The sequence below is a fragment of the Ambystoma mexicanum genome, chromosome 3q, assembly GCF_040938575.1.
Source record: "Ambystoma mexicanum isolate Mex_15411 chromosome 3q, UKY_AmexF1_1, whole genome shotgun sequence".
NCBI lineage: Eukaryota > Metazoa > Chordata > Amphibia > Caudata > Ambystomatidae > Ambystoma > Ambystoma mexicanum.
The window spans coordinates 556,425,303-556,569,481 of record NC_090926.1 but is presented as its reverse complement, the minus strand read 5'-3'; positions in this window follow the sequence as shown (position 1 = coordinate 556,569,481).

Below are 144,179 nucleotides of genomic sequence, written 5' to 3'. Positions count from 1 at the left end.
TATTGCCGCCATCTTGCAGGCCCTATTTACCGCCTTCGGGATGCTGGTAAGTGCATGCCTGCGTTACTTGTGATATCCTCCTGTTAATGGCATCCCGGTATTTCCGCCGCAAAGGGGCACGGTACGGGTGGTGGCGGTATTGCCGGGTTGTCGGCTCGTAATGCCCCGGACCCATTAGCGATGCCGGTAATACCATTCCTCCTTCCTTTTTTCATTACCTCCATGCTCGTAATGAGGCCCTTAGTGACTAACTGCAAGGCAAAACTTTATCATTCAATTTGTGACTTGGAGGACTGTTCTATGGGCTCCTGTCCTGGGAATACAATGGGGCGTTCCACAGCATTTGCTTTTGTTTAGAGAGGTGTTGGTCACAATTACCTTTCTGGTCTTATTCCCGAGAGGTTTATGACAACATATGTTCATCAACATTAAATTACTGGACTCCTGAAAAATCCTTTTAACTGCTCCACTAAGTGTTTCATCATTGTTTCTGAAAGCCAGCAGTTTCACCATAATGTTTGTTTAATGTATAAATAAATACCTGCTAGGAAACCTCTACATTAATCGAACTCAATAAGGCTTTGTGGTTTATTGTTGTAGTGAACCAACTTCGTTTTTTAAAGGATTGTGCCAAATTCAAATTTAATTTTTGAAATTGCAAAAAAAGATCAGTGTCATTATTGTATGTTTAACAAACGATGCAAACTAGAGATTCCTCTATTCATTAAATGTTTATGTACAGTTATAATGGAATCTGAATGACATGAAAGTTGTACAGCAAATGGTTATTGAAATTATTTTAGGATGCCTGTTGATTGAGAACTGAGCATGTGCACAAACATTCCTACCCTGAGACCTGGCAAAGATTCTGTGCAGGACAAGGAAAACTGCAGCCTTTAACCCTGAAGTGCCTGACGTCACAGCAGTTATATTCTCAAATCCAAAGTTGTCTGAATCAGTATATATGGTTCAATTTGACAAACATTTTAATGTTTGGGTACGTGTTGAGAAAACAGAACGAGTACCAAACCCAGTGTGCATTATGCACTTAGCAATTCAAGCATTTAACCCTTTTTATCACATACGTAGTTGTCCAAAATAAAGATATAAGGCCATTATTATGTTCCCTAGGTTTCCAAAAAGCATTTTGATTTCATGTAAACCATGCTGCAATCCTCACTGCTGTTACGTGTTCCTTTGCCCATTCGCACGGGGGTATACCGAAAGAGTATAATAGGAGTGTACCGGACTGTCCATCTTGGAATGACAGCCTATTCGAAAATAATTTCTATGATTGTTCTAGTGTTTTGCTCAGTAAGGCAAGCATAACATTAGTTTGGAACGCCTAAATAATGGAAGTGATCTTTAGAAATTAACATGGTCAGATTTGAAAAAGAGACAGTTTACAATGTATTACAATCACATAATTTCCTGTTTTATGTTTCTTTCCGCTCTGGTCATGCAGCTGTCAGCAACATCTGGGTGGCTTTATGAGATATGCATATGACAATTCAACTCTTACCTAAATAGAAAATGATGGAGTGAGATTTCTCCAAAATTGACTAACAAAAGTATGTATAAACCTTTACTTTCCTTGCCCTTCTCTAAAAATACATGAGGGTCTTTCATGTATCAGTCTCTCTCAGACTTACTTATATTTTGATTCTCTTTACAAATCTCTGTCTTGTGTATATTACTTCAGGATCTCATTCTCCTTATGAGAGCCTTCTCCCGGGCCTGGGATGCTACAGGATTCCCTGTGTTCTATGACTTGTTGTACACAAACGTATTTCCCAAACTCTAGGTAGAATGCACTTCTCTTGGGGGCAGTCTAGTGTTTACTTCTACAATATTAGTTTCTCAGTCCTGGGTTCTAAATGTAATACAACTCCGTCAAGTCTCCTCAATGGTCTCCTTTCTCACCATAGGCCTCTTCATTCTTTTCATGAAGTTCAAGTTCTCCCATGTCTCTGCATGACCTCGGGTATCTAATGATTCTTCTCAAGTCTCACCCTCATTTTAGGTTCCTTTCAGTGCTCTTTCACGGATCTCTAGGAACGTTATGTCCCTCTGGATTCCCTCAGGTTCTCTTCTCTGGCTTTGAAGTCTCCCAACGACCTCCAGTTCCCTTCGAGTTTTCACAGGTTTATCCACAGCAGTTTTTTCTCTGAGACTTCTGTGTACACTCAATGTAATCCTACACAGTCCCCTCCAAGGCTCCTTATGGTTCACCATCGACAGGATTCTGTTCAATGCAGATGCTTCACGCCTCTTCGCAGCCTCTTGTTTTGCGTAGATTGCCAAAATTATGGGCCTCATTACGACCCTGGCGGGAGCCGTGCCGGTAAAAACAACACGGCTGCCGCCAGGTTCATTTTTCTTCCGACGCCTGTCAATGGGGAATTACCGGGGCATTACAGCCCCGGCGGTCCTGGTAATTCCCCATAGCCAGGTGCTGGAAAGAATTACTCCCCATTCCCATTCGAGTCCCATAGGACTCAATGGGAGTGGGGAGGACGGATGCACCGGCACTGTGTGCAACAGTACCGGTGCATCCGTCAAGGTCTGTGAGCGGGTGATGTTCCGCCGCAGAAAGGCACCCGCTCGCAGAACTCGAGCATGCCGGTCCGGTAACAACGGTGCCGGTAGCTTACCGGCACCGTTGTTACCGGAACGGCATACTCATAATGAGGCCTTATGTCTTACTAAAGTGCACAGAGACATCTCATCTAGGGTGACTACAAATAATCATCTTTTCATTAAATGCTATTTGCTCCCTTCAGCGCATCCTTTCTATATTTTGCATCTGATGCTAATTAAGTTAGACACAGATTAAACATGTGTGCAAAAGCCACTGGATGCATTATTAAATAAATAACCTATTTATGATAGAACTGGTCATCCTTGGGGAATAGTTAAGGGTTGTGGATTTGGGGTAAAAAAAGATTTAGCATCAGTAGAACATTAACATAAAGTCAAGTAAATGCATCCTCGTCAAGTGGACTTTTTCTCAATTTCGGTAGATGATCTAATATCCATTTATACAAGTCCACGGCAGGGCCATTTGCTATTTTTGTAACATGTGACATGATTGACTGGTCTTTGTGCATTCCTAACATATGTGTCCACTCTCCACACTATCACATTACTCCTCTATCGGACTGTTTTATTATAATCTTGGTGTGTGCTTATATTGTATTAAGTGTTACACTTTTTTGATTTCAAAGAGTGACATTATTTTGGTCTTTGAGTAATATTATGAAGCTTTTTAAAACGTGTTCTCAAGTATTGCTCTAGTAGAGCAATGTGTATGTAAATTGCATTATTGACAAAATATAAATTCATGGATTAATAACCCATCTCCTCTCTACTTCAAAACTGGATTCTGTTGGACGATTGTCATTGTCCAATTCTTCTGTGTCATTACTTGAACCTACATCTCTTCTAGAACTGCTACTCCAAAAAGTCAGCACATTCCAATCATCCTATGTATTACGTCAGTTGTATTACCAAATATTTTAGTAATCCTATTTTCCATCAACATTTCAATAAACCAGTGTTTATGTCAGCAACATCACAACTTGTCACAGGGACAAATGATAGTCACACGTACTCATTTTTATTTTGTTTATCAGTCAGTCAGACCAAAAAAAAATATCGATTTGGATAGACATATATATATATATATATATACACCCATGGAGCCAACCATATAAATACAAAACAGCATATTTACAGGTCAGTATAAAATCTCACATTGAAATCAGAACAAATATAAAAAAATAGCATGCCTAGGCAATACAATACTTAAGAGGATAAAATCAACTACAGCTGCAGTGGCTCTTCAGATGTATAATACATCAGTAATTTATTTATTTATTTATGTGTACATTTGTAAAGCGCGCAAAGCCCAAAGGCATCTTGGTGCTAATATTTAAGTAGGCTGTTACAAGTATTTTCAAACTTACATGGCAAGAGCAATCACAAAGCAGTAGAGGAATTAGCGAAGACCATTCCATAGAAAGGAATTATAGCAGAGTTCAATATGTTACAAGTCAGAGACACGTTCAAAAGATAGACATAGTTACAATGGTTCAAAGTTAGAGTTTCATCTGTGAAGGGTTTGGGTCTGATTGTCTATTTTGCAACGTCTATCCTAAATAGTAGAGTTGTTAGGTTTTTCCAAAATGACCGGAATGAAGAGTAATTTCCTAGATGTTTAGGGAGTGTGTTCCAGAGTTTATGTGCAATTACTGGGAAGCTTGCACCTCCCGCTTTCTGTCTTCTGAATCTAGGAGTGATGAGCAATTTAGTGTAGTGAGAACGAGTAGGTCTATTTGAATGGGTTTTTCTAATCACATTGTTAAGTTAGTCAGGTGCTTTGAAATACCTTTGTGAGTGAGAGTCAGGATTTTAAATTTGATCCTGTCGTGGACCGGGAGCCAGTGAATGTTCCTTCTAGTGGCAGAAATTTGTTCATTGATGGGGATATTTAAGGTTGCTCTGATGGCGTAATTTTGAATGAATATGGCTTTCATCGACATGTCCTCAGCATTCGATACCATGATACGAAATTTGTTATGGAAAAAGATGTCTAAATTAGGCATTCCAGCAGGTCTGATTTATTGGATCGCAAAGCTCCATTCAAATACCTTGTACAAGGTCAGAATTACCCAGGGGGGTGCCATGACGGATTTTGGGATGGAAGAAGGGTTGCAACCGGGCAGCAATGTTATTTAATTTGTATTTGTGTGACCTAGATGACATTTGGAAGAACTGTAATACCTTCGCTGCCAGGTTGTGTTCCTTGAGATTGCACTCGTTAGCATTTGAAGCCAGCATCATTTTATTTGATTTTAATCCTTCAGGCCTTCAGAGAAAGCTCCAGTTATTTGGGGAATTTGCATTCCTACATAAGCTCAGACCAAATTCCACTAAGAACACCATTATAGTGTTTGATGCTGGTAGAAAATTAAAACATTATACATGGGAGATTAATGGTGAAGTAATTTCTCAATAAATGGAAATTATCTATCTTGGTTATTATTTGAGTAACGCTTCGTCCATTAAGTTCTGGACTGGCCGCCTTTATTTGAAAGCTAGGTCTTTATTAAGTCAGATGAAGATAATTTTTCACAAATACTGCAGATTCTCTCTGGTTCCGCTGTTGGAATTTATGTCATTGAAAGTGGAATCAGTTCTCGTATATGCACTTGATATGTGTTTGTTTAATCTAAATACACAGCTTAATACCTTGCAGGGACGTTTACTCAAATCTGCATTGCACCTTGCCCCATCTATTCTGAACTGTATAATTCCTAATGAGTGGGGTTAATTTCCTTGTCATGTAGATGGGAGTGGAGAGCATTGTCCAACTATGCCAGGATCTTGGACCACTCGAAGAACTCTCTTTATCAAGATCTATATCAAATGACACTAGGAGGTGGTTCTCGCTCCTTTATCCAATATCATATGAGGATGAAATGATTACTCAAAGAACTTGAAGTTTTACCAAATGACTTATGCTTGCATCCTGCCTATGTGAAAAAATATTCGAAAGAGACTGGATCTTGACAATAGAGGAACGTAATAAATATAGTACATATAACAATATGCAAGGCACTCCCGAAATAGGAAAAGGTGTTGCTCGTATTTAGCCATCTTTCCTTGTAATGTGAGTCGTATGTACTACATGTGTTTCAAAATGAACCAATTTCACACACATGAAAGGATTAGGTATTGGGGAAAAGAAAAAGGCAAATAATATGAAATGACTTGTAGATATCCAAATTGTACAGAACCTAAAGAAACTCTTAAGCATTTAATACTGGAATGTCCGCATTTTAGAGTATTAAGAACTACTTTGTTTATGAGATTTATTGATTTTGAATTTGAGGACTGCCTAGACTCCTTGTGGAATAGGATGATGCTAGGGAATGATAAAGCCTTAATCTTTGCATTGGTACAATTGTTAAAGAATATTAAAGCTGAAATATTATCGATTATGAAGTAAGTCTCTTGTAGAGTAAATTAAATTGGTTATTTGCTCTGCAAAACATTTGGAATTTTCTGTGTGACATTTGTTGTTTTTAATTTGCATTCATGAACTTGTTTTGTTTTGTAACATAGTGTTTTATTTATTCACTTATTCATTTGTTTATATTGATTATATTGTAACTTTTATATATTCATTTTGAATTTTATATGAGTAGCTTTTGTAAAGGTTTCCTTTTTAACCATAAACACATTTATTTTTAAAAAGAACATTTTGAACGATTTGTCATTTGTTTATGTTTCTGCTATGGTATCACCACTGCTTGCATGACAATAGGAAATGATTTCAAAACACAAGCAATTCACTTTGCAGCAACATCAAGCCACATTAATTACAGGTCGAATAGACAAAAATAATAAGGTGGCATTTTAATGCTCATCAATGTACAGTACTTATATTTGGTGACACACCATATTAGAATCCACACAGAAAACAGGAGAACACATGTTTTGAACACGTTTTATTGGAGTTTTACAGTACACACCACAGTATGAAGATTGGCAAGATTGTGCACCACCATCTCTATGAAATAAAGCTGGGGTCTGCAACGTTTTGCTATTCAGTTGTTTTGGACTACAACTCCCATCGGCCCTAGTCGCCATAATGAATGGCGATGGATGGATGCTTAGTCCAAAACATGTTTAGAGCCAGAGGTTGCAGACCCCTGAAATAGAGAAATAATCAGCCTTAGGAAAACCCCAAATGAAGAGCATTTCAGCAAAAATGATCAAGAGCAACTAAAAAGTACAATCCTAAACCCAAACAGAACAAAAGGGGCAAACCGGGTGAGAGGAAAGGATAAGGTGACAGGGAGGACAGGGCGAGGAGGGATAAGGAAAGGGGAACATAACACCTAGTATTGAATAGCATTGCCAATGCAATTGATAACAGTAACGTCAATAAAACAGAACTAAAACTGACAGTGATTCAAAATATCTACGTGGAAATCCTGGACAGCCTTAATTTCAGTGGCAACTTGACAAACCATTGCCAATCTGAATAAGTGTCATATACCACAGAAGGAGATGGTCATTGTGGCGCCGTTGGTCCCAATCACGGCTGGTGGCCATTGTTTCTCCCAAGATGGCGGCGTCATCCGATTGCAGTATTCCAGCCTTGCAAGGGATGCTTGCAACTATGGCTCCACCCCCTCAGCAAGGATCCGGTTATCTTGCGGCAGGCACAACGCTCGAGTGCGTTGCTACTCTCCCCAGTCAGCGCTTCAAGCTTTCTTGTCGTACTCCAAGGGCAGAGATTCCGCCTCCTAACCTCTGTTTTCGAGTGCCAGACCGGCTCGAAACAGATCCTTTTCATTTCACCTGTAACCGCTTCCAATCGCACCGGTCTGAATACTTCGTATACATTGACTCGATTCAGCCTTTTCACTCATTTCCCGACAGTGTAATTCAGAAGGCTTTTTCTTTGCATCACAATCCGAATCTGCTGTCAGGTACCCTTCTCTCCTTCTCATTTGTTCCTATGGCATTTCAGAAAGGTCAGCCTGTTCTAAATTCAGGTCTTTCATGTTTCCCTTAGATATCATATTAGATTCCCGAAGTTACATCACAATATCCACGAGTTCTCACTCTATGTGTCTCACAGAAGGAATTCGTACACATGCAATCCTGAGACATTATAGGGCACAATCTCCTTTATAAAGGGTAACTATTTGGCAACTGATATTCTGCTTCCACTCTGTCCTTCAGTGCAAACTTACCATTCTCTAATCTTTACTTTCGTTATTTTCTTTGTGGTATTTGCATTCAGTCACCTGGAACTGAGTCTCGACCCAACCTGCTTAACAGAGAAGATGTCCAACAGCTGAGGCGGTCAGGGTTTTCTTCCCCAGAGGGTTTCCCTGGGGAGGTCCTTCCTTCCTGGTGCAATTTATCACGGGATAGGAAGAGATTCCCCCGGGGGGGCTTCTCATATTCAACACATTCGAGCTACTGGATCAGGTCAGTGGGTGCATGTTTACAGGGAACCATTATTATTCCTGGAGATTTTAAATGCAAGAACAATAGATTACAGTTAGCAACGCCCAAAAGAATTATAATAAGGGATTTACCTTAGTTTCTGTTCTATGTTTGCACTCTGTTTCCAGGAATAATTATTTTTCCCCTTGCGCGCTCACTGAAATGGATCCGGCTCAACCACAGCAATTATTGGCGGCAGTTCAGTCGCTAACGGCCGAAGTCCAAGCACTTAAGCAAGAGAATGCTGTATTACGGCAACACATGGGGAGGTCCCCTAGTTGTTCCGAACTTCCTCCTGGACCTTTACCAGGGGGACGTTTTGATGGAAACCCGCATAAGTTGAGAGAGTTTTTAGAATCTTGCACAGTGCAGTTTACGTTTAAGACTGCATTTTTTCACACTGATAGGGATAAGGTGGGACACATGATTGCTCACCTTACCGGTCCCGCTCTAGCCTGGGCTACCCCTTTAGTTACTTCAAACAATCCAATTCTGGATTCATATCATGTTAATAGTCTTAAGACCATGTTCGGGAGGCAGGAGGTCACAGTGTCAGCTCAAGAACAACTATTGGATTTTCGTCAGGGTTCTTTGGATCTCTTGGTCTATATTACTCGCTTCAAACAATTGGCAGCAGGAACGTCCTGGGCTGATGACGCCTTGATTACGCTTTTGATTACGCTTTTTAGGCGGGGTTTAAATGAAGAACTAAAGGATGAGGTCTCTAGAGTTCCTCGCCCGCCTAATTTGGCCGAATTAATATCGATGGTTATGCAGATGGACTACAGAATTTTGGAAAGACGTCAGGAAAAGAGACGGCAAAAGAATTTTCGGTCTCAGCCTGACAATTCAATTGTCTCCCCCAAGGGAAACTTCTCGGACGAACCAATGCAGATAGGTGCAGCTCGTGGTCCTTTATCCGCTGAGGAGCGACTTCGACGTCGCACCTTAGGGTTATGCATGTACTGTGGTTCCAAGGAGCATTCTTTACAAAATTGTCCGATCATTCTCTCTCGGAAGCAGGGAAACGCTCGAACCCGACCGTCAGGGGAGCCGCGGTTAGGGAATCAGTGAGCGGTTCCCCTTCTTCCTCCATTTCATCCCACATTACAGATGTCCCTGATACCCCTATGTTGGTTCTAAAGGTTACCTTTTCTTGTGATTCCTTGGGTTTAATTGAGGTTCCAGCATTGGTGGATAGTGGGGCAGCAGGTAATTTCATTGACGATATTTGGGCGGCCAAATTTAGAATTCCTCGTTCTTCCAAATCGATTGCTATTCCCGTAGAGTCAGTAGATGGGAGTCCGTTGGTCTCGGGTCCCATCAAGGAACAGACGGTTCCCTTGCGGATGTCTGTTTCTACTCATAGGGAAGTCATCACTTTAGACATTATCCGGACTGCCCATTATCCTGTGATATTGGTATTACCTTGGCTTAGGGTGCACAACCCCTACATTAATTGGTCAGCTGGAACATTTTTTCTAGGTTCCGTTCATTGTCAAGCCCATTGTTTTCATCGCGGTACTGGTGAACTACTTTCTGCCTCGTCTCACGGGGGTGAGGGATTGAGAACTACTGTGCTAAATCAGATTCAGGGAATTCCTGAGCCTTATCACTCTTTCCATAAGGTATTTTCCAATACTGAATATGCTGAACTGCCACCTCATCGCAGGGATGATTGTGCCATCGATTTACTTCCGGACCACCCTATCCCATTTGGTCGCTTGTATGTGCTATCCGCAAGAGAAAAGGAGGTTCTTAAGGAGTATCCTCACAAAAATGTGCACAATGGTCTCATTACCGAATCCACCTCCCCTGCAGGGGCTTCCTTATTTTTTATTCCCAAAAAAGACTCTGCTGAACTTCGTCCTTGTGTTGACTTTCGCGGATTGAACAAGATTACGGTCCCTGATCGTTATCCTATGCCCCTAATCGCGGACATCCTTGAAGCCATTAAGGGTGCCAGGATTTTCACCAAGTTGGACTTGCGGGGAGCCTACCATCTCATCCGCATCAAATCGGGGGATGAATGGAAGACGGCTTTTAGGACGCCATTTGGACATTATGAGTATCGCGTAATGCCATTTGGATTGTCTAATGCACCTGCAGTCTTCCAGCGCTTTATGGACCATCTTTTCTCTGACATTCTCCTACATTCAGTTATCGTATATCTTGATGATATTTTGTTTTTTTCTACTACACCCGCTGAACACATTGGTCATGTTACAGATGTGCTACAGCGCCTTCTAGACAACCATTTATTCTGTAAGCTGGACAAGTGTGAATTTCATCGAGACAGTGTGGCATATTTGGGATTCATTCTATCCGCTCAGGGGGTCTCTATGGATCCCCGGAAGGTTTCTGCTATCCGAGACTGGACTTCTCCAAATTGTGTTAAGGATATCCAGCGATTCCTGGGGTTTGCCAACTTTTATCGGCGATTTATTCCTAGATTTTCTGAGATCATTTTGCCATTAACGGCTCTCCTCAAGAAAGGGGTTCCGTTTCATTGGTCCGTGCAAGCAGAAGAGGCTTTCACCTCCCTAAAGGGCTGTTTCATGACAGGGCCTATTCTGCTCTCTCCTGATCAAGGAAAGAGATTTATTGTAGAGTCGGATGCCTCCCACTTCGCCCTTGGAGCTATCCTTCTTCAGGAAGATGGACAGGGAGTGGAGTGTCGCTTTGCGTATATGTCTAAGACCCTTTCTCCTTTGGAACTGAACTATACAGTCCTTGAGAAGGAGTTGCTTGCCATCAAACAGGCTTTTGAGGAATGGCGACATTTGCTGCTAGGAGCCCAATTTGCGGTTGAGGTTCGGACAGACCATCACAATCTTCGAGCCCTTCAGAATGCACAAACTCGGAATAGCAGACAAGCCCGTTGGGCTCATTTTTTTTCTCCGTATGAGATTGTGTTTACCTTCATTCCTGGCAAGAGTAATTTAAAGGCTGATGCTTTATCTAGGAAGGAATCTACTGAGTGGGCTCATTTCTGGGCCGAACCTTTATTTCCCAATGCTCGTTTTGTACATGTGATTTCTAGTTTTCTTCAGTCCGTAGCCAACGCTACGTTGGTTTTTCAACAGGAGAACCCTGACGTTTTTCGGGCACTGGGGCTCACTATCTCTCAGGGTTGTGGTTACCGGCATTGGAAACTGTTTCTGCCCTCGACGGAACTCCAAAAGACTATTCTTACAATGTGTCACGACTCGCTTATGGCTGGTCATCGAGGAGTCAACAATACTACGGAGCTGGTCCGCCGTAACTTCTGGTGGCCTAATCTTGTGGAGGATGTGAAGCAATATGTGGCTGCCTGTACCGTCTGTTTACAATCTAAGGCACCTCGATGTTCCCCCTTGGGTCTCCTCACGAGAATGCCCGTTCCGGTTCGTCCATGGCAGATCATTTCCACGGACTTTGTAGTGGATCTTCCTAAGTCAGCGGGATGTACGACCATTATGGTCACTATTGACTACTTCACGAAGATGGCCCACTTCGTGGCTTTGCCTAAGGTACCTACCTCAGCGCATATGGCAAGGATCTTTGTTACGCATATTTTTTCTGTTCGTGGCTTACCGGATACGATTGTTTCTGATAGGGGTCCCCAGTACACTTCTAGATATTGGCAGCAACTGTGCAGGATGCTTGGTGTTACCCGTGCTTTGAGCTCGGGATTTCATCCGCAAACGAATGGACAGACGGAACGATTGAATCAGACCCTTGAGGGTTATCTCAGGTGCTATGTTTCAGCGTCTGAGGACAATTGGACGGAGTTGTTGTCTTTGGCTGAATTTGCCTATAATAATGCACATCACGCATCATTGGGATCCAGTCCGTTTCACTGTTCCTATGGGTTCCATCCTACCTGCTTCCCTGTAGGGGTGTCGTCTGCATCTTCTTTTCCGGATGTCGTCTGTCTGCTGCAGGATATTCAACAGGGTCATCAGAAGGCTCTGACTTCTCTTCAGAAATCTCAGGAACGGATTAAGCGTTTTGCTGATCGCCGACGCTCTCCAGCTCCGGTTTTTGCATCCGGGGACAGGGTATGGTTGGCCTCTCGATTTCTTCCTCGGCACCTGGTGCCTTCCAAACTTTCTCCTAAGTACTTTGGTCCATTCCCTGTGCTTCAACGTTTGGGTGAGGCGGCCTATCGTCTACAACTTCCTCCTTCTTGGTCCAGGATTCACCCGGTTTTTCATGTTTCTCAACTTAAGCAGGATGTTGCGGATCGCTTTTCTCGTCATCTGGTTGCTCGACCTCCTCCTGTTTCGACACCTTCAGGGCCAGAGTTTAAGGTAGTCGGAATTTGCGATTCCCGTTACCACCGGGGCCGTCTTCAGTACTTGGTGGATTGGTGTGGATATTCGCCGGCTGAACGGTCCTGGGAACCGGCTTCTGCCGTTCATGCTCCGCAGCTGGTTCGCCGGTTTCATCGTTCTCATTCCGGCAAACCGGGTACGTCTGCTCTTTGGAGGGGGCATACTGTCATATCCCACAGAAGGAGATGGTCATTGTGGCGCCGTTGGTCCCAATCACGGCTGGCGGCCATTGTTTCTCCCAAGATGGCGGCGTCATCCGATTGCAGTATTCCAGCCTTGCAAGGGATGCTTGCAACTATGGCTCCACCCCCTCAGCAAGGATCCGGTTATCTTGCGGCAGGCACAACGCTCGAGTGCGTTGCTACTCTCCCCAGTCAGCGCTTCAAGCTTTCTTGTCATACTCCAAGGGCAGAGATTCCGCCTCCTAACCTCTGTTTTCGAGTGCCAGACCGGCTCGAAACAGATCCTTTTCATTTCACCTGTAACCGCTTCCAATCGCACCGGTCTGAATACTTCGTATACATTGACTCGATTCAGCCTCTTCACTCATTTCCCGACAGTGTAATTCAGAAGGCTTTTTCTTTGCATCACAATCCGAATCTGCTGTCAGGTACCCTTCTCTCCTTCTCATTTGTTCCTATGGCATTTCAGAAAGGTCAGCCTGTTCTAAATTCAGGTCTTTCATGTTTCCCTTACATATCATATTAGATTCCCGAAGTTACATCACGATATCCACGAGTTCTCACTCTATGTGTCTCACAGAAGGAATTCGTACACATGAAATCCTGAGACATTATAGGGCACAATCTCCTTTATAAAGGGTAACTATTTGGCAACTGATATTCTGCTTCCACTCTGTCCTTCAGTGCAAACTTACCATTCTCTAATCTTTACTTTCGTTATTTTCTTTGTGGTATTTGCATTAAGTCACCTGGAACTGAGACTCGACCCAACCTGCTTAACAGAGAAGACGTCCAACAGCTGAGGCGGTCAGGGTTTTCTTCCCCAGAGGGTTTCCCTGGGGAGTTCCTTCCTTCCTGGTGCAATTTATCACGGGATAGGAAGAGATTCCCCCGGGGGGGCTTCTCATATTCAACACATTCGAGCTACTGGATCAGGTCAGTGGGTGCATGTTTACAGGGAACCATTATTATTCCTGGAGATTTTAAATGCAAGAACAATAGATTACAGTAAGACAGATCAGTCTGTCAGATTTAGAAGATAGTAAAAAGGTTTTCTAAATTCCTAACATCCTATTTCCTTCTCAGAATGTGGTACTAAGGAAAGAACAGCAGATAATGTGAAGTTATTTTGTGGCACCCAGAGTAGACTGCATTGGCACAAATACTGACCTAGACTCTCATGAAGCCAATGGGCCACATAGCTGCATGAAGGTAGCTTATCTAGGTGATAAATCTCATATGTGCAGAGCCCGGGACAAGATAAAGATATTGTAATGCCTTCCTGGAGCAGTTTGCTGTAGATGCATTTTTACTGTTAGCATTGAAATGGCTGCTTCCAATCTCCTATTTCATTTATCTGGGGTACAGTAGACAGGAGAATTGCTTTAGCCGTGGGATCAATGACCGGTTTTACATCCCAAAGACACACAAGATATTCTTTATGTTTTGTTACCATTTGATAATTTAAAGTTCTCAAACTGGAATTCATTGTTCCAATATGTCTTTGCATAAGTATTGATAATATGTCTGCTAAAACCTAACCCAAGCCCTCCCACAATTAAGAAAAGTCGTCCACAAACCTAAGTCACATTGAGTTGACCGTAAACTTCAATAATGACCATGGTTCTATTTTCCCCAAGTAAATCATTTAGAGAATAGCATTTAATAGGGCAGCACCTCTTACATACATTATGGGCCAATATCCCACCACCATTGCCTTAGCATGATTAACTGCAATTGCTTATTTCATAGAAAGACTATATATTCTCCTCTAAACCCTGCATTGCCTCAGTAGCTTGCTTCATTTTCAGCTGGGTTTAGTTTTTGTGGACCAACAAAAGTTAGGTTTGATGAAAAACACATCCACACATGTTATTACTAGTTTAAGGGGTTACTAACCTACCATGAATCTTATTTTGGGATTCTTTGGACTAACTATATTCAAATCCAAAATAATTCTTTCACAAAAAGTGAACTCTGATTTTAATCTGACAAGAGCTTTTTCGGTTGAGGTCATTACAACAGCATTTCCCATAAATAGTAGTAGGGGCAAAGGATAGCACTTAACATTAGACACTTCTTGCATCACATGACAGAGAGTATGATCAAGGTCATGAACATAGAAAACAAAATAAAGGTATAGAGGAGAAGCCAATTATCTCTACCGGATGTCTCGCCTGCATTCTGCCTATATGTTGGCAGCTGGAAAGTGTGACATGTGCAAAGCGAATAATGGTACCTATAGCACGAAGAGTCCTTGAAACAAGGTATCCGGTGAGAAAACCCTATATGGATCCACGAAGAAATGACGGTCTACTGAAGGAAGTTACGGAAGAAGTGTGAAAATGAATGAAAGAAAAGACTTCACATGAAGCAGAAAATGACGCACCCAGACAAGATGCCAATGAACAAACAATATAGACCTTATAGAATCTGATGATGAAGTAGCGAAGTAAGCAACATTTTGTGAGCAAAATGAATTTGGCACGTGTGGAGAAGCACTGAAGAAAATGCAAAACCAGTTAAAAAATGTACAGATGCAATAACGCAAGAAGACAAAGTAATCAAGAGGCTGGCTACGTAGTGAATAGATTGCAGGCGGTGGCGCCAATGTATATATATAAGAATGTATAGAGTCTGGATGTTCCACTACACATTTTAGCAAACCTGGACCCCGTGAATAAAAGGGCTGGAAGTGTGGCACAATTGATTAAAATAGCTGATGGCAAATGAGGATTTGAGAAGGCTTGCCAGTGTAAAATGTCGGTGCCGTCAAGAGCCTGGTTATCTACTCGAGAAGATACAGTGAATGTGAGAAGCAAGCTGAGCTCCTGTTTGAGGCGTAATGGAAAATCACTAAGAGTGCCAAGGTTTCTTCATTTAATAGTATTAAATACAACAAAGGAGCTCAAAACGTGGTCTCTAGTCACATGGTCAGGTGAAAAAAGACTTTGGGGCGAGCTACACTGAGACGGAAAGATATGGTCATGCCTTCACTCCCTTTTATTCTCAGGCAGAGTGAGCCTTGGAAAGGCTGAGTTCAAACGAAGCAATTGAATGGCAGACCACAGGAGTGATGATAGATGCTGGGCTAATTGTGTTGGGAGGCATGACCAAAGCCAACCACCCCCAGCACCTGGTGTACCAGCTTGCATGCTGCTGGCGTGTGGAATATTCCAGAAGGGTACAAGCATGCCAACCAATTGTAGAGGGGCATGTATTAAGGAGCCCTATAGTTTGAGAAGCCAATAGAATATCATGTATTAGTCTTTCATGGAAGATGACTTGCACTTGGGTGGGCTTTGTATCCCACCTGACCTTAGAGAAACCATCACGATCCCAGCCCCTACAGAAAGTATGCTTAGATGTTCCCTTTAAGCCTATCTCGTCCCCTAGTAGTGTTTGTTTTATTTTGCCACGTAGTATGACGTCACTTATGATGATTTTTTTAGCATAAAGTTGTGTTTTCATGTAAAATTGTTGAGAGACTTCAGCAACGTCCGTTGATGTCCATTGTACTTCCTGTTTTAGATAATTGTTAATAAAACATCTGTGATTTTTCCAAACTTCCTGAGTCAGTCTGATTATTGATGTATGAGTAAGAACTGCATCCTCATCCATCTCAGATACTGTAACCTCATCTTAAAGGACCCTATTGGGTTCAAAGGGTGCCAGGATACACCCCTAGCACACCTCCCAGGTAACGGAAATGATGTTGCCTGCATGAAAACAGCAACATTTTGGTCTGTCTACCATATCAAAAGCCACACTAATGTCGGCAAACACAACACAATATTTCTCATGTCTAGCATGCACACTCTTGGCTATTTATTAATTAAGGAATTAGGAACTGGTCAAATGCACTTTCACCTTTCTCAAAACCTGGTTGTCAAGTTAAGGGACAATGTTCCCTCACCCATTCTCATTCATTTCTGCAACACCTTCTCAAACACTTTGGCATGTAAATTGTTTAAGGAAATGGGGCAATAAGACACTTTTCTCCACTTTGACCCATATCAACATAAATTCTCCCACTCTCCAAGGTTCATGTACTTGCTAATTTAGGAAGACAAACTATAACCAAAAAAGTGATGGGTGGAAGGTTTTCAATACATCTGAACCAATGGAACTGCTTTGGGCAACCTTCCACACCACTGTTTTTCGCCCATTGCGCGCCATTGCAAAAAGAGTCCAACCATATGCAAATCAGTCAGGTAATTCCACCAATGGGAGCAGCCCAGTCTGACCTGCTAGGCAAATCCCCTCTGCACAGAAATACAAGCTACCCCAGACGTTTTTTGGACTTGCTGGGACTCATCATTGAGGCACAGCTTGATTCCCTAATGCGCAGCAAGCAAGGAACCCATGCCTAAGCATACTCTCTCTCACACACACAGTGAGACAAACTATACCCAGAAAAGTCATGGGAGGAAGGTTTTGAATAGATCTGAACAGTTATATGTGATTTTACCGACCACAATTACAGAGTGGTGAATTTCATTGCGGACATAACACTGACGCGTTTCTTTATTTTTTTATTTGGGGGTCCCCCAAGCCACCTGTGTTTTAACCCTTTGACCCCACCAAACCGCATCCTGACCCATTTTAACCCCTTACCCCACAAACCGTTATTTATTTAATTAATGTTTGCACTTTTTTCAGTGTTATGGTCTGCTCTGAAATTTACCACTCGGTTTTGTTTGCAAAACAATGACTGGCTACCATCTATCTGGCCAACTGGCCCAGGCATGGGTCCTGTACACGCTGGGTCTAGAGACCCAAGCTGCTTCTCACTGATTAGACCCAATGAAGCAGAAACATGTTTGGGGATGCTTGTGGTCCCGTTCAGAAGGGATGTGACCAAGCAGTTTGGGGTTGGACTGCCCCTTTTGGGGTGGGACCAATCCTGATTTTCAAATGGTCTTTTCTCTTGTATAATTGCTTGGCAGGTGACGAATTATGGTTTGGAGGGTTGACCAGTGCAATGCCAGAGGTTAATATTAATTCTAAACCAAACAGCCATCACCTCTTTTGTTTTGTCTTGCTAATTTAGGATCAAAATATTAAAACCTTGAATAAAATTATTGTCCAAATAATGATCTCCACCTTTTCAGATCTGGGGGAATGCTGTCAGCCTCAGAGGTATAGCAGTATTTACGAGATTAGCAACTTGATTAACTTTCAGTAGAGACAGGAATAGTGAGTTTTCTAGTCCTTCAATTACAGATTCAGGTTGCATCCGAATGGCAGGTGTTACACCTGCATTAATAACTTTTCCATAAGACTCTAGGCAGATGAGGCATACAAGGTAAGCAACTATATTCTATTTATACGTGTTTGTATATGTTCCTGTCCAGATGTACCCCTTGAAATAATGACCCAGGACGTGCATTAAAAAGAGAAGCTTCATAGAGGGAATTCCAAATGACACACTACTGTTATAGCAAATGTGCACAGGGAAAGGGTTTGACATCCTGTTAGTCCACATTTAAAACCAAACATAATCCAGTTTAATAACTTACAGATCAGGTCCCCATTCATAAATATGCTTAACAGCGTCGACCTGTCTTCTCTACATGAAGCATCACACCATCATTTTCTTTTTGTAACTATCTTAAGGTCTCCTGATACAGGGATCAAACGTGAGTCCACCTATATCCCTCACCAAAATACCATATACCATATATTAATCTGGAGATATACTAAATAGTCACCTAGAAATATCACAATATCAAGTAGAGATAGCTAAACTCTCCTTCTTTCACTGGAAGGGTTTCTAAGACTTCCATCTAATCTGATGTCTGAAACCACATTTTCTAGGGGATTATCATCAACATAGGTTGCAATTACTAAAGGACATGTGAGCTATACACCAAATTGAATAGGACCACCCGAAGATGATGGTGACTATCCTGTAAAGGACCTCCAAGTAACAGTTCCAATGTAAGAACATCTTGCTTATCTTTATTCATCATCCCATCTCTATTAATACCAAACGCAGGTATGCAGTGCAGTAATTTTAACACCTTGCTTCCATTCAAACAGGGCTTTGGTTGCAAAATATTCAGTGAGCAATCATGTGCGACTACCAGTCTTATTCATTCTAAGCCTAGGAACAGCAGGGTAGCCTAAGGTAGACTCTGCATCAGTCAACCTAAGATCATAGCAGTCATTTTCTCTCACAGTCTTTATCATTTCTAATGAGGAATCATGTTGTAATATGGATGCAGGTGTTGTAAATCTCACCCTATTAGCTATGCCCTCTATAGGTTCCAGATCGAACTTTCCCTACATGCTGCTACTTTCCAGAACTGTTGAATTGCCAAAAACGGCATTAATCTCTGATCTTTTTCTCCTTGGCATATTAGGCATTTGAAGCCAGTTATCCAGTGGGCCAGATGAAGTAGTCCTTTTCACATGATTCGACTTTTGTTTCTTTTTTGAAGGAATGAGTCATTCAAATTTATTGCGATGAGGAATACACTTAATATTACAAGAAGAGATGGTTGAAAGGCTAGAAGAATTTTTCTCAGTTGATTTATTTATGTTGGTCGAGTCAATTGTTTGACATATTTTTCTTCTTCTATTATTTCTTCATTTGTTTTTTTTTTCCATGACCCACAAGTTTGCACTACCAGACTAACATCATCATTACATCTCTCAGGGAATCCATCTGTAACTATTGTTAGAGGTGAGGTATCCACCCCACCTAAACTGCTGTGGCCTCCCTCGACAGAGCTGGGCATAGTTACTATCCCTAACACCCCGTACCAAATCAGTGGGAGAGTCAACTAAATGTTCTTCTCTCAGTGGATCAGGTTCCAAAGAACTATTAGCAAAGACCATATCAACAATTTGTCCCTCAACATTGCAAAGCTCGTTTTGCTTATTCGATATGTTATTCGATATGTTCATACATAACGTAATAGTAAGAATTTCACTCTGCTTGTCACCATAGTCCAAACCAGAGCTAGAGGAAGCATTACAATCATCAACCTGATGATTTAGGCCATTAACAATTTTCAAGGAGATCCAGGGTTCTAGATAAATCATAACCAATAACATTGCCCCTAGGTGGATGTATTGGGCGAAAGCATACAATTATTGTTGTGCAAAACATCTGAATGATTCAGTACACCAAGTGCCTGATTAGCAGCATCCTCCTGCATATTCACAATCGTTACAACCTCTGTACTACTGGGTATAGCAGTACCTTCCATGATCACTTGAAAATAATCAGTAATGTTACCTTCATCTAGCAATCCAGTTGACGTTCAATCATAGACCTCAGACATCATAGTAGAACCGCCCACATCCTTCATAATCAGTGTTTTCAACTTCCCACACCGTCATTTCACCAGTTCTGTTAAGGGCTGTTTAGACCAACCATTGATACGTAATTTAAATGCTGTATGCTTTGCTGGCATAATCAAATTTATTTCAATCTTACCATAGATAGGGAGGGCACAAGCCCGATCCACGCATGGGTGCCTCTTTAAATAATTGATGCAGCAATGAAAGATGTCTGCTGATGAAGCAGTTAAAATCCAATCTGAGTCGGAACAACGCAGCTCACATCTGCTCATTCGCACTTTCCTGTGTACTTGCCTGATAAGCACGCACGATACATACTGGGTCCTCTTTAAATAATTGAAGCAGCGTGGGAAGATGTCAGCAACTGAAACCAGTTTGAGTCGGAGCCAAAGGCGTACACGTCTGCTCCTCTGCACTTTGCTGCGCACTTCAACTTTACTGCAGCCTGCCGATTTTATTTATTTAAATCTGCACCGAACGTGCATTTGCTGTGTGCTTTGAAACAGTCCCTTCCCCCGCGTCCTTACTGCCTTTCCCCCCTTGCCCTGTTTTCACCTCCCACCCTCCCTGATTGGCAGCAAGGCTAGCAGGAAGCCGAGCATTAAACATCTGCCAAGGCAGGACCTCTCTCTCTCTTTCCTTTTCCACTCTGACATGGACTGCAGCAACCACCATGCAGTTGTGGCCCATCCAAACTAGGGTGCAGCCTGCCGACTTTAATTATTTACTTAATCCAGCACTGCGTGTGCTTCTAAAGCAGTCTGTGGTCTACTGACTTTAATTATTTATTTAAATCTGCACTGAAAGTATATTTTCCATGTGCTTTGAAACATACCATTCCCTGTGTCCTTACTGCCTTTCCCCATTGCACTGTTGTCACCTCCAACCTCTCCATCTATCCTGATGTCCCAATCTAGGTGCTACTTCATTTTACAGTCTACTCTGATACCTCCATCTAGGCATTTCTCCCTCTACCCATGTGTCCCAAATCTAGGTGCTACTGCATTTTACTGTGTACTGCTGTATCCCCATTTAGGCATCTCTCCCTCTATCCAGGTGTCCCAATCTAGGGGCTATTGTATTTTCCTGTCTACCATTATATCCCCATTTGGGTGTTTCTCCCAATATCCGTATGTCCCAAATTCAGGTGCTACTGGGTTTTACTGTCTACTGTGGTACCCCCTTAAGGTACCCTCTGACCCCTCAATCCAGGTGTCCCAAATCATGCTCACAGATCTACAGTTGTACCCCAGTTGGATGTGCCTTCTCTACTCAGTCCCATAATGATGTGTTTGCAGAAGCAAATCGTGACAGACTATCATGCTCCCTGCACTCCTTCTCCTCTAGGGGCTTACATAACAGTCCGCACTGAAACTCCTGACGTACCTCAACATCTCTGCCATTAGTATACATGACCACCGCTGAATAAAATCTGGTCTAGCCAGGCACACATCAAATCTTCAGCACCTGCACTCTATCCTGAAGCACCAACAGCACCCACCCTCGTGCCTGACCTCCAGGTTGCTTACTGGAGCCTAGCCAGCCAACTAAGTCCTAACATGGCAAAAAGCACGTATTCATTTTTAATTTAAACTCTTAGAACCTCCTACAGTGGGCTGCTGTCAACGGGGGTGTTCCTACCACAAAGCATATTGAGGCCATACAAATGAGGAAAGGGCACTACATAAATGACGAATACAATGCAATGCAATACAATCCAGTATGGGATGATCTTCTTGTGAGTAATCAGAAATCATGAATTCTTAAGATGGCAGTCTTTTCTCTTTCTGGACCTTGTTTGAATAGACAGATGGGAAGTGCAATGAATCTAGACTAGTTGGTCCTTCTCCCCAGAGGGGAGCCACCTCCTTTGAGGCTAGGGAGGTGAGCCTGTTAAGCAAGAACCTCCAGAGGGGTCCGAGCAAGTGGAATCTGACTCGGAGTGACCCCTCTCTTGGTGACAAGGACTCCCATTATTATAAGGAGCTTTCTATCCAGAATATTTTGTCTGCCTACATGACAATCAGAAAGAGTTGTTATGTATGTTTTGGAGTCATAAAATAGTGAAATGTCTTCAATCTCTTTGGCTTTAGGTAATGCTGGATTGTGTGAACACCACAGTCACAGAACAGCAACACAATCTTTCTGTTGATGAGGACAAACATAAAACGATGTGGACCGAACAATCGAAAAAAAGAGAATCCTATGCAGAAGCAATCCTCTGACGGGAAGACGGCCTGGAGGTGTGGAGCTACGCTAGACTGCAGAGCCAGTGGTAGTGTGGAGGGCAAACCAAATGCTTGCTAGACACTGGAAGGCGGGTGTCCTGACAGGCAAAGAGGCCTTTGTCAAGAAGGAGAAACAACTGTCTCCCCTGGTGGCACTGCCACAGAGAAGCCATTGTGGGCCTTGGGCCCATTAACCAATGCAAGACCAGACTGCAGCAGATTCCTCAGCTCTGTACGGGAAGTGAATTGGCTGTTCAGCAGAGCTGCGGAATGGAAGCAAATGCTCCCAAAGAGGTAACGTCGTGTAGAGGGGAAAACAGAGAATTTAGAGGCTGGGAAAGCAACCCTGTCAGAGGGCCATACGACTTTAAAGAGTCCTGAGAAACAGACAGGTTTTGAGGTTGGGAAAGCCACAAAGGTTACGGAGCCAGAAAAACCTGAATAGAGATAATGCAAGAAAGCCACAAGGATTACGGTAGCCAAGAAAACCCAAACGGTTAGGTGCCCCACTGAGACAAAGTAAGCAGGTCAGAGGGCCAGATGACTTTGGGAACCACAATAACTATGAAATATAATAAACAGAACCTGCAGAAAGGTTGTGAAATTTGTTGTAGAATATTGACGAACATTTAAAACGTAATGATAAGAGATAACCTTTCCTTCCTGGATACAGAGAATTATATGGAATATAAAATTGAAAAACAGAACCTGCAGAAAGTTTGTGAACTGTGTTGTTGGATATTGATGAGCTTTTAAAAGGTATTGAAAAGAGAAAACATTTTCTTTCTGGAAAGAGAGCCTCATGTGGAACTGGACATTTGACATACAGAACATGAAGAGAGGTTGTGAACTGTGTTTGGAGACATTGATGAACTGTTAAAACTGATTGCACAGAGTTACAAGTGATCAGGCCAGCCATAAACCAAAGACAGAGGTTATTTCTCTGGCCTCTTTTTCCTTTGTTATTTTTTCTAAGTGGTAGGGCCGGTTAGCTAAACAGGATTTGGACTACAGACTATTACTTTTTGGGACATTTGACGAGAAATATTTGCTTTAGTTTGTTTGGCAGGGGACATCCGTCATATTCAATGGACTAGGAAGGCATGTTCCTTTTATTTTAAATAAACACCCTTGAATATGCCAGTAATACGTCTGACTCCTTCTTCTGGCAGAAGAAAGGATGTGGACAACCAGATACAGAGTTGGGCCAGGTAGTACAACCTGACAGCTATGTTAACACCGCAGATGGAGTAGGCACACTCTAATCTTGACCATAACTTTATCATATTTAGTTAGATAGTGGCAGTGGGATATTAAAAAGTTAGGCTTACCTCCCATAAAAAGTTAAAGACTACACAAACTGGGAATACCAAAATTAATGTTTAACCTATTAAGAAATATACATAACATATAAAAAATATAAACAACAGTGTTTGTAACCTTAAGTCACCTTTTTGTTTTGAACTGTAGTCAAGTGTGTTGTGGTTTGTTTGTATACTGCTGTTTTTTGTTTGCTGTCTTCGTATTTGTTGTTTGTTGTGCAATAGTGTATGAAGATGGCACTAAGCCTCTATGCATTCCTGATATATGTATTTGTGTAAGAGTGGGTGTAAGAGTGGGTGTATGTGTCTTTGTTATTTCATTTTACTTGTAGTTTAGGACTGTTGTTTACATTTGTATTGGGCATTTTAGAATGTTTTATATATTTTCTATGTTTGTCGGTATATTGTTGGTGTATGTTGTAAAGTTATACATTTGCACTGATCTTACTTTTTACCTGTTATTTGTGATGGTGAGTTAAGATCCCAACAATATTTTAGTTTATTTGTATTATTATTTTCTTTAGTATTTATCATGTTATGTATTTTTTGTAAAGATACACATGTGCACTGATCTTAATTTTTTACCAGTTATTTGGGAGAGTGTGTTGAGGTCCCAAAAATGTGTTTTATTTTATTTTATTATTATATGTATTATTTTATTTGTTAGTATTATTATTATTTATGTATTATTATATTTTAATATTGTATGTGTGTATGTGTATTTATTTTCTTTTTTCGTTTATTATTTTACATTTAGATTTATTTCAGTTTTATATTTTAGTTTTAGTTTTATGCTTAATTATTGGCTTAACTTTATCGCTGGCATTCCCATTGTTCTTGAACTAACTTTCAATAGGTTTATTTGAGGGTTTTTTATTATTTGAGAGCGCATTGCCAATTTATTTGTGTTACATCCACAAATCATTGTTTGGAGTAAATATTCATCATGTTCATCTTGTGCAGAGCATTTTCCATTTTAATATATGTTTTTAATGGTGTTTTCCTCGCTGACCGTTCTGCATATCTGTGGCATTCCTCCTGCTTGTTGCATGTGGTGAATCACTTTGTGTATTTTGCAGAATAATTTAAACTTGACTGAATATGCAGGATACAAAGTGCCATTGTGCAAAGGTACTAAAGGTACAAAAGCCGTGCTTGCATGTAAACCAGGGAGATACTACGGCAAAGTTAGGGAAATACTCAAATGCACTAAAATGCAGAATATTAAATGCAATATGCAAAATTGTTAAAATACTAAAGTGCTAAAAAGCTTGTATATGAAAATGCTATAAAAATAAAATGTGCTGATACAATTTAGGAGAGGACACTAATATGGGTTTAAAGTGACAATTTGCCAAAGCATGGAAATACTGCTGTGCCGAGTTACTGGTGTATAGGCATGTACCAAGAGTACCAAGTATCCCAATGTCATCACATTAAGGCATACATAGCATTTTAGTTAAAATCAGGCGGAAACTGCCCAGAATAAAATGTAGGAAAAGTATAAAGTATAATAACAGATTTAGCACCAGAATCTGTCTGCAGGAGCAGGGCCATGCCTGACTGACTTGAGAGTCTTAACCCAATTGCGCCGCCCCAACCACTCCCGCTCCCCCTGTGTTCCACAGAGTGTTACTCCTTGACTCAAAAATAAAATGTGAAAAGGAGGGGAATTAGACATCCAATGTTCAGGCAAGTGGCTCAAATAGAAGAAGTGGAACGCCTGACTGGCTTGAGAGGCCTTGGACTCATTTGACTCCTCTCCCAAACTTCTGCAATCTCTCCTTACAAATTATCATTTTGTTTGGTTCCTTATTTTAAAGTACTTTACATAAAATAATTAATCTAGCACAAATGCTCCAATCTCCTGTCCAGATGTGACTGCCATCCAGAACTTTGGAAAAAGGATGGCACGGTTTCTTGATAGATTGTGTTAGTGTGAAGCATGATGATTACATTCATATAATTAGAGGTTCAATTCCAGAATTATAAGGAGTTGGCCTGAGGACCAACAGTACCAAGCAGGCATAACCAATAGTCACTGACCTTGACCAGAATCTACTTCACCCCTGTACCACAAATGAAAACTGAAACCTCAGTTGTGTATATTCCCTGATGCAAAGGGCAGGGAGAGAACAGTCTACTTTGTTGTTGTCCTTGTTGCCACTATGAAAACTGAGCTCTCCTCAATTAGCTCAGAGAGTTAGCTATTTTTTGCAGTGAAGCTAAGTTAGCAGGTCTAGCAGGTGGAGCCACCCCACGCTGGGGAGCTACCAGTGGACTAGCAGAAGAACATCCTGCACGTTCTTCCTGCTTGCTCAAACAAACAGCAGGTGAACAGCAGGAGAACAGCTGTCCCGCCAGCGTCTTTGATCCGCTATTCGCTATGTACTAGCCTGGGGGCAGGGACACCTGGGTTAGGAAGGAGGAGCTTTTAAACATGAGAGAGCAAGGGACATCCATAGGGCCAATTTCAAAATGAATACAACTCCTTCTCTGAGATAATTATTGTGTCACCTGTGACATTTGCAAGACGACAAATGATGACCACTGTAAAGATCTGCAATTATTGTCGGTTTTCAAATTTATTTTTGTGAAAAATATCCCCATTCTTGCAACTAATACTCCTCACAATAACAAGCCAAAAACCTGTGAGAATCAAACATTCCTGTTGATATGTTCTCACAACTACCACTTGCAAACTTGTAAGAATTTACAAACACCGAAAACATACTGACACTGCACACACGGAATTGGCAGAGTTGAAAAGCAAATTCACACAAATGTGTCATCAATACTAGTGCATACAAATTAAAATACTACTCCAGGCCTCTCAAAAATCTCAAACTTCCTAAAGGTTACTGTTTTACCCTCCTGTTTCCCTTCTGTTTCCACCATGAAGGCAAACATTTCCTTCACCCTTCGTAATATAATGTATGCACATTGTAATGTTCCATGCTCACAAGAATACTCCCTTTTCACTGAAAAGAAATGGTGCCTTTTAATTCTGTAAAGCCTCGGGTGTGCCAATTCACTCTGGGAGATCAATAAAAGGCTTTGTTGGTGCTCCCTTGGTCTAGTTTTTAAATAACTATGGAATAGATTTCCTTTAAAACCAAAAAGGTTAACACTACCAAGCTGTATGAAAGTCTAAAAAAAATAAATGCAGCACAACCATTTATTCTTTTAGGCTAGTTCAAATACTGTGGTGGGCCTCATTACAAGTATGGTGTGCAGTAAAAATGGGGGCAAAATGGTGGTAATTGCATTACCACCACTTTACTGCCCATAACTGCATCACCATACTTTATGTTTGGAGGTAAAGTGGAGGATGCACCTCCAGCATGTTGCTGGACATATATCCTCCACTTTACCCTCAACATTCGGTGGCTTTAATATGTGGCACTCGTGGGAAATCCATTGAAATTCCCCATTAACTTCTATAAACTCTAGAATTAGGGGACTCTTTCATGTGCTGTGGGATTTACAAGATGTACAGTGCAAGATACATGTAATGAATGGGCCATTGCCCAATTTCTCCTCAGTAAAGCAGTCAGTATTGTTACCCATAATTATTTGCTGATCAAAAGCAACTGGGGCAGCAGGCAGTACCTCAGTCGGCTACCCAACACCGGGATGAGATTGTTCTGTTCAAAGTTAAAATTTTGAATACCTCAAAATGGTCAGAAGTGCATCAAATAAGTTCTTGTTTTTCCCTACCTTGGAACAAAATGATAAACAATTTCTGTCATAACTCCCACTATATTTGCTCATTCAAAACTGGATTTTAAACTCTAAAGATTCTATGGTATTTTTTAAACTAGCCATTAATTACGTGGAGTGTTATTTTGGCGATATTGAATTTTATAGAATTCCGCTTGGTATATAAAAATGACATTCAAAATCCTTTAGGTTAGCCTAAAAGGCTCTCCTTTTTTAGTTTGGGCTATTAGGTGGTGCTGAAAGTGCTACTTTTAAGCCAAAACTATTGTCATTAATAAAAGCTTCAAATGTGGGTTTTGAATGAGGGTCTGTAATGCTTTTTCTTATGGAGATGACATTTGAGGAAGGATACACAGTTGTAATGCCTCCCATTCCCTGCCCCTAGCCAATGTAATCCCTATGGCTAATCCCACTCAATCTAGCCCATCTCAGAGCTCTTTGAACTTTTCCATGGGGGCAGCAATCATGGATGACTGTCTCTAAGGAAGCTCTCTGGAAACAAGCCAAAACTAGTGGTCATCTTCAAATGGGAAAGATACCTTGCATCTCATGTGTATAATCTTTTTTTAAATAGCTAAAGTAATTTGCAATGCTTATAATAATGGATATTATTGACTTTTATATGTTATTCTGTATGCTTTTTTTTTACCTTGAATGAATTGTGTGATTTTCTTCTTATTGTATAAATAATCACATTCACCATGTTTTTATTTAAATATAAGTCAAGCGTACACAAAGCAAACATACACATGGAAATAAAGGGGTGAGGAAGGACGCCAAATACACTGAAATAATTTGCCACAATGGACATAACCATTAGTGTGTTCCAAGGCTGCGAGGTAAGCTACACTGGGGAAAATAGGTTGACCTTTGACGCTGATCAAATATCTTGTATGTGGAATTGAACCACTGGGATCATTTTGTCTTTCTGTTGGGGAAAACACAGATCTGTGCATTTCCCTTTAATTCCTTCAAAATGCGCTTTCAATTAACCTAGGACACACAAGGAAACTCTCATCTAAGTCACCTAGGTCTCCCCTTATTAATACAAGAAATGGGGGTAAATGAATTCATTGAAAGAAATATTTCTTTCCTGGCCACTTCGGTTTAATAAGAGTATGGTGGACATGTGTTGTATGGTTACTGCATTAGCACATTGTTTGTTTCTGAGATTTTACGGGTTGTATTCCTGCTTCTCTCTGCCAGAGGCTCTGACTCTTGGGAGCCATCGTCCTTCTTAACCTCAGGGGTTCTCGTTTCTTGCTGTCAGCAGAGAGCAACCCTTGGTTTAGAATCATCATCTGTTTTTTTCCCTCCCCCCAATCGGTCGGCTCTTAAATCGCTTTTGCATTTTTAAAACACGGTCATGGTTGGTTTTAACATTAATTGACCTACCCATCTCAACTATTGTAACAGCGCATCATTCTCAATTTTCAGGTTTATGTTCGGCATGGTGTTAGCACCAATAGTTTATGTTACTTGTATATAGTAATATTTCCACTAAGGTTTAATGGGTTGCAACTGTTTTTTTTATTGGATACCGCCTACTGGCCTCAGAACCCTTTCACTTTGAGTATTTTGCAGCAGCATACATGCACCATTCCATTCATGCCATCCTATTCCACTTCTGGATTTGTTTTTGCATTATGGGATTAGTAGTTTGTGATTTCTTTTATAATTGCAGAATTGAAGGTGCTGAATTTAATGCATATGGAATATGTGTAGTAGCCTCATGCAGTAATCTCCAAGTGAAAGGAAAACAAATGCACCTTGCTGTCATTACCTCTGTTATATAGAAGAAAAAAACGACCAAATGGCCACTACTGTAATCACAATAACCCACTTAATTAGATTAAAACAAATAGTTGATCATGTTTAGTGAGTTTTAAATGTATTGCTTTGCACAACAGCGAATATATTTCTGCATGACATATGCCGTTGTTTACCTGACTCTTCAACCAGAATGTTGATTTAATTGGTGTTTATGTCTTTACAAAAGCAAAAGTTGATGAACTGTAATGACCTCTTTACAGCAACTCGTTTAATTCACCTAATGCGACAAGAGCACTCATTTTAAAGCCGGCATTGCAAAGGCAACCTTCGTATGCCCACACAAGCTAAATCTTTGCCAATGCTTGTCACTTAATTGAGAGATTTATATTGTACCAAGAGCTGGATTATAGCTGGAATGAACCCCTTTTGGAAGACTTCTTAGAAATAACCGTAGCATCCCCTTAAAGCCACAGATCTAGCTCAGAGGTCCCACCTCTCCCCCTCGCCCTTTTATGTGTTATTTGCCCACCCAGTGATGGCCTATGGTCATGCTAATCCCTTTGGCCATTCTGACCCAGTTCCTGCCACTCCCCACCCTAAACACCTTTGCATGGGACCTCTTTGAGCTTGCTTTAATCAAGCCTCATGTTCTTCTCAGAGTTAATTACTCAATTGGAACTGTAAACTGTCTACTGGTGTAAAGAAAAGTCTTAACCAGGTCTGCTTTCAGCCGCTCGATTTATGAGCACTATGTGTGTCCTTCAGTGTTAAAAACAAGCATTGTCAAAACCACCAGTTGTGGCTTATTTGTAAGTATTAGACATTTGCCAGGCACTGCTATTAGATGCCCATGTACTCGCACTATTTTGTACCTGCTACCATCAATGGCCAGTTAATACCACTACGGAAGAGCCTAGCAAGTGCCTTTCCAATGCCTACAGAAAAGCCCAAACCATTGGCATTGGCTATGCTTTTTCACTTGTTTCTATTTGAAAGTGGTTTTTATTCCATTGGTCGTCGGTTATGCACAAATGTTCTTCTCATTGTACACATGTTTTTAGAAATGTATTTTTTCTGAATAAACATTTTCTGCACTTAAAGTCAAGGAGAGAGAAAGAAAGAGTCAAATGGCTCACAGCACATATGCTACTGCTGGATTCAATAGAAATCATCTTACATGCAAACTGGATGTTCCGCTAGCATAAAATGGTGGGTCATTGACCTTGAGGAATAAAAACCATGTTCAGAGAAGTTCTGCCGTGAGGTACAGGGATCTTGTAGCCTACTTCCCGATTGCAATTGAGTTGAAAATACACTAAGCATTGAGATGGATGAGAACAGGCAAGGCCATTAGTCGCCAGAAGCAGTGGCCACACACTGCATGAAGTGAATGTGGAGCCTTCGGAGAAAGACCATGTTGCTGTATTTCTTGAATAGAACCACTTTATAAAAGAGTGGTGCATCATAGTACTACATAGTGGGGTTAAAGAGAGTTGGAACAAAGCACAATCTGATATAGCATAGATTACATAATAGTACATGCCTGCACAACATATAGGGCCTCTTAACGAGTTGGGCGGTATCCCGGCGGTAATAGCGCCGAAAATGGCCCGAAAATTGATATTTTTACTTCCAGTAAAAATCCCATTTTCCATCCAACTCGTCATTTGGCCAGCCCTTAAATGCAGGGGTAATACCATTAGCACCGCATTTAAGGGGTCAGCCCAAACTCGCATTGTGAAGGTAAAGACTAACAAAGCCATTGATAAGGGCAAATATAACAAGGTCAAACCAGATGGTTCTTTTAAGGAATTGGTAATCAATAGGCACGCTCCAGATCGCTTGAAAGAAAACTAGGGAGTGAATATTAATATATAAATCTGTGTAATAGCAAATACAGGCAGTCCATATAAGAGGGTTCAATGTAGAGTGTCTGCGAATAGGCAAGAAAGTTATTTCAGCAGACATTGAAATCAATCAACAATCCCACATTTTGAGCCTGTCGTGAACAGAAAAAAAGCCTTTTGGGCTGATAGAAGCGCCACCGCCAAGCCTTGGTTTCATATAGAATGTGGCGGCCAACCTCTATAGGTTATAGCCCTTGTTTCTATAAAAGCGAGCACTTAGAAATTTGACAAACAAAATGACAATGTCATTCTTTTTGTTGAACAGCGGTGGTGCAGCCACTTGTATCACCCATTTTTTTTTTTTAAATAGGGTTGCATGCTTGTACATTTTTAGAGGCATTTCAGTTTTGTAGTTTTATGTGACACATAGGGCCTGATTTATGGAGCGTTTTCCTATGGGATTGTGCCATTATACAACACTTCCATAAATCCGGCCCATAATGTTGCTATAGCCAACAGGGCGTCAACGGGTCCTCGGTGACTTAAACTGTAGCAAAATGCTACATGTAAAGGCATTTACACGATGAGCGAAGCTGAGAAAACGCCAGCTGTTTTGGTTAAGGTTTTCTAGTTTTGCCAAACAATTACATATTCCTCAATAGAATAGAATAATAAAAATAATGGTCCTTATTATGAGTTTGGCAGCGAGGTAAAAAAAAATCATGCAGTAGTTTGGTTACCTCCACTTTTTACCCCATCATCGAAATCCGAGTTTGACCTTGAAGTGGAGGCTTTACCTCCAGCATGGTGGTGGCTGTAAACCATCCACTTTAAGGCCAAATATAGGCGAATTTAACATGCAGAATTACTGCTTGCGGTAGATCTAACAAAAATATCCATGGAGTCCTATTACAGCACCATATCACCGCTCTTAATTGTGTGGTATTGTAACAAGACCGAGGGTTGGTAACAGAAAACCATGTTGGCAGTAAATTACTGGATGTACTGCCAAACTCATAATAAGGCCCAATGGTTTAACATAGTGCTTCCTACATCAATGAGGCAAACCAAAATAGCGGAAAACATCAGCATCCTGTCTTTAGAGCTCCGAGAACATGCCCAGGGCTGCTGCATTGATTTTCAGTGGTGCCAATGTTTGTAGCCTACAGCCTTCAAGTAGAAAGAATGGAAGAAACTTTTTACCCCATCATCGAAATCCGAGTTTGACCTTGAAGTGGAGGCTTTACCTCCAGCATGGTGGTGGCTGTAAACCATCCACTTTAAGGCCAAATATAGGCGAATTTAACATGCAGAATTACTGCTTGCGGTAGATCTAACAAAAATATCCATGGAGTCCTATTACAGCACCATATCACCGCTCTTAATTGTGTGGTATTGTAACAAGACCGAGGGTTGGTAACAGAAAACCATGTTGGCAGTAAATTACTGGATGTACTGCCAAACTCATAATAAGGCCCAATGGTTTAACATAGTGCTTCCTACATCAATGAGGCAAACCAAAATAGCGGAAAACATCAGCATCCTGTCTTTAGAGCTCCGAGAACATGCCCAGGGCTGCTGCATTGATTTTCAGTGGTGCCAATGTTTGTAGCCTACAGCCTTCAAGTAGAAAGAATGGAGAGAAATCCTTCATACATGACAACCTTGTGAAGTGACAAAGCATCCTTCATTGAAGAAGCTGCGTATGACTAACACAAAGAGCTTTCTCGCTCATGCAGAATGTATTTCTTTACTGGTCGAGCCCATGGCAACAACACATGTTGCGCATGTGATCATTTTCAAGGGGCCTTTACGAGATGTCTCATCCAAGTCAGACATTACTTGCTGGGGTGGGCGAGGCATAGAATAATGAACCTGTCCATCATACAAATTACGCTATTCTTATATGCACACCAAATGTGAGGTTCATCAGTAATATTAAAGCAATTTTTGTGAATGATCAGCCATGTCTTGAAAATGCCCTGGTTACTTGCCAATACGCTTCATTAATGGTGCTAGAATCAAAGAGGCTAAGGGAGCCATTACAAGTTTACCAGTCCGGGAACTACGGTACTGGTAAGCTTGCTGGTACAGTAGTTCCCAGACCAGCAAACTACAAGTTCTGCTCGTGGGTGCCGGTACGCCCGCCAGGTCTGACCTGGCGGGCGTACTGACACGCGTGAGCTGAGCATGTCGGATGCACTGGCACCATTCTGAATGGTGCCGGTGCATCCAACCTCCCCATTCACATTGGGCCCTATGGGGCTCAATTAGGAATGAGGAGCATTTCATTCAAGCACTGACGAATGGGCAATTACCGGGTCTGCCAGGGCCGTAACGACCCGGTAATTGCCCATTCACGGCCGCCGGGAATTCTCGCAAGTTTGGCGGCAGCCAGACGGTTTTACCAGCAAGGTTACCACCAAACTCATAATGAAGCCCTAAATCTATTACAGAAAATCCCATAAAACAGAAATTTTAAATAAATTGTTCAACTTATGGAAGGATCTACAACTCTCACCACCATCCTCTCCTGCATCCTGTTTTTTCAAACATTCAAATAAACTCAAACTCAAAGAACCATAGAGGAGGAGGGCAGGACAGGAGGGTTGGGGGCTGGAATGAGGAAGTCTACAACTCAAAGTAATTACAATTTCCAGTAAGAACTCAGAGCATGACCTCATCACCCTGTTCCATGACCAAGTATTTGAATCCTCTTTATGAAGAAAAACAAGTGCCAAGAGAGACTACTGGTAAGGTAAGTTGACTTATTTTGTGTTCTTGTGCAATAATGTTATCCTCCCTGCATGTGGCTCAGTAAAAATATGATAAACTGGGGCAAGTTAGCCGTAAAGCGAGGCCCCGTTATTGTCAAAGCAACAATGGGTGTCACATTAGTGCTGACATCAAATGGACAGGGTAGGAGTATGCTTCATACATGAGACCTCGTGGGTCATTTTATGAAGACTAAGTGAGGTGTAAGGTTACAAGATTTTAGTTGTAAGGAGTTATTGAGGGAGGAGTAACATTTGAGGATGGGTGATGGGTTAAGTTCTTAAAGATGTCCTTAGGGATTGGTTGTAAAGTGTGTCCTTGGTTTGAGAGAATGTGGTCCAGTCTGGAGTCTCTTAGGTGAGGAGATGGGCAACCCCTTGATTGTTTGCCTGCAGTATGTCATGTGACCGACTGCATAGAGACCGGATTCTAATCAGGATTTTGATTTGTCCGTTATAGCACCTATTCACCCTAAGGTGTGAGGAGGAAAGCTAGGATGTGATGCCCTTATTGTGTGAGGAGGAGAGGTAGGATTGTGATGCCCTGTGTCGAGGATCATCAGATTGGTCTCTAATGTAGCATGTTGTTTAGGGTGGGATGGGCACCTTTACCATTTAACAGGCATGGCACAGGAATTTGTTGAGTTCCTGTCTTGTTAATCTAGGTTTGTTCATTACGCTCTGGTTTGTTTAGTTGAAGAGACATAGAGATGTTTCCTGAATGTTAGGTGGTTCTCTTCAATGTGAGGATGCTTTGATAGGGCATTGCAGAATTTGGCAGCCAGTAGGGAGAATGCCAGAACTTCACTGGGAGGGCAGCTGAGCCCTTTCCATATTAAGCACAATCAGAAATGCAGAGGGTTAGTAATGTCTTCTTCTATTGATGGTGAGGCGTGGACAAACATAGTGCCATAGTGATGAACTATAACCTTTGTATTATGAGGATTAACTGCCCATTCCGTTTCGAATTCTTTTTAGTTTTCCCATTATGTACTCCATGATTCAGAGCAGAAACCTTTTGCCCAGTGCAGTCTTTTTAGCACTGGTGATCACATAGCCATGGTCCTGTGAGTAATGACAAATAAGGTATGATATGTTGTACGGTGCAGCGTTAGAGGAAGCAGCAATATTTGACAATGGCTCTCAGCAGCAGTTCGACTCTGTGGGCACTGTCCATTGTGTTCATAAGATTTCTTACTTAGGAGGATGATGCTGGCCATGGGCCTATTTCATCCCGCCAAGCGATTGATGTGGTCTTTGAAGGAGCTTGAAAGAAAAGCATCAGTTCAGTGTTGGGAGGGTTGAGTTTTAATCTGTTTGCTGTCCGCCATGAATTTACATGCCAAAGGCATATTTTAGGTCTGAAGAGGTCATTGAAGGATTGTTTCTGAGCTTTCGGATTAGTTATGCGTCATCTGTGTAGTTCAGGGGGGGATTCCAGTCTGATTTATGAGGTCAGATAGATGCATCATGTGGATGTTGAAAAAGATCCACCAAAGAATGCCTCCTTCTATTTCAATATCTCCCAGTCTCCTTAGAAATATGTGATTGCAGACCTTGTCAAAAGCAGCAGAGATGTCGAGTAGAATGAGTGCACTCTCTGAATATTGATCTGCATTGTTCTTTAGTGTGCCTCGGATTAATCACAGAGCCATTTTGGTACCCTTAGATGGTATAAATCCTTGCTGTGCCTCATCCAGTAGGTTTTTTCCATTTCGATGAAATCTAGAAGTTGACCATACATATACTTTTCCGGTAAGTAATGTTTGAGATGGGGCAGTAGCTAGCAAGGCAGTTTGGGTCGGCTGTGGGATTTTTCAGCAGTGCTCTGCTGTATACAGACTTCAAAATAGTGGCACAGGCATGATATTGAGTCATTAATGAAGATTAGAAATATAGGTGTCAAACATTTGTTTTTCTTTTTTCATGTGTTTTTGTTTGGTGTAGATCCATTTAGGAAGTTCCTTCTTTATGAGTTTTTTTTAGGTTTTTCTTTTTTTGGAGTGATGCTATCCTATGCATAAGTATTTCAGTTATCAATGTTGTGGAGATTCTCATCAACTCTAGCTGTTGGTGTATCTGTTGGGAACATCTCTGTGCTTCAAGTAATTCCAATATATTATTGATATGTTCATCTTTCCAGGTTCTGCTCAAGGTGTATGGCCCTCAGATGGCTTCATGATTGGGGGTGTCTCTGCAAGTATTGTGAACAGAATGGATATGTGGTATCCCTAGGGAAGTTGATGACTATGTTCTCATTACGGTAAATGCCATCCACAGTGTGACTAGCTATGTGTGTGGAGCCCTTAACCATTTGTGTGAAATGTAATGTGTTAAGGTTCACTATGAGAGATCTTGACTTGGGATTGTCTTCTTTCTCAAGCCAGATATTTAAATCTTTAAGTATGGTCAGAAATTGGTAATTCACAGACAGGTTGGTGGCAAATTGGTGAGTTTATCTGCCAAGTGTTGGCTGTAGAATTGCGGTCTGTATATGAGGAGGGAATGTTTATATTGAGGTGTGATATATGAAACAGGGAAAGGGAAGAGATTCACAGGCTGGGATGTTGTCAACATCGTGCATTGAGAGGATGGCCAAGACTCTCTGTACCAGTGCTATCCCTCTGTCTCACCCGTTAGTACAATTTTTGCATTTGATCATCTAGCCGGGAAGGAGAAACTTCTGGATAGTTGAAATTGGTCATCAGAGTCACAGAATCATGATGAAGAGAATATCTTTTTGGGCCTCATAGATGATAGATAAAAAAAAAGTCGAAGGAGTGTTTGGTGATTGAAGGTGTATTGATCCGGAGGCATCTGGTATGTATTATTCCATGGTCAGCCTTGTCATTCAGAAGAGGGTTGGTGGCTCGGCACAAAAAAGAACTTTGATCAAGACTACTAGTTCTAAACAGAAGTCATCAACACTCAATAAATGATATCTCTTTACCCATTTGTTGTCACAATGAATATGTCTTTCAATTTACTTAAAACCATTTCATCATACAGATATTTACATGTATTACGTATACTTCAATAGACACCCAATATTATCTTTCTGAATACATGTGTATTCCACAATTCATATACGTTTTTCCCAATGGTACAATTCACCCTTATTTCACTCTCACATCCTCAATCATAATTACCGGGCTCCTAACATCATAAATCTACCATTACTAAACACACAAAACTAATCTAATCAATATATATATATATACATATATATATATTTTGCAATTCTTCTTTACAAATCCATCCTTTCTTTGCTGCATGGTTGGTAAGACTCTCGATTTCTTCTTGTAGACGTTTCATAAATTAAACACTCTTTGTTTGGGAAATCGACAGAAGATGAAACATTCATAGTAAGTAGTAATTTATTGTATTTTTGGAAATCTTTATATCTATGTCAATTAGCACAATCAGGGCCCGATTCCTAACTGGTGTTAAGTGCCGAAAAGATTGTTAAAAACATTAACAACCTTTTCGGTACTTAAGACCTATTCTGAGGTTGGCTCATTCTTCAGTCGGAATGCGCCACTTTCAGAATACATGTGCCGGTTGCTATGATGAGTTGGAAACTAACCTAGTAACCGCCACATTTGTTACCTGCCTCTTTAGGCTGGTATTTTTTGTGGCACTCCACCAGTTTTATATGCGCGACTTCAGTTTTATATGTGCACTAAAGTCGCGCACATATACAGTACCATTGTGGTGCCATTATTCTGGAGGAGCGCCACAAGAAGCCTGCAGTGCAGGGTGTAGATGAACACTTTCTGCAACATACTTTTGGTGTATATGAAAGTGTTCATATACACCCGTTAGGTGCATATGAATGCTTTCATACACACCAAAGTAAGCAGCTTCAACGTTGTATTCTGCAGCACTGAAGCTGCTTTCTTTGGTGTATATGAAAGCGATATACATGGTGCATATGAACGCTTTTATATACACCAAAATAAGTAGCTTCAACGTTATATTCTGCAACGTTGAAGCTGCTTATTTTGGTGTATCTGAAAGTGTTCATATACACCACACGGATGTATATGAACACTTTCATGTACACCAAAGTAAGCAGCTTCAGCGTTGCAGAATACAACGTTGAAACTACTTATTTTGGTGTATATGAGAGCGCTCATATGCACCATGTATATGAACACTTTCATATACACCAAAGAAAGCAGCTTCAGCGTTGCAGAATACAACATTGAAGCTGCTTACTTTGGTGTGTATGAAAGCGTTCATATGCCCCTAACGGGTGTATATGAACATTTTCATACACACCAAAGTAAGCAGCTTTAGCGTTGCAGAATACAACATTGAAGCTGCTTCCTTTGATGTAAATTAAAGTGTTCATACACACCCGTGTTCTCTGCAGCAGTTATGTAAAATAACGAATATGCCGTTATTTTACAAAAATGCTGCCCAGATTTCAGGATTGCACCTGTTAAGCCAAAAACAGGCGCAATGCTGAAGGTGCACTGTCGTGCACTACTAGGACTCCCAGGCCCACTTGAGAATAGTGGTGGAGCCTGGGCGTCCAGATTTGGCACAGTGAATCAAGCTCTTTAGCACGTTCACTGCGGCAAGTTAAGAATCAGGCCCTCAGTGTGATGACCATTTATTTGGAATAGAACTTCTTATGGACAAAATATGTGAGATGGATAAAAAATGACACAGTACTTCTAATAAATACTTTACACTGAACGTTACCTCTGATGGGCTTATTAATATGCCAATCTCCTTAAAATGGAATAACAAGCAAAACTTTATTCCCCACTGTCACAATCACCAGGATTTTGAAGACCCTAGTTGCGGCCAAGCTATTTGTTATGGGAGAATCACTGTTACCCTGATGGAGTGTCACTGATAGAGCATTTCTGAAACTAATATTCATTGGCAGAGCACATGCAATGGCATATTTACTGCTATTTTGTTTTCACTGTGCTGAATCACGATATTCCGTCACTTCTCCCCAGAGGGGAGCCTTTCCTTGTCAGGCTAGGGAGATGAGCCTACAACGCATTATTCTCACTAAGGATGGCACAAAGTGGAACCTCACAGGAAGAGACTCCCCTCTTGGAGACAAGGACTTCTGTTTCACAGAGCAACTCCCTAAAACCTTTCCTCTGGGACTAACAGTATTAATAATTGGGTCTACTAAACATCCCCAAAGAGAGACCTTCAGAGACATATCAGAAAAGCCTAATCAGAGACAATCAAAAGCCAAGAATGTAAAGGAGGAGAAATTTAACAAGGGTAGAGAAAGAGAAACCAGAGACTTGCAACACTCCCATGGATGAACTTTATAATATGATCCAAAGATTGCCAGAAACTATCTGAAACTGAAATACTAAGGCTGAGGAAGCCTATCCTAAAAAAGGGAGTCATTTGCCAGGGCTTTTGTTGTTTTGTCATTGTGATACGGTCAGTGTAGTTTCGTTTTTGGACAGAGGACAGACTGCTTACTTTTGGACTTGGAACCTGATGACGAGCACCCTAGTTAGTTCGGTTATGCAGGCTTCTTTAGCTACTTTTTCAATAAAACCATATAACAAATATCCAAAATTGGACTGCCTCCTTTTTCTGACCTATCACATCACCCAATTCCTAGCAAGTCAATACGAATTTGCATTCCTGTTGGAATTACCTTTATTGGCACGCTCATTCAGATACCATACTCTACACATTTATTGTAAGATATGAGCCTTGCTGGATGCCAAATACTTTGAGAGGTATAGCTATAAAGCTCCCACTGTTATGCTTCGTGGGCATCACTAGTCTTTGTGGCACCGCTGGAAGGGGATCAGGATGATTCACTTTCCTTCTCCCAAGATGGTGCCCTTGTGCGCAACCAGCAGTGTAATTTCCTTGGCATCTTCTGATTTGGCTCTGCCCCCTAGACACAGAAGAAGCTGTTATCAAGCTCTCCAGCCCTCCAGACTTTGTGGCGCTACTCTTCCAAGCTGACGATACGTGAGTTTGTGTGCCTTTTCTGTAACTCTGTCCTTTGTCTATTGCAAGATATAACACTCCGCATTCTATTTTCTTAGTGCTTGTCCGCTCGGTGAGTCCTCTCTCAGCTCTTAGAGCCTTGCCCGGTTACACTTCCTGAAATGCTACTATGTAGCCTAGCAACGGTACTCCCAAAGTTAATCCAGTCGCGAAGTTTGTTGCGCTCTGGTCGCCTCTTACTCACAGTTCTCTCCACCAAAATGATCACTTGGAATCACACCTTCCCTAACACTTTTGGAATTGCCTCTCGAAGCAAAGGATACATCAAGCAGCTATCCTCCCGCTTCATTTCCTGCAACGCTACCACGCTGCATAGCAATGGTGCAGCCATAAGCATGCATTGCATTAGCGCTAGTCAGAGACGTGTAGATCTTTACTTACCGTTCTCCATACTACAGGTTTCCTCTCCATCCATGCTATCCCTTACACTTTGGGAATTACTGCAAGAAGCAGAGCAGATGAACAATCCCCAGATGACATCACAGTAGGGATTCTACATTTCCTGTTTCCTTGGCGCTCTCTGCCCCAGCTGCTGTATCTAACGTCTTTCTGCCGCAATATACAGAACAACGATCTTACATCCTCCCGCCACATTCTGCCTACGAGATTCTCATATCCTGGCACCCCAGTTTATTCCCTCTACAACACATCTATCCTATTCTAAACTACAGATCTATCTATTCCTAATCTCTCCCTTTTACTATCCAGAAACTACATTATGACGCCACCTCCTGAGACAATGACCACTTCTTCATGAAGATCCGAAGACGTTAGCACTCCAGGGCTTGCTTGTAACAACAGAATTAAAGTCAACCACATCACAGGGTTTTCTTCACCAGAGGGTTTCCCTGGGATGCTTGTGTTTCCCTGTGCCGTCCCTCAGCGGGGGAGATGCAGGGACATCAGGGGAATACCTCATAGCAGCAAACTCGCTGCATCTGACCCAGGTTAGTGCCTTCTCTATAATTTGCCTATTAAATCCATTGTTAGATATAATAGCCACAACAGCCTGGTGCCTGGAAACATACACACAAATTCATAATATAATTCTTTGCTAACCTTCTTAGATTGTTCAAGGAAGAAATGGTCACTCAAAGTAATGCAGTTGAATATGAATAAATATATGGTCCACACTGTAATGACTTAGTAAATTGCCACAGGAATTGTGAGGAATGATGAAACAGAATGTAACTATGAACAGATTCATTATTCAAGTCAATGAAAGTGAACTGGCAATACAAAATATCAAAAGAATAATGGATAGTGAAACAAAACAGGGAAGGGCCCAGCCTGTGGCATCCATAGCTCACGCAGGAAGTCCTCGCTGAGATTTAAAAGGTACTCCTTCAGATGGTCGGGATCATAACATTTCCCGGATAGAGTTGGAGGGATGTCCTCGTCTTGGAGTGTTGAGAGAATTGTATCATTACGCTGTAAATTGTGGCAGGAACAGTACTATCAGATTAGAAATAATGTCTCTTCAGCAGGGTTTCCCAAACTCAGACCACATAGATATCGTCCAAAGGCTCTGCAGGCATGTACAGTTGTCATACTAACAGAGCCCTATGATTGGGGCTAAAGGATCACAGTTTCTGGCTGCACAATTCTGTATTTTCCCTGATATAGGCCCACACTGACACCAAGAATGAAACATGCCCTAAGCAGCTTTGTTCAAATCTTGCAGTGGAGCACAGAACACCTGTGAATCCATTGGGGCTGCTGGAAATCAGTCAGAAATCTGGCTGGTACCATTTTCTGTAACAAGGATTCAGTGCATAGAAGATGGCATCATAAGGGCGGATTAGACCCTTACCTATTTAGGAGAAAGGTCTACTTAGCATGGGGAAAACTAGGCACTGGGAGGGGTACTGGGGTAGAACTATACACTTAAAAGCAAGAATAACCATTGCGGCACATATATAATCGAGCTGGGTTTACTGCATGCAAGGATCGGGACAACAGGTTTTCACGTAGTTAGCAAGGTCAGAAGTAGGGCTATTTGGGATACATGGTGGTTCCCAGCTGGAGCGCAGGATTGGTTAGGATTGCCTGTAGTGCATGGGGCTGTTGAGGGAGAAGCATTCCAAAAAAACATACTTCGCCTTTATATTAGAACATGTATTTTTACTTTTGATTATTAGGTGGCGCTTAGGCCCTACCTATGAGCTTAAACTATTTTATTGGAGTACAGCTGGGAGGGAGGTCACAAGTGAGGAGACACACACAGCTTCTGGATGTAGTTTATTTATTCATCATCTCACTTACTGTCCATGGCCATACCAGTACCAATAGCCAATCCCAACTACCGGCCCCACCCCACCCAAAACACATCTTTACTTATGTACACAGTGTGAATAGCCTGAATGTGGCTTGTCATCCTATAACAGTAGTGCAGTACTGTGAGGTCTGTGCATCGGTATGTGCATCCATTGGAATAGTCCTTGTCATGTGTTGTAAAAAGAGCTATGTTTTGAGAGATTTGTGAAGATGGAGAATTTTGAGGGCATTTCGAGCTGAGACCGGGATAGGGTTCCAGAAGGTGGGTGCATGACAAGAGAAAGATTGTTTCAGAGTCCTCTCTTTGTGGACGAGTTGTGTTTCAAGCCAATTGGTCAATTTTCTGTTGGTCAATTTTCTGTGCAAGGAGCTTGTGCCACCAGATTTGTGGAACTAAGACCCCAGGTGTGCTGGTGTGCTATTCATGACTGTTTTGTATTTGATACATGCAGTCTTGAACAGTGTCCTGGTTTGGAGTGGAAGCTAATGTAGTTCACGTAGGATGGGGGTAATTCAGTCAAGTTTCTGTGCTTCTATAAGACATGCTGCAGCATGGTGTACTGCTTTTAAGGAGCCAATTGAGCAGCTGGGAGCCCCGTCAGGAGAGCAGTTGCCCCATCGGTGTGCGAGAACATAAGGGCCTGAACTACGGTCCAAACGTCCTGCAGCGGGATGAAGGGTTTGATTTTGCGAAGGGTAGATCTTCTGAGCCCGGCTATTTGGGCCTTCTTGGCTATGTGTCTCTGGAACCACAGGCTGCTGTCAATGGTGAAGCCCAAAGATTTAGCTGAGTCTAAGAGATGTGGATCAAATCATTGAAGGTGCATATCATTCAGTTATTGTTGGACATGTTTTTTGTAGCTGGTTGACCAGTGAGGACAAATTCAGACATGGATGGGTTTAGTTTGAGGTAGTCAGTCAGCATCTAGGACTGGATGATGGCTAGTTAATCGCAGAGATGAATGATGTCCTGCGTGCTATTTACTGTCATGTACAACTGAGTATCGTCTGCGAATTGGATGGCTACATTGGCATACCAGTACCAATAGCCAATCTATGAAGAGAGTTCCCAAAGGCTCAAAGTAAAGGTTAGAAAGGATTGGTGAGAGGATGGAGACCTGGAGTCAGTTAGAACAAGTTCAATTGAACAGCCTGGTGTCTGCCTGAGAGGTAGGAGGTAAACCAATTCAGGACAGTGCCATAGAATCTAATCCTGTCAGCAAGGAGGGAGAGAATGTTGCAGTGGTCAACAGTGTCAAATGCAGCCAGGAGGTCAAAGAGGACAAAGAGGCATGAGTGACACTTTTCTATGATCCGGAGGGCATCATCCACCACCTGGATGGTGGCTATCTTGATGCTACACTTGGGGCGGAACCCTGACTGAAAGTCATTCAGGAGGTGAAGTTGTTTGATTCTGGCGAGTAGTTATATAGTAGCTATTTTTTCCAAGATTTTGCCAATAAACGGGAGGTTCGTGATGAGCCAGTAATTGGCTAGGTCATCTGGATCTAGGCTTTGTTCCTTAAAAAGAGGTTGTATGAGAACAGTTTTTAGGGTGTCCAGGAATTATCCTTCTGCGAGATGATGCTGAGGAGCACAATGAGCGCCAGGCCCATCAATCGTTTAATGATGGAGGCCGGAATTATATCATTAAAGTAGGAAGTAGGTTTGAGGGAGGAAATCATTTTTATGAGATCCAGGGGAAAGAGAGGAGAGAATTTGGTCCAGAGGGGCAGTTTGCATGCTGGGGTGCAGTGGGTGTTATTGCTGTGAGAGGTTGATTCGATGGTCTCCCAGATTTTGTCTATTTTTAAAAAAAAACAAATGTGTTGATTCTATTGCATTTTTCCTGAATTGCTGTTAGCTTGGGGTGGGTGAGAGTTTGGTACAATGCTTTCCTACTTCAAAGAGAGTTTTGCTCCTGTTGGTGTCTGCTGCAATGGTGCTGGAGGAGTAAGCAGCTTTTGCCTCGGTAATCAGAATCCTACGGTTTGCGCAGAGAGATTTCAGTTTGGTGAGGTCTCCAGAGTTATGGTTTTTGTGCCACTGTTTCTCTTGGGCTCTGATTGAGCGTTTGTTGGAGTCTAGCTCGGGGATGTACCATGGAGCAGACAGTTTGATCTTTGGCTAGCTGGATTTTAGGGAGGCATGAGTGTCCATTTGTTTCATAGCAGAGTTTCGGAATAATTCCAGGGGCCATGTGGCAGTCCCTTTGGTGGGGAGCGCAGCAAGGTTTGCTTTCTGGCTCATTAACCTGGAAGGTTCTGAATGAGCAGCATTGAGTGAGTGGGTGTTTAGCCTGACCTTTGTGAGCCATAGTCGAGTTGGTGACTAATAATGGGATGGCGGCGTGGTCAGACCAGTCAAGTGGAATGTGAAGACTAAGTGTAGGGTATCGCCAGGGATGTCATTTAGCGGTCGCCAGCGGTTGCAACCCCTGAGGTCTCCCTTGCTACCCCTAAAAAAAAATATATATATATATATATATATATATATATATATATATATATATATTTTTAAACAAATTTAAGCTCCTGGGCTGTGGCCAATACCATGGGTCTTTGTTTCTAGAGTGGCTGGCTTTCTTGTTCAGGCTTCTTTAAAAAAAAAAAAAACAGGGGGTTCCACAAGTGTAACACATTGAGCAGTGACCCTATATAAAAAAAGAATAAGAATAACAAACATTTTGTCTTTCTGAATTCTATACAATAATTGCTAGACTCATTTAAGGTTTATTTCAGGCACAGTTTAGGGGGTGAGTCACTGATTTAGTCTGCTCTTAAACACCACAAATGCAGAATACAGACAAAATCCTCAAAAAGCATTTAGAGTAGAATAAGCATCCATTTCGGACTATGTATTTTGCTTTCCACAATTTGCGGTTATAGCTTGTTTTTTTCTGCCGATACATATGGTGATCCATTCTTGTATATAACGTTTATCACGTTACAGTGATATTGTAACCATACCTTTCATAGTGTACTTAGAAACAATGCTATGTGATGCCACTTCCTGTTTTGTCAAGGGGTAAACAGCCGTATTCCATAGCTTTCCATGATGGCACTTCGGGGTGCGATCAAATTGTATCGCTTCCTGTGATTTCATTAGAGGGCAAGGGTCATGTGATGTCACTTCCGCTACTCCTGGCATTTTGGTGAAATGACATCCCTGGGTGTCGCCTTTGTTGTGCGTGGGGGAGAGCACCATTTGCTTAACGTCCATGGAAGCGGTCAGTGCGAAAAGTGTGCTTCAACTTTGATTGTCAGCTTGTGACTCTGGGACATAAAAATCACCAAGAAAGACATTACTAGAATGTGCTAATTTGGTAGAGGAGAGTAAGTTTAAGATGTCTGCAATGAAAGCATCACTCCTGTGAGTTAGTCTGTAGATGAGGTGGAAGGTGATGATTTCTTGTGCTATAAAGGGAACCGGCAGACGAGTGATTCAAATTAGCTTGTTCTGGTAAAGGGGATGATGGACCTAGCTCTATCAATTGGTAGCATTACACTCTGGCCTGCCAGTGTTACTTCTAAGTATTCTGCTGAGAGTTAATAGCTCCATTTCAACCAATGGGCCTTCAGCCAGTTGAATAATATATATTGTTTGCACTGAAGTCTTGTTAAAAGCAAACATTGACAAAGCCAGCAGTTTTTGCTTTTTACAGACACCCCTATGTACAGGTAATCACATAATTTTCCAAGTGTTGACATCTTGTGGCCAGGTAGTACTGTTTATGGCAGCACCTGGCAAATGCCTATCCCATGCCAAACCAAAAGCCAAAACATTTCTCTTTGCCAATGTTTTTTGTTTTCATATTGTCTCATTGGGCATGTTGCCCAAATAGCGGACAGGAAATGCTGCATACAAGACACATTTGGCAGATTATAGTTGTGTTTAATACTGGTCTTTATTGGGTTCAGAGAAATAAAATAAACTGCACAATTATGCAAGCTCATTTTAAAGCTATTGAGGGCTCAAATTACTGGATTCCCGAGGCAGGGGGTGGAAAGGACACAATTGTGGTATGTATCATCCCCTGTTGATTAAGTACCTCTTCCCTCACTGATACATTACCTCACAGCTCTTCTGATCGGAGGGGCCTTGCAAGGAAAAAAGCATTGACCACTCATTGAAACAAGCATTGGCAATGCTAACAGTTTGGGCTTTTGTGTAGGCATGGGGATGGCACTTGCCTGGCACTGCTGTATTGATATCAACTGACCATTGATGGTAGCAGCTGCATAATGGTGCATGTACCTGGGCATTGAATAGCAGTGCCTAGCAAATGACTAACAACTATATACAAGCCAAACATATTGGATTTGCCAATTCTTGTTTTTAATGGGACTTCAGTGAAGGACACACACAGTTCTCATAAATCGGGTGGCTGAAAGTAGACATGGTTAAGACATTTTTATTACACGAGTAGTAATTTTACAGATCTAATTAAGTCCTCAATTCTCCAAAGACTGCATTGAAAAAACACTGGCATGCATTTCGAGCGCAAAGTTGGAGGATAAGTCTTGATTAAAGCTAGCTCAACGGGTTCCCATGAAGAGGTGTTTTGGGTGGGGAACTGGGTAGAAATGGCCATAGGTATTAACATGGCAACGGGCGATCAATTGGTGGGTAAAAAAACAAACATAACACCTACAAGCTTTGTTTCCTTCCACATATGCCACGTCTCCCTATCTGCCCTCTAAGGAAATAGTTTCAGCGTATAGGTGGCTCTGCCACTTAATAGCCCAAACAAAAAAGAATGTGCACCTGATATGACAAGCATGTCACCATTCCAACTTCCCAATTCCATGTTCAGTATGCAGTGCTGCACTACTGAGGCAAAATAGCAACATAGAGATTAACAGAGCAATACGAAATGCATCAATCATTTCAATGTATACAATGTTAATGTCAATGTTAAAGGATATTTATACCGCAGACTATCACCACCAGAGTGGTCCCCTGGTGCTCTGGCGGATCTGAAAAGCAAGAGGGCAATGCAAGTTAGTAGGACTGATTGGGAAAAAAGAGCAAGCTGTGATGTGCTTTTAGCAGCTTCTGTGCAAGGCTATGTGTGGTTGGTTTTGTTGTTGCAGTGTAGTGAAGTTTGTGCAATTTGTTGTGCTGCAGAGGTATGGGTGTGTTTAGTTCAATGTTTGAGAGGTTCCAGCCCATGACTCCTTATCACATTCTCCTTTCTTTGTTGCATAGAAGTTGTGCACTGTGAAAGATATATCCTGCAAATAGTCATGACAATTTCTAAACAGAAATCTGGTGCAAAAGTGTGTATTTGAGTTTGGTTTGTTCTCAGGGACTGATACGTTAGAAGGAAGAAGACCTTCTAGAACCTTCAATATTGCTACAATCCACGTGTCTGCTTTTCTTCCACTCTGTTCCTGACATCACTCCCTCTTGTTCCTCTATTTCCAGTCCCGGATCATCCTTCTCACAATCTCTATTATTGGGCAACAGCTCCCCCTTTGCATTTCTGAGCTCCCCTCTTTTGCTTTCCACTCCTGACTCCTTCCGTCTTCTCTTTCTTATCCCCTGTCAAGTTAGGAGATCCCATTTTCTTTTACCCCATCTCCATTTCTGAGTCATGATTCGCCGTCTCTCCCTCTTCAAAATAAGGTCCCTTGTGTTTTCCTCCACTCTTGGGATCCTTCCTTAGATGCAAACCATCCCTCTTGATTTTTTCTCCAAACCCGTGGTCTCCCCATTTCCATTATCCTTTTTCTCTCTCCCCTTCTAAGGCTTGAGTCCTTGGAGGGTCTTTGGTGAAGGCCATTGGGCGGTGCCTCTGTCATCAACACAATACATATCAGACCATTTGCAGATCTGATCCCAACTAGAATGGCTAAATACAGGTTTCGGTATACCATCGACCGTCGGGAAAAGTAAAGTGTTGGAGACCATCTTGATTTGCAATCCCTGGCTTGGTCAAACAGATGCAACTTGGTCATTTTACTGCAGATCATCTTTTCCATTTAAGCATTTTTGCAGACTGGCATATATAAACAATGACGTCATGTGGGTGTGCCTCGTGCAGTGAAGACCAAGGTGGGATCGCCAGTTCAGAAGCGGACTGGCGCAATAAGTGATCAGGGTGCCTCTGCAAGACCTTACCACAGAATATTATGCTGTGGAAAAGTGACCCCCATCCAAACAGGGCAGTCTGTACTCACGTCTGTGGGGATATCATGCTTTACTGTATGCACTGTATGCACACTTTGCTGTTGCCGCTATCTCTATTGATCATGGGAACTATGAGATCATGTGCAGTCCTCTAAAACATGCGTTTTTAGTTACTATTAAAAATATTGCTGGTGAATGAAGTTTCAACCTTTTTCTGGAAGAACTCCCCACTTACATCCCCTCCCACTTTCATTGCCTGAGGGTTCATCGGTGCAACCTGGGGTTGGTTTGACGACATTTTCTAGGGCTGCTTTTGATGAGTCCCGCACTGGGCAAAATATGGCAATTGTTGGATAGAAATACATGTATATGAGCAGACCTGAGTGGTTTAGAGATACTGCCAATGCAAATGTATCCTGCTGGTAGGTCCACCATTGTAGTGTAGTACAGTTCGACACTAGAACATATTGTAGGACAGAAGAGGAAATGTGGCGCTAGCGGTTCAGAAGTTATGGGATACGTGAAATAGTTCACCGGAAAGCAGGCTACACAAATAATTAGCCAGTTTGACGGAATCACATAGATTCCCAGCGCCATGTATTTGGTGGCCAAACCTGCGGATTGTTTTAAGGATTGAGTGGTGTCTCATCCCTCCATGGATTTTGCTTTCGAACTGTTCTCTTAATTCGATTTTTCACAAAACAATTACCATTTTTAGGTTGTCAAACCGTAATGGGAAACCGATTTAGCAATTAAGCAAATTGCACGCTCACCGCCCTCACCTTTTCAACCATATGCTTCGGCGGAAAGTACGTGTAATAATATGCATAATGGATTCATTAAGAACTGTACAGATGGTTTTATCTCCCACTGAATGTCATACCTAATTGCGTGTGAAATGAAGTGTGAAGAATTAGAAAAAGCAAAACAATCATCAATATGAAAACAAACCAAACAAAAGAAAACAAACCGAACAAAAAAGAAAAAACAACGCACAGACTCATTGTAGCTTTAAGTGTTAGATCGTTCTAGGTTATTTCTCCCTGTGCTTAGGATATTACAAAGGTCAGGCATCATGAAACATTGTATTAGCGGGGATCAGGTGTTGGTGCGACACAACCGCTGGGCTGCAATGGGTATTCATGATCCCATCGAGTTAAGGATGTGTTGCAACACACGGTCTATGAACCCTGTCACAGCTAGTCTATGTCGGGCAATAATGCCAACATAGCATGGGATCTCCCATACACAACCAACATGGCCAAGCACACTCCTGCTTCACTTCTGCACAATGTTCTCACAGTATGATCCATTCTGCCCCGGATCACACTCCTAGTCAGCACCTATCTGATCCTGGTCTGCACCCCTCCACACTTGCGTCTCTGCCTTGTCGGCTCCCAAGTGGGTCTTCCTGGTTTGCTTGCTTCAGCGGATGGTCTTGGCCCACTCCCTTGTCTCATGCTCCAAGCCTGCACCCCATTATATTACACTAATTTAGTCTGCTCCTCTCTTCTCCGGATCCATCCCTTTACTTATAATCCCCACGAGCTCCCCTTTTATCTCTCCCCCAAACAAATGAAGTTTTTACACACAACTGTTTATGCATCCTGACTTCTCCAGTGCCTGCATCATTCTCCCCCAAACAAATGAAGTGTTTACACACAACTGTTTATGCATCCTGGCTTCTCCAGTGCCTGCATCATTGCAACATCGCAGAGGGAAAGGAAAGTGGGAGGCACAAAAGAAAGCAAATTAAAGAGAATAGGAAAAGAAAAGATGAAAGAAGAATTAAATATTCTTGAAAACAAAGTATACGACAAAGAGAGGATTTGTGAATGTGCTGAAACACTAACAGAGATGCATCAATGGTTTGTGCCGTAGCTGCACCATTCATCACAATGCTTGAAAAGTATATTTTTCAAACGGGAAGTAAAAGTTCTAAAAAATGCTCTCGATTTCATTATACATTGCTCCTTGATCATTGTCGCTGTACCCAAGTACTAATTTGAACTCTCTTAACTCGAGGACGAGGCCTCTGCAGGGAGGTCCACAGTGTCAAAATCAACAATGCAATCCATTGATGGTAGTGGCTTTCCAAAAATCATCCCTGTGGCTACTGACCACTCCAAACCAGTTTGCCTCTAGGAATTGAAGGTCTAGTTCAGATTCACATTTGGTTAGCAGAAACATCCTGTAACAAGGCAAACTAGCCTTGTAAAAAGGTGATGGGAAGCGCTCTCAGCCAGGAATGGGAAACCTACCAGGGAGAAATCCAAATCCAGACCTACTCCAGAGGGAGTGGGGGGGGAGAAAGAGAGAGAGAGAGAGAGAGAGAGAGAGAGAGAGAACAAAAATGCATTAGCGACTCGGGCACTACACAACAAAGAGGGGAAAACGCTGCAAACCTATGCTGCAGCACAGAAGGCCTTGTGGAGCTGCAGAATAGAGCAGTCAAATCTGCAATACAATTCAAAGTCATCTAGACCACTAGGGACAAAGAGGGGGAGAAGAACCCAACCTCCCTACGCACAGGGAGACCACAAGAAGCCAGGTCCTGGAACACGAAGATGGACACCGGTCATTCCATGCTGCCATCCCCGTTATGTGGTGAGCCCACACAGAAGAAATGGATGGTGCTTATCTTGCTACTTGTGCATGTTCACACTACACACACCGGAGTGTGAAAGACAGGGCCAGGTTGGCGAGGGAAAGAAATCCAATCCTAAACAAGTGAGGGGAATATAAACCAGTGCAGGGAAGAGAACAGGAAGTAACAGTGGCTTGTGGAGGCAAATTGTGGCAAAGGGGAGGCATTGGCTAGAGAGTGGAAGTGGTACTGTAATGTACGTGTGCATGTTTATGTGGCAAATGTATAAAGAGGTTAGAGCAAGGAGTGCTTGTGATGTGAATGACTACTGGGTTAAAGGAGGGTGAGTGTGTAGTAGTGGAGGGAGCACTAATGTGGAGTAGGGACTAGTAATGAGGAAGGAGTAGTAATGTGTGGGAGAGAGGAGCCGTGTAGAAGATGGACTAGTAGTGTGCAGTAGGGAGGAGTTGTGTGAAGAAGGGAGCAGTGACAGCGATGTGAGGCAGCGAGACATAGGAGGAGTAAGTACATCGAAGGGCCAGAATATTGGTTGGAGGAGCTAGGTGAAGAGGTGGAATAGTAAAGAGTAAAAAAGGGAGCGGTAGGAGTGAGCATGGTAGAATGGGGCCTGAATCAACCAGGGCACTAAGGCACTATCCCAATTCCCCATTAGAAAATGATATATTCGACATTGAAGGATAGTTAGGAATCCCCAGAGTTTAGAGAGAGAAATCATGAAGTGTTTAGGATACCACCTCTACTTGTAAGTCTGAAGTAGACAGTAGATACTAATCTGGGTTCAGGTATGCCTGGGTTAGGATGGAGATTCTACACTAGACGACAGAGCGAGGGACAGCCATAGATCCAACAAAATGTTCAATAAAGACCCTTGAACCGCCTCTCAGACTGGGGTGGTTTCTTGAGCCACCTGCAACACATAGGGCCTCATTACGAGTTTGGAGGCAGCCATGACGCTATTAGTGCCATGGCTGCCTCCAAACCCGTGTCCATGTCCGGGTAGTCGGAATGGAGACTTACCGGGTCATTCCAACCTTGGAGGACCCGGAAAGTACCCATTCTGAAAACCATTCCCCATTCCCATTCAAGCCCCCATAGGGCTCCATGGGAATGGGGAAGGAGCTAATAACGGGCCTGCAAATAGTGGGCCCATTATTAGCTCCCTGATCCCCTAGTGGCTCCCGCTAAGGGCGGCTGGTAAAACCAGCATGCCTTAGTGGTACCCGCTAAGGGACCTCGGAATGCAGCGGTAGGGAGTTAACAGCACCGGCATCCTTACTGGTGCCGTTAACCCCCTACCGCCGTACTCGTAATGAGGCCCATAGTGTTTGAAGTGGAATCCCTAGACCATAATATAGAGGTCACCCTTTCATATCCAACAAGTTTACAGTAGTGATGATAGGGAAGAACACCAAGCTTCCCACAAGAGTTACAGCGGGAGTCGCCGGATCTGACTTTACTGAAGTTGCTGCCTCTCCCAGAAGACAGGCCATTGTTTGGACAAGATTGGAATTGGCAATAACAGAGGAAGGATGGCCCCAAAATCACGGATAGCCCACAAGTATTCCCTGGTAGTGGATCAGGTGGCATTGACTGTGACAATCAGGTAGAGGTCCAGGTGATCCTGTTGAACCCATGAAACATTCCATTTAGATAAAAACCCAGTCAACCCATCACCCTTTTGATATGTGAGTCGATACTCATCCCCAATATCGAAGAAGTTGCAACCCTGGAGAGTACTGATGGAGACACAAAGCAAGATGAAAGAAGGACATGATGGAAGTCCAAGAACTATAAAATCCATCTCCTGGCCTACCAGGCCATGATTTATTGAAATGTGCAGATACACAAAGAACCAACCCACTCAATCAAAAGAACCAAAACAGAGACAAAGCAGTTTTGTGCCAGCTGTCCCGTGTATAAGAAAACCTCACCGGATGATGTACTCAGGGCACCTTCACAGCCATTAGCAGTTATAAAGATACATTTTCACTTTATCAATATGGACACAGCTGGACCTTTAGAACCATCTAAAGCAGGCAATTGTTATATACCGGTCATCATTGACCATGTGACCTGAAATATGGAAGACTTTCAGTGCAAAGTAACACTACTAAAGCTAAACTAAAGGTACTCAGGAGAATATCCCACAATCCCCAACTGGGTTCTCCCCTTATGAACTGATGTATTGGTGAAATCCCAGAGACATCCTGGACAACCTGCAAGAAGAGTGGGAAGGCACAAACAGCTACCAATTGGTGGTCATCCAATGATCAGAAATAACAGAGAATGTATTGGAAAAATCTGATAGTTGGTACAAACTCATAGGAAGGAGGCTCAGAGCAAACAAGAGAGAGAATGTACAAAAGAGAAGCTCAATTGAGTACTTTCCAAAAATGGGGATCAAGTGATGGTTCTATTCCCCACAAGCCAAAACAAACTGCTAGCCTTGAAACATTAACCATACACAATCACCCAAAATGTTTCCACACTGATATTTAAAGTGCATCAGGCTTACATGCGTAAGCTGTCACAGTTGTGCCACATAAATAACCTCAAGGCCTATGAACCCACAAATGTTGGTGCTGTATGCAAACAGTGCAAGAGGACATTCTCTTGCAGCTGGAAGTAAACAGAGAATCCATTCGAAGTGAAGTGAGCATCAGTACCTCGTCCCACCTGGCCCAAAGATAAGCTGGCACAATCTCCACCAAGCTAGGCCGAGTACAGCAGGATAGTCTACAAAATACACACCCCAATGGGAAATGTAATTTGATTAAGGCCCTACTGATTACGGGAAGCCCAAAAGCAAATTGTTCGCAATGAACTAAAGTACAGGGTTGAATGTGGTTTGATAGCGAAATTGCACAGCAGATGATCATTCCCAGGGGTGCTTGCGCCCAAACCCAACCATACATGGAGATTCCTCAGCCACGTTTGATAGTAAAAATGCAATATTCCCACTTGACATATAGCCCATGCTGCAGATTGCTGAATTGACTGAGAGGTTGGGGATGGAAAGATTCATTTGAACGGTTGATCTCATGAAGAGCTACTGGAAGGTTCCCCTCAGTGAGCAGGTTAAAGCCAAAATGTTCTTCTCAACCCCAAATGGCCTATATTGATTCACAGTGTTACCCTTCATCCTCAAAGGGGCAACCACCACATTCCATATTGTGATGGGCCACGTCCTGGCTCGCTGCCATACAGTCATAGAAGCCTATTTAGATGACAATGTGATCTACAATACAAACTGAAAGAAACACCAACATAGCTTTGCCACCATCTTTTACCAGCTGAGAAAAACCTGCCTGATGGCTAACCACAATACATGTCATCTAGCTAACACCTCAGTCAACTATTTGGGCTTCCAGGTTGGCAACAGAAACATGTTACTTCAACAAGCCAAAGTCGAGGCCATACAACAAGTCCTGAGGCCAGTCACAAAGAAGGACATAAAAGCCATTCTGGATTTTGTTGGCTATTATTGTAGGTTCATACCAATTTGTTCAGAAACTGTGGCGGCCCTCACTAACAAGTTAAAGAAAGAACACACCAATGTTATTAAATGGGATGACAAAGGACATCCACCAACTAAGACAGGTCTTGTGCAAAGATCTGATCCTTTCATGCCTGGTTTTTCCAAGGGGTTCATCATACAGATGGTCACCACAACCATAGGTCTGGTAGCTGTATCTTCTCTTTTTGGTGTGTTTCATGATTGGCAAGTAGTGATTTCAGAAATGATATAGCCAGAGCTGTTTCTGACAGGTAGAGTGATAGGGCTTGTGTGGCCCTTTATAAGTCCCAACGAAACAGACATTGAGCGTGGACTGGGGTTCTGAAGAACAGACTCCTAGTGAAAACCATTGGGTTTTAGAATGATCCACTAACTCAGAATAAAACAACTGCCTTTGAAGGAGCCCATCTATAAGTGTTAGCTTAATATGATACATAATTGTGCATGTCCTATAGCTTCATACCTTTTTTCTACAAATGAATTGCCCTTATTATTGTTGGTATATTAAACACTTCTGAATGTTTTGTGATGTATCATGCATTCGATTTCCTGATGTACACATGGATCACTGGATCATAAAATGAACAATGATATTTATTTGTAGTAACTAATTTCTCATGTTCTTAGGGGTTAAAGCATCACGCCAAGTACAAGTGAGATTCAACAGCCACCCTGGTAGATGAATTCCAATTAACAGAGGAGGCAGCTTTGTGACAAAAGTGGATGCAACTAGATTTAAGATGTTGGCTATTGAAATGCCGTCTTATAGCTTTTCCCAAATGGTGGCAAGTGAAGAATTAGCAGCATATTAGGCACTGTGATCGGAGACGAAAGGTCAGAACATTTAATCTAGCACATATGTACCCACTAGGTGGTTTCTATTAGCACACTCGACAAATGCAAGCCAAATTCACCTTATTATGGACACGTGGATGACTGAACAGTTCACGGTCTCCAGAATCATCACAGCTCAATGAGTATACATTGATTCAATCTATACTACCTTACCCTTTCCTCCAACATCAGGCACTACCCAAACCAGCAACCATTGCTGTGTGTGGAAATCTGGGAGAGTACTACATAAAATGGATGAGTGGTCTAACATAAATTAAATACTAGAGTAAATGTTTGTCTTCAGTTTTGTTTGTTAGAGCGATGATAACAGTTATGTCATATCATTCATGAGTATAGCAGAAATTGCCTTTGTTTCCTATTTTGACAATGGGTTAAATGTAGGGGTTGATTGTTCTGTAAGGATATTTGGCGTGTTACAGCACAGAGTACAGCACTACTGCACAGGTAGCATTTGTATGCAGCACCACTACATGGGTGTGGTGCATTGCTATATGTCCATGTTACTCTGGCAACACATATAGCAATGCACCACACCCATGTAGTGGTGCTGCATAAAAATGCTACCTGTGCAGTAGTGCTGTAGTCTGTGCTGTAACACGCCAAATATCCTTACAGTTCCTAAAGTGTTCTACCACATATGTCCTCATGGGATTGCTCTGACGTCTACGGCCTTTACACTGCTTGGAATGCTTCATCCAATAGCGAGAAAACACCATAGGCCCTAGTATCAAATGAAGATGGAGGACAACATAAATAAAAAGTTGACATTATGCATGTTGCAGTACTGCTACAACCTGCACTTTCCCTCAGGATGTAGACACACTGGTTAAAAGTGACATGATATTCACATTGAAAATGAACACTGTTGTCACGATTCGAGCACTGTTGCTCCGATGAGGCAGTCTCCTTCTACACATGCCCCAAAACATGTTGTTAATACAAAGATAATTGTGTTAGGTTACTGAAAAAGGCTTTACATGAGGCTTCCAAAAAAGCACTTACTAAAACTGAAGAATACACTACCATGCCAGTGAGCACATGTACAGCTTCAAGAATCTCACATCACTCTGCACACCAGTCGCTACACTGGGTCCCGATTATCAATGAATCCAAAAATATATTTATTTTTTACACAAGCACACTTTTTCCCACAATGGCACATATAAAAATCCCATTGATCATGGTATGAAAGTTAATTGTCTAAAAGAACCTTAAAAAATATCAGAGTACCCAATTCATGTTTTTTTTTTCTCCATTTAATCTATGTGTGCTATACACTTCGGAGCTGAACAAAGATTTGCAATGAAGCACATGAGAAGAGACCTACAAGAAGTGCTCCAGATAAGGTTTTGAAGTGGGAGTATGATACTCACGCTTTTTTAAAGTTGCGAGTAAAATTATTTTTTTAGGGAGTACAAAATTAAGTCCCATTCCCAATAGGAGTATTTAATAAGCAAGTAAAAATGTGTCTGAACTTTAAAAAAAAAAAAAAAAAGTTTTGATAGGTATTTATTTGTAGTTATTCATGCACATTAAAATATACATATTTACCTGATTTCATGAGTCGGTAATCATAGGAGAGTTTCTTCCTGTGGTACTACATGTGTGACTGACCAAATGTATACATGGTGCTGTGTGGAGGAATATACGGGGCAGGCTCTTATGTGTCTGCTTTCTATTTTTGATGAGATTATTTTTACTCCCTATTTTTATTTTGTGGGAGCATTTGCCTATCTAAGTAGGGAGTAAAAGTGGCAGATATAACCCTTATCTGTGGTCTACCCAAAAGCATCTTGATTTGTACCTACCACCTAGACCTGATTCACAAACCTAAAACTAGAACAAATGTTATACTATGTTATCTTGTATATATAGTACCTACTGCCATAGGTCATGTCATTGAAGCGCGTTTTGCCCGTTAGAGAGGCAAAGGAGGAGTATAATAGAACATTCAGTAATGGTAGGGATGAGCGAAGTCAGGAAGATATTTTGGATGAGGGTGAGTGATAGATAAGATTCCCAGGCAGGCATTGGAAGGAAAAGGGGGAGGGGCTATGTGTACAATTGGACCTAATTTATTGTGGGAGTCAACTGTATTCATTGGGACGCGGCACTGAAAGGAGAGGCAGCTGGAGAAAGGTGCTCGCTGTGCCCGGGGGTATGTCTGGCATGTAATCATCTCATGGTGAGCCAAGGCATGTTGAAGCCACGCACAAGAAGATACAGAGAGCAAACCCCTTCTACTTCCTTTATTCCTTATGCCCCCAACATACATTTGGGGGGGCTTACATGTCAGAAATCCGAATTTCACAAATTTTAAAAAAGCTCCCTGAAAAGTCTTGGGCAGTATGGGTGGAATTCCCAGGCCCCTCAGCAATTTAGGATGAGGCTATTGTAGAAGGAGATGTAGGAGAGCTGGGAGAATGGAGGGGACAGGGGCATCACCCACAGAAGCTCGATTGTAATGGAAAGTTAGTGAATACTGGTATTAATATTACATTTGGAATGAGCCTCCATTTTAGAAGTTAGACGCCATCTTGAAATTGAAGCCTTGTGCCATAGCTATACCAGTACACGTAATCCCGTACCAAGAATTAGAAGGGTGTGCGTTATCTTCTGCTTGCAACCCTGGCAGCACTGCAGAAGGTTCATTCATTGGAGATACAAAGTTCTCCATTGTGTCTTATCATAAGATCATGTAACCCAGAAGGAATGTGCCCTGCAAGACCAAGAGCGGGCCAGAATTGATCTTTAAAGAGCTATCCCAAGACTAGGGGACGTGGTTGAGGGCTTTAGGCCTTTGCCAGTCCAGATTTTTAAAGTGTAGCAGCGATGGACCCACAAGTCCAGGACACAAGCATTTGAGTGCACTGACCAGCCCATGAACCCTGGCCATAAAATTGTACATTGGCCAATCGATCAGGGAGATCAGAGAGCAATGACGGGCTGCCCCCACCATCAGTTCATGTGATTTTTGCTGCGAGGTGCCAGGGGAGAAGGTATCAAATTTAGGCTGCGGGTAGGAAAGTTGTGGAGGCGCTGGCATGTTTGGGATAGAGCAGGGTTCACATAGTACTGAGAAGATAAAACAACCTAAAATGTATCTGCCCCGCTAAAGTCCTTGGTATCAGGTGCACTGTAGAGCTTTGAAATAATTAATTGTGTAACTAATTTGCAAATTAGAGCCTCTGCACCAGATGGCGGAAGAAGAAGATCCTCACGTGGAAGGAGATGGACAGAAGGTTGTGCGACCAATCGCCTGGCATCCCATATGGAGCATTGTTATATGTATATAGGGTCACACCAACCAGCTACATGGATTTGTAACCTATATGATCTTTGTCACTTGTGATGTTGTGTATCTTTAAAACCCATTGCGTATGCTGTTTTTGTCAGAGCGTTCCGTAACAGCAGAGTTCTTTGCTGGCAATTAAGTGTATTTGTTTGAGATTAAACCTTGATCTCCTTGAAAGAGGTGTGCTGGGCCTTTTTCCTGGTGGGTTGTATTTTCTGGTGTGAGCGTAGAGGGGATATTCTACAAAATCCAGCAAGAACAACTGTGATTTTATTTTTTAGGCTTCCTATTTATGTCACGGTCAGCAAAAGGATTGTTTTTGTTACCAAAACCAGGGGCTTGTGCTTCTGTGCAAAGTGCTTAAGGCCACAAAGCCTTTCCGTTGCTCTGCAGTGGTTAGACTTTCAGCCTTCCATTGTGTCATGGTGATCCAAGGCATGTTGAAGACCTGCCCAAGAAGACAGATCATAAACACCCTCCTGCGTACTTCCTTCCCTAGGTCCCCAACAAACATTTGGGAAGGTAACCCCCTTCTACGTACTTACTTCCCTAGGTCCCAAACAATCATTTGGGAGGGCAAACCCTTCTACATCCTTCACATCCCATGTGGAGATGACTGGACCATCTCTGAATTATCGTTAGTGAAATCTTTGTAAACCACATTTGCCAGTGAGATCTAAAATTCTCCAGGAATCTCAGTTTTAGAATATAAGAAGTGAGTACAAAGCAGCAGGTGTTGTTATCAGATGCTCAGAGGCATCCCCTCGTTTGCTTCAGTGCATACATTTGTAATCAGACCCTTAGATGAGATTCTGAGGGTTAGCATTACATACAGGAAAAGATACCAGTTTATTCATTCACAATAGTAAAATGAGGAATGGTGGCTGACATTTTCTACAATCCAGACTTCCGAGCAGAAGTAGCTAAAAGAACTTCAAGTTCTTCAAGAACAGAAAAAACAAGCAGTAGTGTCTCAGTTTTCACAGAATGACAAAATCCTTTATATGTCATATGACATACCTGTGACTCTAAACTACTTTAGCACGTTGAGATCATCATTGACCTCCTCAAGCAGGAAAGATAACTCAGAGACAAAACATTTCTCTTGGAAGCAAGACAACGCAGTGCAAAACAGGTTTGAATCCCGATTCCCCGCTTAGCAACCACTCGTTGGTATTAAGCGCGTCATAAAAGAACAATTATACTATCATTATAATCAGAATGTTCAGAGCGCTGTCAATACCTACTACTAGGTTGCATTTTGAACATCCTGACTTCAAAAGCAGATAACGAAACCAAAATGCAAATTTCCAGCAAGGTTTCTTTAAACATGACACTTCCTTTTTGTGAGGACCTTTGTGGTTTAAGTGCTTTTTGGTGGCATAAGCCACCACATTTTGCCAAAACATTGCTACTACAAGAAGAAAAAGAGGGAGTTCCAAAAAGCAGTCTTTGTGGTTGTCATGACAACTGGAAATGCTGTGGCATACAATGACCAATGCACAAAGTGTTCATTTCTGGTGTAAAACACTGATGTAATCCAATAGTGCTTGTTTAACGTATTTTCTCCCAATCAGGAGTACTGTCACATGTCACATGACTGTGTGGCTTTGGACACTGGATCCGCTGACTGATATCTTTTTGAGACGTAGTCTGACTCAAGCCTCCCTTCTCGCAACTGGCCAAGGGCAGCCTTCTTGTAGACAAAAGGGAGAGAGGAGGCAGGACCTGTTGCAGGAGAAACCTGAACTAAGGCACAAATGATTGGGCTGTCCGTACACCGTAGCACAAACGAAAAGCCGGCTCTGAAGTGGAGGCAGCAGAGAATACCTGAGAAAGGAACCAAAGGCGAATGGAAGGCTCCAGCAAGGGAGTTGGGAACTACACAGGTTGCACTGGGTGGGTGCCAAGGGAAGGGCTGCACGCACTGAAGGGCAGTGTTGGTGACCAGCGTTTAGGGGAAATGGCAACACAGTCGCAGGTTTATTGACCTCTTCCCGAGTTATAGTCAGAATGTGCCAAGCCTGTTCAGTGCCGTGAAAAGCCCGGTGGTTGCTTGGACTATATGGTGCCCAGGCAGCAATCCCTGCAGCTGTACTGGATCATCCTACAGCCTGAATGTGGTGTGGGACGGCAGTAGAGCTCTCCTAGTCTGGGGCGTTTTCAGGATTGATTAGTGGGTGTGCCGTTGAGGAAAACGAGATAACGTGTTTCATTCGTAAATAATCCACGGCTGTTTGTAATGGACACCTTCCCACCGTGTTACAAAGTGGAGGCGTCACTCCTGGCTGTGTGGACAGAAGTCGGTGTCTTTGTTACGATCAGTCAATCTGGGGCGCCTCGCTTACCGGCTTTTCACAGTTAAGAGAGAAACTCCCTTTTTTTTCGAAAACAGACCTTTTTCAACTTGGTTTTACTTTATTCTTCCTAAACTGTCAGTGTCCTGTAAATCTGTAACTATACAGTTATGTCTGCTCATGATTTATTCAACACAGTTGCATACATTTTCTCTAGTGTTTGAATTATGACCCGGGTATATGTGCCAACATTAAGATTGTTCTTGGTCTCATTAAATATAGCACTGATTATAAGTTGTGTCAAGCCTTTAGTTGCACTTCATCAGGGAATTATATACAGTTTTGAGATCTTTAACAGAGAGCTTGCATATCCTTAATACTCAACGGATTAGTTGCAGAAATGCCCACCTCTGAACGCGTTCATCCAGTTTGCTTCAAGTATCTTCCAGGAATGCAATGTGTCGGTCCATAATGTCTGCCAGTTTGCAGTGTTTAGCTTTAATATGCTTTCACACACATATTTGGTAGTTGCCATTTGTAAACCTTTTACACTGTTGCTTTAAAGCATTGTGAACACCAGTAAGCCAATAAAATGAACACAAGGGGGGTCATTACGACCTGGGCACAAAGATACCGGGCATCGGTAATGACACCGGTGCCGGTAATCCCTTTGCGCCCTATTCCAAGGTCCCTTTGCGGGTCCCTCCCTTAACGCCTGGTTTTACCAGACGTTATGGACGGGACCCGCAAAGGGCTACCAGGGTCAATAACGGTACCGCAATTTGCGGTACCATTATTGACGCCTTCCCATTGAGCCTGGGAATGGGGAATGGTTTTTCAAATGGGGACTTACCAGTCCCGCAAAGGTCGGAATAGACCGGTAAATCCCCATACCACCAAGTCGGTGGTGGTACCGGTAGTGATGCTAGTCATGGCGCTAATAGCGCCATGACTAGCACCAACACCTCGGAATGAGGGCCAAGGACTTCATATTCTCATGTTAGCCAGTGATGCGGAGGGGGAACCCTGCAGCTGGAAAGCGGGGGAAGTAACCAGTGCCCGAAGAAGGGCTTCAGCCAGTGTTGGGGAAATAGAAAAATAACACCCTCTCCTCCCCTGCACCCTCAGACTCCTGGAGCCAGGCAGAATGAGGGGCTAGGTGGGAGCCCACCTCTGTACAGGATAGCAAGGAAGTGCTAAGCACCCAATGGCAGGTGAAGCAGGATACACCCAGGTATGGACATACGGGTACCACAAGGTCATTGGTGCCAGCCGGCCGGGGGCTGAACACAGCCCCCACACAGGCAGACAAAGCCCAGGGCTAGTCCTTGGCCAATATAAGGAGTGTAGGAGCAGTCAGAAAGCACAGTCAGTTTGGGACGCCACACGGAGCACCAAACAAGTATCCTGCGTACGCAGTTCACATTGTCCTGTTTCACATTCAACTGTCTTCTTTTTAATGAGTGAGCTTTACCTTGCTCCATTTCTTTGGGGAAAGACAACCTCCTTTCCCAAACTGTTGAAAATCTTACAAACTGAAGCCTTGAATTTTTTCGTTACCTGATTCCAGCCCGTTTTCGTCCCCACAGCTGCGAAAAAGCACCAAGCCGTTCGGTTCTCGTCTGAGACAGCGTCAAGGCACCAGAGGCCTAGCTACAAGAGCAGAGTGAAGCACGCAGAAGAAAGACGCTAGCAATCCAAGGGTATCAGAGTCGAAGTCGGCACAGGAAAGAAGCAGAGAGGCAAGGGCAGCCGAGACGGAATCTGCTACTGCAATCATAGGAAAGTCAGCAAATGAAGAGCGGGAGGCCAAGGGGCGCAGCTAAACTCACAGAGAGAAGGCACCGGCCAGGGTTGTCACAGTATCCCGTAATAAGGAAATTGACACAGAACTCTTTTGCACATGCTTTGCAAAGTTACTCGGCGCTCATAAGTAGAAAAGGGAGTTTTGTTTTTGTTGCACGTGCAACCTCGCAAACCCACGCAGAGTTTGCTTTTGTAAATACGATTTTTACACACGGGCTTAAAATCACGAAGACAGCAGTAGGTAAAGGCAAGTAGTTGTTTGTCTTTCTCAGACATTTTGGGAACATTACACAAAAACAATGATTAATAAAAAAGCTCTTGCAAACACTGAGTGAAGGTGAATGTGGGCAAATTAAGGGACACAGGTCCAGGAAGAAAGGCTGCTGGTCGGAATAAACAAGCCCACAAGAAACAACATTGTTAGGGCGAAAGTCAGCGAAATGAACTTATTTAAGCACACCAGAACTTTCTTTTGAAGACAATTAGTGAATGGTGGCTGCTAAGCGCTAATCAGTGCACAAACACGCGTTTAAGCAGTGTAAGGGGAAGCATTTCTAAATACAGTATATAACAAGGGACAGAACACAGCCATAGACACAACAGCCAAGAAGAAAACAAAGCTCATGCTGTGGGCAGAGGAAGCACAGCACATACATGGTTGGCAATGTGTAAGGAAACATCTAAGTGAAGACTCAGATGATGAAGAGACAGACAGTTCAGTTGTCGGGGAAGCAACACCACCACCAACAAGGAATACTAAAGAATACCCAAAACCAACTGGAGCCAGCTAGCAGATCACGCCTACGCAGGCAAAGAAGACCAACAAGAAAGGTAAAAAGAGTACATGTATGTCTGATTTGTTAGATGACTTTGCAAGTAAGTATCTGACTCAACAAGAATCCATAGTAAATACACAATTTGACAGAATAGAGCAAATAGTGTCTGAACTAAAAGAGAAAAAGCAATAACCTATGGTAGCAGAGATAGAAGTGGAACAAGGGGGCGGGGGAGAAGGGCCTCTAAGGGCTTGGACCGGCCTCAACTGCACACAGGGTCTGATTGGCCCCAGCAGCACGGACCCCTGCCATCATCCCCAGCAATAGAAGGCAGCCCACAATAACAAGCAAGGGCGATGCGAATGTTGTAGCAACAGAATCACAAAAAGAGGACATGATGGTCACAAATGCACAGCTAATGGAAAGACTGAAAACACCAGAAAGTAGGATCTTGAACAGATACAAGAGGTCACTGGCCTAGAAAATTGACCAAATGGTCAAAGATTGAATCTGGAAAAAAGGATACTTAGAAATATTTTCACTCCCAGAAGCACAGCAAAGGTGAATGGATGCCTTTAAGGATCCCAGAAATATTGAGGAGAAGATAATAGCAAGAAATGTGCAGGTAGAACACAATCGGGACAATTGGTTAAAGGCTTTTGTTATTCTAGCAACTGTACTATTAGAAAAAAACACCTGAGTATGGGACAAAATGAATGGCATACATAGATAAAATCAGAGAGGTGCAAGAGGCATATGGGGGAGACACCTAGCTTGCATACAATGAAAGATTCAGGATGGCAATGTCCGAACGGCCAGAGATAGAGTGGGATGAGGTCCTAAATGACTTATATTTTATGAATGGGAAGCCACCAGGGAATGGAGAAAAGACTCAGTCACAAAATAAGAAAGCATATGCAAGCAGCAATAAAGACAATGGACCTCATTACAAGTTTGACGGTCTTGTAACTACCGTACTGGTAAGCTTGCCGGTACCGTAGTTACCGGAGAGGCAAACTATGAGTTATGCTGGTGGGTGCCTTTTCACCCACCAGGTCGGACCTGACGGGCAGAACAACACCCGCGAGCAGAGCATGTCGGATGCACCGGCACCATTCTGAATGGTGCTGGTGCATCTGACCTCCCCATTCCCATTGAGCCCTACAGGGCTCAATGGGAATGGGGAGCATTTAATTCTGGCGCCCACAAATGGGAAATTACCGGGTCTGGCTGGGCCATAATGACCAGGTAATTGCACATTTGTGGGTGCCAGAAAAAATTGCAAGTTTGGTGGCAGCCTGCCGGTTTTACCAGGATGGCTACCGCCAAACTTGTAATGAGGCCGACTCAGCCAGATAAGCATAAAAAGGGCAAACACCCCTTACAGAATAAACAGCCATGGGGGGCAATTTCCAATACCTGCAGCCAATACAAACCCCAAAACACCACGAGAAGTAACACCACTTGTTGGAATTTTGATAAAGGGCATTGTGCTTGGGGAAAAGAATGCAGATACAAGCACAATTGCACAAGCGCGAGGTGAACTCCCCAGCAGCGGTGCACCCGCATGGCAAACAGCGGCCCAAAATAAAAGGAACAATAGGACCAAAGACAGAATTATAATTAAACCAGGGAAATCCCTAATCAACACAGGGGTTTTTAGGGTAGCATTAGATGCATACCCAAACAAAATTATCAGCCAAATAATTGAGTAGGGCTTCAAAGAGGGATTCTACATTTCTTTTAAGGGCAAGTGGTCTCTAAAAATCCCAAAGAATCTAAAATCAGCAAGAGACAACCCTGGGATAATGAGGAGAAAATTTAAAAGATTAGATTTGGGGAGAATCGGGGGGCCATGGGAACAAATGGCTTTCAAAGAGTACATATGCTCCCCTATGGCCAGTGCCCAAGAAAGAACTGGGAAAAATTAGAATAATACATCATCCATCATACTCACAAGGGCAATCCGTGAATGATGGAATCCCAGAAACAGAAACTGTGGTGACATACACCCATTTCCAAGAGGCACTTAGGGTAGTCAGGAAATGCGGAAAAGGGATCGCTGAGGGCGTAACTGGACCTTCGAGTCAGTGTTTAGACTCCTACCAGTGCACCCAAAATCACAACCCTGGTTAGGTTTTACTTTTGATGGAAAATGTTATGTGGACAGGTGCCTACCAATGGGGGTGCATAGCATCTTGTGCCCTGTTTGAGTAATTCAGCTTGTTTTTTCAGTGGGCTTTTCTAAAACAGTTACCAGAAGCACAGGTAGCACACCACCTGGACGATTTCATGTTGATAGGACATCCAGAGACAGGAGAATGTCAGAGCGTGCTAACTATGATAGTAGAAATGGTAGCACAATGGGGCATACCATTGGCAGAAGAAAAGACGACCAAACCAGCGACAAGCATCATCTTCTTAGGGATAGAAATAGACTCCAAGGCTGGTGTCTGGAGCATACCAAGCACAAAAGTAGAGGAATTACTAGAAAAAAATCATGAGGATAGGTAAAAAGGGAAAAGGCACAGTGAGAGAGATACAATCGTTGTCAGGAAGCCTAAACTTTACAGCCACGGTCATACCACAGGGCAAAACATTTGCAAGGAGATTGGAGCTAAAAACAAAAGGCTGCTAAAAGCCACATTTGCACATTAGGCTGGGAGAGGAAATTAAAAAAGGCTTACTAATATGCGAACATGTCCTCAAAAATGTCAATGGCACAACACTATGGTGCATGCTATTGAATACAAGCAACAGAAGAGTGCTTTTCTCCGACGCAGCTGGGAGCAAAGGTTTTGGGCCATTTTGGGATCAACGTGAGGCACCGGAGAATGGCCAGAATCATGGCATGCAGCAAGCTGGACCAGAAACATCACGCTTCTTGAAATCATACCAATATGGCTAGCACTACACATCTGGGGCAGGCATCTGGCAAACACAGAACCAACTGCATGGTCAGATAACATGGCGGTGGTTGGAATTATTAATAGAAAAACCACCAAGTGCCAGCTAGTGTTAAGAATTTTAAGAGCTGTAAACAAGATCAAACTTTGCGGTAAGAGTGAAACACATTGCAGGGAAGGATAATAACATTGCTGATGCATTATCTCATTTTCAGTGGTCAAAGTTTTGACAAATGGCACCAAATGCCCAAAGGAGATGGCAAATATTCCAAAGGACTGCTGGGATAATCTGGAAAATTGATAAGAGCAGCATCAAGGCCAACGCCTAAAGGCCGGGGCCGGGATGCACAGCCATCAACATCAAACACGGGTGAATGCGGGCAAGCACTGCCAAAGAGAAACATGGCCAAGATGGCACTGGCAGACAACACAAGAGCACAATATAGTAAGTGTCTAAAAAGTACTAAATGTTACAGGGCTAGTGCATGTGGAATTGATAACTACAAAATATATGAATGCATTCTTAGTTTGGGTTTACAGACAGGGAGTAAAAACGGAATGGGCAAAAAGGCATCTAACAGCTGTGGCTTATTTTGCTAAGATATAGGGAGACTCAGACCCAACCCAGAGCTTTTTAATTTCATATTCCCTCAAAGGCTGGGGAAAAGTGGAAGAGATATGCTCATACCCTTTCGGAGAACTATTATTTAAAACAGCGTTTTCCTTAGCATACTTTGGGGCTTTCAGAGTGAGCAAGCTCATAGCATCAAGCACTAAAGCCAGCAATAGTTTGGGGATGATGGACGTAAGGGTAAGGGCAGACAACATCATCATTGAAGTTCAGAAATCCAAGACAGGTTGCAAGAGGGAAATACATATCTACTGTACAGATGATTCCAACAACTGCCCAGTATACACCACCAACAAATACAATGTACAGTGTCCACTGGTGGGGGGCCAGTCTTTGATCCACAAGGACACATCCTCACTAAGCCATTTTCAATTCAAAGCGGTACTGATGAAAGCCATAGAAAAAGCCGGGTGGGACCTTAAAGAATTTGGGACCCATTCCTTTAGAATAGGTGTGCATGGCAAGGAGGGCTGGGGGCTCAACAAGTAAAAGCAATAGGGGTATGGAAATCTGAATGTTACAAACGGTGCATAAAACCAGAACTAATCTAAAAATGTTCTTACAAACAGATTAGGATGTCCCCTCAAATCAGCCTGGATAGTAGGGCATTCCTTTGTGTCCCGAACAGGGAGATGGGCAGAGGAGACAAAGGAGGGAACAGTGTTCAGAAACACCATCACTTCATGGTGGAGGTACGGGGGCTAAAATGGCCAGCAATCCATGACAAACTGGCGGACCTGGTAGTTTACAGGGACCCTCCTGAATTCCTGATTATACCTCTGCAATGCCCTATTAACAATGAGGAGAAAGCAGTTATTGGAAGGCACATGCTCTTCTCTAGAAAGACACAGACATTTTGTTATTCAGCAATCCTCCCCAGGAAAACATGGGTGGGGGCAAATTATTTTAAAGCCATGGATATTGCCATTAAGAAATTGAAGAGAGGAATGGAAAAATTCCCTATCAAACCCTGAGCTGTTCCACAAGGATGGGACACATCTGTCAGAAAAAGGAATGGAGCATTTTTACATGAAAATAGTTGACAATCTGGCAGCAAGGGGATGTCGGTAGCAACTTTTGGAGGAACCTCGAAGGCCGGCAACCCAGCGGCACAGGCATGAGGGTGTAACATCTGGACCTTGCGCCCAAAAGTACACATTATCTATTGTTATTATGATTGATTTTTTCATGTATTATTATGTAATGGTGTGCAATAAAAACCCACAGCCTTTTATTGCCAACACTCAACCAATGTTTTGTGTGGTACATGGGGGAAGATGGGGTCAGCCATCAACCTCTTGGGTCCACCGGTTATTGTTTCTTCTTTATTATACACCACCAGGGTTTAATTCCAATGTATGTCGCTAACTTAAACTACAATGTTCATGCCTAGCTATTTAAATGACTTTTCCATTGCAGCTTTGTCAGCTTTGCCAGCTGTAAAGCAAACGTTTTCTAGTTTGGTTTTGGAGCTTTTGTTAACATTCCCAGCCAGCATCCCTATGACCAGGGGTTCCGAGTCCCAGACGACTAACCCAGACAGTCAAGCTGCTGAGCTTGCTGCCCTCCGTGGTAGAAGCGGCTGCTGGTAGTCTAGCTGCTGAGCTCGCTGCCCTCCGTGGTGGAAGCGGCTGCTGGTACTCTAGCTGCTGAGCTTGCTGCCCTCCGTGGTAGAAGTGGCTGCTGGTCTAGCTGCTGAGCTCGCTGCCCTCCGTGGTGGAAGTGGCTGCTGGTAGTCTAGCTGTTGAGCTTGCTGCTCTCCATGGGGGAAGTGGCTGCTGGTAATTGCGTCTGCCAGTGTTTAGTGTTTAGAGGCACATCCCCTGCACATTTACAGTGCTCTCCTCTTTGCCCCCAACAGTCAATGGAGGTGCAGTTTCATGTGGACGCCTTAACCCTAATCTTGTCTTGACTGCTGCCCCCGCCCCGCTTTTGTTGGCACCCTATCATCCCCTGCTGCTAATCTGCGGATCTACTACTGCGTGCAAAGGCTTTCTTACGCAGCCCAACTTCACAGAAAGACAGTACCAGGAATTGGTTTCGCTCAGAAGATGGACGATGCTCCCTCCTGATGCCCACTTCTCACAGTACTTCCTGCAGCATCCCCCATCTCCCAACAATCACACAAGGTGTTTAAGCGCTACATTCTTTTGTGCGTCTGAAGGCCGTGCTTCGGCTGCCAGTGCAGTGTGCCGGATGAGTTGGGAACTGTTCATGTGTGCTCTAGTGACAGTGCACCCTGTCCCTTGGTCCCCATCTCTTATAGAGACACTTCTAGAGCCCACAACCGACTTGCACATTACAGCATTTTTACAATTAGCCCTATTGAGAATGCACCCCCCGCTATTATGCGATGCCATAAGTATTCAGCAGCTATGTGCCACCAGCTGTCCTGTTGTCCTATGTCATGTGCATAGCAAGTCTACTCTTTTCGTTGTAGTTTCTGTTCTGCACACATTATATTGTTTCTAGTAAAGTGCACATCTGATCCTTATAACTAGCTGCCATGCACCCCATCCTCTCTCTCCTACACCCATCCTACCCCCCTCTTTATCTTTTCAACCCTAGCCCATCTCTTTACCCAACCACACACCTACCCCCCTATCTCTAGCCTCACCCACCCTTCACCCTGTATTTCCACACATGCCCACCCTACATCCTCTACTCCCCATCTGCCCATCTTACTCGCTCTCCCTATCCCCTCTCATCCTTCCTCTCACATGCTCACCCTTTCTCGACATATTTCCTCCTGCTCATCGTCTGCACCCTCTATCAATGGCTTCCTCTGTTGCTCTATTCCCCATCTAATTTTATTGCCCACCTGCACCCCTTATCACATCCTCCTTTCCACTCTAATCTTTGCACCCTGGTGCCTATAAATGCCTAATGCAAAGAATGACAGTAAACGCCAAAACTATTGGCCCTACCAATGCTTGTTTTCCTAGCACCATCCCATTTAGAGAAAGTTAAAACATGGGAATATGCTTTCACGTTCTTATTGATAAACAGTTAACTTTTATGTGACTCCTAATGCATACGCGTGTTAAACCCAGTCTGGTTTACCTATGTTTGCAATTAAAATACTTAAACTGCAAAGAAAAAAAAAAAATTGAGCTTTTGTATCGTGCTTCATGCTGGAGACCACCACCAAAGCTCAGGTCGAGGTTTCAATACTGTGATGCTCTGCATTGTCTTGCCTGCAAGATAAATGCATTGCCCCTCAGCTATCCTCCCAACAAACGTGTTATTTAAAGACTACAAAATAAAAGCACATTTAGTTTACTGAGTTTGTCTTTTTACTTTACTCACTATTAAATCAATGTTTTTACTTCAAAACCAAATCGCCAAAACAAGTATTGATACTAACAATATAGCCTTAAAGACCTTGGGAAGATCATTATCACTGGAGATAATCACTCTTCCCCAACCTACGGGCCTGGTGGGTCATTATCCTGTGATAATAACCCCTTCCTCAGTCTATAAGGCTATGTTATTGTATTCATGCTACTGCTAGTTTTAGCTGTGCACAGATTTCATGAGTATTATTTTATAAAAGAAGGCATTTTCAACAACATATGCATATTGTTATGAATCTGGCAATGCCCTCACTTCTTTTCCTAAGGTACCCTTCCCCTATGTGGCCAGAGGACAGCACCCACTACCTGATCTTGACCCTGGGGGTGCTAGATGAGGGAGGTCCACCTGGGGATGTGAACCTCTGGGGGATGACAAATCATTCAAATTCAACTTTGGTAGAGCAATTAAAAAACACTCATTACAAGTTTTGCTGTGCGAGAAAGGTACTGGTAAAAGTGATGGTAATTCCATGACTGGCACTTTTACTGCACTGCAAAACTCCAAGTTTGCTGGTGGGGGCCTGATTTACCTCCAGCGAAAAGATGGAGGTAAATCAGGCCCCCACTGTCAAAAAACTGCTGTATTACCGTTGCCGGTAATACCGGCAATCCTCTACATGTGGTCCTACGGGACTAGGGATTTACCACCCTTTCCATCACTTGTAATATCCCGGAAATTCCGTAATATCAGGCTTTGGAAATGGTATGGCAGTTTGCCAGTATTCCATCAGAATTACCGGTGGTATACCGGCAAACTTATAATGAGGCCCTAATAAGACTAACATTTGACAGTGCAATGAAAAAACACTTAAATTCAACTTTGGCAGTGCAGTAAAAAAATACTGAGATTAAACTTTGGCAGTGCAATGAAAAACCACCTAGACTCAAATTTTGCAGTGCAGTGAAAACCGGTTCGATTCAACTTTGACAGTGCAGTGAAAAAACATTTATATCCAACTTTGGTAGTGAAATGAAAAACCACCTAGATTCAAATTTGACAGTGCAATGAAAAAAAACTTTGATTAGACTTTGGCAGTGAAATGAAAAACCACCTACATTGAACTTTGCCAGTGCAATGAAAACCAGTTATGCTAGGTGCATGTAGGTATACATAAGTAATAAGTAATAATTAAGTAATAAGAGTGATGGGGTTTTACTGGAGTACAGAAATGGAAGTACTCCTCACCCAGACCACACTTACCTTATCACTGTAGGTAGTCTGTGTCATGCGTCCCAGGTGAACATGGGCACACACGGAGTGGAGTTGCTTAGTCGGGAGCTGCCCCTTTACTTGGGGCCCTTAGCCAATGGCTGCCCAGCAAAGGCTGCCCTGTAAAAGTCACAGAAGAGCGCTGTTCCGGTCATGTGGTGCGAGTAGGGAGGGTGGGACAATTCACCAAACACACTAATAGCAGTACAAGTAACATGGAACACACACCACATACAAACAAAATCAAATAAGGGATCTGGCGGCTCAAGGCTCCTTGCATGTTTGAAAGTGCTGCAAGAAAGGAGTAGAATAGACAATCCTCTGGGGAGGAGTAAAAAGGCAACGACATGAGAACTGAGAAGAAAGATGGATGCTGAAATGACCATGGTAATGGCCTGAAGGTGCTAGTCTAGCAGGAACCTATAATGCATGTACACTGTAAAGTGCACATTTGGAAACTTGAATAAAAAGGTAGCGCTGTGAAACAAACCTGGTGCTGCATTTTATAGTGCCTAAACAAAAGCACAGGGACAAGTGACCCCCTAGTGGCTGCAAAGGCAGCCTGTTGTGGGAACTGTAATTCCTTCCTTCCTTCCTTCCTTCCTTCCTTCCTTCCTTCCTTCCTTCCTTCCTTCCTTCCTTCCTTCCTTCCTTCCTTCCTTCCTTCCTTCCTTCCTTCCTTCCTTCCTTCCTTCCTTCCTTCCTTCCTTCCTTCCTTCCTTCCTTCCTTCCTTCCTTCCTTCCTTCCTTCCTTCCTTCCTTCCTTCCTTCCTTCCTTCCTTCCTTCCTTCCTTCCTTCCTTCCTTCCTTCCTTCCTTCCTTCCTTCCTTCCTTCCTTCCTTCCTTCCTTCCTTCCTTCCTTCCTTCCTTCCTTCCTTCCTTCCTTCCTTCCTTCCTTCCTTCCTTCCTTCCTTCTTTCCTTGCTTTGGCTGGCAGCTGCCTGGTTGTATATTCAGCCAGTCAGTCACACTGTCTCGATGACCCACCACCCAAATCATGTGTTATTACAACTAGCAAAGCGATGCAAGATTTCTTTTCCTCTCTGCTGCTGCCTGCCTTTGCATCCTGACACAAGTCACTTTACCAGCCAGTCAACGAGTTGGCCGCATAATGCAAGGGCACCTTATTAATTCTGTGCAATTCATGTATTGCCAGTGAGCCTGTGAGCCTGCCCATTGCCCCGTATACTATAATCTGAAAAAAGCTCTACTCATCAGACAGAAACAAGAAACAAAAATGATTACTAAACGAATGAACGAACGATCATCAAAACTTCACATTTCTGATGAGCGTTCATTCAGGTTGTCTAATATTCAAATGGGTAATAATCTGTGAGGAACTCGTAGAGGTAATGCACTCTTTGTGCATTACTGACTCTGAAAAAATTAAGTAGAAAAGGATTAAGTCAGGCGGGGGTACTCGTCTTTCACTTCTCTTTCATTTTAAGTTTTTTCTTACTCATTTTGTTGCATTTATGTTGATGATGAGCACAGCCGGAGCAGCAGCACACAAGCAGAAGGCACTGTCTGCACAGTCACTGCTCACGTCATTCGACCCTCATTGTCGCTCACTCACCAGTCACCTGCCTCCATTATCTTCTCCCAACTAGATATGGATTTGCTGCTGCCAGCTGCGCAGAATGTGCATTTCGCGTGAAATACTTTAACACGATGTACCAACAAATAATGGCCAAATCAGCTGCCTTACTGACATGCTGTGCACGTTTGTGGGTGGGCTGCTATTTCCTAGGCTCATGATGATGGCGCTATTACGACAGGCAGGGCAGCACAGATGCACGCCTGGTGCGGGCCTGTTGCTGTTTGAGTGTTACTTTCCTAAATACAAAATGTAACAGGTTGGGCTAAACACCTGGGAGAGCGAGCAGCAGGCAACCACTGCCACCAAGGAAAAAGAAGTGCACTAAAAAGTGAAGCTTTGAACGCACGGATAAGAGAGAGTGAGTGTATCATAAAGTATGCTTTAAATTGGCCCCGGCTTGTATGCTTGACAATATAGGCCCACATCAAGCTGAAAGTCATTCGGCCGGCGGCCGAAAGGCTGATATACCAGTCCACCCCTGACTTAGACGCGGGTCTCATCCCTCTCCAAGCCAATATAAACGGGGAGCAAAGCCTACACGGCCCACACAAATATTTGCTCTTCGTGGAACAAACACAATGAGACTGATTTACAAAGAGTATTTCAATTTCATGTTTCCATTAAAACGCTTTTGTAAGTCAGGCCCAATGTCTGCCACAAAAGTCATCATTTGATTTAATATGCGCTATTTGGTTAAAAAAAATATTTGGGTGGGCACGCAAGGAAAAAAGAAAGACACAGTAAGTACACTGTTTCTTCATGAAAAATGTGTAATTGTTTAATACAATTATTTGCTCAAACCTAAAAATAATAATTGGCCTATGTGTAATATTATTTACGGTTTGGGAAAGATGCAAGTGGGACCGTCATCGGTAAGTAAATGAATTCTTTATTGTCCTTGTTCCAGTACTCATTTAGGGTTCATGAGACAGCAGGAAAGGTAGTTAAACAGAGACACAAGTATTAACGTAGGACACTGGATTCCCCCCACCCAGCCCACCAGCCCCTCTCACTCAGTCCCTTTGGAACTTAGAAACCCCTACATTCCAGACACCAGAAGCTCTGACATTACCCCATCAACATGCACGTGTCATTACAAAACGTTTCTATTGCCTAAGAAGGATGTGCAGGATTTTCATCATCTTGGGTATTGCACTTTACCAACTAGTCAATATTTGAATAATTTCACACAAATCAAAAATGTGGTCAGACCACACCACATGTCATTTGCGGGTCCCGCTAAGGGTACTCCAAATTGGGCGGTAAGGGTTTACCGGCACCGGGTTCCTTACCGGTGACCGTTAACCCTTACCGGCCAAGTCAGAATGAGGCCCTTAGTCTTTCAGGAATTCACAAAATCATAAATTCATTTTTCAGTTTTCCCTCAAATGACGTTGCCTAAAATATCCCAAAAGATTTTTTCCATGATTCCTTTCCTACAAAACAAGAACAAATGCAAAGTAAAGTGTTTTGACTTTGGTTGATGAGAACATCTATTTTTATTTAATAAAATTCTATAAATGTTGTGAAATTGACAAACTGCTTCCACAATCTAATAAAAATGGAAAAATTAAAAGTGCCCTATTTCACACAGTGCCACAGTGAAACCAGAAGCAAATGGATTGACAAAAGAGTTCAGAAAAGAGCAGTAGTTCATGGAAATAACATGGTAGTACAAATCACAATTGAAATCTACATTTGCCCTTGGGGATGGAGACAAAATATTATGGGGAGGCAACATTCAAATAAAAAAATAAAAAGATAAACAAGTTTTTTCGTTATAATATCCATGGAAAAATAACACAAAATGTCATCCCGCGATGAAATGACAAGGAACCTAACAAACCATTGACCTCCCACACCTCCTGCCTCCATCCCTACTTACTTGCCGAACCCAGAGCTTTGTGCTCCGGTCCCAACACTCTGCCCGCTCCCATATAAATGGAAAAGGGACTTTACCCTATTGCGGCAGCCATCTTTTTTTTCTCTTGGTAGATTGGCATTGCGCAATAGATGCAGTCAATCTCCAAAGAAAAAAAATATACCTTTTGCACCCTGGATAAACCACGGGTAAACCTTGGAGTGTGAATGGCTTTCACCCCCGGGTCGGCAGACGGACCGTGCCCGTAACAGCTCCCAGTCCTCACAGAGGACCTTGCTTTGCTTGCGCCTACCTATGCTCATGTTGGCAGGTTGTTATCGTCCATGTCCACCCACTGACCTGGGGGTGAAAGGCATTTTGAAGTATATAGCAACTGTGTTAGGCAAGTAACTATAGGCAGTAAATATTTAGGTCATTTTATTTATAAAAGATGGCCGCTGTGACATAGGATGTATCCGACACAGAATATAAAACAAGGCATAGAATAAAACATGCATACATGGCAGGTTTCTATTTTGCTGTCACACACGAGTTGTGACCTCACAAATCACTTTGTAGAAAATAATTACACTGACGAGCCTGAAAACAAGATGGCCATTTTTATCAAAATATTACGCTGTGCAGTTAAATGCTGAAGTAATCATACAGCACTGAGTAGAACGTGCTGCTTTTGCTCAATTGCACATGCCTTCTGGAATGGTATGACACTGCCAGAGTAGGTAAGGCAGAAAATCAAGGAAATTCTCCACAGGTGAGATGAAGAGCCACGTGTCAAGTCGATTGATGGTGCATGGATGTATGAATTTACAAATCATTTCACTCCATTAGATCACGTTGAGAGCAATCCTACATAACAGGAGCATTCGATAAGCTTATGTAAGGTATATTATATCTCTATTTATATTAAAGGTACATAGGCAGTTCAAATGAATGGCGCAACATTAGCCAATTCACCTTCATTGTGAACTAGGCTGTATAAAAAAAGATTTTTGGGAAAAATATCAGTTTCAAATACATTTTTTAATTTGGTGCTGCTGACACCCTGACAATCCGATGATGTATGGTTCTGTTTTTCACAGGAAATAATTATTAGTCATCCTGGGCTTCTGAGAGTTGATACATTTCTAGGGCAGGACTTCCTTCTGCCACTTGTAGAAAGTCAATTTCATCATTCTTTGCTGGATTTGAGATTTGAATTGTTTTTTTGCTTCAGTCCAGCAGTAGCACTAGGCTGCCAATATTGGTTTAAATATATTAACTGCTGAAAGCGTGAAAGGAGAAAAACGTGTACTTGTAGTGTACAGTAAAGCCCTTTTCCATCATGCATCTGAATGCTGGGATACGGCCAGTGCCTTAAGTGGCACTACAAATCGAGCCGGGGCTCATCGAGGGGGCGTGCCCTAACAACCGGGGTCTTGATGGCCCGTTAGGCCACGCCCCCTCGACGAGCCCCGGCTCAATGGGCTACTGGCACCCCTGCCAGGCAGCCTTTTGTAGAGATTAGCACCCTCTCCCCTATGGGGGAGAGGTTGCTGATCTCAGCATTTATTTTGTATAGGCTTGCCTGGCAGGGGACAGTGCCTCGCCTATTCAGCCTTAATGGTGGCGCTGCCCCTCGCCAGCTGAGGGGTAGCGTCACCATTAAGGCTGAAAGGGTGAGGCCACTGGAAGCAGAGGCCTTTTTCCTAAAGACTGAAACTCCCGCAAATCCGCGGGAGCTTCAGTATTTAGAAAGCAAGTCCTCTGCTTCCAGCGGCCTCACGTTTTCTCCATAATGTTGGCGCCGGTCCACGGGCATCACTTGATTAAAGGGATGCTGCGCAGGTGCGGCGCCACCATTATGGCTCAAAGGCATTTTTTTCTGAAGCCTGAAGCTCTCCCACACGAGCGAGAGCTTCAGGCTGTAGAAAAAAATGCCTTTTCGTGTAGTGGCCGGGGCTGCCAGGGGAGATTAGTGGGCCCCAGCAGGGCCCCGCCTCAAAACCAAATTTCCCCGGCCCACTTAAAGCCCTGGATACGGTGATTCAAACAAGTTACTTGGTAAGAGAGTTGTCTGCCATTTTATATCCATTGGCAACTTTACACTGCAACCTCCCAGTCAGCAGGAGAAGAAAAGATATATTCTGGCTGTCTGGCATACTCCAGCCTAGAGACACCATTTTGGGGGTGTGAAAATTACATATGATCTGCCGTCTGTTTTCCTAGAAGAAAGTGTGAGGCAGACAGGCCTGCACATTTCCGATACGAGGGCAAAGGAGACTAGCTCAATAGCCGATAATTGAGCATAATACACACCGCTGTCGGCTTTTAATACTGAGTACGGCCTGCTTTTATTGTTTTGTGACCATCACATTAATTTTAACCTCATTTTGATCTCCTCATTAGCTCCACTAATCCCCCCACTTCTATAACTATTCCCCAACCCAGGTGACAAGTGCTGTGCAAAGAAAACAGTGGTAGCCAAGGAACCAGAAACAGCTGTGATAAGCAGTAGATGAAGGTACAGAGGCAAGTTTCCATAACTTCTGCTTCTGGTGATTTTCAATAGAATGGTTGTACGCCAACAACACATAACCCCTCCTGAGTAGTTACACAAGGGTGAACACTGGGGCCAAGCAGTGGTGGACTGGCATACAGGGGACTCTGGAGATTTCCTGTTGGGGCTCTGCACCATGGGCCTTTTTTGGGTAGGATAAAATAAATAATGTGTTACACAGCTTCCAGTATATGCATATTTTTGTGCAACATTTGCTTTCCAGTTCACTTCTGTGTCCAAGGCATGTCTCAAATTTAACACTCGTTGTGACTTTGGACCATTGTCAGAGACGTGATGAGTTACGCTCCATTAAAGCTGTAAAACGATGTCCACTATTGCGTAATTCAGTGAAAAAGCACACTTTTCTACTGATCCTTCCACCTGACTCTATACCATGTCGTTGGGCTAATTCACTTGATTGTTCTTAATCCAAATGTGTTCTATTTATTGTTACTTCTACACGAAGTACAGAAAAAGAAAACTTCTCATGTGTTCCCATGTGCACACTTGGAAGCACTACTCCTGTGTTTGACTTAATGACTAGATTCCAATCATACTGGGGTACACTTTGCCCAGGCCCCTTCTGTTCTCGGGAAAAGTGAAATGTGTTACCAATATTTCTTTCTGCAGCTATATTACAATATTCTGAACTACAATGGCATAGATTTATGGACAATGCAACATCATATTGTTCTCAAAGAAAAGTTACTCCAAACTTAAAAAGTACATATTACACATATAACAATAATTGATAATTCTCAGAAAGAATTACATCAAAAAGGGAAGCATGCTGTTGATTATTGTTCATATGGACTTTCTAAAATAAAAATCTTCTGTTCAAGACCTGAGTTCTGAGGGATTTTTTTTTCTCCCAAAGAAACAAAATCATCTTCAAATCCAAGTAGCATTTTGAACCTGGTGCAGAGACGGTTTTCCACCTATCTATGCCTTATGTTCTCTACCCAGCTTTCCCAAGACCAAAGCTTCACATTGAATGGTCAATATTCATGATTTGTTCAAATGAGTGATGCAGACCTTGTGGTTTGCTGTAAGTTGTAACTCATCACTGGTTCCTGTGGTTATTTAAATGGTAAATGCTCATTGAGGGGTCTGCCTACAGTTATTCTTGAAGTGTTGGCTATTGTGCATCTTCTGATTTGCATACAGTCTCTCTGGTGAAATGTTTCATCAGTCAACTCTCTTGACCCAAAGTCTCTCTTCAGTTGTGTTTACATTTTTGGTTACTGTCATGTTACAGCTGTTGACATCTTTAAAGAGATCTCAATTTAGTGATTTCGTTTCCTTTGGAATCTTATCCATGGACCTCTACTTTGTGTACCCATCATTTCTATTTAATTCCTTTCAGTTGGTTACCAACTCCCCTTATAAGATCTCACAGGTGGTCATTTACAGACCTGTCACAGCACACGATTGTTGGTATCCTGACATTGACATCATATTGCAAGCACTAGGAGAAGACTGTTAATGAAGATTCCCCCTGCTAATAGCGCAAGGAGCTCTTGATTCTATTAAAGACAAGGAGGCGAGCATTAAGCTTTCATCTGCTTTATTCTCTACTCTCCAGCAGTTTCAACAAATATAACTTTGTAAACTTTCAAATTTTTTTTTTTTTTATTTTATTGTTTTTTAAACAAACTTCAAATCCCATCCATCCTGTAGTCCCCTAGTCTCTGGCCATGTGACCTAGTCCTTACTGTTCCTCTGTCCTTCCTCTTATTTGACTGCTTGAACTTGTCCTTTCTCTTTAACTGCGCACTCAACTGTTGAACTTGTGCTGAACTTCCTGCTTTGCACCATCCCCTAAAGTCAATAAGAAACAAAATAGTATACGTTAGGGCGGGAATACACACCCTATTCTGGAAGAAATAGCCATGTTAATTATCAACAATACTTCACAACATGTATTTCATCATTGCATTCATTGTGTATTCGGGAGGGGAATGTAATGCTCGCCTCCTTGTCTTTGATAGAATCAAGAGCTGCCTGCGCTATTAGCAGTGGGAATCTTCATTCTATGTCAAGACGGAGGCGAGCATTAAGCTTGTTCAAAGCTTCTTACTACTACTCCTGCCATTACATTAATAGGTCGGTAGTAAAAGTTTCTGAATGTCGTATCACTAGCCCAGTCTGCGGCTTTCATGATATCTTGTAATGTTGCGCCTAGTCCTAGTGCTTTCGAGGCCATCGCTCCTCTGACTGAGTGTGCCCCGAATCTTGTCATGTCCACTCCTGTTAAACTCATAATGTTTCTGACCCACCGTGCTATGGTGGCTGTTGCTACTCCTCTGTGTGGCTTTCTGCGCGCAATTAATAATTGAGTCGTCCCTGCCGGTCTTAGCTCGGCTGTTTTATTTTCGTATTTCTTTATACATGCCGCTACGCACCATTTCGGGTGCTCCTGCATGTACGGGTATGTGAGGGTACTAGAATCTGTTTTAGTTCTTCTGGCTAAGCTAAACGTCACGCCTTCCGGCCCGTACGTTCTCCTATTCACTTCTAGGACTCTCACGTCTGCTACTCTCCTGCATGACACCAAGCATAGTAGCATGGCTATTTTTTCAGACAGCTGTCCTAGGGACAGATACTTGTTGTCGGGCCAGTCCGCAAATAGTTTCAATACTATTGCTACGTCCCATAAAGATTCATATTTCGGCTGCGATGGTTTCCTGAATCTTATTCCTCTTAGTAGCCGAATTACTGCTACGCTCTCTCCCACTGGTACGCTTTCCACGGGTAGGTGACCTGCTGATATCGCAGATCTGTATACCCCTATTGTTCTGTATGCTTTGCCGTCCTGGAGGAGTTCCGCTAGGAAATTCAAGATCTCAACTAGGGGGGCAGAAACGGGATGAATATTTCTCCTTCTGCACTTGTTCCAAGCTGCGTCGTAGCTCCTTCGAGTTGATGGAGCCCATGACTCTGCGATGAGACTTGCAGCTTGTGACGAAATGCCTGGGAGATTCCAGCGTCTCCTGCTATCCTGCAAGCCCTCAATGGCAGTGTCCCCTTCACTTTCAGAGGGTGAAATGACCCAGCTGGGTCCGTGAGGAGGTGTTCTCCTTGGGGCAATATTCTCGGGTAATCTACCAATAGTTCCATGAGTTCTGGGAACCATACTTGGGATTTCCAGATCGGAGCTACCACTATCAGGTCCACTGTCTCTCTGCGTACCTTTACTAGTACTCGGTTCATCATTATGAATGGGGGAAAAGCGTAAAGCGTGTGCTCCCTCCAATCTTGTAGGAAAGCGTCCACTCCGGCTGCCGCTGGGTCCAATCTCCAACTGAAGAACCTCTCTTTCTGAGCGTTCAGCCTGGACGCAAACAGATCTGTGTATATTGGGCCCCAGATCTTTTCCAGTTTCTGAAAAATCATCCGGTCCAGCATCCAGTCGCTGGAGTCTGAGAGATGTCTGGAGTTCCAGTCCACTACTACATTCAACGAACCTGGTAAGTATTCGGCTACCACCGAGATCCCTGATTCTAGGCAGGAATGCCAGAAATCCTTGGCTATTTCCACCAGCAATTTGGACCTTGTTCCTCCTACATGGTTGATGTATTTGACTACCGAAATGTTGTTCATTTTTAGTAGGATACAGGAGTTCACTTTCCCTTTCGTAAATGCCCTGATCGCAAAGGATCCGGCTAGTAACTCTAGGCAGTTTATGTGTAATTGGAGTTCCGATGCGCTCCATCTCCCTCCTGTCTGGAGATCCCCGCACCGGGCTCCCCAGCCTGCTCTGCTGGCATCTGATTCTATTATCAGGTCTGGGCAGTCGCCGAAGATGGCTCTGCCGTTCCAGGCCTCCATATTCGCTAACCACCATTCCAACTCTTTCCTGGACTCTTGATCTAAGAGTACCAGTTGGTGGTAGTGTAGGCCTTGCTGAAGATGCCGTATCTTCAGCCTCTGAAGGGCTTGGTAGTGTAATGGCCCTGGGAAGATTGCTTGTATTGTTGGCGCTTGTAAGCCTACTACTCTCGCTATGGTGCGGGGTGATATGCTTGTTTTGCTGAGACATGCTCTTATTTCTCTCTTTATGTCTCTGATCTTTTTGTTTGGGAGTTCCAGTGTCGCCGACCTGGTGTTTATAACAAACCCCAGGAATTCTATCCTCCTCGCCGGAGCCATCTCCAACTTCTCCCAGTTCACTAGGAAACCTAACGAAGTTAAGAGGTGTACTACCCAGTCGGTCTGGTAGACTAGAGTCTCTCTGCTGTCGGTCATCAGTAGGATGTCATCTAGATATATAATCATGCAAATTCCTTTCCCTCTGATCGCCGCGGCTACCAGCTTCATCACTTTCGTGAATGCCCACGGCGCCGAGGAGAGCCCAAAAGGCATCATTGCGAACTGCCATAATTGCCCGTCCCAGTCGAATGCTAGGAATGGACGGAAATCCCTCTGTACAGGAATCGTAAGATAGGCGTCTTTCAAGTCTATCCTCGCCAGCCAGTCGTTCTGTTTGAGCATATCTCTGAGCTGGTCGATTCCTTCCATTTTGAAGTGGTTGTAGGCCACCCAGCTGTTCATGTTCCTTAGATTTATCACTGGTCTCACTTTGTCTTTTCGGTGAACCAGGAACATGCTGCTCACAAATCTTGGCGGCGCTATGAATGGTTTGATCGCCCGTTTCTCTGCTAGGCTTTGCAATTCCGAGTCTAGCAGCTCTTTCCCGTTCAGCGTCGTGACTACGGGGTGTGGCGCTTGGTCTTGAACGGGGGTTTCTGTGAATTCTATACACATGCCTTTCACTGTTTGAAGGACCCAAGCGTCGCTGGAAAGCAAGCGCCAGTTTTCCCAGAATGTAGCTGTCCTCCCCCCTACTGGTGGATATGTAAAGTTTCTCACCTGTGGGGAAGTCCTCTTCCCTGTCCTCTGCTTCGTCTTCCTCTAGAGAAGCAGCCTCTTAGGGGAAAGAAGGTATCAGGCTGCCTGGATTCCAAGTATTGGTTTCTGTTGTACTGAGGCCTCTGGATGCTTGGTATCGACCGGTCGAGCGACCTCTGTAGCGACCGGTCCCGCCAAAAACTCTCCCTGGGAAAATTTTCTTCATCGAAGCCTGTGCTTTCTCCAGGGAGGTGTAGGTCCCTACGAACCTCCCCATCTCCTTAGCAAAAGTCTCTCCGAACAATAGGCCCTGTGCTGCCTCGCCGGCTTCGTATGACGACAGATCTCCTAGTTTCCGGTTGATTTTCAAGAGGAGGCCTTTCCTGCGCTCCGATGAAATTGCGTAGTTCGCGTTTCCTAGTATACATACGGGCCGTTGGGCCCAGTTCGCTAGCACTCCTGGGTCTACCTCCTGACCTGCCAGGTCGAGGAGTTTTTCTTGGCAGCTTCTCCAGGAGCGGTCTATGAGTTCCCCGGATCTCTGTTCGATTTGAGACGAACGACAACATTTTAGGGTCCAATTCCGGGGCTTCCGCGACTTTGCCCGGCAGGTCTGGTCTTGGACATTCAGCCCACAGTCTTTGTCTGACCTCTTTTTCGAGAGCTTTCCTCAATCTCTGCGTCATATATTTCGCCACTCTCGGCGATGGTACCCACTCCGAGGATCTCGGCTTTCTGATTTCTTCTGGTTGGAACATGTCCGCCGTTTCATCCTCTTCTAGGTGGTGGAGTTTTCGTTGCCTTTTCTTAGGTGGAGGTTGGCTCCCCTCATCCCCTTCGTTATCTGCATCCGCTTGAGTGGATGTGGGGGATATCGGCAGTTCCTCGTCTGGGAATCCTTCTGGGGGTTCCTCCTCTGTACAACCCATATTGTCTTCCCCTGGGTAGGGGGTCCGGAGGCTCGGCACCTGGGAATCTTTCATGAACGCTTCCTTTAGTCTGAGGAACGCGTCCGTAGCCTCTGGGGCTCCTGTACTCGCCCCTGTCGGTTGGCCCGGGGGATCAGAAGAGTCTTTGCTCTTCCGGGCCCTGTTACACCCCTTAGGGTCATTAAACGTTGCCCTTGTGGACGTGCTTTCTTCCTGCTTGGTGCGTTCTTCCTTCTGGCTCAGGAAAAGTTCTATGGTATCTAGCCTTTCTTGTAAAGGCCGCACTCCTTGGGCCACTGCCTCTGTCAGTGAATCTCCCAGCACTTCTTTGAAGCTGTAGGCTAGGTCTTCTTGGTAGACTGCCTCCTGCTCCTCTTCGCTCCACTCAAAGTTCGACATTGTGCTGGCCGGTGCCTGAATCAATACCTGTCTAGGTGTAGTGGCATGTCCACAGATTCACTTTGTTCGAGGCTGCACCGTCCTTATACAGTATATATGTTTGCAGGATATGTCTTTCCGATTTGCCTGGTAATACTCTATAATCGTGCGGCTCCGCTGTCTAAAGCCACGTCCCGCATAGGAGGCGTTCGCTATTGGCGCATTCGCTGCGCGTAGCCGCTTCTGCTCGGCTCACAGGAAGTTTCCCGCCTGCGTAGAGCTCCGCCCTTCCAAGGGTTGGGGCTGCGAACTCACGCTCTGCTAGGGGGTACGGCAGGCTCCTAAAGTGTCGTGCATTACGACACGGGGCCTCCGAATCCCTTTTAAACACTAAAACACTAACGCTTGTGCGCTCTACTGTACATGTTTATTCTATTATTTTCCATGGTGTACAATTCCAATTACGTTAATGGCATAAAACACGTTTTGTCAAGCGAATATTATGGAGCTAAGATAAAGAGGTACTTATCTTGTGGAGAGCAGGAAAAGAAGAGGAAAGACAGAGGAGCAGGAAGGACTAGGTCACATGGCCAGAGACTATGGGACTACAGGATTGATGGGATTTGAAGTTTGTTTAAAAAATAAAAATAAAAAAAAAATTAATTGAATGTTTACAAAGTTATATTTGTTGAAACTGCTGGAGAGTAGAGAATAAAGAAGATGAAAGCTTAATGCTCGCCTCCGTCTTGACATAGAATTATCATTTACTGGGACAAGATGCACAAAGGACAATGGGCAAACTTAAAAATGATGATTTGTCAATCAATTGAAAGGGACTGAAGTGAAATAATGGGCTTACAAAAAAGAGTTGTTTACAATTTGATTAAAAAATGTTATTTTTGTCAATTAATTTCCAGGGAGTTCCTGCTCTTTAACAGAATATGTTTGTCCTTTTTTCTAATTGCTGAAATATAGACAAGATGGACATTCAGTGAATAAATGCTTCACTTTTTGGAAGCAGTTCTGTTGAGATTGGTCAGTCTACATTGAAACATCATTATAAATACCATTTTTCTTTTTCAACCTTGGCGTAACCTTGAAACATTCAGTATTTATTGTAACCTTGAAACATTCAGTCTTTATTTGAAAAGGGCAAGACACTGGAATGCCCATTAAAGCACATTCTTGCAGTTCTACCTAGCAGACATGGAGTCATCTTGTTCTTTATCAATATCTAGATGCTGTAACCAAAATATTGCCTGGTAACACCAAATTGATCTATACTGAAACATTACAACTGACTCAGACCTCAAACCCCAGGGAGGGGTGCGTTTTGGCCCCCTGCCTTTTTAATCTATATGTATCCAATGTTAGCAAATTCCTTAAAGATTCTTTTTTAGAGCTCCGAAGCTTGGGACTCTGAGAATTCCCTGGATTACTTACCTTGACAGATTTTCAATTTTTGATAATACTAGGATAGATAGGTCTGTAATATCTTTTATTGGCTTTTAGTGACCATTCGAATTTGGATGGCCTTGTGATCAATCAAGGGAAAACAAGAATCTTGAAATTCTCAAAGAGGAAACAATTGTGCTCACCCAAATGGGTGATGGAAAACACTAGTCTTCATAAAAATGGAAGTTGTCCGTCTTGATCAACCAAAAATTGAAAACAGATAGGAAATGTGGCAGTTTTCCATGAAACTAGCCATTGATTTTTATGAATGAAAAATTATACCAAAAATGATACATGGACTGGAATTGTGGAATAGTAAATCATATGGCCTACTAAATAGATTGGAGGCCTCCATTTGGATGAGAATTTTGAAAGTCCCCAATGCTGTCTCGCTTGCAGCAATTTGCTTTGAATCAGGGTTGTTATCCATGAAAGTATGTGTTAGTGGAGATTACTGGGTCTTCTATATAGACTAATTACTGCACCTAAATTGCTTCTGTATTACGATCTAAAGGAGTATATGGAAATGCAGCTTGTTCAAGGAAATTATTTGTGTCTAATGGGAAAGTTAGGACTTTATTGTGCTACCCTGTTGGAAGAGATGGACCTAGATATGGAATCCCTTAAAAGTGAATCCTTAGAAAGTGAAAATTGCTTTGTATGATGGGGATTGGAATGCTACCATTGACAAATTCCATAGTTAACCTTCTCTCTCTCATTTGGCCCACAAACAGAAGAAACAGTATATGCTGCTATTTCCAAATCGTTTTTATAGACAATTCCTTTTGTGTTTAAGATGGAATCTGTTGCTAACTCATGAGGTACAACTGAGAAGGGAAATGATTAGTATTAGAATCCAGTTGCTGATTTTGTAAAGACAATATGACTACTGAAATGACAAAACATCCGTTTTTAGAATGCCCCACACAGTCTGTACAAAGGATGGCATATTTTAAGAAATGGCTTTTAGCAATCCAGTGGGCAGATACTGAGAATTGACAGCTCCTGGGAATTGCTGTAGCAGGATTTATTAATTTACTAAAGCTGTCGATCTTGAAGAATAGTGAGCCATAAAAAGGTAAAGAGGGTCCAATTGCCCCTCCTGTTGGAAATAATGCAATGAGATTACTTTTTTTAATAGTTTCTATGGACATTTCTACTCAAGTTTATTTCAGGATTGTGATACATGTTTTTGTAATTGAATGCAATGTATCTTAGACTAAATTTAAGCATATATGAAGGTGATGCTGCTATTTGATTGATTTTCTTTTTTCTTATATTTGATTGTTGTCTTTTTATATATATTTGTATGAATTATTGTCGCGAATTCAATCATAAATTGATGAATTGTAAAGGTTTTTGTTTAGCCATAAACAAACAAAACAAATTAAAAAAATAAGTGCAAGCGGCAAAGGGATGGTTGGTCAACCAAAGGAGAGGATGAGAAGAAGTCATACACAGGGCACTTTGCATATGCTGGAACAGGGATCTCTTGTTAGAACTGTGCGAGCTTGAACGCATGACACAGCTCACATCCTTGGATGGTTGTGGCTTGCTTTACTGTGAAAGTGACACATCCCTCTGACTATTGTTGCTAGAGTGATCTGAAATCTCATTTGGGCAGTACATATTGTCATAAAATGTTCAGAAAGTTTTTTTAAAAAATGTGTGCATTTTATTACTCTGGTTGAGGTATTTCTGGTATGCAATCTTTTCATCGAAAGTATTTCCATCGAAGGTTTTTCCATCGAGGGTTTTCCAACGAAAAAATGTGCATCGAATGCATATTTTTGTGAGGTAAAGGGTTCATTTTGTTTGGGTTGGATTTTTAAGGGTAAAAAATGACAGGCTAGGGGGGGTTGGGTGGTGAACCCACCCCCCAACAAAATGCATTTAATGCACATTTTTTCATTGGAAAAATAATCGATGGAAAACACCCTTGATGGAAAAAATTGGATGGAAAGACATGTAACCGTATGTCTATGTCATTTTAAGTTTTGCTAAGATGTGGTAACAGAGCACCACCTAGAGAGACCAAATTATTGGTAAAGAGTGCATAGAGCAAGACCAGTGGCATGTTGCAGGTCGTAAAATGATCTCGGGTGTCCTCGGCTGATTAGGATTAGCTCCTGGGTATCAATTATGGTTCACAGATGCACTTTAGATCTACATTTAGTTTCAGCAAAAAATGGCGCTGCAGCTCTACATTCATTTTGGCTCCTAGATGGCACTTTATTGGCAGATTAGTGTTGGCTCCTAGATGGCACTTTATTGGCAGATTGGTTTTGGCTCCTAGATGGCACTTTATTGGCAGATTAGTTTGGGCTTCTAGATGGCACTTTATTGGCAGATTAGTTTTGGCTCCTAGATGGCACTTTATTGGCAGATTGGTTTTGGCTCCTAGATGGCACTTTATTGGCAGATTAGTTTGGGCTTCTAGATGGCACTTTATTGGCAGATTAGTTTTGGCTCCTAGATGGCACTTTATTGGCAGATTAGTTTTGGCTCCTAGATGGCACTTTATTGGCAGATTAGTTTTGGCTCTTAGATGGCTCTTCAGTGCTGCAGTTCAGTTAGGCATATAGTTGACGGTTGTGCACGCATTTAGTGGTGGCTCTTAAAAATAACTTTTAGAGCACACGTGACTTGGTTTCAGCTCAGAGCTAGCACTGAGGTGGCAATTAGCTATGGCACATAAATTGCACTTTAGAGCACATTAGTCTGGGTTCAAATGTGGCCTTTGTGCCACCCTTTGTTTTGGTCATATTAATGACAATTTAGCGCCAAAATAGGTTTTGGATAATGGCTGAGGCTTTAGAGACACAACTCATTTTGGCCCATTGGGATGCTGCACTTCAGCACAACAATTGGTTTTCAGCATCTGTATTGCACTTTACCATCACAATAATATTCGGCTTATAAGTGGTGATTTTGAGCCACAACTAGTTTTACTTTTGTATGGTATAGCGCCACAATCTGTCTTGCCTCTTTAGAGCCACAGTTAGCTTTGGAAAGTAGATGGCACCCTAACAACACAATTAGTTTCCACTAATAGCATTTTAATGCAACCATTTGTTGCGGCCCATAGGTGTTGCATTAGTGCCAAAATGTGTTCTGGCTCTTGGAGGACACTTTAACACCAAACCGATTTTAGCCTCATGGCTTGGGCTTCAGTGTCACACTTTGTTCTGGCTCATAGGCAACGATTTAGCACCACAATGTGTTTCAGCATATAAAACGCACTTTGGTGACACAATTTGTTTTGCACTCTGACAGGCAAAGGGCCAGGATGCATGCCTTGATCAGTTTGATCTGTAATGCTGCTCCTGTGCTCAGTTCCTCCTATCCCCATGTCCCCCCTTTCCCGGGCCTACGGTCTGTCCCCCCGTGGCTCGCCTATTCATGGTTTGCCAGCCCTTGCTTTAAGATGGTATAGTGTGGAGGGGGGCACCATCTGCCAGTCCCATGATGTGACTACGTTGCTTGCAGTGCGCCAATTCCTTTTTGGAGGTCAGTTTGTAGAATGTATATACGTATGTATGGGATTTATAAAATTGAACACCTAGCTGGGCAGAAAAGGGGTGCTGTACATAATGTGCAAGGTTAAACTGTTTTCAGGTAGGGTGCGGGGGTAATGGCGGTAGCGGAGATGAGTCGGTGAGCAGGGGAGGGGAGGAGTTATCAACAATTGAGATGTTCATTGAATAGTAAGGTCTTCAGGCCCTTTCTCAAGTTTAGGCTGGGGAGGGTCAGCCTGTGCTGCCTTGATACCTTATTCCAGAAGAAGGGTGTGCAGCAGGAAGAGGCCTGTTTCCTGGTGTTCCTCTCTTGCATATCTTTGATTGAAGTCTGGCAATGCTATGAATGCTGACGGCACACTGACCGCCGGTTATGACCTTCTCTCTTATTCTGCCATGGGCCTCTGGACCCCCCTGAACATTGAATTAATGTTCTCTGTTCCATGGGTGCCAGCACCCACAATGAGTGCGTACAACTCAGTGCATTTTAGTCTAGGTCCCTGATCCCACCCATTGGGCCTCGTTACAAGTATGCCGGTGCAGAAAAAAAGTGCCAGTAATTCTGTTTACCCGGCACGTTTCCGCACTGGCATACTCCAAATTTGCCAGTGGGGTGGCCGGATTAAGCTCCAGCCAAGAGCTAGAGGTAATTCTGACACACCACCAGCAAAAATAGCCAGTATTACCAGCAACGTTATTGCTGGTGCCGGCAATACTGGCAACTCCCCCATGGAGTCCTAATGGACTCCATGGAATGGGTAGTAACTGCCCTTACCAGCATTTGCAATCTGTCGGTAGTTCGGGCAGACCAAGTGCCAATAACAGTGATTCCAGTTGGTGGTATCCTGCCGGATTTAAAATAATGTGTACAACTATATTTGAATTCATCACTAAAACGACTGGGTTGCGTGCAGCTGATGTGCAAGTCAATGCTTGTGCCCATTGTGGTTGTCCACATATTCTTGGCTCCCAGAATCCTTTCAAGCTCATCCACTATATGCCAGTTGGAGAAGCTCCAGAGTAGAGCAACACTAGGGAAAGGTGGGTAGCGCTGACCAGTGCAGTCTGTAGGTGGTTTGCCACAATGCTGCTGTAGTGAAATGCATCAAAACTGAAATCCCGAAAGGCCCAAAGATCGTACAGTGTCAAGGTCAAGGATCTCTTGATGTTTCTCATTTTGGAGAAAGGGAGGAGTCTTCTCTTGAGCAGTGCGTACACCAAGGGTTCAGAGTGAGAGTAAAGGATTGGTTTAGGGAAACAGAGAGTTAATGCTCCATAACATAGGATCCAGATGGCAGGGGGGAGCCAAGGGTAAAAGGGCAGGAGTGCTATCCCCATAAACAACTGCAACCCAGTGTAAATCTTCTCTGGACCTAGTGTTAGTGTTGAGCAGCTCCTGTGGGCAATAAAGGTTCGGTGCTGCTGATTTCAATTGCTGGAGCCAGGTAATCTAGCACATCATTGCTCCCCTTAACAAACCCTTGTTTTGGAGAAGAAAAGTAGAAGACAAGAAGTCAGTCCACCACCTATCATGGCGGAGGGGGTCCAGGAGGCTGTGCAGTGTGGAACCCTGCCACCCTCTTGGAGTTTCCTTTGATCAATTCACCTCGAACAACTCCAAAGTAGTCTCAATTGACAGCAGCGGGACCAAGTCTTTTTATTTTTCATCATGACTCAAATGAAGGCTTCTCGGCACCAGTTTCCAGGGGTCACAGAATTGACAAACCAGGAGGGGAGACCCTGAATGCCATTTTGCCACCCAAAATTTCAGTGAAGCTGAAACATAGGTGCAACATAGGCTTGACCAATATCAAATACATTTGTCGCTGGCATAGCCTTATGGTGGCCTACATCTATGGGCAGCAATATGCACCTGTTCAAACCACTGACACAGAGGATTCAATGGTAAAGACTGTGAATCGCTTTATAACTATCACAAATGTGTTTGACTTGCTGACACCCCTGTCAGCCACCATATCCAATCCTGGTACCACTAACAGATCTTCCCATATACATCCACCGGGAACCTTCCCATGACCCCCTCTACTTACACCAACACACCATTAAAGGGCTGTACTATGCATTAACCATCCAGCCCGATTGCTAGCGATTGTGTGACAACAAAATATTCTGAAAAGACCAGACAATGACATGCTTAAAATATTTTTAAATGTGGCACAGGAAGACAGTAAGGGCATAATGGAAGAGAGTGAATTTATTAGAGGCATTAATGTTGGCAATAAACCTAACCCAGGCCCCACCCCCTCTTCCCACAGTGCTGCTCCCCCCATTATTTAGGATCTGCTGGGAGACCACCATTTGGTTTTGGTAAATACTACAGTTCTTTACAGGGAGTCAGAGCCATCTTGCCCAAGTGATTGTGGAGCTGAAGGCCATCATCTTCTTCACCTTTTACATTTCTGCAGCAAGACTAGGCCCTCCAACCTACACCATTCATTTAGAGCTACCTTCTGGCCTACAGCCTAAACTTAAGCCTTAAGTCCTATACACACACACACACACATAGATTCTGAGTGTAGGGAACACTGGCAGCATTACAGGAGCAGCACAGAACCCATGTCAGCAACCAACTACCCCCAAAACCCTGTCAACCCACCTCGCACGGTAGTGGAGAAGGCAGAAGAACAGAGTCCTGGGGGAAGGGATTAGGGAGGGTCTGGAGAGAGTAGAACCTGGGTACAAGGGAAAAGAAAACAATATGTTAATGGCTGCCTTAACATCATGACAAGCTTGCATTTAACCGAATGGCTGTGTTCCCCAAAAGCCTATGTGCCCTTACCTAAAATAATAACATGCCTTGCTGGGTAAATAATCCCACCCCTCGACCTACTAGACTTTAATCAAACTCAGGAACTTCTTGGATGTGGAACAAAGCTACATTACCCTTTCAAATCTTATGACTAATGCAAGCCCACATCAAGACAAGTTGTTTCTGCCTTCTGTTTTCTCAATTTACTTGCATGCGGATCCAAAATCATATTTCTTGCCCAGTCCAGTGTCCATCTCAATGTGTCTGCAGGGTCAATTTCAATTAAAAGTACACATTCGTGTTCAAGGTCTTCCATGCACCCATAGTGGAACTCACTACACAAATAGTCTAATCGATTCCATGCAACATGCACACATCGCTCTCTGTGTGGATCCCACCTTAGACCTTTGATCTGTCCTGCAAATATTCTTCCTTTCAGCAGTCAGCAGAGTACAGGGTGCTCAGGCCCAGGTGGGACTTCCTTTTAAACCCTGCAAACAAATATTGCCAACCAGGAAGGCTGCTCCAGTGGTGTTCATGGGAATTACAGTTCACAAAACAGAATTCTGTACTTGTGGTACTTTGGCACTGTTAACTGCAGTCACCTTACCTCTTCTGACCCAGGACCCTTTCTCATGTGGACTTTGCAGGTGGAGCGTGGGTCAAGTCCCCAATTGTTTGCGTGGGTTTGACCGTAAGGCCATGTTATGTCAAAAAGTGTGGGCCTGCAACACATCTGCTATCTATGGCCTCTGTGATCATGGCTATTCCTGATGGTCTGCAGTCATGTCTTTATCTGCCCTTTTTCACGTCTCTGCCCTCTTGCCCTTCCTTGTGGCCACATGCCCACCACTATCCTAGGATGGGACAGGGACATGATACCAGGCATGGGGGGGGGTTCTGCCCTTCCTCCACAACTGCCCTCTCGTTTATCGCGATGGCGTTCCACTACTGGTGGGTCACCAGTGCACAGGAGAATGTAGGGATATCCTGAGCAGTGAAGTAATACATTGGCTTAGAGTCAAGAGGGCTTGCATTGCAGCCATCTGTAGTGACATTATTGGGGAGGATAGGCTACAGGAAGGAGTACCTTAGGCCGGCACAGATTGCATCAGACTGAGTTCAGGAGAGTATTATTTAGTATTGGGTCAATTAAAAATGGAGTGGAGGTGCTTACGTCTGCCTCCCCTGGGTTTCTTGATCAAATGCAACCTTTAAATTAAGCAATCAACTTAGAACAAATCTCAGGCAACTCCTGCACCAGGATTCTCAGCCAAAGACGGGTGATTGCACCAGATACACACCTACATCCCTGTATGATGAACATGTAACCTAATCCGACTCACATCCCAGACATCATGTGTGAGCAAGCTACCAGATGGGAACCTATACAGGACTCAACCCCACACAAACCAGAAGGAGGGTTTACAGCTGGTCAAGTAGCACAGCGAGTACAGCGCTCGCTTTGACATCCGTGCAGAGTCTGCTAACGCAGGTTCGAATCCCGGCAAGGTCAAACTCAGCCTTTCATCCTTCCGAGGTCGATAAATGAGCACCACACACCGTGGGTAATAATAAGCAGCGCTCAGATACCTGAGGGTTCGTAGCGCTATATAAATGCCAAATTATTATTATTATTTACACGCATTTGTCTGCTTTGAACCACAATTCGTTTTTGTCTCATAGGTGGCGCTGTGATGCTTCTGTTTTGCTCTTAGATAGGACATGAGCACACAATTCAAACAGAAATGTTGTAGACGAGAAACTCCAACAGTGGCAAGAACAATCCCTATCAAGGGTGATTTAGAAGGGGTGTCAATGATGAAATATTATGTTGAGATTCAGCTGGTGGCAGGAAAAAACAATTAAGACATTGCATGGGGACATCGACTTACAGTATCAGGTATTTACAGTTAGAGGAAGTGCACATATACAAATTAGGGGAGAGGAGATCAAAGCAAAGGTAATGCAGATTAAGTAGTTGAGGTGTGACATTATAGGGAGCAGCGAAGGATCTTAATGCCCATTTGAACTGTGGGCAAGGAAGCGGGATGCACGTCTTTTCTTCTTCTGCATTTACTTTGCCAGTCACCATTGCCTCTTCTTACCCTTACGTCTTCTCTCTTTCACTTCCTCTAACACTCACTTCATACTTACAGGGGGAAGTCCCCTGCACCCCCACTTCTCTAATGCATATTTCCCCCCTTACCCCACCAATGATCCCAACTCTAACCTTGCAGTTGTCCTTAACAATACCCACTGCCAGCTTGATGATTTAAAGATGGTGATGGGGAAAATGTAGCATTGGTAAGTGTAGAAGGCGTTTTCTTGGTTAAGTAAAGGGGGGTACCAGAAGTGCAGAGAGCAGGAGGTGGCATGCATGCGTGACGGGTAAGACCAGACTGAACTGGGGGATGGACCAAAGGGTGCGAGTAGACAGTGGGGTAACTTTTCTGAAAATGTTGGGGGTGACAAGCCATCTAAAGGAAAGGTGCCCATGCCAAATGAATGGGGACAAAATGGTGTGCCATGAATGTTGGGAGGGACAAACACCCTTGTCCCCCCTTAAAATTACGCCCATGCGAGTAGCAGAGTAGCATGTTATAGAGTTCGGTAGGCAAGGTGACAGATGTTAAAATAAGGAGTAGGAATGTGAGGAGGGATCAGTGCTGCACAGAGAGCAAACCACCATGGAGTCATTGAGCCGGGGTGGGAGAGGAGTGGGCGAGTTTGCAGAGAGTGTGAGTAACCAAATTTACCACAAATAATCAGATTAACCAATTAAAGAATTTCTAATATATAATTAGAGGTCTTCGAGGACAGAGGAAGCAATACATTATCTAAAAACATATACATTATAGAATATGGAGGCATCAAATAAAATAGCTCATAACATCAGCACAGATTCGGAGACTGTTAGATTGCAAGAGGATTAATCGTGTGTTTGCAGAATAAAATAAGCATATCTACTGAGAAGAGAAAGATCCCTGGACTGTGCATAATTACCCTCACTGGCTAAAGGGGAACCGAGTGCACTAGGAAATGAATGCATTGTTGAGAAGATGTTGACTGCTTCCAATCTTCTGAAGACTGATCTGATGCTAGACGGCTCACCAGAAGAATGTAATGTTAGATACTTTGATGTTTACTCCTATCTGCATGCCATTAAAGTTGTTAGCATACAATGAGCACAACACCTATCCAAGTGGTGTTAACCATTGATCAACAAACCCTAGACAGCCCATACTTGTGCCCAGTTGGAGGTGCCAGCAACGAAAGAAGCACATCATCAACAGCACAAGGTTATTCAACCTCAACCACTAGTGACTCAACTTGTAGGTCCAATCAAAATTGCATGGACAAGAAACGCATACATCCAAAGCATCTCAACTCTCAGAGATCTGAACACAGTACCTACATGCCGTGTTGCCTGCTCACAAGTTAATCAGCCACGAAGAATTCAACAAACATTCAGATTCAATAAGGGGTTCAAACAAGAATCTGGATAGTCGTGTGGTTAGCTCAAGCACAATGTGCACTCCTTCGAAACAGGATGATTCTATGTGCCATTGGTGTAATGCCCCGGTCATAACAGATTTGCTCTTCACCCTCCCAAGTGCCACAAGTGGGTAACAAGAGTGCATAATGTGTCCTATGACTATTACAGTGCATGCTTTGAAGCTAGAGGGATATGGCATGAAGCATTATATAAAATCACTATAAAATGAATTGAGTAGGTTTTGCTCAGTTAAGAGGCCTTGTTTCCAGATTGCTGAAAGTTAAGCATAGATAATAAATACAGTTATAATGAAGTGGCTTGATTAACATCATCGAAGACCCCCTTTAGGTCAACTAATACAACTACAAAGGCTTAGCTTTTTGGAAAACATACTTCTGGATGATTAGAGGTAAACTAAAGACTTGTTCAATAGTACCAACTCCCTTTCTGATCCCGGCTTGCACATGATGGAGTATCTTCTCATCTTCAATCCGTTGAAGTAATCTAAGGCTTAGAATGTTGGCACACATATCCCCCAAGAAATCCAGCATAAAAATCGGACAGAAATTGGAGGAGTCATGCTAGCTCCCTTCTGAAATATCAGAACAATTTCAACTGTACACCATAAAGTGGGAGGCTTATCGTTTGAATTTATGTTATTCAAGAATGTCACCTAGTACCCAGTTTTGCAGTTCCGTTTTTAAACAACTCCACTGGTAGGTTATCCACTCCTGGTGTATGTATTACAGATGTTGAAATGGGTTAAATCCCTCTATACTGGAAATAGGGCAGTTGTCAGATGGGGTCAGGGAAGTTGGAACCCAAAACATTCCCTGTAACTCGTGGCATAAGACAGGTCTGCGTTATGGCCCCTTATTTGTTTTCCCAGTTTATCAATTATTTAGCTATCACACTACAGACATTTCCATCGGAGGCGCATCTGATAGATTAGCGTGGATTGAACATTCTACTATTTGCAGACGATCCAGTGCTACTTTCAACATTAACACATGGACTAAGGAATGTGTTTAATGCTTGTGTGCAGTTTTGCTGAGTTAAAGACTTGGTTATTAATGCAGCAAAGGCTAAGATTATGACTTGCCACAGAAACAAGTTGCCACAAGTAGTTATAGAACTGAATGTTGTAAACATTGAAAACATGAATAAATATGTCTATCCAAGGGTTCAAATTAATTGAAAAGGCAACTGTTATGTTATGTTAGTTATGTTAGGTTCATTTCTATAGCACACGGTCACCCAAAGGTATCATGGTGCTGGAGAAAGAAATCATGTTAAGCCAAGTAGTCAAGTCACATAAACTGGGCCTAGAAGAGCATAGTTTTAAGCGCTCTTCTGAAAGCCAAGTGATTTGAAATGTTCCTAATCACAGAGGGTAAGACATTCCATAGGTTGGTGGCACCTATAGAGAAGGCACGACCGCCTATCCTAGTATGGCGAAACCTCGGGACAACAAGAAGATCGGCGGTGGAAGAGAGCAGACAACGCCCAGGCTGATATCGATGGAATTTAGTTTGAAGGAACTCAGCGCCTTGGGAATGCATGGCCTGGTGAACTATGCACATAGCTTTGAATCTGATACGCTGGCTAACCGGTATCCAGTCAAAAGAGCGCAGCACCAGAGTGATATGGGTTCCATAAGGGGTGCCTGTTGCCATCCTAGCAGCCAAATTCTGTAGACGCTGCAGTCGCTGTATGAGGCCAATCGGCTGAGCCAAATAGAGCGAATTGCAGTAGTCTACACGAGATACAACCAACGCCAGAACTACCGGAGGACAAAGAGTTTGGGGATCATAGGAAGAACCTTCTTCAGAACCTTAAGTTGGTAGTGACCTGCTTGGCACACAGCCGCAACTTGGTTCGCCATAGACAGAGAGGTGGAGAGTATAACCCTGAGGTTTTTCACCTTGCCAACTAGGCTAGGGAGAGAACCAAGAGTAGAAGGCCAGAAAGCAGTTACCCATAGTGAGGGGTCCAGGGGACACCCAACCACCCTGACTTCCATCTTGTCTCCGTTAAGTTTGAGCCAGTTGTGGTCCATCCAATCACCAACGGCCATCAAGCAGCTCCAAAGGCACGATGACACCTCAGTATGATCATGGTCTAACGGGATCAAAATCTGGGTGTCTTTGGCATAGGAGTAGCAGTTGAGGCCATGGGAACGGATGAGACACACCAAGGCCCAAATATAGATATTAAATAAAATCAGAGACAAAGACAAGCTCTGGGGAACACCACAAGTGAGATGGCAGGGAGGCAAGAGTAAATGTGGCATGGCAAGAGTTTGTGTATGGTCCGCCAGAAATTGGGTGAACCAGACTAGTACCTGGCCCGATATTCCTATCTGAGCCAGGCGCGATAACAGGATGGGGTGGTCAACCCCTTCTGGGCATTCCAAGGGTGATTTCATCTTGAAAAGGCCTTCAGATGCTTCCCTGTGCAGTGGAACCTACTATTGATATTTATAAGAAACAATCCTCACCAGCAGCTGTCTAGGGTTCCACACTTTGGGGCTAGAATAAGTTTGACCAGCTACTTATTAGCTAAACACATTTTTTTAAAGCATTGGCTATGCCCATGGGGACCTCTAGCTCAGTGGTAAAAACGGAGATAGGTCAATTTGGCAATGACTATACAGTACAAATTAAACTGGTCATGCCAGGATCTGATAGTGTATAGGAAGAAGATAAAGGACATTTTATAGACTAATTATGTGAAACCTTAGGCTTGGCGTACACACGTATAGGTAGTTTTGTTTAAAATTGGCCTGGGCTCCTAGAGGACAGTCCTGAAACAATTGACTTCACTCAACTTCGGCTAGCTAAAGATGTGTTTGGGGGTTGGGTTTTGTCCGATTTTTTTGTAAGCAGGAATGGGAGTAAGAGACCTTTTGGAACTATCTAAGGATAAATCTACATCTGGGCTTCGAGCTACATCTTAGATGACCAACACGGCCAGGTGAGAGGAACTTGCTGGTTCGATTCTGCATAGACACTCTCGTCCTGCGTTACTTTGCAGGCCTTTGGCCTGGTGGCTCGTCGCAAGGCTGCCCAATGTGTAACTTGGCTTATGAAGACGAAGATCATTGTCTCTTCTTTTGTCCAGCGCTCAGTGATATCAGATGAACATGGTGCCTTCTGATACAGAAGGCACAGAGAACTAGAACTCTAGTCCAAGCTCTCGGATTGTGTAAGATTTCAAGCTGTGAAGCTAGGTTATTCAAAGTAACACGCTTTTTGGTAATGGAGTGGGATAGACGATACAGGTTTCGATGATGTTTTATTAGTATGGTTTCCTTTTTAACACAATGTTCTGATTTGAATGTTTTCTTTTTAAGACAATAGCCTGCGTAGGATATGTGTATATGGTTCCTTGGTATTATGACTGTAACCCAAGGCGCAACTGTACCCATTGTAACTAAGTCTCCTTACAAGTAACAGTGCCACAATGCCCCTGGGCTGCCTGCGCGCTATATAAATGTAATAAATAAATAAATAAATTATACGATGTTATATTTGTCAAGACCAGAATTATTTGTTCTGAACTCATATGTTAAGCTCTATGTTGTGCTTTTTTTGGTGAATTACTGAAATAAAGCTATTAATGATTAGTTGATAATGAATATTAGGCATACAGCAACTAAACAGCTATGCTTTTCAACATTCTTTGGAAATGTGATGCATTAAGTTGGTCCCGATCAATTTCACGCAAGTAAAAGGATCCTTCCACAAAACAATCTTGCTTTAATCAGAGACATCATTAGAATGTGTGCATAACATATACACACATACAGGTGACCTTTCCCCCCTGTGAAGAACAGAGCATGCCACGGGGTGAAAGGGGACGCTCTAGCCATTTAAATGTGGATCCATTGTTCAAAAATGGAATTAAAGTAAAAATTGTACAGACAAGTGTGGCTTTTCTGGAGACCATGGAAATGGAAGCAGTATGCATTATAAAGCAACATATCATAACATTTCCCCTGCCTGTTTGTAACTGGCATAAGGTAATGTGCAATGCAGAGAAGAGGCTATTTCCGGCCATTCTGTGCATTGTGTTTAACTCCAAACAACAGCAATGTGAACCACTGATGTTCCAAAAGTATTTCCGTACCTTTCTCAGGGACATGCATGCTTTTCACATTCCACCATGGCAGGCCCTCTCAGCACCCACCTGTGTGCTGGGAGCCTACCAGGACCTGACTCATGTTGGTCTGCTGATGAAGAGCAACTCCTGTGATGATATAGATGGCAAGTTCTTTGTGAACTGGTTCCACGGTATTTTGTCCGAATGTTTTCTGGATGGTGATTATCATTGTGGGGTGTATTTGAGGGAGCCAAATCGTTCTCTTCTGAAAGGTGGGTAGGCTTCACTAGGTCTGTCGGTGGGCCAAGGAGAATTTGCTTATAAAGCCGTGTTGATGTGGACAAAAGTGACGTCACGCACATGAAAGACGAAACATAGCCAAACCTAGATAAATGATTATATGAACTGAGCAAGGTAGCACTGATGGTGACAAGCATGCAATAAAAGACACAGCTAAACATGCATGTATCTGCATCAGATACCTTTTGGCGTTATTTATTCCGATATTGTACAACGGTTGGGCGTTGCCTGGGTCTATGTTTTTCCTCTTGTCATTTCTAATGACACGTTTGTGCACAGATGTGTATTTGTGCAAAGGTAAAATAGAAGGTCTGAAGGGATCCTCTGCGCCCCTACTTGTGACCCCCGGGGCACGTTGCACGTGCAGCACCCCATTAGTTCCCGGCTAGGTGTCAGCTGGTGCTATTTATGCATACATGGTATGGATGATGGTGGACTCAGAATGAAACATTTTGAAGAATGCGTGTTTGCGTCTGTGTACTTAATTCCAACGATTTCATGTTAACCACTGCTCTCTTATTTGTTGTGTACCCACATTGTACACTTTGAATTTAGCGTTGTGCCTTCTTGCGTCTTTAATTCAATGAAAGTGTCAAGGAAAAGAAAGCACATTTCTTTTGAGGGTGGAGGTGGGACAAGCGCCACGAGGGGGCCATAGAAACGGTTACAATTGTAGTTACAGTTAATAGCATGCATTCATTTTATGCAGTTCAGCAACACGCACGTCGCATTGTACTGTTCTTTCTATAGCTCTCGTCAAGTGCTGATAAATTAGTAGGATTTCAGATGCTAACATTTTCCCTTAGCTTTGCACGACGGCTTTCAAATGTTCCACGGTGCAGAGGGGGGGGGGGGCTGAACGCCGAATGACAAGAACACCAATATTTGGTAATGTGTGTGGAATAATTCCCTGCACTTAAAACCTACAACGGACGGTGGGCTCGCCGGGTGGAGCGAACACTAATGGCGGAGGGGGCGGCGGGCCCTCGAGACACGCAGCGATGCCTTATTGAAATCAGTGCAGGTTCCATGAGCCATTGCATATATTACGCTTTGGGCCGCGTGTCTAATCGCCCGTGTAAATCAGAAGATTAATACAGTATCAGCGAGGTGGAAGTGTCGCGCGCAGAATGTACCGAACATTATGCTACTGCATTTCCTCGCTGACTCTCTGCCCCCGTCCCTCCTTTGTGTTGTCACTTCTGGAACACGGTTACCTTTTCTGCTTACATCCCTGGCTGTGGTTATTATGACGTCTGCCATGCCCAGTTGTAGGGGCTTAAAACAAGCGGCAAACCTATGGGAGGAAGTGAGGTGTTGGTGGTATGAATTGCCGCTGCGTCACGCCAACACACGCTACATGAATAACGGGGACTCGACCACCGGGCAGTGAGATCAATACCAATTTGGTTGTGCTGGCTAATCCGCATTTCTCGGATTTCGATATTTGCACCTTGGTGACATAGTCATAATAACTCTACTCAATTAAGAAGCTGGGTGGGGGGGGGGGGGTGAAAACATCAACTGTATTTCCCAGAGGGTCGAAATAGATGGATTGTTTTCTACTAGTCCATTATATATTTAAAGTCAAATCTCTGTCTGTAAGGCAAGAGTCTATGGGCTCGATTCATGGATTTTTTTGCTTGGTTCAAAGGGACTTTGCACTGCTGAAAAGTGACTTTGCACTGCCGACACAAACCCTTCATTCATCTCCTTTGTTTCATTTGCAAGAGTGCCATTGGCCCACAGAGACAGGCTAGCGAGCAATTGGTCAGCAAAATGCCTGTGGTAGCAAAATGACATCACAAAACTGATGACATCAGAGGAAGTAACAACACATGTCATTTCCTGTGATCAGGTGAAGGGGTCAACATGAAAAAAACGAATATGACTGTAGTTAATAGTTTTCAAACATATTAGCTACAGTCATATTATGTTATGACCTACCAAACTATGTCTCAGGATTGCTGTCTTGAGAGCTCCCCAGGGTGTGGTGTCCTCAGACTTTGGTCTGTGCATATGAAAGAAGAAGGGCTGGGGTTAGAGGATGTGATAGGAAGGGGAGATTCGCCAGTAGATAAACAATGTAGTGGGGGAAAAGCAAATGCAATGATGAGGGTATAAGGTTTGTATCAGCACGAACGTGTGTTTTGCAATTGTGATTAGTTATTGGCAACAATAAGAGAAAGTTTAAGGAACCTGCAGCCAGTTTTACAATCAAGACTAAACTGTGATGGCAGTATCCTGGCCAGACGTTAACCTGTGCTAGATATGGTTGTGGTACTGTTGCCTGATGGACTTGGGAGGTGCTCATGCGGGCCCTAGTAATGTGCAGGCTTTCAGCAGCTTAGTTTGTGAAAAACACTTTCTGGAAAAGGGAGATCAATGGGTTTGCCAAGCCAGCTGACAAAGGTGTCAGTGCCAAGAGTTGGCCACGTATAAATGAACACTCAGGGAAAACAAGGATGAAGTGATAGGGAGGGGAAGAAGGTGAGACACTGAACTTAATTCAAATAATAATAGGTTCTGAGCTGTGAGCTGGGTATTGTGCACCATAGCTTCCAGGTGGCTGATCTCTATAGAGGAGGATTGCAATGTCCTGATAATACTGGAATGCTTTAACGTCTCAGTGGTTTGCCTCTTGAGTGTTATGCAATCCTAACCCCCTGAGTCCAGATGTTCCCCAAGGTCACTTCCAGTGTTAGGCAAGTCTAACCTTCAAGACAAGTTGATATATTTACAAATCTCCACCATAGCCCAGGGCATCATAGCAGTATTCTGTATGTCATGCATGTGTTTACAATACATGCATTCATGCTAAGTCTAACATGCCCAGCTGAGATGTACATTGAAACTAAACCCATTTGAATAAATCATGCAATTCACAAGCCCAAACTACCCATTTATTTATTTACAAAGCTTACATAACACTTTTATCCAAAGTGCTGGATATAATAAAAGAAGGTACACAACATGTAAATGAGGATAAAGGCAAACACCAAATAAAGGCTCAGCTGACAGGGCAAAAGCTCAGTCAGGTACAGACACGGGTTAAGGCGACACAGACCGAAGAAAATGGGATTCGCGACACTTCTTGCATTGATTAAGAGAGGGACAGAAACACATATGCAGGGGGGGCATTCCAAGACTGGCCGGAAGGAGTTGGAAAGAACAGAATGGGAAGCAGCACAAGAATGGAGAAATACAGGAAGATCGAAGCTCATGGATAGAGTGGTGCTGAGAGGCCAGGGAACGCAGATAAGGTGGGGTCAGGGCATGAAAGCTCTTAAAAACTAGACAAAGAAAATGAAACTCAAACAGAAGGTGAATTGGGAGCCACTGAAGATGGGTCAGATTAGGGGAGAGTCGGGAAGACAAGGGAAGGTTATACAGAATTCTAATAGAGTGGAGGATTGAACGCAGAGTAGGCATGGCATAGTTAGGGAGACCAACATGTAACGAACCACAGTAGCTGAGCAGAGAAAGAACAATAGTTTGCAGAAGAGGTTTAATGGAAGAAAATGTTAGAGGATGGCAAGTCTTCTTAATATTAAAGAGGTGAAACCGGCAAGATTCGATGATATATGTGATCTAGGGAAGGATTGAAAAAGAAGGTTAAAAGAGGAAGACACAATTACGTGTGTGAAGGTCAATGGGAACCTGAAGACGAGGAAAAGAAATAGTTTGAGGGGAAGGGATAGAGGGAGGAGAAGGGAATAACATTATATATATTTTTTTAGAGTTAAGGCAGAGAAACCGAGAAGCCATCCAGGATTTTCAACGCAGTGAGGCAAGAGGAGAGACACAGGTAAAAGGAATCGTCAAATGAAGAAAAAGAAGTCATAATATGGGTGTCAGCGGCACAGAGGTGGACGAGAAAGCCAAAGCCAAGAATAAGTGATGCTAAGGGAGAGTTATAGAGTGAGGAAAGAAGAGGACCAAGTACCGAGCCCTAGGGAAATCATATGAAAGAGAGTGCAATTGGGAAAGGGACCCCTTCCATGTAACTTAAAAGAACACTCAGAAAGAAAGAGAAAAACAAAAGAGTAGTGTAAGAAAACATAAGCGATGAGAGTGTAGAAATAGTGTCGAGTGATCTACTGTATCAAAAGCCATGCTGAGGTCAAGGAAAACAAGAAGAGAAGCCAATTTACGGTCGCGAGCATGAAGAATAGGTTATGTTCTGTTATGTTATGTTACGCAGACTTATAAAGTGCACTTACACCCGAAGACATCATGGCGCTACAGAGATCTAGTGGGGCATAGCAAGAAAAATAACAATCACATTCACTGAAATATGACAGTTTTCAGATGGCGACGGAAGGCTAGATGATTTGTAATATTTTGACGTTTCAGAGGGAGCTTATTCCAAGATCGTGCAGCTGCATCAGAAAAGGCTGACCTAACCTAGCATGGCAGAAGCTTGGCACTGATATCGGGAAATCCAAGGAGGAGCGGAGCGACCATGCTGGCACATAGAATCAGGTAGTCGTGGCCTTGGTAATTAGGTGCCAGATAAACTAGGCAAAGTGCTTTGAACTCCACTCGCTCAGCCACCGGGAGCCAGTGGAGACTATGCCTTCCTGACGTGGTATGGTCACAGGAGGAAAGCCTGAGGACTACCAGAGCTGCAGTGTTTTGCAGTTCCTGTAACTGATCCAGAAGCTAAGCAGGTTGAGATAAATAGAGGGCATTGCAGTAATCCAATGCACTCAAAATCAGTGAGGCCACCACAGCGGGCCGTAGTGAAGTAGGGAGGAACAGAGGTTCTTTACGTAGCACTCACAGTTTGAAATGGCCTTGCTGACAAACTGCACAGAGAATCGCATCACAAACTGAGAGATGTGTGGTCTCAGTAGAAAAACTGGAACGAAAGCCAGATTGGTGAGAGGGGAAAAGATTATAAATATTGAGATAAGAGCTTGGTCGAAAGTAAGCAAGCCGCTCGATAAGGTTTGCAATGGGACAGAAATTTGATGAGTCAGCTATAAGCGATATTCAATCAACACTACAGCTAAGTCAATGCCTAGTCTGGGATGCTGAGGAAAACCCTTATTGATGTATTTTTATGTCCAGTTCAGTACTCTGGATGACAACCCTTGTATAACACCCCCCTCTTAGAATCCCCCTGACCCCACTAAGCCAAGAAGTAGGTTTGTTTTGCAAATTAAAAGGTTTATTTGAAAAATTAAACAATATATATATATCACACTTTTATAATAAATTAATATCTGAGAGTACACTTAGACATATGATGTGGATCCACAATGGGTAATGTTACAGTGGTACACTTGATTACTTAGGAGTAGTATAGGGGGATGAGGTAGCTGAAAATGCTTGATGGTTTCAAGGAAATGCAAGGTGGAATGAAATGCAGTACAGAAATAACTTGATATGATTTTAGCAAAAGATAATATAATCACTTTTTCTCTGGCAATTCACCTCCCCCCTATGCAATGTAAGAATTGGAAGGAGATGGAAAGAGGAGCACACAGTTTTCAGGAATGCAATCAAATACAATACGAAATTCAGTTCCCCCCAGCAAGCTTAGAGGAAACAGGTAGAAGTTTGAAACACAGGCCCAAAATGCTTTGAATGTGATGACAATGAAGTGAGAAATGTGCTAAAAATGCTATTAATTCCCTCTAGAGATTCAGGGTGAGTGAGAGATGCTTGTTGGTATTAGTTCAGGCTCACTTTAGCAATGTTCTATGAGTTATTACCAGGTTGCAAACGGATTTTAACAAAGGAAAGAATGGAGCTGCTATTTTGACAAGTGGAGAAATTGAGCCAAATCGCAAATCGCGGTAAATTTCACGAGTGCGTAAATCGCGATTGCGGAAAAAGTATAGGGAGTAGGAAGTCGGTTTTAGGTTCGTTAGAAAGCCTAGAATCTTAGCTTTTAAATGAACCACGTTCCTAGGACAAACGGTTCCAGAGATACAGATGATTTAGTAAAGGTAGTTTTTCGGATTCAAAATAAAACTCAAAATGACAGGTGACAGTTGCAGCTTTAGAATGACAGATGACAGCTCGCAGCTTTAGAATGACATATGACAGGATTACTAGGAGGCAGTTCTACTTAGGTTAAAATAGTTTGGATTAGATTATTTTAACTGAGAGATTGCGTTCTGCACAGTTCTGGCGGATACTCACTCCTAATTTTGAAATGAATGGGCCTCGTCACGGATCTGGTCAACTGGACTGGACTTCGGGCGGTTCTGCTCACAGCGTCTGGGTCAGCTCTGCTCTGCTGGTCTAGCCTCTCTGGATACAGTGGCCTCTGGTTCTGGATACTGCTCTGCTTTCCGGATCAAGTGGATTCTGGATGTAACACTGCTTTCTGGGTACTGGCAAACGTTCTTGGCAAAGAATTCAGACAGCTCGCCCAGCTGTGTGTCAAGGCAAAGTCCGTCCCAATGCGGAAGTAGCAAGAACTCCTACCTCCCCTTGACGGTCTTGGCGCCTGGATTAGCTGAAGCACAGGTCACCACGACCCCCACGGGGAAAGAGGGTTAGGGTCCACGGATTGGATGGGTTTCGGGATGGTAGGATAACCGGATTGAGGGTTAGGGAGCTGTTATGGATAGGGAGGGGTTTTTAGGGTTGAGTTGTTCCCAGACTCTGACCTTTTGAGCCTGGACTACCTTCTCCTTGGTAGTTGCCTTTGTAACTCCTTGGGCATTCATTCAGTCATGCATTCTTACCACATGCATGCTTTACCCTCAAACTGGAACCCAGCACTTGTTCACCACATTCACAAGTTTGCTCCAGTTTTGGGATTTTCTGTAAACACAATAGCCTATCGGGCTTCAATATGCAAATAACGTCTGCCCCTTGTTAAGGAACACCACAAGTAAAACATATATTCTGACACATAATGCACTTAGCTCTGGTGTTCTGGAGTGTTCCAGTGCGCTTCTTCCGCCCGACGGCTCTGCAGACTGTGCGTTGCGAAACGATCTGGTCGTTGTCGATAGCGGCTCACTCCTGACAAAAAGGGAGAAAATTAGCTTTGCCCTTTCACGCCTTGTGGCTTTTCACAAGTGCTCGCTACTGCGAATATAGCATAGAATGACCCGCAACAGGCGAGTATACTGCTACGTTTTGCACCCGCAACTGGCGAATGCATGTCACATGCAAGTTTAGTGGGTTAGTTAGTTCGCGAACTTCGCGTATCTCACCCGCAGAGTAGGTTTCCTCAAAAGTCACTGGTAAGCGGAGTCTCTTTCCAGTGCACACTTCCCTCTGGTTAACTTTAAAAAGCAGGCAGGGTACTTATCTTTGACATCGCGGGGCCTGAGGGTGTGTCCAGTGGCGAGGGCGGCCCCGCGAGAAGCTTCGCTGGAGCTCCGTGAGATGCGTCCTCTCGGCAGCTGAGTTGAGCACGGACAAGCTTTCTGGGATCGCGCATGCGCGGTAGTTTCTTCGCGCATGTGCGTTGTGTCGGGCGTTGTCCTGGGCGTTTCCTGGGCTGTTGGAACTGCAGTTTCAGGCCCGGGGCTGCTGGGAAGCGTAGTCTTCCTGGTTTTCTGAGTCCTGCACACCTTGTACCCCTACACCAGGTACATCTGCAATGGGGACAAAGGTGGCAGCGACTCAGAAACATTCCACCCACAATCCCTGCAACCACCCTGCCTTTATTCTTGCCATGTGGGCGTAATGCAGGCCGTGAGTTTCTGACACTGTGGAATAGTTTGCAAATGATTTTAAGGATGCTGAGGCCTGCTGATAAAAAATACTTTTGCTTGCAGTGGGCCTTCTTGGTTCAAAGTTCTGTAGTCTCTGTTTAGCGTGGATGTCTAAGTGTTGGATCTCTGGATGTGAAGTCGTCGGTCAGCACGCTCCGCAGCAAATGGAATTGAATGTCTCTATCTGGGTTTCAATGTTCCTTTTATGTGTTTTGAAAGTGGGTGTGTGCGTAGCATCACTAAGCCTGCCCCTCTCTTGATTTGATAGGTCAATAGATTCTTTGGTCCCTGATTTGGGAAGGGATGGTGTGTCAGATTGATGTCATTTTTATGACCTACAGAAATGACACTCCATTGGTCAATGTGCACACAAATCTATTTCTGATCCAAATACATATTTCCCAGGTACACAAGTGCTTGACATTACATGCACATATTACACATTGCTTCCGGTAGTCTCTGTTCCGACTCTAGGAGCTTGCATTCAAAAATGGCAACTTATTTTCGATTTTAGTGGGTTTTGCAACATTGGTTTTTCATCAAAAATTATACAAAGGTACACCCCCCTTCTCCAAATATCCCAGTAAATTTCCAGGTCTCTAGCTTAAATACAGTGTCTACAATATTCATAATTAGCGGGGTTTTGCCCCAAAACATGGTACAAATTGGAGTTTGGACATTTTTCATACTAAGACTCTCAAAGTTGTACATTCCTGTCATTTGGTTACAATAAGTTATAATGTTTCTATAAAATATATATTTGTTGCAATTCAACTCCCCAAAGTGTTTGGGTCCGCCTCCAGAAGTCTGGGTGGGTCAGGGATCACATGTCTCTCCTTGCTGGCAGAGGGCTGTTGACAGGAAACACTCAAAATTAACATACCCCATTCAACTGAAAGGGGCTATTGTCTCTCTCCTCCAGGCTGAAGGGGAAACCCCCTCCCTCTCACTCAGAAGGGCCATGTGATATCCTGTCTCCTGTTGTGAGTCTCTGGGGTGTTAAGAGTTCTCAGCCTCTTGGCCTCTGGGACAGCAGGTGGCTAAGATTTTTTAATTAACCAACAGGCTTTGAAGTCCAGTTGACTCAGGTCCCTTTGTCAGCCAGTTCTCCTGTCAGAGTTTAGACCGCTAGCGCCGCCTTGTGGAATTTGTCGGTACTGCATCCATTTTTGGGATCTGTCTTGAATTACTGCATTTCAATAGAGTGGTCTTTTGCTTGATAGAGTAGGACCCTTGCTTAACATTGTTTTGATGGCATCCTTACAGTAGAGTGGTGATGTGGAACCCCCCACAAGAACGTTTTATCTTTGGAGTGGTCTTGTGCCAACTGCGCAGTTCTCCTGGACTCTGGGATTGAATGATGGGCGGCGGCAGCTCATCCCCACATCTACCCTGTCTATTGATTCAGCATGGGTCAAAACCCTTCACACAGCAGGGTCCAAAGAAGTTTGTTTAAGAAGGAGGATGACCATTGCAGATTTAAAAGCAGAGGGAAAGTATCCCGAGGAGTAAGAAGAATTGAAGGTATAAGAAAGAGTAGCGACAAAAGCAGGAAGAACAGGTTTGATAAGAGAAGCAGGAAACAGATCAGAAGGAGCGAATGTGGGTGCAACTGAGAAATGATTTTGAAAATGTCAGAATCTGACATAGAGCAAAATGAAAACAGGGTCGATCGGAAATAGAAGTGGTGGCAGAGTAAATGGAATAAACTGCGGAACTGGGTGCGCATGGGGGGTCAATGAGCAGCAAATATGACCAGTTTTTGACAGAAATAAATTAGGTAAGTCATTAGGGGTAAAAGAAGATGAAGCAGAAGCATCGGGGAAAGCCAATAAGAAGCATATTAATAGTGCAGTGGAGGAGTGTGGAAGAAGAACTCTGAGATAGGATGTTATTGTGAAAATAATTAGCCTTAGCCCGTTTGAGAAGAAAGGAAAAGGAAAGCAATAGTGAAGAAAATGAAAGGTAGTTAGCCATCCTCCCTGGAAAGAACGGAAACGACCAGTCAAAAATGCATGGAGAGGGGACTGTACAAAACATATATTTCAGAGCCTGCAACGATCAGAATTGCTGGTATGAACTATAAGGAGTGAATAGGCTTGCTGTCCATCGACATTGAGAGAGGCTGGTCTTCACCCCAGCACACTGAAGGACTAGCGCCTTGCACTCATGCTGTCACCTGTTTTTTGGGAGATGCAAACAATGTCAGTTAAAGCCAACGTTTTTATATAGTCAGGTAAACTAGTTTGACTGACTAGAATATGAGCAAAAACGGGATCCTCGGTTCTAACCAGTGGTCGAAGTGTAAGAAAAGAAGTAGTGGAGCTACCGTCCCTGCCGTCTGCCCCGCTCTCCACAAACCCCATTGCTGCGCCCCCTCTCACACCCAATCCAAACCCCCAAACAAACACATCTATTATTCAAGGAATGTTCAGTGCAGTGCACTGAAGTGCAAGCTTCAACTTCTTCCTACACTTTTATTTTAAAACTAAACCATTCCAGAGCGGTTTCTTTTTAGCATCTAGAAGTAACATGTTCCTGGCCTGCTGTTTCAGGAATGCAAGAGTCCATCCCCCAACAGCATAAATAATGGTGAATACACAATGCAATACATCATTTGCATTCTTAACTACTATCTTCGGTCTGGGCTGTAGAACCAAGGATCCACGCGTAGGTTTCATGGGTGACTGCACTTCTTGCAGGTACCCAAAGAGGCCGTTCTGAGTGAGGAGTCGCATCTTAAGCTGCAGTTGCTCTTAGCATCTCAAGCGTTTGGTTTCTTCGTGATGCAATCTTGCCCGCCCGGCTCAGCTCATTTTGCGTTCCTGGAATTCATGCACTGCTTCTACTGTACATGCACTATCTCTCTCAATGGGGACTTGGCGTGCCCATTCTGGAGTGTGCGCATGAAGAGAGCATGCACTGCTGCTCTGTACCTGCACTGTCTCTAACAACAAAGCTTGAAATGCCACTCTGCACATGGCATGCTCATGAAGTAAGTATGTACTGCTGCACTGTACATGTACTGTCTCCATAATGAGGCTGTGCATGCTCACTCTGCCTATGACCTGCTCATGATGCAGGAGAGGGCTGGGCTAATTAAAAAAGGTGCAATTCTTCAGAATCTAGCCTGCCTCAACCTGAGTTTAGTTTAGTTTTGTTTATTTATTTGTAACACGCTACAAACCCTGGGGAAAATGTGCGCACAAGGCCTGCACGGCTTCTGTATAGATGGGGTCTTAGTTTCAGCCATGTTGCAGGTGTTCGTGGGTGGCCCCAAGGATGGGCCACCACAGTAGGTGAGAGAACAGACTGGGCACATAGGCATTTTCATAGTGCCCATCAGCAATGCATGCATTTAAATGACAGATTATGTGCTCCTGGATGTTACTGTTAGCACCACTGTGCCTAAACAAAATGCAGCTCATCATGACACATACTTTCAAGCAGGTAGCAGTCTATATCTTATTGGAATGTGTCCTCAGTTCATTCTGTAGGAATGCATCCCCTATGCTCTGGTGAATCTTTTGATCACTGATGAGTTCTTTACATAAGGAGTTAAATGGCACCCTGAATAGCACCCATTGATGTTACTATATGGAGCTTATAGTAATGACTGTTGGAGTGTTGTTTGTGGCACAGTTGAAAAACATGCCCAGAAAGATGTAACATTTGGGTATTAATTATTAGACTACAAACCAAGAGAGTCGTTCAGAGTTGGGCAGATTTTTTTAATGAAATACTGTTGGAGAAATTTACCACTTTCACCAATGGTATTTCTGAAAGTCAATCCGATTCAGAGTTTACCACTGGCATAGGTGGTATTTTTGTTTATCTCTGTAGGTATTTTAGAAATACCACCTCCCCTGGTGGTAACGTAAACATCTATTTTCTTTAACATTGTTCATTCATTATACACTTTACCCTGTCACAAATACGACCAGACACACATTACCACAGACACACCATGAACATAAACACACATACACACACACTCTATCTTCCCGGAAAACACAAATAAATGTGATAGGTTGCTCTTAGTCCTTCTCCATTAACAGATCCCAGATGGAGATCCACACAGTTTCCTCTGCTTCCCTCATGCACTCAATATACAGCTGACTTTCCACAAAAGTGCATTTTGGGATCAAAATAAAACCCAAGTCCCCTCTGTGCCCTTTTCTCTGCATTTTCCAAGTGCAGACCCCATGGCAGAGCCATATTTGCCTGCAAGAGCCTTGAGAATCCTGAGGTTGTTCTCACGCCTATTCCTAATTGTTCTTCTACGCAGGTGGCCAGGAAAAGGCCATTGCTCTTAGATCCCGACCCTGGGGGTGGACAAGCGAGGGAGGATCACCTGGGTGGAGGGTCTGTGGGGACAGGAAGTGTGATGTCCTTGGGAGAGACATGGTATCCCCCTTTTCCTACTAATGACCAATCCAACTCTTCCCCGTCTTCATGGGGTATTATAAACCAATTTCCCAGGCTTCCTCATATAAAACTACAAAAAGTGCTGAGACGAGGAATAGGCAACCGGGAGTAATGAGGACTAGTTGCTTTTACCATTCTGGTACTGGGACGAGGAAGAGGTCTGCTGAGATCAGTAGAGGTCAGGCATGTCCCCTTAATGATGCTCAGACAAGGCTAATTGAAAACTCCCACCTGCAGCCTGTTAAAGGGCTGCAGGTGTATAAAAAGCCTGATCAAATGAGAGTGAGAGCGGAAGCAGTGACAGGGGCAGTAGCAGTAAATTGCAGCAGCAGCACAGAGGCCAAGAGACACAGTGGGGAGCTGCCCGTGTGGAGCACGCCTACGGTCCAGAGAAGTGCAGCCTGGGAGCTGGGGCTCTGTGTAACCGAAGGAGGCATTCCTGGAAGGCTGCCCCTTTTTCTATTGCTCAAAGTGCTCGTTCTCCTGGGGCCAGAAGCTGAACCAGGAGCACCTAAGGGGCAGGAGGTGGAGCCCTGAGGCAATGACCAGAAGACCTGGGAATCTGCCCTGCAGGAGCTCGCACCAAAGCAACCAATGAGTTTCCAAGCAAACAGAAACAATGTATGCAATTATTTTATCTTAGGTGCAAGGTTATTTTGTATCAGAGTGGCCACGTGAATGGTGAGACTCATTTTTGAAGGTCTCTGATCAGAATCCTTGCCAACCAGCAACTAATAAGACCTGTTAATCCTTGAACGAGAGAGGACACCTTGTTACGGATTGGTCATGTGCATATGAAAGCACGTTTTTGAAAATCTCTTATTGCTGGGCATATTTGAGGCAAACTACAAAGGCCTATTATAACAAAGTGAATTAAAAATATCAGCAGAGTGATGTATATGAAAACCCTTCAACATTATTGAATGCCAACCCGAAAATAAAGCTTAACAAATATATTTTCACATTCTGAATACCGCACTGAAAGAAGATTATTACTTATGAATATTCTAATGAAATGAAGCTGTATCATTTAAATAAATACAACACATGCCAAGTATGAATGTGAATGATTCTTAAATGCCAAGCAGCGTTCATCGACATTGACACTACAAATCAATAAAGTGTTAAATCAAAGAAACCAATGCATATTGAACTATTAGATGAATAGTACTTTAACAAAGCCAGCGAACCCAATGTGTGTTAAAATCCAAAATGAATGAAATTTTGGAGGCGAACTTTAAAAAAGTGAATTAAAACGAATTGCCATTTTCAACCAAGACAGTTTTTTGTGCAAAGACTAACCAGATGCAGAGGGTGCACGTGTGGCGCAGAACATTAAGAAAATTGGCGAAACATCATAATATCAATATATCAGTGAAAGCACATGTTGGGGAACCCTGAGGTTTCGAACTATTTATTGACTTGACGACAGAGCCTTTAGGATATTTTGTATTTTGAACTGTGTTTTGGAACTTGGGGAAGGGAACCCTGAGTGTTGGATAAAACTGTGTTACTTTGGAACTTAAGGCGAATCCTGAAACTTTTGTTAGAACTGCTTTATAGTTGGGTAAGGAGCTGAAAGAAAGCTGCTAACTGGACAAAGCACCAAACTTTATGTTTTGGTCTGGTAGGGAAATCCCACCATAGCATAGTGCAAGATAGGCGTTTTTCCATCCTGACATTTAAGTTAATAAACATGTTTATTTTAAAGTTTGAATCTGTTGTCTGCGTCTTACTTCAGGATGCCTTCACTGAGCCCAACCACAGATCCTTATCCTGACTGTCAGAGGCTGGCTTGCAAGCTTAGGTGGTCTACCATCTACACATGAGTGAGGGCAAATAAACGGGGAGAGTGGCAAGGAATTGATGAATGAGCAATCTGGCCAAGGGAAGGGTGAGTGAGCAAGGTCAGGGAAGGGGACTGAGTTAAGGGTGAAGGGATGGCGTAAAAGGGAAACGGAAGTCCAAACGTTAATTGAAAAGAAGGAGGTGAAGAGGTGTAGAGGCATCAATGATGTGAAGGAAATGAAGGACACCAGAGTGTGATGGTAAGGGAATTAGGGTAAAAGAGACAGCTGATTGAGTGTCTTTTGCTGAGATATGTGCCGGACCTGCATGCCACTTCATCTGATTGTGGGTCTGGCTCAACCCCTTCCTTTTCTGATGAAATGATGATTACTTGCTTTATGAAGATGTTTTGATTAAGAATTCTATTATATTTATTCAGATTGCCTTATCTTGTGATGTTGTGCTTTGAAAGTTGGATTTATTGAACAGTGTACTAGTTTAGCCCTTGAATTAGAACTTTCCAGAAAGTGTTTTGTTGGTTCTAATATGGAATATGAGAAGATGAAGTCTCTGCTGCTATCTAAAATTGAAACCAGGAATTTAGCTCCTAAATCCCCACCTCCCACAATTGACAAATTATATTATCCTGAGCAAATCACTTTTCATCAATGTGCCTCGTTTTCCTTAACTGTAGGCAAATTCTCATTCATATGGGTGTATAATCCATAGCGGTACTTCATAAATAAATATAAAAAATGTATATAATGTGTACTGGTCAGGAAGTTAGGTTCTTATGTTGTGGGGGGGATAGACAGCATTACAGCCATGGCTTTGCTGTTTATGTGATGGGGAAGCAAGAGGCTAGTTTTGGGTCTTTTGCAAGCACCTGTTTGGCTCTTAAAGCAAAGCTAAACCCCCCGACTCAGCTCTACCAATGAAATATCTAGCTTCTCCACCACTTTAAATTGGTCTAAAACTAATAATAGGCTAAGATGGAATGACATGTAGCCCACTGTCAAATTGCAAACTTGGGCACACGGTAACCTGCCCTCAAATCCCAGCATTACCTGTTGGAATTGAAATGATATTATGCCTCCTATCACAGTTTTTGAATGTGTGTTGGCCTACGCCAAGTTGTCTAAAATATCATGTAAATAGACTCCGCGGTAAGGTCTTGACCTTAACGAAAAATTGTGTAAGTCGCCATCTTGGATTTAGCCGCCATTTTAGGTTCTCTTGTAATATGGAAGTCACCCTGAACATCAAAATGGAGGCCGAATGACATTCTGAGTGAGATTCTGGCCGTTGTGACCTCCGCACACATGAATAAGTAATATGCCTGCAGGCCACTTGTCGGGGTCGCGAACTGAGACCTTGTCCTATCCCTGACCTATGTGTAAATGAACAACTGTATCAGCGGAACTGATCAAAATGCATACATTATGGGATTGGCCTGGCAAGGAACCCTAGGCCTGGTCCCAAGAATGGTTAACCCGCGAGGGGGTTGGCCAGGGCTGGATAAAGAATATAAAAGCCCAAGTATTCCAATGTACGGTCTCTCTACTAATGCATCGAACCTTCGTTGAAGTTCGTTACGTTACTCTGAGAGCCGAATAGCTATCCGTTTGTCAATTGACTTTTTGGTAACTGTTGTAGCTTTTGAATAAAGCACTTGTATGTCCTTTGTAACCTGTGTTGGTGTGTTTCCTTTGGGCTTCCCAGCCTCATATCAATTTTTATGTTTTCACATACCATTTAGTCAAATTACATTATTTTGATGACATTATGTTATTGTGTTTCTTATGTGAGCAGAGGGGATCCCTCGGGCCCATGACTCTATGAAATGACAAACACAACTAAACGATATATCGCATAGATGGAAAGTAATTGTAATAATGTCTAATATATTCTAGGAAATGTGTAGATGGGGAAGACATTGGTAATGAATTGAGTTATTCTGGCTTTTTGGTGTGCTGCATTGTGGGCTTGGGCCAGAAAATGGTGCTTGTCCACTCTCCGCCCCCGGCCAAAAGTTGGCAGTTCTCCCCTGTCATGCAGGAAGCATGCACTGCTGCTCTATTTGTGATACCTGCCCTGTATCAACGATGGAAGCCTTCCCTGACCACTGTACAAATAATGCTGTTAAAGGTGGCGGCACACACGGCTTCTGCATTAATGAGACTTGAACTGCCCACTCTGCAAGTATCCTGTGAAAGGATAAGACATGCCTGCTTGGTTCCCTGTTTTACTTCTGTTGGGACTGTGAATAAGGCGTTATCTGCCCACTCGTGAAACGCATATGTCTATGATATGTTGATTAGGGGTGTGTTAAGGATTGGAATGTTAATTCCTTACCTAATGTGTATGTCATGCTAGTGATCCTGGTCCGTGCGTGGAGGAAGTTTCCAATAGACCACTGCAGCGGACAGGAATAGCAATTAAACGTGAACCAGCCCGAGTTAAGGTGTGAGCACGTCGAGAGTGATTGTCGAGGGTTTGGAGACTTTAAGTGTGCTTGTATAGCATGCTATCATATGATAAAAGTATGTAGCTCATATGGCCAACCACGCAGTTGTTTGGTTTTCATCTAGGAAAACACTTGCTAACCCAATACAAATGTTAAGGCCGGAAACATGTTGCCCACAACAACAAAAAACAAGCATTGGCAAAGCCAACAGTTGTGGCGTTTGCATTTGTGTCTTGCATTTCACATTTTGCAAAGCCATTAGTCTCAACGTCTGTATTTATTTCCTGCAGACTTGGAGTTTATGTGTATCTGATCTGAGAAGTTTGGAGCAATCTTAGCCATCCATTAATGATCAACAGAGCCAGCGCAGTATGTGCTAACAAATGCTGTTGTTGGGGCGAGAAGTGATCAACAAGAGATGTCAGGTGTCCTGGGGCCATGCGTGAGATGGCCATGCAGACCTGTTTTTCACCCTTCATATTCTAGGAGTTCTTTTGTTTGTTTCCCGTTTGACATTCAGAAAAACTACAAGTCCCAGAAGGCAAGTTTCAGGTGGTGACAATGACCACTATGCCTCCGAAATTAGCAATACTAGACAACATGCTAAACAATACTATCCAACTTACGTAAGTGCAATGCGTTGGTGTAAATGCAGACATCTTCTAGAAATGACATAGATCATCAGATTTGCATTACCTCTATAGTTAAAGATGTTGTAACTTCGATTTACAATTTATGGTCAGTGATTGTTGCAAATGTGGCTACATCTTAAAACTCTATGTGGATCCACATGTACCACAGTGATAACTGTTGCAATTTTTAAGGTTTGAGTACACCCCCAAAATGAAACTGAGCAATGATGCCACAAAGGCATTATTGCACTTTTACTGGTGCAACGTTTCTGTAATCTGGCCTCAGGCTGGTTATGATCCACCTCCCGAGTGCCCATGTTCAATAAATCACTGTGCCACACTTCCTTGAAAGTAAATAATTCGTTTCCTTCACTGCAATGCTCCCTGTAGAAAAGCACGTGCAGTGTTCGGGCAAGTGAGGAATCAAATATCGAGCACTTCTCCCAAATACCTGGTGAACAAGTACATCTGTTAAGAATTCCCAGATTCAAGCTCCAGAAAGTAGGAGGAAAAAGCTTCCCAGTCCTAACTGCCAAAATGTGGAACTCCATGCCCCTCACTTTCAGAACTGAACCTTCATTCTGGACCTTCAGGAAAAAAGTGAAGCCCAGGCTTTTCACACTAGAGGCCTAATTTCATTAATCGCTTGCTAAGCACGAAGTTGCATCTGGAAAGTAATGTATATTATTGTCATGGCATACTGCAATTTGTAACTGTTCCAATTCTTCTGATTGGTAACGTACTGCATACTAATGCCATGGCATATCGTATTTCAAAATAGTATCAACTCATTTGTCGAGTTTTAATCATTTATATCGCAACCTAATGTAATGATCGGAAAATGCAATGTCAAATTCATTCAATGTAAACATGCATAGCGCCCAGATACCTCATGGTTAAAGAAATAAGTAAATAAATAAAATGAATAAGATTCCGGGGAGAGAGTAGTTAAGCAGCACACCCCGGGCGCAAACAGACTGTCCGCGAGCACAGTGAAGAAAAGCCTGCCTCCCCATTCCAATCATTCCCCTGGAAGGTCTGCTTCATGCCCTCACTCTCTACCAGTGTGCCTGTTTCCTTCTCAGTGGGTGATCTGGATCCCTTCAGGGTACATGTCCCTGGTCCATTCATGCATGGTCACAAAGCTCGATCCCTGTACTGTGCCAGACCGCTAATCCATGTTTCCTGGTATTAGGCAGCCCGAGAGGCCATGCAAGGGGCGTCATCATTTTTCAATAGGCGCTGATCAGCTCCCTATTGTTATTAAATGCGCTGTGCTCCTCAGAGCGGAGCACATTTAAGTTCAATAGGGCACCTGCCATGCCTTCTCCCACCATGCCAGCTCAGGGGGGCCGTAAAAGACTCCCCCAAGTAGCGTGGTGGTTGGGCTAATGGCAGGGCGCCCCGAACAGTCACCTGAGAAGCCCACCCCTAAGGCGGGCTCTGGGCGTCAAGCACATGTAGGTGGATTGAGAAAGGGGTTGGATGGCGAGGGCACTAAAATGTGTGCCTAAGGTCAGATATTTTTACCTGGTGAACCCTCAGTCACCTTCAGTACCCACTTAATTAAGTTGGCACTGTACTTATGAGCTAGAATGAACAGGGAGACGTTCAGAGATGTGTGCTTGCCATTTGCTTTGCTAGGATAGGAAACGTCCACTCACGGTAGCCGGAAGACGGTACAACACACAACTTGAGCGGTACCAGAGGTGTGCAGGATGCGTCTATATTCGGTATGCCTTCTCACAGGCTTCATAGCAAAATAATGGTGCAGGAGATTCGACCCTGTGTGAACACTCAGGGCTTCGACCAAGCCATGGGCACGCATTCTAAACGTTACAGTGGCCCCAATTTTCACATACTTCACCCTCCCCGATCAATCGCCAGACATCAGAATGATCCCTCTAATTTGCATTTAACTAACCCTACTAGGTCAAGCTTAACAGCACAGAGATATCATCTAAATTGCATATAATGCACCCTACAGGGTGAGGCTTTAGACAGCAGAGCTATCCATTGAAATGCCATATAGAACTCACTATAAGGTCAGGACTTAGACAAGAAGGTCATGTAAGAGCAAAGCCGTGGCCCATGATGGGACCATGTGTCACAAATAGGTAGAAATGATCAGGCAACAACATGGTGGAAGCAAAGTACACAATGCAAGGCCACCCTCAATTTCAGGGCCCTCAGAAATTCTTCATACATTTTTTACACAAAAGGCAGAGTATGTGCTTTTCTGTTTATGCATTATGAACAGGTGACAAAGCTTGCAGGTCATCTATTGTTCCACCTTAAATTCTGGAGAACAAATAGGCATTGCAATAATACAAAGCAAATCAGGGAGCGGAATTATGGTTGAACCTTGACTTATACTCTGGGGATTCAGCAATATCTGCTTGCCTCATGGGTTTAGGAATATGGTCAAAGGAACATGAATGTGCTTTATTCAAAATACCGACAGATTTGCTTCACTGAGAAGTCCCTCAGTCTCTTTAGGGAAGGCACAGATCCTTAACATGATAGTTGCATCCTTTCTGAGGCAGCACATAGGACAGCAGACTAGGCTCCGTATGAGTCAATACATGCACAGCGCACTGCTGGTGGTGGAGTGAGACCTTCTACTGGGGAACCTTATCACTTATCACAGCGAATAGCAGCCTATTTTTGTGATTTTGAGTTGTGCCAAAAAGTGGTCCTCCATGAGCAAGCACTGCAGAAACAGTATATTGTGTCCATGAGTTCTGATGTTTGTTCCTTAACCAACAATTGTGTTAACATCAATACTATTCTACTAATAAACGAATACACTTGACACGGAATACATCCCTGAAGAGAAAACTTGGTTTCTGCCACCCCGAAACCACAATCTGGACGAATGATAAGATGCAGCTAGGTGCTATCTCAATTTCCTGGCCAAAATGGGGCCTTAAAGAGAATGAGATGATGGACGAGACAATCTCTGAAGGTGTGCAATCTCCAGGCTTCGATGGCACAAGCCTTGCATTTGGGATACAATCGTTAGATGTATAGAGGTTTACAAAGCAGACTAACTGCCTGAAGGATATTATGAAGACTAAACTAGGCTGATGCAAAACCATATTGGTAGCCAAGAATGATGAGATACGGGGACGATGCCCGATGCCCTGCCCGATCTTCAAACGGGCAAGGGCAAAGGGTTTTGGTCGATCTTTCCCCGTCCGTGCAGCTCAGTTGTAGAATTCTCTCCCCCTTGATTTGATGCTGGTGGAAAACCTGCTCCCTTTAAGGAAAACTTTCACAACCATAGTTTTCAAGTAGTTGACTTAGGAACTCTAGGACTTTTCTCCTTTACCTTTGTCCCGTTTTCTTTTGTTGTTTCTGTGTACATGTGCGCCGTGATGCCTGCGGGCTACCAGCGTGTTGTAAATAAATAAATAAATAAATAAATAAATAAATAAATAAATATCAAGTGGGTGGAATGCATCTAAAAACGAATTCAAATTATTCTGGCAAAAACAAATACATGTTTGGCTTCATTGTATGCAGACTGGGCATTCTGCTGGGACTGGCCATTGCCCTGCTTCGATCTGAGTGCAAATAAAATGAAGTGCCACAAGATGAAAACACACATGACACAATAAAGGAATGTGGTCAGATGCGATCCCCAGCACACTGACACAATGAAGCTCCGTGGAGAAATAAGGGATGGGAATTACCTTGTTCACTAGGAGCACACAAGGGGAATGTGGACAGTAATAACACTTTCCCGTCATGTCTTTGTTGGTTGTGGCAATACAAAGTGGACCTGGCGCAGGCGTATCAGTTGAAGACTGTGCCAAAAGGGGGAATATGACTCCCATCCTCTACATGAGACCACAAGCAACCTCACAATCATTTTGGACTAACTGGACCTCGTGCATTTAGGGGTATCTGGAGGCCCTTAATAGAGCCAACAAGAGGTTCAACTCTGGACATAGCCAGCTCACGTAGGGTGACTAAAAAGACAACCAAATAGTAAATAGTAAACACACCCACTCCACCCAAAAGGCAACTCAACAGACAGAAAATGCAGTATGTTATACACATTCTTCAGCTATATATTGTAAACCTCTCTGATTACCCATGGCAGTAGTTCCATAATAGTTAGTTGATCGCTGCCATACTCACCAGCGAATATCGAAATGATATCAATCAGCCCAACCCTTCTGCTAAAAGAAGGGGGGCAATGTCTTTATCGGTGCACTTTATAAGACATGTGTAATGGCCGACAGAGCGATGGAGCAGACGCTTTACAGGATCTCGCTCAGTGGAGGCTTTAGTGGAAGAGGATGCCATAGACAATCACTGCATGCAGTAACAGGTGGTCCCTCAACAAAAGCTGAGAGGCAAGAGAGTTCTTCTGTAAGTGAGGCAGATGACATGGACACCTCTCGTGGTGATTTGTGGTGGCGGAGAAACTGCTCCTGAAGCTCACTGGTGCTTTAGGCTAAACATGTGTGATATAGAAAGTGTTTATTTTCTAGCACCCATAATGAGGTATCAATTCTTTCAACTTTCTAAATGAGCTTGTTTGAATACATAGTGGCCATGTGCACCTGTTACCTTTCCGTCAAGTCACAATGGACTATATAGAAACCTATGTGTTCACAGCAAAACAGATGTATATGTTTGTGGGTGTGTCTACAATTGTCCACATATTTTAATTAGTTCTCAAATAGTAAGCTTTTGTCTATGTTCTCTTTTGCTACTGCAAGGCCCCTCTATGCTATCGATAAGGAAAAACATATGTTTAATGAATGAGGGGAAGCGAGTGGTTGGGCTTCGAGCTAGGAATAGAAACCCTAGTATTTATTTCTGGCTCTTCAATTTTGTATTATTCCTTGACTGAGTGGGCCGTATTTGATTGGCTGGCGCTAGGGGCATTGTGTTAGACATAGTATTTCTACAGCAGATGCCCTCCCTAGAAAACATGCACCACTGTCCTACTGTGTCCTGACCAGTAAGTACTCTCAATGGTTGTGGGTCATATTCTAAGGCATGGGTCTACAGATGCTTTTTTGACTAGGACTACCATGATGCCTCGCCATTCACTATGCTGGGCTGCGTTGGGCTGATGGTAGTTGTAGTCCAAAATATCTGTAAAGCCAAAGGTTGCAGACCTCCGTTCTAGGACCTTGCACCCGCTAACAACCTTTCTCCCCCACAGGACAGCCTTTTTACCCATGCAGGATCCTTCTTGCTTTCAGTTGTTTTGGGGGCAAATTGCTGTAAAAGTACAGTGATATTAGAACTTCTATCCAGCCAAACTTTGAGTGGTTTGAAGCTTGCCCAAAGTAGCTTTTCTTGTTCTTTGTTCTGCAACAGTGGGCACACACACAGTAAGTGGTAGAAATAAAACAGAACTGCAGCCTCTGCATGGGAAATGGCATCACTTGCCCTTTATTAGCCCTTGGTGCATTGGTGTGTTAGCTTGCATAGTTGGTGCTCATGTAAAAGGAACACAGTGCTATGGAAATACTCCTCTTCACCTGATGGTATGATAATAAAACCGGTTATGAATAAAAGAAAATGCAGGATAGTATTTAGCCCAGGCGAGAGAAGGTACAGGCCCTCATTGTGGTGGACTGGGGTGATAGAGACCCGGTGGCTGCCCTGTCACAGCGGGCATCTGTCCCGGGAGGGTAGCTCAGCGGCAACGTGCTCGCCTTGGGAACAAGACGACACAGAAGCAACACAGGTTTGATCCCCGGGTCCGCGCTTTTAAACCTCTGGGTATTAAGCGCGTTATAAATACGCAACTAAGTCATATTCCTTTAACAGCCCCTCGATGCCCCGGTCTGTGTGAGCGCTTTAAAAATGCAAAAAATACATAAATAAATATATGCACTTTCCACAAAACCCATTCAGTAATGACAATGCAGCCAGTGCAGGTGCACGTGTGCCAGTGTATGCGCGTGTCGGACTCAGATTACGTAACTTTGATTTGTCGATGGAGAAGTGTCTCTTTCAAGAAGGAGCTATGTACATGTATTTCCATATGTCTTGTGTTTTATTTCAAATTGCAGTTCTACACATTTCTAGGAAGTAAGACAGGTGTTTCAAGAAAGCAATATTCTGAATGAATCTGTGACAGGAGCCAATGGCAGTGATGACAGCTGTGAGACTAGGCAACATACATATTTCTAAAGCAACATATGTTATGTGATTATGCTGAAAGTCTAGCACGGTATGCTAGCCTACACTGCTAAGAATCCGAAATACGTCAATGTACATATGTTGTGGCATAAAAAAAGAGTGTTTGAAATGGCTCTGTTGGCACAATCTCAGGTGGAGGCAGAAAACAATGCAAACCCCATTAGCACTCTAGGCTCGGGTAACAGATGAAGTGAGACTGAAACATTTAACTCAACACCTGCATGCATTAACATATGGCAATGAATATGTCCGGGAGTTGCCCCGTGGCAATGCGTTTATGCAAAGGCTACCAGGGGGCTCTGATAAAGTGACATGCCACACTGCGCAGTGGAGGCCCCGGCGCATGCGCGCGAGCCTCAAGGGCAATTACATGCAGACTATCCGCATGCTGAGCATGGCGCGAGGTGGAGAGAATATAACTGCAACGTCGAAAGAAAAAAAAATCAAACGATGGAAGCAATCCGTTATTTTTCTGTTCCTTTAACCTTTATTCGCCCGAACAGCAAATACTGCCTGTGGAAATAACGTGTCCTGACTCTGCGCATTGTAGTAATTACGGTCTAGTGGCAGGAGGTTAAAGCTCCCTCGAAGTGTTGTCAGGAAATCATGTTTCGCCATTAGCAGGTGTGTGAGGTAAGAGAAGCTTCCGCCCGAGGCAGGGGCTGTTCTCGGTGCTTCTGAAACGCGGCGAGGTGTCACGAGCATGAAAAGCCCCAGAACGAATCGGGTTCAGAGCACGGACCTAAACAACAATAACGGCTAGAGAGTGGCACGGGGACGGGACGTTCGCACCAGTCCCAGAACCAACGAAACAAGAAGCTGTGCATTGTATGTTCATGGCGCTTAATAAAGAACAGGCCCAGCTTAAAACTAGGCAACCCGACGAGCCATTCATCACATGACTATATTACGCCAGCGGGTGACCTCTGCTGACTGATCAAATATGTCTAACACTTGACTTGCCCTCCTAACCCACATTGCTTCAAAGGCCCAACAGTGATGTTGTTCTCTGTAACATCTGACATTGCATTAGCAACGTTTAAAAATACACCAGCATGCGCCAGTGACCAAGGGTTATAAAATGCCCAACCGAGCAGGTTGAATGTCCAACAGAGCAGTGTGTTCCCTAACAAGCTGTTTATTACAGGACTGTGCCATTCCAAAATAGAATAGAGACATGCCTGACATGCCAAACTAGGTTGATAATTATCGTTTCATCAAAATGAGAGTATTGGGAGGTACCAATAGCCAGCACTATGTTCCAACCTATCTCAGAGTAAAGAGGAAATCAACATTCACACACATATGCTAATTACAAATGATCGAAGGAAGGTCTGATAGTGTGAAGGTTATAGAACGTGCAAGCAGCACTCATGCCTTGCCCTCAAGCAGCTTCTCTGCTCTATGCTTGCTTGCAAGATGAATACATAACAGAGGTGAAGTTCCATGCATACCTCGAACCCTCCAACCCTTCAACCGATCCAGGCTCACAGTTGCAAAATGTAGCGATGCCAGAGGCAAATCCATTTGCAGCCTCAATGCACAGCGGTTGCAGCATAACCGAGTGAAATTCTCATAGATGACATCATATGTCTACTCAAGGTGAGTTTCTCCTGGCTCACCTACTTTGGGCCCTGTCCATCAACCATGAGAAAAGCAAACATTCTACGAGTTCTAGTTCACCATAAACAGTCCCACACCATCTATCAATTATATAGTTTAGATGGGTTTTCAGCATAATCTACATATGATTAAAAAAGGCATTTTCCCTAATTTTTACCTTGGTCATATGCCATGCCTGCATAATGCAAAGGCAATTAATTAGTCTGGAGGCTTCTCCTAATGAATGAAGAGACTCCAATGCCTGAAAAAGGCTGCAGCCTGCATGTTAACCAAGACTCAATTCAAGGGCCATATGAAATCAGCCTTTAGAAAGCCTCATTTGCCTGTAGTTGAGAAATCAGAACTGTTCCCATTTCTATGCATTGCCCATCAGCACTTCTCTGGGGCTGGTAGATCTTATCTATGGGGGTGCCTCAGGAAGTATTGCTCCACGGCTTACTCAGCTGTTGCTCAGCCATTCATATGATGATTTCCCAGACCACTAAGTCTCATGTATGTAGAAGTTGCTCCACCTGCCTAGTCCCAACTCTGTCGAATAAACGTCCGGCCCACTTCAGGACCAGTCATATTCACTTCCACTGTAGTGTGCTGTTGATGTCCTGGCTCTACTGGGAGCCACAGGTATGCTACTGTACGACTTGTAAGGGGAAATCAAAGACACATGGAGACTCCTTCAATTTAAAGTGGAGAGGTTCCGGAATAATGCACAACTTCATTCGTAACTTGCACTTCTCACTACCTATCACAACAAGGGTGCACTTATGGGACACACATAATTACCTGTTTCTTTCAGAGACAGCACCCCACACATGGCATAGAGTCTGGCCCAAAGACTGAGTCTTGAACAATTTTGAAATGACAACAGGAAATGCCAAAAAATCTGTAACTGTGCCTGTCACATTGGAACAATGTGATTGATAGCAACATACAAGCAGAACGCATTGGTGAGATACAAAGCAGCTCCACATTTCAACAGATGGTGCTTTATTCCCTTAAAATGATGGAAATGCACATCCACAAATACTGAGGCCCAAAGGTTTCACAAATCTAATTAAGCAAGTAAAGGAACAATGCCTGGGCTACATAAATGGCCATTTTAAAGTTATACAAGTCAAGCGAGTTACGCTGTGATTTCATGGAATGGTTCTACATATTCCCATACAGGAGAAGCAAATGTTCCATCACTGCTAATAAAATCCTCCTGTGATGTGAGAAAGGATTTTATGTAAAGCAGGTGAAACAGACAAATGAAACTGTGTATTTTCCCAACTATTGTCAAATTAGTGTACAATGTTTAGATCAACGCGATACACTTGAACATTAAATCATGCATTACATTTAAGTGTATGAGAAATCATTGTTTTTCAATGTGGCTGAAGCACTTTTCTATCCTTTTTCGTTATTCCAGTTCATAGAACACCAGTTTTGAACTATCCATAACTCAGGAAGCGCATTTAAGTCTGAATGTTATCTGACTTTCTTGCCCTGTGGTGGAAGGGTCATTTATCATCAGTAGACTTGGGCAATGTGCCACAAGTAGAGATTGCACATAACCTCTCAGCAATGCTGCCAAGCAAGGTAATAACCAAACCATTCTAAAGTTCTCAAAATCAACTACTCTCAAAATCAAATAGATGATAATTCACATCAAGTACATATAATGAAAAATGTTTCAATCAAATGTCCAGGAAGATGCCAATTGGCCGATGCATTTTAGACCCAATGGTCCTTCATCAGGGAACGATCTACAAAAGGCACATATCGGAGAAGACAAAAAATAAATAATGAACATAAAATGTCAGTGCAAATAACGATCAAAAGAAAACCCAAAATAATAGCAAAAAGACAATGAGCATAAACTAGCTAATCATACTAATCATATTTCACCAGGCTTGCACCATAGAAAATACATCATCAAACATAAAAGCAATACGAAGCATATGAATACAAAAAATGGACACCGAAATATTAGAGGGAATTATAATCATGGCACAGAAATAGAAGAGTCTTAGAATCAGAAAGAGAAAAAAATGAAATAGTACCTCTGTGGTCTCAACTCCTAAAATGCTAAATACATCTAAAAGCACAAGATGTTCCTTGTAACTGCATCCATTATAATTGATGTATGGAGGCTGACAGTTCAATGTATAGAATGTCCATGTTAGAGTCAAATCTCATTAAGTTCCCAGCTCAAAAGGTCCTGCAGCCCCCTCATTTGCAAATTCATCTAAGACCAAGAAATTCTTATACATTCAAGCTAAAATATAAAACCAACACATCTATTGTGTGTTGCTTGATAACCACCAGGTCCCTTTTCTTAGTGATGTGCTTCAAACAAATCTTCTTGCACTTAAAATATCACCTTTGACACCAGCTAAGGCATAAACCACAACCAGACAGACAGCCCAATGCAAACTACAGGCCTGTGTCAGCAGACCCATGATAAATATTGACCAAAAGACCTGCTGGCCACATGGTTTTCATTATCCACAGAAACCAAAACAAAGTTTGGAACTCTACTTAGGAAACCACTGACTATTCAAAGTAACATTACACTTGCATTTAAAATTGGTTTTTAACATAAGTTTGAATCTCCTACTTTGATTACAAATTATTTTAAACATAAATATTGATAATTTTATGAATAAATTAAGCTACGTATTCATGTAACTTATCCAACCTTCCTTCTACGTCTGAGGATTACTGACATCTGTGTTTTATCAATGTGGTATATTGCTCCATAAATATTAAAGAAAAACTGATTTAGAATTCAAATTACTCAAATCTACTACCACCTTTTTTATATTCAGACATATGAATATCCAATGTACATTTAGGGAGTCTTGACTGTTAGATGAGCCAATGGAAGAACTTGGCCAATCAAAAAATTGTAACAATAATGGCATAATCATGGAAATAGTGCACATTTTCAAAAGTAGGAACACACAGGGGAATACGATTCTGACTGTGTTATTGAAAGATGTAGGGAAATGGAACAACCCTCCACACTGGATGTGTGCTGAATATGGACACCACCTGGAAATTTGGGCCTCATCCATGAGGGAACCGACTTAACCTGAAGCAGACTTGCTTTACTGAAAAGGGATGAAGGGACCAGGTGATGCGTGTTGGCTATGAATTTCATGGGAACACCTCAGGATCTCTGCTGTCTCTATGCCTTAAAGAATTATTTAAAGCGAGTTAAAAACAAAAACTCTTTAGATAAGTCTCTTAAAGTTAGTGTGCTGACTAGTCCCAGGAGTAGGAGGGAATTGAATGGTGACCACTAAGGTGTAATCATTCCAAATAGAATATCTTGAGAGTTTGTGTGAAATAAGAAAGGGTCTTATCACTGTATTTAAAGCAAAGTGAGATTTTACTGCTTGTATAGTATAGTGAGTGCAGGGGCTGATAAAGTATTTGTAGAAATGGGAATAGAATATGGCAGTTTTCGGTTGTGCTTTACACCCTGCTTTCATTATATTTAAAGGTGAGGGAGGTTACATTTAAATACATACAATTATTTCTCTGTGCTGGGTGCACTGTGTAAAACAGGGGACACTTCCCAGCATTTCCACCTCAGTTCAGAAGATGGAAATGTAAGCAGTCTGTTTTTGGCATATCATCGCTGCATCAGAACTGCCTGTGGCATGGGACAAAAGGTACAGGGGGAAAACAAGAGGAGTGGTTAAAGTGCACCTTGTCAAACAGAATGCCTTTGCAATGCTTGGTGCCTGCGTTCTTCATGTGGGCTGCAATTCACAAAATTGAATCTTACCATGAGAAAGCATTTTGCATGGGTAAATGCACTTTTGTGCGTGAGCCCACATATAAAATGCAAATGTTTAGTCCACACAAATGGTGAAAAAATATGTTGTGTATGTGCAACATCTTTTTGTATGAAAGCACCATTTTCTGACTTTTAGCCACCTACCATATGATCAGTTGAACATGGCTGCCTTTAGATTTCCTATAGGTTTTATAATTATTTTCCCAACATTCTTTTTGTTATCCGGCTCACGCTACAACTCCATCAAACATAAGCATTTCCACAGGTTGCGTGCATGTGCCAGATCTTCTCATGGACCACCTCAAATGATCATCATCAGTTGGATGCACGTGTTCAATTGATGTGCGTCCTGGGACATATGCGTTTTGAGGTTTTATCGTCATAGTGACACCCTGGTGTCACCTCCACAATCAAGCCTGGATAACTACTGCTGTTTGTTACACCTGGAAGCAACTTTTGTATGCATTGCATGGTTTGGTGGCCACTATGATTTAGGTCACCACAAGAAGGCCTTAGAAGTGAGCATAACTTGCCCGGCTCTTCCTTTTTCTTTCCACATACTACGGTCTGGATATCCTAAGTAAGGGCACTGTACGCCACCTGCTTCCAGACAAGTCTGGTGCTGCAGGACTGCTGCGGTGGTGATTTGGTTCAGTTTAATAGGTGCATAGCATAACATACACGTCATCATCCACTCCGTTTGTAAATTACACTATGTACTTTTGTTGAAAGGCTAGTCATAATATCAGTGATGTGTGTGGAGTGCTGTCGAGTTAGCGTTCACTGGTTGCATGCACAGTGTGGTTTGCTTCCCTACGGACCACAGAACATTTCCCCACAAAATCCACGTTCTGACTTCACTGCAATTTTCCCGTAAAATGCATATGGGCAAAATGCATACGGGCAAAATGAATCAAGATTACTAAAACGTGCATACGATCTGTGCTATTTTAAAAGATGCTCTGGTGCCTCGAAAATGGGTGTGCCAAAAATGGAGTTATTAACCCATGTGCAATATGCTCATGTCCTCTTTTCAGATCATTTTGAAGTTTTCTGCAGATTAAACTTAGATCTTGAATTAACCCAATACCTATGCTTACTGCTAAGAGGCGAATAAATCATAGCCTAAGGTCCCATCTAATGTTTGCAAAAATTACATTTGCTGTTTCAGCATTATCATGTTAAATTTGCATTTGCAGTTACCACCCAGTTCTGAAGAAGGTGGTGCATGTAATTAGCTTCCCGCCACTCCCCGGCACCTCATTTCATGGAGTTTAATCAGTGCCTGATTCTGCATCGCAGTTCCGGTGACCGTGATAATGCTGCAAATCCACCTTGGGCACTTGCTACCATCAGACTAATGCTCTGTGTTCCTTCCCTAGTTATCAACAGCTTCCCTTGCACACATGACTGATTTTAGGTCATGTGCCACTGCTACATCCAAAAACGAAGGCCAACATCATGTTTCAATGCAAAATGAATGAAACAATGCAAAACACATTAACACTTGTGAATTATCACACAATTACAATTGCGTCTGTTTCTACCATTCTGGTCAGAGTGCAACATATTGTAAGGCGCCACCAGCGGGCTGAAGTCATTTTGAAATCATGGATTACTTGCCAGTTATTTAGACTACTTGAATGGCTTCCACCACTAAATAATAGTTCTGATTCTTGCAGTATAAAGAATGCCCTGCATTCAAAAATGGACTGAAGCAGAAACAGAGGCATGGCAGGAGGCGGGAGACAAAGGAGGGGGAGAAGAAGCAGAATCCCTGATGGCCTGGAAACGTCTGATTGCCACCCTGTATGAGCCCGCCCGGGACTGGTCTACGCACCAGGACTCAGCAGAAGAAAACCGAAATTGAAAATTATAGAGGAGGACGGAACGGAGTAGGCTCAAGTTGGAGGGTGGGAATGGGGTAGGCAGTAGTCATCGATTGGCAAGTCAAATGTTAAAGTTTTGTGATATGTACTGCAAGTTTTGTTTTTTGTTTGTTGGTTATGACAATTAATACAAATTATTTTTTAAAAAAACAACTTTGATGTATTCCCTGGAAGACGGCTGGCGACCGGTATCCAGACTATGTAGTGGCATAGCCAATAGGCCCAACCCTCGAAGCTCCGAGTTGAAATCATGCTGGGAGGCTGACCTCGGGGGGACATTAGGGAGCAGGAGTAGGAACGCATTCTTGGTTTCCCCCAAGAGGTTTCTAGGAACTCCTGTTTCAAATGGATTCAAATGAATGTGCTGCACTGCACCTACATAACACCTAGCAGGGTGGCTAAGTTTAACAGTAGTAAGCAACTGACATGTCCCTGGTGTGGCAGTACAGGGGCCGACTTGGTTCATATATTTTGGGGCTGCACAAAGGTACAGAGTTTCTGGACCTGCTTTGAGAAAAAAGTGTAGAAAGGCTGGGGTTACAAGGTATATCTGGAGCCCAAAGGAGTGCCTGCTGGGAGCATACCCGAGCAACAGCAAACATAAACATGTCATTAAGTTTATGGAAATGGCGTGCATTCTTGCTAAGGGGTGCATCGCCATGTCCTGGAAATCAACTGGGGGCCCGCAGTATATACGCTGGTACAGGGAGTTTGAGACTTGGGCTGAGGCGGAGTCCACAGTGTGGGTTAGATCAGCACACAGCCTTGAAGCGACCACTGGTGGAACCTATGAGTCTTGGAGGCTACTGATTTGGGATATGTTTCAACCCTCCGATGACAAGCCACCGTGAATATCATGTCACTCTGAAAAGTTGCATTGATATCCTGACTCCATGAGTTCTGTGCCCTGTCAAGTACCCCTTATGCCCGTAGGCTAAGCATAATAGTGAATATCATGACCCCAATACTAATAAAGGCTGCCCATTGAAGGTCCCCACACACCTGGCCTGAGTACAGAACTAAATACCTAGTTTTATATGTGTGGAGAATTTTGTTTTGTTGTCAAATATGTTTAACTGTTTATTATGCTTCCAGTTAGCCTTGAATGTACACTTATTATGCTTGAAATAATGCACAAAGGTCAATGGTGCACAAATGTATGTTTATAAATGCTAATAAAAAGAATTTAAAAATAATTAAAATAAAGAATGCCCTGCTGGCCTCCCATGAATCGTGCCAGGTTTCTGGCTCCGAGGCATAGTATTGCTGAACGTCGAGGCCCCTATCTTTTTGAGTTGGAGCTTGCGCAGAATTATGGCAGCAGCAGTACACATGTAACCATTCACAACACTGTAATACTTACATGCAGGCACCCTGCCAAGGCAGAGATTTATATTATATTATCATAAGTAGATGACATACAATCCAACCTCGCTCTTTGTGCACATCTCTCCGTCCACAGCCAGACTTTGTAGATGCGCAGAAACCAATTACACCCTCATTTGCAGAGATAAACAGGCCCTGCTGTGAACAGGCCGAAGTGAGACTTTTGAGCATAATTCAATAACGACCTTTGATAATGCAACGTATGGAAAGGCTCAGACAAACCGATGCAAGCAGTATTTTTAGGTAGCACCAATGAATTTCATTGTGACTCGGTGGAAAGGTCCTCCAAGAGATTCAAACGCACCACTGCTAACTCAATGCATGTGCTGCCTGAAAGGATCTCACTGCTGCTTTGCATGAAGTCTGGGATGAGCTATTCAGGCTCACCTTTTAATTGTACGTGCCAGAGTTCTTTTAAGTGCAGCACTCTTCTCCTTTCTGCAATAATATGGGGGCCGCGTGGTGACTGAAGAAGGAAACTGTAGTTAGTTGCATTCAAGAAAGAGCTGGAGAGACAATGGCCACAAAGGATAAGGTATTAAAATGTGAACAGGGTGAGTGGAAGCAAAACTATCACACTGGGGCATGTGTGGAAATGTGACATCAGGGAGTATCAATCCCCAGGCAATGCTTTGCTCGCTACACAGATAGGAGGACTGTTTTTCTGCTGTTAATAGAGAACAGGTTCTTGGAGACACCGCCTTCAAATTGGATACCTTTTGATGTAAATATGTGTATCAGTCAAAGAATATTAATACAATGTACTGCATTGTAAGTAGTTTGTCCGCTCATCTTTTCCTCCCGTGGTCTAAGTTTCCAGCCCTGCAAATAATGTAGCATTGAATTTTCTTTCTCGGTTTAATGCTGTGAGACCCTCACACAGGTCGACAGAGCGATTCATCAAAAAGTGCAAAGGTCCTTTGGAACCATCCTATGTACCGACTGTGCACCAAATCACAAAAGCTGCTTCATGCAAAGCCCTGGGAACATACATATGCTACTCTGCATTACTTCTATTCCTCCTGACTCACTGCAGCCCTTTCCAAAGGATCCATTCCTGCCTCTTGTTCAGATAATCCCTAGTACAAAAAGAGTATTTTCCCCATGGGATAAATCTCTGCCTTCCCCAACTCTCTTCTTGTATCTCCTGTTGGCCAAACAGGCCCATGTGTACAGATCAGGGAAGGGGTAAAATGGAGGGCCTGTGACCAGTCGGCAGGACTACGAGTGGTGACGCTTACCATACATATTCCACCATTACCTTCTGCCCCCTACGTTACACATGCCTTATTACCCGAGGATCGACAGAATAAGTCGCCTCTTCGACTTTAAGCTACATACTGCACTACACAAAACTGAAAATAATAGATTCCTGCAACAACAAAAAACAAAAATAAAAACAGGAACATATCACTGGAAACCAAAATAGTTTAAACAATGATAGTATGCTAACATGAGGAAGGATTTTCAAGATTAATCATTGGACATGAGATAGCCTGTGTAGAGAATCCCTTGAAGGAAGCCAAGACAATGTACCCAGTCAAACCCAATGTATGGACTTTGTGATCTTATTAAAGTTTATTGGGGTTTCAAAGATAGTTGTCATGTCTTACATATGTTTTCATATATATGATATATATATATATTCTCACATAGTTATGTCATGATGGAACGTTTCTCTTGTAAGGTGCTTGGAGGAATTGTTTGTGGTTGGTTTAGATTCTGTCAATTGATAGACTCTGGTGAGTCTTGCCACAGCCTGTAATGTATGGTCCTCAATAAATGACAATTGCTACATTTCAGTGTCAAGATTCATTAGCACTGATCAGCCTTACAACAGGCTTCACTGTGTATTCCCCATAAAGCCAAAGAGAAAATGGTTCACAGTACCAAATGAATTAATCCACCACAGTAAAATGTACGGCATAATTCACACATCATCACTGCAGGTTCTGAGCTCCTTGCAACGCATCTCTCAATACTCCCAAGGGAAACCTCCATGCAAGGCCAGTAACCCACAGAATTGGCTCCACATTCACTAATACCATAGACATATGTCCAAAAGAAATTCTTCAATTTCAGTTGGAGAAATAAAAACACAAGTGGCTTCACTGTACACTTGGAAAATTAATGTGAAATTAAATTGCACTGCGATGCTCCTCCCTTCAGTCAGCTGGAGAGACATCAGTGCACCAGGGGGGAAATCAACCATATATTCTTGAAAAAGAACAACCAACCTGATATACATTCAATAAACAGGAATAGGCATAGTTAAGTTTATTGACCTATGATGGAACAATACAAATCGAAAGCCCCACGTGACAGTAAAGGGTCAACAAGCCTAGCCAAGAATCCATACATTTTATTTCTCAAATAGGCTCCTGTGCAAGCTTGATTAGATCGACAAGAAAGATGTTTTCAATAATATTTTCTGATTCTCAAACAGATTAAGAAAGTGCCTGAGCTGCAAAGCCTCAAATTGGTGGCCCTTCAGTCCCCAAGGAGGCACATAGCGCACCGAGCTATGTGTCTCAATGAGCTTGTCAACAGATCTCAAAACACAAACATCTGCTCACAATACACAAAGCTGTAGGGATGGTGGGAGAGAGTCCTACATTGATGGCCTACTTTGCTTTTAAAAGTAATATAAGGCCACTGAAGGAAATTCCTAACTATTGTTGACAGAGAAAAGACATATACCCTGCATGGATCGGGGTAAAATTAGGCACACAATGGGCCTCATTATAAGTGTGGTGGTCCGGAAACAAGGGTGCCGGTAAGTGCACTGGCACCCTTGTTTCCGTGCTGCCACACTATGGGTCTGCCTGCCGGGGCCGCTGCACCAGGCAGGTCTGATCCTACTGTGCACATTGGCCCAGGAATAGGCAGAATGGTCACGGAAGCACTGGCACCATTAGCAACAGTGTTGGTGCTTCTGAGTCGCCAATCTCATGGAGTCCTAGTGGACTCCATGGGAATCGGGACTTACCAACTCCGGTGCCTGACATCCTGCGTCGCCGTACTTGTAATGTGCAGGTCGTACAAAAAGGTCAGGTGCTGGATTCAGTGTGCGGGGTTGGTGGCAACCAGCCGGTGGTAACGTCGGGTTACCGCCACCCTTATAATGAGGCCCAATGTATTCTTTTTTTTTTTATTACAGGATTATGCTATTGTACAATTTTAAAAAACGATAAATGAAAAGCTCAAATCATACAACATGGTGAAAATATACAAGCTGCCAGTGGTCCAGATAAGATTTGGAAGTGGGAGTCTTTTACTCCCTATTTTTAAAAGTTCAAAGTAAAATGATTTTTCAGGGAGTAAAAATGTAAGTCCAATTCCCAGTGGGAGTATTTTATAAGTGAGTACATATACATTTTAATTGGAAAAATTAAAATGTTTTGTAATAGATTACACATTAAAAGGAACGGATATACATCTTCTGATCAGGCAGTAAACAATAGTTTCTTACTGTGGTACTATGTGCACTACTAGTCCAAGGTGAACCCATGGAGACATAGTTCGACATGTCAGTTTTTCATTTTTTGTTGGGAGTATTCTAACCCCATATTTAAATTTTGTGAGAATATTTGCCTATTTTTAGAGAGTAAACGTAGGCGATACAACCCTTATATGTGGGGCTGCAAGTTGCATATAATGAAGAATTCATAAAACACACAGGGCCTCATTAGGACCCTGGCGGAGTGGGTTTCCGCCAGCGCTAATCGCGGCGGACCCGTCCGCCGTACTACGAGTTCCCTTAGCGCCATGGAGGTTTTCTCCGCCTGGTTTTACCGGGCGGAGAAAACCATGGCGCTAAGGGACCTCGTTGTTAATTACGCCGCCGTACTTTACGGCGGCGTAATTAACTCCTTCCCCACTCCCATTATACCCTATGGGGCAAGAATGGGAATGGGGAAGGGTAAAATGGGGATTGGGGATTTACCGCTCCGCCAAGGTCGGCATGGGGTGGTAAATCCGCCAACCCCCATGGCGCCATCGGCGGCTTTCCGCCATGCTCCGCGGTGCATTTAGCACCGCGGATTCCGCCAGGGTCGTAATGAGGGCCACAATGTTAAAAACAATATGAAAACCTCTTAAGGAACTGGGGCAGGAATGGAAGCCTCAAGTGACCACTGTTTAACAATGGTGTGGAAACCATTGCACACTTCCTCCTAATATGTGAAAACCTCAAGGACCTCTGAGTCAGGTATTTGAAACCTTTGTTTCGGTTATACCATGTTCTAACAGTTAGGGATGCGCTGCAGTTTTGCAAGATTACCTCAGATCTAAACGTGGTCTACTTTGTTTGCAAGTACATTCATAGAAACATGGTAGTGTAACGTAATGACCTAAAGTACAAGATGAAGCTCAAACATTCACACGAGTGAATGCTGTTTACACGTGTGCAGTAATGCGGACGAAAGCAAAATTAGATTGCTCTGCTAGAGATTCATTGAATAACTAACACTGTACTTTTTGACACTGTTACTTTTGAGCTGGGTTTTAAGTGTTTTAAATGTATTTTGTTTTTCTCAGTGACTAATTTTTAAAAAATGTTTATCATGGTTATAACTTTGGATTGCTTGTCACAAATGTGCTTGTTGTCTGTATTCTGTGTACCTCGAAGGCTGACGCTGAATAAAGGTTTGATAATGAAAAACATCATCTTCATGGGAAAAATCGCACATAAATAATTTCAATGAAAACAGACTTCCCTTTTGAGCTAATCACTGCAATACTGCTACATGTGACTTAGTTGCGTTACATTCAATAAGAATCAGCTTCCCCATTTTTCTCACTGATTTACAATCAAAATGTCAACACAAGGTGTTTCGGCATTTAATGGAGCTAGAATTCAAGACTGCTCATCTCTGTTTTCGGCCTTCATCAAGACATGAATGACTTCCCGTCAATCAGTGCACCTCATGCACTCTGCTCAATTCAGTGGTTCTATAAATAGAACAAATAATTGCATTACTACTCAAATGGTGTCACCCTCTCCTCCAACCCTTCTCATGCAGGATTCAAATGCTCACTAGAATGATGATTCGGGCCTTAGTGCTTTTCTGCATAATTCTTATCACACAACCCAATAGTTGGGGGTGGGGATGACTTGTGTAGTGTTCATCCCCTTCATGAATTTTTGTTTTGGGTTGTACAATAGTATAATCTGGTCATAGATTTGTGTGGGTTTTAGATGTGTTTTATGTACCTGGGATAATCGGGACCGAGTACCGGATACCTCTTTCATGTTGTTGTTTTTTTTAGTACTGGCATATATTTAGGTCTCTTGAGAACATTGGTGATGGCAAGTTTAGAAGCCTGATCTAGCTGCAGTAATGTGTACATCACATTCAGAGGGAAGCATATTTAGTTCAGGGAATCAGAGGAATTGGTATGTACTGTGGCAAATCGAGGGAATTTGTCCCTTCTCCCCAAGGGGGAACCCCCACATCCCCTGTGAGACTTAGGAACTGCAACACCCTCCCTAGGGTTAGAGGCAAGTGAGACCTCACTGGTAGAGACTCTCCCTTCGGGGGCAGGGACTCCCGTTCCAGTGACAAACTCCCTAAGACATTCCCTTTAATGGCAATAACTGAGATAAGTAGACTGACAAAGGAGCCCCCTGACGGTGTGACAGCTGAGATAGGTGGAGCCAAAGATATCCGCAGAGCTTGCGACTTTCAGAAGTTGTCTGAATGAGGGCGTGAAATGCTGGAGACCCAGTGGTCACACTCACTGGGGAGTCGAGGAGACAGGAATCCAAGTCCTGGTGGTGGCGTGACCATGGCAGCTTCCTGGTGGGCTATGCACCCGTCTAATGACGCTGAAACCACTATGTTGAGCTAACAGCAAGGCGCCCGGTTACCCCCAGCCATACCTGGTCACAGAGAAGGAGTAGACAAAGACTGGGATGCGGTTGGAGGTCAAGAGAGAGTGAAATGGAGACAAAGAGGAGAAGGCGAGCGAATGTCAGTCCCGGATACGTTTCCCTTCCAACCCAGAGGTAACTGGGAGAAGAGGATAAACGGGGGGCCACTGGCGAATCATTATACATCTGGAAAAACTTGTCCCAGTGAAATTGACAAGATACAAAATATAAACATGATAAACTAGAATTGTAACAAGGTGAGAAAAAGAATCATAAATAAACCAATAAGAGAAACCATTACACATGGGATACAAATGCTCTCGGAAGAGGTTGAAAATATCCCATAAAGCAATTAATGGAGAATATAAGAAAGAGAATCCTATGAGTGTGAAGTGAATACCAGTAGAGCCCAAATAGTAAAAATGTTAAGTAAGCCACATAAGGAGAGGGAGACCATTAATCGCCAAGAAACCATATCTCAGCTAAGAAAATATGTGTCAGGGGAATCCAGAAGGGGTAGCAGCCTGGATCAAAGGATCAGACAGAGGGCAAAAGGGTGATCAATTGAACACTGCCCAGAGAAAAGAGAGTAAGCCCAAAAACCTACTGAAGGAGTTTCAAGAACTGGTACAGAAGATGACGAGAGACTATTTAAATATAGCTACTAAAAGAACTTTGGAGAAGTGTCAGTCAGGAGAAGGGAGTCATTCTCCCGGTTTACTTTATTTGGTTAGAATAGTGGAAGGTTCAGGTAGAACTAATTTTTGGATAGCAAACTATTTTTTGTTTGGACATCTTCTGATGAATGGCGAGCACCTTAGTCATTTATATACGCAGGGAGTGCCATCGTAGCAATAGGGATAGAGAGGCATGATTGTTACAATGTAATAAATAAGCAGAGGAAATGTCAACACTGTGTCCACCTCCTTCTTCTGACGTACCACAGTACCCATGTGGCAGATTAAACTGAAGAACTGTGAGTTATATTCTCCAGAAACATCTGTCACCTGCACAATCATATGAGCTCTGTGGTGCCAGCCTGTTAAGACAGAACAGGGATATGCTACCAACTCGAAAAAAGGTAGGCACCTTCAAGAACTCTTATCCCTACAAACTGGTACTTTTTCCTGGAAGATTGTGTCACTGCACCACCCCCAAACCCATGTGGAACATAGCAAAGGGTGATTGAAGGGAAGAAAAAGCCCCCCAGAGACTGAAGGCTGACCCAGAAGGGAACCAATAAGGCCCAGGCTGGATCCCTACCAATGTAAGGTAAATTGCCCCAGACTTACTTGCTCTACCTAATGCCCTGCCGCTGGAGTACATCTGGAGATGCTGTCATGGCAAGACAAGCACTCTTTCTTTGTTTGACCAATTTTCCTTCCAAAAGGGATCATGAAAAAAAAATCACTGAAACCCATTGGTATCGTACATGTTGTGCAGGAGTGCTAAAGGTGATGATCACCTGGGTGACAGCTCGTACCAGCAGGTAACAGCATGGCCGCCCTCATTAATTGCCCTGTAATCAGGCTGCTTTGGCTGGCTGCGGCTGTTGGCAGTCAGTACGGCCCACCGCCCAGGTCATTATTGCATAACTCAAGCCGCAGCAGGGAATGGCGGCAGTTCATAATTCTGAAAAGGACTATCCATACATCGACAGCAGACGGCATCCTGGGGTAATAGAAACGACCACTATCCCTGTAAAAACCAAGAAGCACCCGCTGTAATGCGAATCACAGACGACATGTTTGGACTTCAGTAATGTCCTCCACACGATGACAGGAAGCCTCGGTTATGGGGGAAAAACCTTGCGATGCGAGAAAATCAAGGTTCAGATTCTCTGTGAACCCACAAACGTGCCGCAGAGCAACACATGTCCACGTGACTGCAGATGACATCAAGTCCACTATTGCCAGTAAAGCCGTAGTTCTCCAGACATGCTCTGAACGTTTGTGTGAGAACAATTTGGTATTTGAATCTTCCCAGAAACTCGAGTTGCACTGTAATAGTTCTGTCAATGTAATATTATCCTAGCACATACGCACAACGGAGTCCATGCGCGCAAATATGTGACATAGAAAGGGAAAATTAAACCGGTCATTATACAAACCGCAAGGCAACATTAAGCACATCAATACCTTATATAAGAGTGGTCCTGCTCTTTAGCATTTCAGCACAGTAAAGTTTTCCACAACTAGCTAACATCTCAAAAGGAAGTGATTCAACTCGTGCTCTGGTATGGCAAACTCTCGGCCCACCCAAACAAGCACGCATATATACTCAGCTCTTCACAAGCCCATATGCATGCACGCATACTCAGCTCTTCACAAGCCCACAATCATGCAAATATACTCCCCTCTTCACAAACCCACATGCATGCATATATGCTCAGCTCTTCACAAACGCACATACATGCATATACACTCCACTCTTCACAAGCCCACATGCATGCATATATAATCAACTCTTCACAAGCCCACGTGCATGCATATATGCTCAACTCTTCACAAGCCCACATGCATGCATATATACTCAGCTCTTCACAAACCCACATGCATAAATATATACTCAACTCTTCACAAGCCCACATGCATGCATATATACTCAGCTCTTCGCAAGCCCACATGCATGCATATATACTCAACTCTTCACAAGCCCACATGCATGCATATATACTCCACTCTTTACAATCCCACATGCATGCATATATACTCAACTCTTCACAAAACCACATGCATGCATATATACCCAACTCTTCACAAAGCCCCCTGTCAGAGGAAACAATCTTTTTTCAACTGGACTCAGGTGGAGTGTGAAGGGTAGTTTGTGATTCAGCCTTTTTTCAGCTGGACTCAGGTGGAGTGTAAAGGGTAGTTTGGGATTCAGCCTTTTTTTAGCTGGACTCAGGTGGAGTGTAAAGGGTAGTTTGGGATTCAGCCTTTTTTCAGCTGGACTCAGGTGGAGTGTAAAGGGTAGTTTGGGATTCAGTCTTTTTTCAGCTGGACTCAGGTGGAGTGTAAAGGGTAGTTTGGGATTCAGCCTTTTTTCAGCTGGACTCTGGTGGAGTGTAAAGGGTAGTTTGGGATTCAGCCTTTTTTCAGCTGGACTCAGGTGGAGTGTAAAGGCTAGTTTGGGATTCAGCCTTTTTTCAGCTGGACTCAGGTGGAGTGTGAAGGGTAGTTTGTGATTCAGCCTTTTTTCAGCTGGACTCTGGTGGAGTGTAAAGGGTAGTTTGGGATTCAGCCTTTTTTCAGCTGGACTCAGGTGGAGTGTAAAGGCTAGTTTGGGATTCAGCCTTTTTTCAGCTGGACTCTGGTGGAGTGTAAAGGGTAGTTTGGGATTCAGCCTTTTTTCAGCTGGACTCAGGTGGAGTGTAAAGGCTAGTTTGGGATTCAGCCTTTTTTCAGCTGGGCTCTGGTGGAGTGTAAAGGCTAGTTTGGGATTCAGCCTTTTTCAGCTGGACTCTGGTGGAGTGTAAAGGCTAGTTTGGGATTCAGCCTTTTTTCAGCTGGACTCTGGTGGAGTGTAAAGGGTAGTTTGGGATTCAGGGTTTCAGGGGAAGCGGACACGCCTTCACTGGCCAGCAGGTAGAGCTTGAGCCTGGCAGCGAGGAGCCAACAGAGAGGAGTGGAAGCAGAGGATGGCACAAGATGTTCAGTGGACAGAGAGGTGGCGGTGAGTTGAAGAGTGGAGAGCCTGAGTGGGCGAGTACAGTGTGATGTAATCTGCTATGAGGTGAAGGTTCAGGCAATGGCTAGATTGGAATACAATAAGCAGAAGCTTCAAGCGGAAGCCATTTTGTATTCAAAGACACGTGGCTCGGTGCAGTGGTGGAAATGAATCTAGGTGGGTTTCAGAAAGTCGAACAATACAGCTGTGTGAGATAAAGTCTGTCTCAGAATCACCCGTGATTTGTACATGCTCATCTCCTATCACTGGGTATTCCCATCACTTGAGATGTGAGGCACACTAAACACCTATGCTTAACCTTTCTTTGGTGGCCTTTCAGGGAAGAGAGCGAACATGTATTACCCAGACAGATTGTTATTTTCAAAGGAAGAGATTCACTGTCTTGTCTTACGAATAATGTGTCCCGTCGGGGAAGCGGTCATGGACGGTCATGGCGGTCACGTTATATCCCAGGAGTTCTGGCCGTGGGCTCTACATGGTGTATTTACATTCTGCAAATAAGGCATGTGAAGTCAGGTTCTGCGACGCCATTGAACACCATCACTTCTTTACACCCACCCCTAGCCGTTTATCATAGTCTACAATGGCCTAATAACACAGAATGACATGATGGGTTCCTGAAGATTCAAAACATTGCAAACCAACACGGGCCAATCCTTGGGCCATGGATGCCTGTGTGAAATTGTAAATGGTATTCTTTAAAACGTATGTTCTGTTACACCCAGAGCTGATATAGTGTGCGCATATGACTACTATTGACTTTTAATGAAGTCGCCTAAAAGCACAGGTGCATCACATACAAAAAAACATTCGAGTAGTATGAAAAAGAAGAGCAGGAAATGCATCACAGCTGTTTGCACATCTCCCATCTGCCCGCCTTAAAACCTCTGCAGAGCTCGGTCTGCTCTGCAAACCAGCCTCTTGCACAGCTATAGGCGACGGCTGTAGCAGCTGTGTCCGATTCCTGCCACCACCAGCATATACGGCCATGCTGTACTCACTGCTTTGCAGGACAGATGAAGGCAAAGTGTCACTCCACCCTCTCACGGGGTCATGGTTCTACCTTCCATTACATGTGCGTGTGTGCACCCAGTCACTGCTCACTCGTGTCAACTCCAGACAGCAAACTACACAAAGCATGGAATGGCAATATAAATGAACATGGCAGAAAGAATAGCATTCAGTCCAGCCAGATAGGTGGAACCTATCGGTCCCCTCATCCACAACACGCACCCCTCCCCCCTCCACCTCTTGGATCACCCACTGGGAAATCAGACTTAATCATATCCAGGCAAGAGCAATCAAGCATCCAGGAGCACTTCACCAGTCAACGGGGCTGGAAACGGTTCTGACGCGGGGCTGTTGAGGCTTCTGTACGCTGCAAGGGGCGTTCCTTGATTCAATGCATGCTACTGAGGTTTAATGCAGCAGTTTTGCAGGGACAGAAATTGAAGTAACGCATCCTCGATTGCGCGGAGAACGCGCAAATTCACACAGAGCATTTATATTCCGTTACCAAGTTGTGCATGTAAAGCCCTAAAGGTTCTCAGTGCGTGCAAACTGTGTCCATGAGTGTGTTAAAGTAGCTTAAAGCCCTCAAGGAGTGTGGTGGGGTATTTTAATGCATCTTTGTGGTGCAACTCCAATTCAGCAATGATTATCAATGAAGACACCTGTCCTCTGAATAAGGGCTAAAAAACGTTGCAATTATACACATGCTTTTAGCATAACTTAACTGCACGCTTTAACTCACACCCACCAAATGGTTTTGTGAATGAAATCTGTAGGTTTCGAATACTTTACTCATCTTCCTGGTGCGTAGCGCTGTGGTCTGAGGAGTAAAACATGGCCTACTGGCTTAGTGGCTGACTGCAGATCTCGACCTAACTATTAAACAAAAGGTGTGTTGCTGAGCAAATCAGTTTGTCTATGTGTTCCTTGGAGATATTCGCTGTGATTTATAAATATGAGCCCTGAATAAATACATTCAAAACAACCACAACCTTTCTGCTCAAATTGAAAGCACCTAAAGGTCATTAAGTGGGCAGCGTTCAGCCATTGAAGTCAATGCATTCATTATCGAGCTTCAGGCATTCAGCCCAGGTGTGCATTGAATTCTAAGTTCCTGTATCCTCTTTCGCACCACTATCATACATCCCCACCCCTCTTTGGTAGTTATATCCTCCCCTCCACCATCCTTTGCCTGCCCCCACGCCCTCCTGAGTGCTCTTAAGTGGTTCAGCTGCATGAAGAGCTATACGAAACTTAAAAAATATATATTAACAAAAAATCATCCTGCAACATGGGACCACGTTTTAAAGCAGCGCCAGCTGCAACCTGAGTTGTATCCACTTGGAGGACATGTGTAGCATGTTCAGGACGCCCAGCGTGATGGTATGTTCAGCTCAGCCACACTGAGAGCCAGAGGTTCCCAGTTGCCCCTCAGAGTCTTCTACCCTGATAGGTGCCAGTGAACACAGCACGTGCTTTATGATAATACCTATAACAGAGTAGGTTCCAGAGTGCAATATCAGCAGTGTAACACTTAAAACACAAAGGCATAATTAAGCATGAGAATCTACATATTAACTAGAACACTATGTGCCCAAGCTCAAAAGATGGACGGATGTGAGAATAAAAACATTTTCAGTCTACAGGACTCACGACATACTGCCAACGTATGACAATGCACAACAAACATAACATCCAATACACAACAGTGAAGCCCCATTAATTCATGCTGAATTTCTGTTAAAAATAACCTGCTGGTATTCACGGTCACCCACTGCTAACTTCAGGTGGCCTGGGAATATTCTCGGCTCATTTCAGACTCCTGAATCCTCCCGGAAACTCAGTGGGAGATTTGGTAGCGTGACCAAACCCACCACAGAAACAGAACATGTTAGTCTGCCTATTTCTGAGCCGGTAATGCACGCACTAGAACATGAATAATGACTGTATGTAGAGTTGTCAGGAATCAGACCAAAAACAGCTATTATGGTATTTCTATTCTGGGGCCTGCCCATACTAGAAAAAGATGGAGAAACCTGTCCACCATGTGAGGGCCTCACGCATGGAATATAGATGTGTGTAGTTCTAGCAGAGGCCCCTCCATACTAGAAACATTCTTCTTTTCTAGGCCTTGCACAGACAGGCTTAGGATACGGATTGCCCGAAGCCTGCCATAAATTGAAATATTTACTTATATGTGTAAATCGATTCCTTTCTCACAATCGGACCTCACCTTGGATCTCTTCCCCCCCCTATTATTCCCAGTTCTTGTCGAATGTTGTGTGATTAACATCCACTACCCGAACCTATTACAGCAGTTTATCCATCAGAAAACCCTGCCCCCACAAGCCCATCATTCAACTCTGAACTCATATATTATCATTTCACTTAATATTTCTCTGAGTTAAGTTCGATATTTGGAGTGCTTCACTGCTCACTATTACTGCATATCTTGGCAAATGGAGCACTCTGCTACCCGTGTGAGCGCACTCCATATGCAGCGATATCAAGTTCTCAATCTAACTTTGGGTCCTTGTCTCTCAAGAAAGGGGCTCGGGTGCTCATGGGGTCCCTTACGCTCCAGAGAGCAATTGGGAATGTTAACCGGAATTGTACTTCCTCATCCTATCTTGCTCTAATACTTAATGCCCTGCTGAATCACGTGGACAAAACGTTAATGCCGTCGTCTGTCACATGCCTTCTCTAACCCCTGC